Raw genomic sequence first — 144,179 nt, forward strand, 5'->3', positions numbered from 1 at the left:
TAAGGGGCATGGAATAGATGACACCCAAAAACATGCATTTTGGCAATCCATAAAACTTCCCAAAATATCACAAGACCACTTAAAAATGTCACTAGATAAATCCCCAGGCGGGCTTCCAGGGGTATTTTATAAACTCTTGTCTTTCATACCTTGGACCAATTCAGAATTGGAGGCCTCTTCGCACACACCATCAAATACATATATAAAAAACCCCAAGTTTTGATTTAATAAATAGGGCTACCTCTCAGCCGTTCCCTTTGGAGAGAGGAATGAGACAGGGTTGCCCGCTGTCCCTGCCCCTGTTTGTCCTTTCCATTGAGCCCCTAGCCATTAAAATTTGCGAGGAAACAAAGGGCCTGAACATGGGGGGGTCAAGTGTCATTTGTTGCTGTTTGCGGATGAAATTATATTTGTTCAAAATCCACACAAAAACATTCCCAAAATCATGCAAATTATCAACCAATTCGATCAGATATCAGGTAAAAAAATTAATGCGGATAAATCGGAACTCATTTGGCTACATGTCCACTCATCGCAAACCAAACTGCCCTATAATTTTAAGACTATATCACATCCTTTACTTATTTAGGGATTAGATTATCAAGAAACCTGAAGGATTGGTATTCTCTTAACTATCAACCCTTAATTAAAGAATTACTAGATCTTATGCTAAGATGGACAAAATTACCTATTACAATGTAGGGGAGAGTGGGTCTTGTTAAAATGATAATGTTCCCTAAACTTTTATACATATTCCAAATGATACCAGAGATCATACGGAAAGCAGATCTAAAACTCCTGAACAAGGCAATGTTTTCATTTATCTGGGTTAATAAAAAACATAAACTTCACTCTAACAGAATGATGGCATCAGTAGACTCAGGAGGTCTGGCTGTAACAAACCTTGAATTGTATAGCTGGGCAGCTTAAATTAAATATGCTCAAGACTGGCTGACAGGCCGACAACATTTTACCCTGCCTGAACTGGAAGAAAAGGTGGTGGCACCCTGGTCCCGTAGAGCACTCCCACATATGACAAGCACACAAACCAACAAATACCTCCGTAATTACCCATTGATGAATCAGCCAGTACAGGCCTGGAGAAAAACATGTAAAAAACTTAAATGTAATCACCAAATCACTCAATACCTTCAGGGGAATCCGGATTTCCGGTGGGAATACTCTAAGGTATTTCGCATATGGAAGACACAGGGATTCCAAACAATCTCACAAGCTATAAGTGGGCTAGACTCCAGGGTTAAAGAATTCATAAATCTTCAATTGCAATTTCACCTACCATACACACACCACTTTGCCTACCTACAGATGAGGCATTACCTCAACACTATAATCCAACAGAAAGAAATCTCTGACCAAAAGCATAGTATCAACAAAAATCATTATTTAGAACGGAGCATGGGGAAACCTCCATAACACAGGCATACAAGATATTCACAGACCCGCTTAATGAAAATGCCTTAAACCACATCAGCAACACATGGACAGACACTTTTAACATAGAGATCACTCCGTTGTTAGTCCAAAAGAGCATACAACAAATGAGAAAAGCCACCTGGTCTGCTAACACGAGGGAATCTCACACCAGACTGGTAGAACAGGCGTACATCCCATCAAAAATCAATAAGAAATAGAAACTAGACACAACGGGTTCATGCCCTAAATGCAGAGAGCCAGAGGCTGACATATCACATATGCTGTGGAAGTGTCCTAGGAGGGTTAAGTTTTGGAGTATGACAACTTGCTGGCTAAACACTACATTTCAACTGGATGTATCAATATCCACTCAGACGATACTTTTTTCTCTCTCACAATAATCCATTATCAAAACCAGTGAAATTATTAGTAAATAATGCAATCCTACAAGCTAAGAGGTTAATATTCAGGAATTGGCTAACCAACTCAACCCCCACACTAACACAACTCAAACACAACATACAGAAACAGGTGTCATATGAACAGACAGACACATTACGAGACATGCAAAAACAAACTTCACAATTCATGAGGAAATGGGAATCTTACATTCAAAAACTTGAAGAACGCAAGCAAAGTCCCTTGCTATACCCTCTCAGAAACACAGAGTACTTACTTGAGGAAAGGTTAAGAGGTATATGGCAGCTTATATACACAGATAGAGGACAACAGCACACTGAAAACACTCTAAACTATTAATTCCAACACAAAGGAATTGGAGAAGACCTGAGGAGAGAGACAACCTGTAGGATATTCAACCGGGCTTGGAAATAATCGTTACAAAATGTTTCTAATTATTTGAATGAGCTGTAAGATATATATAGGACCTTGTATGGGAGGGATAACCTCCAAAGGAGCTGTAGGAAAAAGGGAGGTAGAAGGAGAAAGAAAATAGGAAAAGGAGGGGATGTCATATATCAGAAACTAAGGGAATTCTAGTGCATGCATTTTGTTTTTTCTCGATTGGTTTCGCAGGAACAGAACTTTGATCAAGCAAGAGTCAAACAAAGGACAGTATCAAAAATTGGACTCAGAAACAGTGAATCTTTTTCTTTATTGTACTTTGTGATGTTGTTTTCAACAGTTACAGTTACCTATGTCATCAATAAATAAATAAATTTAAAAAATAAAATAAAAGCCCCATAAGAAAAAATGGTTTACATTTGCACACAGTATAAAAAAACAGAAAGAAACATACCTTTTTTAATGTAACTGTATTTCCCTGGGAAGTGTCAGGATCAATATCAGGGTATTGCGTTATATGGGGAAGTTTAAATGTAAATCAATACATATAAAAAATAATGAAGCCCAAATTTTACAAAGATATATAAAAGTGCTCTGAACACAACAGCACAACCGACATATAGTCTAGGGACTCATAGTGGGAAAATAGGCAACCTGGATAATCCAAAAATGCTTCAGGAAATGACTTGCTGTAATGATCAGATTTATAATAATTATAAAAGTATGTTTGTAGCTTGATCCTATGTTCAGAACATATAGCTTAGATGTCTGAAGCAAAAGGATTAAGCAGAATTTGTTATTAGTAATTGAATGAAGAGGATTTAAGCTGACATGCGCTTAAAAACTTATTTACTATATTTGAGAATCAAAACACAAAAGTAAATATGCTGGAATACTTGGTATAATGTATAAACACTCTGAGGGTTAAATGGAGTAATGCAGAAAGGTAGTTCGTAGTTTTGGTTAAACAAAGGAGGCACAAATACCAAACATCACAGTTCTGGAATAGAGTGAAAAAATACCTGACCGGAGTTTGCAGAGCAGACAGGATTTCTGCAGGGAAGCGTGTGTTCCGCGTCTCAGCAGCGCTGACTTGTGAACAGAGTCGGCTTTTGGCAGAGTGACAGGAACTCCGTAGATGGCGTGTGCTGTGGCCACACAGCAGGACAGACACAACAAGGTGCCGGATGGTTTGGGAGCCTGCTGGGCTCAGAGGTACCACAGACAAGTGTGTGACTCAGCTGGCAGACTGAGAGTGATGACGTCAGCAGAGTCAGCTATGGGAAACGGCAAGGTAGTTACCTGTTTCAGATTTACTGAGTAGATTCCGGATTGAATAGGATATGAATGCACAAAAAATAATCAGATATGGTGACTGCACAAAGCAAGGATTTAGGCTTGATGAGGAAAAGTAGCTGAATGCAGGAAGTTCATCTGATTCACACAACAATAATCAAGCATTGAACAGGTGTCTGTGATAGACTTATATAGAGCAATTGTTAAGGTGGACAGCAATGAGTAAAGGTGGAATCATGACAGATCCCCCTCTTCAAAGTGTCCCTCACGGGGGCACCGAACCAGGTTTGGTAGGATGAAGACGATGAAATTCATTCAGGAGATCAGGAGCGTGTAGGTCACGCAGAGGTATCCAGGAGTCATCTTCGGGACCATATCCAAACCATCGAACTAAATATTCCACCCGTCTCCAACGGTTGCGGGAATCTAAGATCTTTTCCACTTCAAACTCAGATTGGTCAACGCACAAAGAGGTATTGGAATCAACCTCCTCGGTTAAAGAATCCGAAGGACCCAAATAAGGTTTTAAGAGAGATACATGAAATGATGGATGAATCCGTAGATGTCCCGGCAATTGAAGAACTACTGCGTTAGCATTTAGAATTTTCTTTATACGGAAAGGCCCAAGAAACTGGTTTGCCAATTTCTTACAGGGCACTTTTAGTTTTAAGTTTTTGGTTGACAACCATACTCTATCACCAGGTTTGTATGGAGGAGGAAGCATATGCTTCTGGTCAAAGCAACGTTTTTGCGTCTCTTTCGCAATTTCCAAATGTTTTTTCAAAAGAGGTATAGATTTCTTCAATTCAGTGAAATACTCCGTAGCATAAGGAGAGGTAGATGTGATGTTAACTGTGGGTATCGTTCTCGGATGGTATCCATAAGAAGCAAAGAAAGGTGACATTTTAGTGGAGGTGTTAACAGAATTATTATAGGCGAATTCCGCCATTGGAAGCAAGTCTATCCAATCATCTTGAACTTGTGAGATATAGCATCTGAGATACTGTTCCAAGGTTTGGTTTAAACGTTCTGTTAAACCATTAGATAGTGGGTGAAAAGCCGTTGTGAATCTGGGTGAGATTTTCATCAAACGGCACAATTCCCTCCAGAATCTGGAGGTGAACTGTGTACCCCTATCAGTAACTATAGAAAGAGGTAGACCATGTAATTTCACAATTTCAGAAATGAAGTAGTTTGCTGTGGTTGTAGCAGTAGGTATCTTCTTAAGGGGAATGAAATGTCCCATACGAGTAAGATGATCCACAACAACTAGGATACAGGTATGATTTTTGAGGGGGGTAGTTCTACAATGAAATCCATCGATATCATGTGCCAAGGTGCGTCTGGTATGGGTAACGGATTCAATAAACCGAATGATTTATGTGCTACTCTTTTGTTTCGGGAGCAAACGTGACAATCTGTGATATGGTTATATACATCTTGCTTCATCTTGGGCCACCAATATTCTCTGTTCAACAATTTTAGGGTTTTAGATATTCCCGGATGTCCTGATAAAGGATTGTCATGGAAATGTTGAAGTAATTGTTTTCTCAGTGTTGGTGGTACATAAAGACATTTGCCACAATGCCACAAATCAGTCTTCAAATCTTTTTTACATAATGTAGGAATTGTTGAATCAGTAAGTTGAGCTGTTAATAGATCAGAATGAAACGAAGTAATAGAGGCTAAGAATTTATGCGGAGGTATGATATTTTGCACCTCTTCTTTTTCGGGAATATTTTGGAAAATTCTGGATAGAGAATCAGCTTGAGTATTTCTTGATCCTGGTCTGTAGTGTATCAGATAATTGAAACGATCGAGAAAACGAGACCAACGGACTTGTCGTGAGGATAACGTTTTGTTTCTTTTAAGGTACTGTAAGTTTTTGTGGTCAGTTAAAACTAGGAAGGGTTTGGATGTGCCTTCTAGGATATGTCTCCAGTGTTCCATGGCAACCTTTATTGCCAGGAGTTCAAGATCACCTACTGAATAATTCCTTTCTGCAGGTGTTAAAAGTCTTGAATAAAAGGCAACAGGGTGTCTTTCCTGTGATTCCGTGCGTTGTTGGGATAAAATGGCCCCAACCCCAATGTTTGAGGCATCCACTTCTAAGGTATAATTTGCTTCAGGATCGGGTAGCTGTAAAATTGGCGCTGTAGTGAAACGTCTTTTCAGATGCTCAAAAGCATAATTTGCTTCTTTCGTCCAATGAAATTTATTTTTTCCTGTTAATTTAGTCAAGGGTTGAGCAAGGGATGAATATCCCTGAATGAATCTTCTGTAAAAGTTGGAAAATCCAAGGAACTTCTGCAGAGACTTTAAACTGGTAGGGACGGGCCATTCGAGAACAACCTTCACTTTGTCAGGGTCCATTTCTATTCCATTTGGGGAGATGATATAACCCAGAAATTTGATTGTCTTTACATGGAATTGACACTTCTCTAATTTTGCATAAAGATGATGTTCTCTTAATCTCATTAATACCCAACGTACGTGTTTAATGTGTTCAGTCATGGATTTCGAATAAATCAAGATGTCATCTAAATATATCACTACGCAAGAGTCTAATAGATCTTTGAATATCTCATTAATGAAAAATTGAAATGTCGCTGGTGCATTTGTTAACCCGAATGGCATGACATTATACTGAAATAAGCCATATCTTGTTTTGCTGTCTTCCACTCATCCCCTTTTCTCATCCGAATGAGATTATATGCGCCTTTCAAATCAAGTTTAGTAAAGATTTGAGCGTCAGTTAATCTTTCAAGAAGTTCGGGGATGAGTGGAAGCGGGTATCTGTTTTTTACTGTAATTTCGTTTAAACATCTATAATCGATGATTGGGCGTAATGTACCATCCTTGTTGGTCACAAAAAACATTCCAGCAGCTGCTGGAGAAGTGGAAGTTGATATAAATCCTTTTCTTAAATTATCGTCAAGATATTCTCTAAGGAATTGCAATTCTTTATTAGACATAGGATATATTTTACCGAAAGGTATAGTAGTGTTAGGTTTAGTGTCTATAGGACAATCGAATGGCCTATGTGGCGGTAAATTTTCTGCCTCTTTTAGGTTAAACACATCTGAGAATTCAATGTAATCTGAGGGTATCTGAGGTTGTATGTGATTCAACAAAAGTGTAGGATAACAAGTAGAGTTACAGTATTTAGAGGTGTACTGTAATGTATTAGTAGCCCAATCTATGTTGGGGTTATGTTGACGTAACCAAGGGTAACCTAAAATAACAGGGTGTATGGATTTGGGTAGTATATTGAATGTGATATATTCAGTATGCCCATTACCAGTAGTAGTGAGTAGTGGAATAGTGTGATGTGTTATTGGACCTTTTAAATGAGTGGTACCATCAATAACTTTTATATACACAGGAAATTGCTTTGACACACAGGGTATTTTATTTTTGGTAACATAACTTTGATCCATGAAAATACCGAAAGCCCCTGAATCAATCATGGCTTCATTCCGGAGAAGTTGTTGGTCCCACTGCAAAGACAATGAAATGGTTAAGTGTGATATCAATTTAGAGTTTATTTGGGGGTTAACTATCATTATCTTACCCCTCTTCTGTCGCAGTAGAATCGGGCAAGTGGATACAGTATGGTCCTTGTTACCACAGTACATGCATAGATTCAAATTCTTTCTTCGTTGTTTTTCTTCATAAGTCAATGGTCCCTTTATTGTTCCAATTTCCATGGGTATAGAACCAGATGCAGGTTTCTCCACTAGAGGTAGGTGGTACTTCTTTGGGTAGTTTTCTGATGGCACCCTTTCAGCTCGGCATTCCCTGAATCTCCTATCCATAGATATGGAAATCTTTATAAGTGACTCAAGGGTGTCTGCAAACTCAATTCTGGAGAGCTCATCCTTTAGATGTTCGGACAGTCCCAGGCGAAACTGGTTACGTAAGGAGACTGAATTCCATTGAGACTCTGTGGCCCATAGCTGAAACTCCGCGACGTAGTCTTCAACTGGTCATTTTCCTTGTTTAAGTGTTCTCAGGTTGTTTTCTGCTGTAAGTTGGGTGTTGCGGTCTTCATACAGTAAGGCCATTGCATTAAAGAAATCCTCCAAAGACCCTAATATGGGATCATTAACTTCAAAAAATTTATCAGCCCATAACCTGGGTTCACCACTTAAATAGGATATCACAGTACATACCTTTACTCTGTCAGAAAAATATGTTTTAGGTTTCATAGAAAACATAAGTAAACAGGCGTTGCAAAATTCGCGAAAACGAGTGCGAACACCCGAAAAGACACTTGGAGGGTTAATTTTTGGTTCAGGGTGTTCAGTAGCCTTTTGTGTAACAAAGTCATTTAAGATACGCTTCAATGTATTATTTTCATTTTTTAACTCAGTTAAACCCTGAGCCAAAATTTCTACCTTCTGGTTTAAACTAGAGATTTCATTTGCCATGGCTGCAGGATCCATAATTCAGTGCGAATCCTAGCACTTTTTTTTTTTTTTTTTTTTAGGCTTGATTATTCTGTAATGATCAGATTTATAATAATTATAAAAGTATGTTTGTAGCTTGATCCTATGTTCAGAACATATAGCTTAGATGTCTGAAGCAAAAGGATTAAGCAGAATTTGTTATTAGTAATTGAATGAAGAGGATTTAAGCTGACATGTGCTTAAAAACTTATTTACTATATTTGAGAATCAAAACACAAAAGTAAATATGCTGGAATACTTGGTATAATGTATAAACCCTCTGAGGGTTAAATGGAGTAATGCAGAAAGGTAGTTCGTAGTTTTGGTTAAACAAAGGAGGCACAAATACCAAACATCACAGTTCTGGAATAGAGTGAAAAAATACCTGACCGGAGTTTGCAGAGCAGACAGGATTTCTGCAGGGAAGCGTGTGTTCCGCGTCTCAGCGGCGCTGACTTGTGAACAGAGTCGGCTTTTGGCAGAGTGACAGGAACTCCGTAGATGGCGTGTGCTGTGGCCACACAGCAGGACAGACACAACAAGGTGCCGGATGGTTTGGGAGCCTGCTGGGCTCAGAGGTACCACAGACAAGTGTGTGACTCAGCTGGCAGACTGAGAGTGATGACGTCAGCAGAGTCAGCTATGGGAAACGGCAAGGTAGTTACCTGTTTCAGATTTACTGAGTAGATTCCGGATTGTATAGGATATGAATGCACAAAAAATAGTCAGATATGGTGACTGCACAAAGCAAGGATTTATGCTTGATGAGGAAAAGTAGCTGAATGCAGGAAGTTCATCTGATTCACACAACAATAATCAAGCATTAAACAGGTGTCTGTGATAGACTTATATAGAGCAATTGTTAAAGTGGACAGCAATGAGTAAAGGTGGAATCATGACACTTACACACCAAGGAAGGCAACTCACACTGCCAGGCCCACACCGAGATCAATTTGAAGTGCGCGCGTGCTTCAGAGGATCCTCAAATGAAACCTCTGTGACATCATTCCAATGACGTCACGGAACATGGCAGCTCCCATCAAAAGCCTCTCTAAGGAAAACCTATACAGCTGCTCCCACCAGCAAGGATCGGTCCCAAGGCAAGTTCTAGCAGCCACCCACTGCCCAGGATCTAAGAGGGTCTCCTAGACCTGTCCACCTTGAAGGCTGGACAGAACTAAGAGGATAAGGGGAATGGGTCCAGATTACCTTTATCTTGGTTCCTTCTATTTCCGAAACGGAACCTGCATAAACGTAACTCATACTTTTCATTAGTATTTGGCCATGAAATACAATTTCTAAGTCAAGGTTCACTTTTTACTCAAACACCAAATATAATTATAAGTGTGTTTGTTTTTATCCACTGCAGTTTGATTTCCATTTTATTTAGCTTGAGCTTAGCATTTAGCAATAATATTAGTGCTTTTTAACCATATATATTTTGCAATTTTGTATATCATAGTTATTGCACACCTAGAATATTGTTTCACTGCAAAACCTGTTGCAGTGGATATATATTCTCACAGTCATCTAACCAAAACATTCGGTCTCTGATGTATTGTTACCATTTGTCTTCTACTAACACATCATCTATTATGATAATTCATGCACTATATATTTTAGACTTGAATATTTTTTTGTTTAATCAATATCCACATTTACATAGAGTATACTATTTAAATAAATATGTACAATTATCATCATTGAATTTATATTTCATCTTTTAGTATATCATTTTAGGTTCCAGAATAGATATATTTTATTTATTTAACCCATATGATCCTTAGATTACACTTTAAACAAAGTTAATAAAATAACCCTTAAGAGGAGGAATATATTGACCTTCAGATTAACATCATTCTGATTTTATAAAACTCCTATGAAGATTTAACTATTTTATTATCAACCAGCTTCTAGCGCTCCCCTAGACTGTTTTTTCATTGCCTTATTTTTTGACATATAGTTGGAGGAACTATTGTCTCATTAGGCTGTAGCAGAGTTGAAGCCATACGTAGAGGTACACTCACTTATACCTGCTTTTTCTAGGACCAAGATATATCTATTCTTTGCTGCCTTTGTGATACTGACTGCCGACGCCAGTTCTATGTTAGTTTATGGGAGTAAAAAATATGCACGCCATCAAAAATCAACGCGCTTAACTTGTCTGCTGCGCTGGGTATGTGATAGCTCGATTTGAGAAAAACTTGGAGATGCTGTTTTTTGTGCATGTCACCAAGTATGTGATCAAGGTGCAATCCTGCCCCCTGCCCGCGCAGAGCCAATCACGCGCGGGCTAGAGCTCTCGATCTCTCTGGTCGGACTATATCGCGGAGATTGAATTTTGCCACTTTAGAGGAGGCGAAAGATTAGGGAAGCAGCGGTCTGATGACCGCTACTTGTTAAAAATGGCGTACAGGTTCTCTCGTGAGAACCTGCAGCCATAGTGGGTCGAAAAGGCTTGCGAAACCTTTGATAAATTGACTCCTCAGAGAATGAAACTAAATTAATAAGGGAACTAAATTGTAATGCTGTTTAAATTGCATGTTTTATCTGAATCATAGAAGAAAAAATCAAATCGATTCCATGTCCTTTTAATCAGCTGAAGGCTGTTTGGATATACATGTCCCACATAATTTGGTCCCTTTATTTATTTGCCTTATATCTGTAGTTTAATACTTATTAAAATAAATAAATGTTGGATATAATGGTGTATTCAAAACAAGGATGATCCTACATGATGCTAATGTATTTTGTTTAAGTTATATAATTTAAAAGTGTAAATTTTGTATCCTAGAGTTCTATGTTATTTTATCTACTCTGAAGGTGCCACTTAGTGACTGTTATAAAAAGAGAAGATAAAACAACATAGGGTTCAACATCTCTTCAACACTATTTTTTCTGACTTCAGAGCCAAATATAAAGCTTAAAATCCAGCAGCAAAATGGCTAAATATTAAAGGGTTAACTGCACCCTGCTTTGTGGTCGAACCCGAAACAGTTAGAAAAGAAGATATCTGGAATAAAGCATGGTGCTTGAGAACAGTTTAGGCTGATCTTCCTTCATCTATGCTGAGTTAGCCTTTTCCCTGCAGTTTGTAGCCAACATGCACATTTAAGAGATACTGTTTGTAGTGTGTAAAAAAAATGTTCACAATCTGAGATAACTTACTATTTGAAACCAGTTATTATCCTCATAAAAATAAAACACACAAAAAGGCACTGAAAGGGGCCCTCAAGTGCAAAAAAGTCATTTAGAGCCAGTCACACATGTTTGACTGATTTGTAGTGGACAAATCTGTGAAAACTACAATACCCAGCAGACTTTTCAACAGTGTACAGGATGATGACATCACTACATTGGGGAACTAGTAGGGCATGAACACTAAACTCCCTAGGTAGTGCTTTTATAATATATTTAAGAAAATGCTAAAATATTTTCTTTTATTTATTTCTGGTCACATACAATATCCCCCATTACAAATGTAATCATTTCTTGCATTCAGTACTGGCTGCAGCATCCTTAGTCTGTAGTAGCTTGTAGACCACAGGGCCAGGGCAAACAAGCAGGATAGAACTACATCTATCAAAATGCATTTTTACATATTGTTGTTTATTCAGATTTCAAATCAGAAGTCATCTAAGCCTCCTTCTGAATAAAATGTGTGGAAATTTTCTAAAATCACTTTCAAGCTATTAAAGGTTCATTCTAACCAAACTTGAAAAGCACATCAATTCAATCCACAATTCCAAACTTATTCTGAAATCCAAACTCTTTAATTAATTAAACAATAATAATTTTATTTATATATATATATATATATATATATATATATATATATATATATATATATATATACAGGGAGTGCAGAATTATTAGACAAATTAGTATTTTGACCACATCATCCTCTTTATGCATGTTGTCTTACTCCAAGCTGTATAGGCTCGAAAGCCTACTACCAATTAAGCATATTAGGTGATGTGCATCTCTGTAATGAGAAGGGGTGTGGTCTAATGACATCAACACCCTATATCAGGTGTGAATAATTATTAGGCAACTTCCTTTCCTTTGGCAAAATGGGTCAAAAGAAGGACTTGACAGGCTCAGAAAAGTCAAAAATAGTGAGATATCTTGCAGAGGGATGCAGCACTCTTAAAATTGCAAAGCTTCTGAAGCCTGATCATCGAACAATCAAGCGTTTCATTCAAAATAGTCAACAGGGTCGCAAGAAGCGTGTGGAAAAACCAAGGCGCAAAATAACTGCCCATGAACTGAGAAAAGTCAAGCGTGCAGCTGCCAAGATGCCACTTGCCACCAGTTTGGCCATATTTCAGAGCTGCAACATCACTGGAGTGTCCAAAAGCACAAGGTGTGCAATACTCAGAGACATGGCCAAGGTAAGAAAGGCTGAAAGACGACCACCACTGAACAAGACACACAAGCTGAAACGTCAAGACTGGGCCAAGAAATATCTCAAGACTGATTTTTCTAAGGTTTTATGGACTGATGAAATGAGAGTGAGTCTTGATGGGCCAGATGGATGGGCCCGTGGCTGGATTGGTAAAGGGCAGAGAGCTCCAGTCCGACTCAGACGCCAGCAAGGTGGAGGTGGAGTACTGGTTTGGGCTGGTATCATCAAAGATGAGCTTGTGGGGCCTTTTCGGGTTGAGGATGGAGTCAAGCTCAACTCCCAGTCCTACTGCCAGTTTCTGGAAGACACCTTCTTCAAGCAGTGGTACAGGAAGAAGTCTGCATCCTTCAAGAAAAACATGATTTTCATGCAGGACAATGCTCCATCACACGCGTCCAAGTACTCCACAGCGTGGCTGGCAAGAAAGGGTATAAAAGAAGAAAATCTAATGACATGGTCTCCTTGTTCACCTGATCTGAACCCCATTGAGAACCTGTTGTCCATCATCAAATGTGAGATTTACAAGGAGGGAAAACAGTACACCTCTCTGAACAGTGTCAGGGAGGCTGTGGTTGCTGCTGCACGCAATGTTGATGGTGAACAGATCAAAACACTGACAGAATCTATGGATGGCAGGCTTTTGAGTGTCCTTGCAAAGAAAGGTGGCTATATTGGTCACTGATTTGTTTTTGTTTTGTTTTTGAATGTCAGAAATGTATATTTGTGAATGTTGAGATGTTATATTGGTTTCATTGGTAAAAATAAATAATTGAAATGGGTATATATTTGTTTTTTGTTAAGTTGCCTAATAATTATGCACAGTAATTGTCACCTGCACACACAGATATCCCCCTAAAATAGCTATAACTAAAATCAAACTAAAAACTACTTCCAAAACTATTCAGCTTTGATATTAATGAGTTTTTTGGGTTCATTGAGAACATGGCTGTTGTTCAATAATAAAATTAATCCTCAAAAATACAACTTGCCTAATAATTCTGCACTCCCTGTATATATATATATATATATACATATATTAAATTAGAAAGTTGTTTAAAATTGTATTCTCTATCTGAATCATGAAATAAAAAATTTGGGTTTCATCACAATATTGCGCGTGACGTTACCACGCAAAACGGGAAGCCCCGGCGATGCCTGTCACTCTACAGGCACGATCACCGGGGTAGGAGCAGGTGGGAGCACCAAGATCTCCCTCAAGGTGGGAGAGTGCTAGTGACGGCTCTGAGCCGTCATTAGCACCAGAGTGGGAAACTCTGTGACGGCTCAGAGCCGTAATTAGCACTCAAAGGGTTAAAATGTGGGTGCATGGAGCATATATAGATGCTTCATGTGCACAGTAAAAGTTCTTACTAAAAACAGTGTAGCAATTTGTTTGTTTACAGTTTATGAATTCCCCTCCAATTAACATGACATTAAAAAAAATAGCAACTATAAAACCGACTTGTAATACTGTTGTCTTTTTTTCTAAAACAAAACATTTTTTGTTTGTATTTATGCCATTACATTAATACATAAAAAATAGTAATATCTCTAAAAAACAATCAAACTAAAATTTTCAGTCCCTCGGCTGATTGGTCCTGGGCTTCTCACCACTTACGACTTCCAGACTCTCAAATTCCAGTGAGCCCTGGACCTTTCATGAGGCAAATACATACCTAATAGTTTTTCTCACACTCCCAATAATTGTTGTGATAAAAATAGCCATTTATATAAAGTGGCTACAAATAAATTTAAATTAAAAAAATATACTATAGGGTCAAATTATTAAACCCTGATGCAGGGCGGACATGATTCGCTATAGTGAATCATGTCCGCCCTGCATCTCTAAATGCCGACAGCAAACGTTCTTTGGGACTGGTTTAGTAGAATCCTATTTTGACTGCAATGAGCGCTATGTCACTAGAAGGGAATCCTTGTAGAAAATTGATTTCCTGATCGAATGTCTAAAATATTAGCGCTTACATTATGAAAATGATTTTGGAGACGGTGCTGCACAATTGGATTCTCCTGCTGGAAATTGATATGGCGGCACTCTTAGTTAAATGTAAATCTAAGTAAAAATATCAATCTTTAATTACATCCATCCTCAAGGCAATGCACAGATGTAAATGCTTGCCTTGAGTAAAACATTATTTTCCATTGCCTTAAGTAAAAACAAAACCTTTATTCAAACACATTAAGCTCTCCATACTGACACTTAATTTTGAATTGACCATGCAAAGTGTGTTTCCATAAATGGATTTGGAAACCCACAAGGAAAGCATGTGGCCTGTTTCTTATAGAATTGTTTTCATGTTTACATAATCCATGTATAAGAAACCAGACGATCTTCTTATATTGTATTTATATTTTGGGTTTATAAACTAAAGCTCTGCTTCTAACAGATTAGATTGGCAAATCAAGAGAAGAAAAAAAAATCCAAACACCTGAATTAAAGGGACACTGTACTGTCTACCCTTCAATGTGTTCCCAATGATTCATTTTACTTGCTACGGTGTATTACATTGTTTACAAATACCTCCTTTACCTTTATTTGTTATTTAAAATAACAGTTTTTCCTTTTGAAACCATCACCTCTACTGGGAATTTCAATACTGCAGTGTTGGCTAGAGAAGAGCTATATAAAGAAGAAGCAGCTGCAGAAATCAACTTCCCAGTGTTGGGTTGGTGAGAGAGGCTAGTCCATTTGAAAGGGTTTTACTGCAGGAGCTTTGAATACAAGGAAATGTCATAAGCCATGTGCCTAAGTACTTTGCATTTTTAATACAATATTTTCTCACAGCAAATTCTAATGATGGGAATAGACTTCATTGACTGGAATACTAACACAGAAAGCCAATATAAATGGAAGACATAAGGCATCTGACAGAGCAAAAACTAATAAAGACAACTGAAAATCAAATTAATATTTGATAAACTGCACACATTATTATTATAGCCATTACAGTCCAGTATCCATCACATACAGCAGATCTATATTTTAGTACTATGCAAGAACACTGGTTCATGCATTCTTAATATTTATAAACACATTTACTAATGCTTTCAAACAAGGCTGCAAACTTTAGGCACTCTAAATTACTTAAAGGGACATAATACTCATATGCTAAATCACTTGAAACTGATGCAGTATAACTGTAAAAAGCTGACAGGAAAATATCACCTGAGCATCTCTATGTAAAAAAGGAAGATATTTTACCTCACAATTTCCTCAGCTCAGCAGAGTAAGTTCTGTGTAAAAAGTTCTACTCAGCTGCTCCCAGCTGTAGGTAAACAAATTTAAAAAAATGAAGAAATGAACAGCAGCCAATCAGCATCAGCAGTGCTGAGGTCATGAACTCTTACTGTGATCTCATGAGATTTGACTTAACTCTCATGAGATTTCATAGTAAGCTTCCTTTACCTGATTGGTGAAATAATATGAGAGTGCACGATGCTAGTCCCTTCAGATGTCCCAGGACAAACACACTAAAATGCTGCTTAGAAATCCTTTACAATGGGAGGTGGCTACTGAGGAACTTTTGAGGTAAAATATCTTTCTTTTTTACATAGAGATGTTCAGGTGATATTTTCTAATCAGCTTTGCTGCATCACTTTCAAGTGTTTAAACATTTGGGTATTATGGCCCTTTAATAAAATGAGTTGCAATTCAAAAAGCCATTTCTATGCAGTAATAGTTTTGTTATAGCTGTACAATTCATGTACTTTAACATAAAATATACATGGAAAGGCAATACTATGTAGATACACCATGATCCTGTACAGAGGGTAAATTAGAAAAATTAAAGGAATCCTGAAGTATTTTGTATACATGTATTGCAGGTATCTGTGTTGACACACTGTATTTAAAAATAACTGTATTTCAAATAAATGTTTTAAAAACGTTTAAAATTGACATATTGCTAAGATTTGCATGTTTTACAGTCCAGGGACATACCCTTTGAAAATTTAATGTGCAGTGCTGCTCAAACTACAGCCTGTGGGTCACATCAAGTCCTCTAAAGGTATTTGTGTAATAAGTTCTCAAAAAAGCATTTCCACTTTTCTCTTTAGGTAATTTAGCATACAAATTTGTGCTAAATTGTATAAATTTAAGTAGCATATACATTTAAATTAAATACATAAACAGTGACTAATTTTCTGTGTCATTTCTAAATGGATAGAAAGATCGACACTGAAATGTGCATGAGTACACTAGTAAAAGTTATTAGTTTTTCAGCATCATACACACAAATGTTGTGAGTGTCCCATGTACCAGCATTAAACACCACATCTTCTCAGAGAGTAAGCAGTGGCTTGTATGACACAAATTAAAGGCACAGTTTACCCTAATTTTTCTCCTATTTTAATGCATTGTGGTTTCATAGATAAAAAAAACAGCACTTTCATATACAAACTAAACCTAAAGAAACTATTTCTAATTTTATACTCTGCAGCTGGTATAAAATGTAATTGGAAACACATTAAGGGAGAAACAATTTTACAGTACACTACCCCTTTAAGTGTTCACTGATGCAATGCACACCACTGCCAGCTCTCTGATCAGGCATGTGACCACATTTACGAAGCTATGGGTGGACATGTCCCCATATTGGGAACCTATCTGCCCAGCTTTGCAGCAAAAGGGCAGCGGACACTGTACATCCACTGCCCGTATGTGCTATTGCACAAACACTTTCTTGTGCAGCATCGCCCTTGCTCACTGTCAATCACCCTGAAATAATGCGTTTGAGGTGATTTCTATCCACAAAGTCAGAGGTGGCCAAAAGGATGAGAAGCAGCAGTCAGAAAACAGGTATGAGCGGACCTGCCCTACAAGGGCTCCGCATCAGCATTCACAGTTTAGTTAATGGAGCCCAGAGTGTTTTAATCCTGATACTTAAAGGGACATGAAACCCAAATTTTTTTCTTTCGTGATTTAGAAAGAGCATGTCATTTTAAACAACTTTCTAATTTACTTCTATTATCTCATTTGCTTCATTCTCTTGATATCACTTGCTGAAAAGCATATCTAGATATGCTCAGTAGCTGCTGATTGGTTGCTGCACATAGAGGCCTTGTGTGATTGGCTCACACATGTGCATTGCTATTTCTTCAACAAAGGATATCTAAAGAATTGAGCAAATTAGATAATAGAAGTAAATTGGAAAGTTGTTTAAAATTACATGCCCTATCTGAATCATGAAAGTTTAATTTTGACTAGACTGTCCCTTTAAGTCATATGTAACATATGCTCATATGCTGCTGAAATGATAACTTTTACAATAATATTTTTGTGCTAATGGAAGAACACTGCAGAAATGCTTCTATTAAAGATTGAAATGCATTCATGCACATTTCAATAGTGACCTTCCTATCCCTTTAACTAAAGATGCGTTTGTAAACTGCTCTTGAGTTTGTTCATTTCACATACATATATAAACTAGCTTCTGAACTCTTTAAATTATTGCAGGGGAAGACTGCAGGTTTTACTCCAGACTCGCTGGAAGCGGTGGAAAAACCACAATTTATTAGATGTATATAGCAGAGTATCCTTTTAATACACATAATTAAAATTGATGAGTACATTTTGAGTATTATATCATTTTAAAATAAATATATCACAGTTATAGCAATTATAAAGCCGATAAATGTTTGTCTTAAGGAAATAAAGTGATATAGTTTGCAAAAAGACAAAATATACATTTTTTTAGTCGGCAGAAATATAAGGAAAACAGGTGTCTATTCCAGCACACTCACCTATGTCTATGCACGCTGCAAGTGTCCACAACCACTCTAAACAATCCACAAACTGTAGTCTGCAGAAATACCCATATAAAGAAAAATGCCACCAAATGAGATGCAAACTAAATTACAGTTTTGTGTAATTTTCTATTGTGCTAAACAGCAGCATGGGAATTATTATTTCATATATGCTGCAAACACATTTTAGGCTTCCACATTTTTAATCAGTTTAATTTTCCTAAAAACACAAAAGTGTATGATTCTATTCTAATATTATGCAGTAAAAAAATATTAATTGAAAATTAGAATATTTATTTATGCAAAAATTAACTTGGAATACAATATAAAACCATAAAAATATTATTACAAAGAAATGAGTTAACCCATTTTGGCAATGCATGCATGCTCCTAAATCTGTCCAGATTCAGTTAGATTAGTAAAAAAATCAAATATAATACTTGCATCATCCAATGTAGAATTTCACAATGTGTCTTAAAAATCACTTGACATTGTTAGAACAATCACTTGGCAGCTGAATAGGCACAGGGCCACATATTTAAAAAAAAAAAAAAAAAATACAAATAAAAAAATGGGGTGATTTTATGACCCACTATGAATGAATTATTAGGGCAACAAAGGGGATATTGCACTTCCTTGATTATTTTCTGTATGCTTATGGCTTTATCAAGTTATCACAGTTCTCAAGGAAGAATGCGACTTCACTTTATTCAAAAATAGATGTCACTTGTCTCGTATTGCCCATAGGGGGATGATAGGGTCCCTTTCAGAACCCAGTGCACAGAATCATGCAGTAGCAATCATCTGCTACCTAAAGGGGCATGGAACCTTTATTTTAATACAGGTTAAGCCCATCTTTTCTATGAGTGGCATTTTTGTTGTATTTCATGTTTCCTTTAGGGTGCAGGGGATCTTTGAAACTGCTATTCCTATGCAGTAGTACATTAAGTAGGTGTTTGCAGTTTTTATGGATATTACCTTACAAATGATAGGGGTATTGGTGCACCTCATAGAAAGAAGAGACTGCCCTCTTTTCAAAATTGGGTCCCCTCTGTGTTGCATTTAGGGTCAATTTACCCCCTTACAAACATTGTTGCACTTAATGGAGAACGTGATTACCATTTTGCCAGTGATCACCTGCAAATTAAAGGGGTTGTGACCTTCTCATTCAAAAGAGGGAATACCCCTATTTCAAATCCACATTGTTATGCCCTCTAAATAAAACTCAGAGGAAGATAAAGAAAAATTCCTATGGACCACTTATCCAGTGATAAAGCTGATCAGTATTTCTAATAAGATACTCTTTAACATGTCCCTCTTGGTCATACAGGGACACCATGAAAGTCACCTCTTTCTTAAGCAAAGTTTCCTTTAGATAGCCTTCTTAGAAAAATTACCTGTATCCCATAGGGACATGTAATCACTTATTGGAAAGTATAGACATCCTCTATGTGGTGTAGGAGTTGAGTTATTGGTCCCCCCATTTGCACTGCAAACAAAAAGGAATGCAGTGTTCTCCCTAGGACTTATATAATGGCATACCTCCTGGCTAAAAATGTAAAGGGGCAGGGTACTGTAAAATTGCTTCATGTATTTCCAATGACATTTTAAACACGTTGCAAAGTATAAAATGTATGCAAAACTGATTATTTTTGTTTATTTTTGTATACTAAATAGTTGTTTTTGTTCTTTGAGATCACAACCCATTAAAATGGGTTAAGCTTGCAAGAAAACTCTGATTATCCTAGCTTTGTGATGGAATAATCTAGATTAGCTAAGACAAATATTTTGCTTATCTTTCCTTTACTGCTCAAAATGCAGCTTTTTAAGAAATACATAACAGTGGACGTTTAAAACAGAAGAGAAAAAAAATGACCATACATTACATGCCAATGACAGGGCTAGGTTAGAAACAAAGGTAAAAAGTGACCAATCAGTATCCACAGTGACCATAAACTGACTACTGAGCACCCTATCTTACTCTTTCTTGTTTGATGCTCATTAGAAAAAAATTGCCAATAAAACAGAGAAAGCCTAAAAGTCCAAACATTAATAAACAAAGGATCAGGAACCACAGGATGCAGAAGATCTTGGGAATTGCTTGACATTTCTTGATAGGGTGGGTGAAATGAATAGAAGCAGTGGGAAAATATTTGTCTCTGTGTCTTTAATATAATCTAGATTATTCTGTCACAAAGCTAGGATAGTCAGAATTCTATTAAAAGACTAGAGCTGAGATGACAAAAAGAAGCTGACACCTTCAGGAGATAAACATTTAGAATTATAATCTAACGTCCAAACATCAGAAACTCTACAGAAAGAAATGAGACAGAGAAGAGTAACTAACTTAGTGGAACGTTGTTTTAGAGACAAATAATTATTAGAGGGTCAGGATTTCGAAAGAGAAAAAATTAAATCGACATACCAAAAGAAATTATGTTTTGGAGTTGGGAGGGGGACTTTTTTATCTAATATCTTTGAGAAGATGACAAACCAAAGGGCGTTTACCTACAGGGGAGTTGTTGATAGGATTATGTCTATCTGAGATAGCTGATCTGGAGGGATTTATTGATCTGTAAGCTAGGCCAAGGTCAAATAAGTGACATATGAAGTTTAAAATATTAGTTATTGAAGTTGAAGCACCAGCTAGACCATCCAGTCCATGTGGAAACATAGGGTTTGTGGTTTTCCTGGGCCCATGATTCTCACATAAGGTTTGTAGCTCTGTCCGAAAGGCCATGATGATTTCTGACTTCCCAATCATCCTGAGAGATTGGTTAATTGTTAGATTGTGTGGGTTGCCATCGAGATCAATTAGAAGGTCTGGACAAGAGGGAAGAAGAAGGGGAAACTTGAACGAAATTTCTGGAAGTGAGGGATACCAATTTGAGTTGACTAAAGGGGGGTTATCAACATCAGGGAAAGTAGATTCCTGTAGACAATCAAAATTTTTCGCACTATCAATGAAAATAGAGGAAACGCTTAGGCGCCTAGACTCAGCCATTGTTGTAAGAATGCATCTATGGCTATCACATCAGTGTTTGGATGCCAACTGTAATATTGCCGTGATTGATATTCGAGACAGGATGCAACGATATCTAGCAAAAAATTACCTCAAAGAAATTCAATAGAGAGTGTGGTAAAAGTGTTAGAATATTGGTTAATATCCTTTAACAAGGTATCCAAAAAAATTAGGCCATTTTTTTTTGTAACTGAGATAGTTAACAGAAAAATCACAAATTTTTTATCAATTCTGCGTAATATGTTCTTAAAAATGTATGGGTCTAAGCTAGACTCCTTGAACAATGCTTGTTTAGATAATTCGAACAATATAATAATGGGGTCAATTGTATTTAAAAGTTTGTCTTGACAATTTCACCATGACTTTTCAAGAGCTTTTTATATTTTGTATTCAGGAGATCCAATAAACTTGATAACTTTTAGTTAAATTTCAGGAGTATTATTGCTATTCTTGGGTAAAAGGATTCTGGGATTTTTAGCCCTCATATTATTTCTTGAACATTTTTTGTATAGTTTTTTTAGCTGATAGTATCTTTTGAACAGATTGTTCAGTCAAAGGAGTTTGGTTATCTGAGTTGAGACATACAGAATAAAAAATAAATAAAATAAAATTTTATGAAAATTAATAATAAATTATATAAAAATAAAACTGAATAAAATAATTAAAATATAATACAATATTGAGATGAGAAAGTAAATATATGACAGATTTTTTTTTTTGAAGTGCCAATATATAACAATACCACTGGAGGGCAGCAGTGTATAAGAAATAATAAAATGTGAAAGAAAATAAATTAAATTTTAGAAAAGTTTCAATATTCAACATAACAACCGGAGTAATAAGAGGGAGGTAATCGCCAATGAGGAGCTTGTGGAAAGGCGGGAATGATGATGTCACAGACACTCCCCAAGATGGCGTCTGCAAAGATACTCCAGAGAGAGGTACAATGGCGAAAGAGATAAGCAAAAGAGCACAGCAGCAAGAAAAACGGGGACTAAGAGAAAGTGGGAAGCGTAATATATATATAAAGAAAACCAAAGTGAAGAAGTAAAAAAATAAGTAAAGAATGAAAATTAAAAACAAAATTTGGAAAAAATTTAAGGAAAAACAGCAAAAAGAATAAAAGTAAATAATTAACAAAATTAAAGGGGAAAAATACAAATTGAAGTTGGAAGTAAAATAAAATATGATACAATAAAGAGATAGAGAAATAATGAATGCAATGAAGACAAAAAACTATTTTTTATAAGGTACTGTTTTTAATACTTATCTTAGCTAAGCAGCAAAAGAAAGAGGAGGATAGGGAGCTCAGTAGTAAATTTATGGTCACTATGGATACTCTGTCACTTTTTACCTTTGTTTCTAACCTAGCCCTGTCATTGGCTAGTAATGCATGGTCAGTTTTTTTTCTCTTCTGTTTTAACCCCTTCCCACCGTTAGGACGTTTCATGCCTTTTTTTTTTTAGTGCCGTAAGGACAACATTGAATGTCCTAGCAATGTGGCTGTCCTGAAACAAAAGCTGCTTCCTATATGGGATCACAGGCTGGGGGTCGAGCCTAGCGTTATAGTCACTCCCCACTGACCCGATCCAAAGAATTGTTACTTATTTGTTTGCATCAAACTATTTTCCAATGTAGACAAATGAGCAGGAAGGGGTTATATGTCCACTCTTATTATGTATTTAATTGAAAACTGCATTTAAAGTAGTAAAGGAAAGATAAGCTAAAATATGAAGTCTCTAGTCTTATAATAATATTAGATATCCTTATTTTATCCCTTTCTGTACATACATGCTGTCATTGGCTAGTAATGTATGGTCAGTTTTTTTTCTCTTCTGTTTTAAATTTCTACTGCTATTATGTATTTCTTTGAAATCTGCATTTTGAGTAGTAAAGGAAAGATAAGTAAAACTATGAAGTCTCTGGTCTTGTTATAAAATTAGATAACTTATTTTATCACTTTCTGTACACACATGCTTCTGACACCCTACATCCCATCCCGTTCACTTAGGTCAGCCAACACATCCCTCCTCTCAGTGCCAAGAATAAGGACAAATTCAGGCTCCAGAGCATTCAGCCACGCTGCCCCTACTTTCTGGAACTCTTTACCGTGCGCAATCAGAGAGGCACCGTCCTTACAGACTTTTTAAAAAAGCTAAAGACCCACCTCTTCCATCAGGCATTCAGTCCGCTTATCTGACCTTCAGAAACTCCTAACTTTTATGTCTTATGTTGGTATATTTGTAAAGTGCTTTGAGTCTCACAGGGAGAAAAGCGCTATATAAATCGCAAATTATTATTATTATTATATTTATATTGTCTCTATCTGTATACCTAAGCCCAATACTTAGTGTCCGATGATCAAAATTTTATAAGCAAAATATGTGAAAAACCAGGTTTAGCTTTAAAGGGACAGTCTTTGTCCAATTATCAAAGAAAATGGGCAGTTCCTCTGAGTGGTGAGATATCCGCATAGTTAACATTACACCTAATACAAATTAATATATGCTGTTTTCAGTGACACGTACCTTACATTTTCTGTTATTTTCATATGCATAGGTTTTTCTTTCAGAGTAAGTAGCATTTTGATAAAAACTCAACAACTTTTAAGTTGCAAAAAAAAAAAAAAACAGTGAGATCTGTAGGGTGGAGATGTTTAGATAATTATGGTACTCCCATGTTCAGCCCATTTTATGAGAAAACAACAATTCTGCTTTGCATTCTGTTCTTAAGAATGTCTGTTTTTTGCACATCCTGTATACTTAAATTATGATTTATGCTGTGAATATTTAATACCATTTAATCCTGTGTAAATTACATACAAATTTTACATTTTTCATAAAATACGATTTTTGGTGAACAATTTTGTTACGATTTTAGATGCACCTTAACAATACAATTTTTTCCTGAATATTTTTATGTGAATGGTTCAATTATTCATTTTGTATTATTTTGAAAATTACGATTTTGATTGTGCACATTTGTAATGTATGTATTTCCTTCCCATATGAAAATTCAGTATACGCCTCTTGGCGATATGCTCTGTTTTAGATCAACCCTCCAGGGAAATAAAAGTATTGGCAGCATTCTTAAATAATCTTGCTAGCATAGAGAATTATAGATCATCGGGTCCTTAGAGGAAACAATTGAAAATTTATATTTTATACCTTATCTCTCCTAACCCCTACTGAGACTGTAATTTCTCTGCTGGCTATGTTTACACAGTTTTTCTATAGTAAATACTTAAGTACAAAAACGTTCAGTATAGGTAGGTATACCACAGGAAAAATCAGCTATTTGTAAACAAGTTAGGACTAGATTACAATATCGCTTTCTGAGTAATGTGCACTGGTGTTACAAGTTGGGTGCAATGCTAATGCAACCTCGCGTTCACATTGCACGGAAGCTTTGTGCTCACGAGAGCGTGCTTCCATAGGCTCCAATAGGAGTCTCAGAAGGGGGTAACTTGCGCAGCGATGGGCAGCAGATTTTAACTATGTGTATATGAATATATACATATATATTTGTGTTAATATGTGTATATAAGCATATACATATATATATATATATATGTATATGCTTATATACACATATTATATATATATATATATATATATATATATATATATATATATATATAACACATAGAACACACAGTTCCCCATAGACCGAAATGTGAAGGCACTTTTCACTTTTTCTAACACCCCAAACTCGCTCCATTTAACCCATAAAATCTGCTTAGTGCAGTTAAAAAAAATGCTAATATTTTTTAGTTACAAAAAGCCACTACACACATTTTTTGGGGGGATATTGGGACACATTTTAAAAATGAACCAGAGGTCTCGCGGTAGCAATATCCAGTCACTTGTAATGGCTGGTTATTTATGGCGAGCCTGTAAACGGGCAAATTTGCCCGTTTACGGGCGCGCGATAAATGAGAGTTCCACTTGTAATCTTGTCCTTAATCGGTCCTTAGATAGCTTCAATAACATTTATAAATAACAAAATATGTTAACTAATGCATTGCAAGGTATTACACTGTCATGAATTTTTCATGACAGAACAGACTCCATGTTGTTTTCTTGTTTTAAGCTTAACCAGGGCTCAGCTATTATTACATTGAATTTTGTTTTCCTCAGTCTTGCTGACTGAGAAGTTTCATATCAACATGTTTTCCATTATTCAAGGTAGTTTACTTGCTTAGACCCCAGCTAGTCGCTTATTTCTGTAAATAAGTGCAGTTTATAACCTTGATTGTAGTTTAGGAATGTTGGGGTAAACATAAATATAATAAGTATTTTTCTAATATTTTTACCCTATATGCGAGAGCCATCTACTGTTAGAACAATAATATTTCATGTAATTAATTTTATGTTAATTAATGATTAAAATATTATAATTAATGACTCCTCCTAGATGAGAGAATGCTAATATATAGGATCTAGCCCAATGGGAGGGGGTCGTTTTCCTGGGTTTTTGGAACTGATCACATAATTTATGGAGTTGGTAATTTGCTAATCAACTACAGAGGTCCGAGATTATTAGATTATAACTGCTGAGGCTAGATTAGCCCATTCGGACAGACCTACGACCTGACAGTTTGATTCCTGTCTGAAAAGGGGGAATTTATTTACTTTGGTGATGTATGAAAGAAAGTCACTTTAGATGTTAATATCATTAAGATTTACATTTTATATTTATGTAAAATACCTTTTTCTATTTAATCAGGTAAATTAATTAATTGTTTTATAGCTTTGTGTTTTCTTTATAAAAATTCCTACCACCTGGTTTTATTTGTCAACAATAACACTGGGTGAATCAGGAATTAGGATAGTTTATCATCTGACGGTTTGTCATAATTAGGTTTGTCATAATTATTAATCTACTTGATTCTCCGCAATTACCTTAGAGGGTTTATAATGAAATATTTGGTTACTATCATCATCATTTGTGTTATTTTGAAAATATGACTTAATCATCTTTATAGTTTAATCTCTGTATTATTCTGTTTTCCTTGCTATTTGGAGTTATGTTATCGTGTTAGTGATTATTATAGAACTGTAGTTTATATCTCTGTAATATTTTGATTGCTTAAGTTTCTATTAAATGCTAATTATTAATAACAAAATACTTTAATAAAGCTAATTTTTGTTATTCATCTGGTGTCGGTATAATTAATAGACTGATAGCAACTTAAAGGATTCAGATTTGTTTATTACCTTTCATAACTTATAGAAAAATGTGTCATTTAAAATTGCACCATTTTACATAATATACTTATAGATAAAGGTAATATTCATAACAACACTATCCTCTCCTAGCTACTTCATAATGCCACCTAGCAAGCAACATGGAATGTCGCTGCACACTTCCTTATTACGTTTGACATCATCACACACTACACAATGATGTCACAGTTCATTGATTCAGTGATAATGAGGTCCTTATTATTATTATTATTCCACTATACAATGAGTGATATGATAAGGATGGTATTGTGGTTCTTCACAATATATGAGCATTGTGGAGAAAAACATTTCTTTAGCCTTAACAATTAATGTGGTTAAATATATATAAGAACATTTTGATTTGCAGAAACACACACCCTTAAAAACTGAAAATCAATAACAATCAATTCTAAAAATAAAAAAAAAATGTATGTACTATTTTGTCTAGCCTTATTAAACATTGCTTAACTGCTAATCTGTTTGTGCAGAATGCAGCTGAGCGAAGTTTTTTAGTCAGCAAAATACTGACTGAAAATAGCCTTAATAATTGTCAACCTATGTAAAAGTGTTCTTTTTTTTCAAGCTGTACTTAATTGTTTAATGTCTCTAAAATATTGATTTTCATATACATGTATCTTTCATTCTCTTACAACTTTAACAGTAATGCCCTTCCGGAGTTTTAGTGCATCTGTGGACAAGTACTTTGTCAATAATGTATTGCTTTCTTTGTTGCATTTTTTGTTTATTTTATTGTTACAAAATATCTGTGTAATAATCTAAATTGTAATTTCCTAACTTTTAAATACCAGACATTTATGACATGTGACGCCAGGGGCCCAATAATCTATGGGTAAACATGATTCCCAACTGGAAACCTGGCGTAAATCTTTGTGCTAGAGTAGGTCCTGTCAATCAACCCAAATGAAAGTGTATGATGGTTGTTTCCTATTTTTAGGGCCTTAAAAATTTTTTTTTACAAATTTAAAACATTTTCACGGAAGATCAATTTGGTATTTTATAAAAGAGTTTAAGAAATATTGTGACTCTATTTTAAAGAATACATGGGGGAAAAACTATTAATTTAAACACATGAAAAATTTGATCAGCATTCTACTTGATACAATAAAAAATACCCCCCCCCAGAGATTTTTCTAATATAGGTGAAAAGGGATGTTGACAATATCCATTTATTTTTGCAGTCTTATGTTAGAAAAACAAAAGCTTCTCTTAAAGATATAATAACAGGACTGGGTTTTGGTTACAGTGCCCGTAACATTACGTTATATTATTATCAAATCTAATATGTAGTTTAGTATATTAAGTGATGATAAAATATTACTTGAATATTATTTATTAGAGGGAGTAAAGTTAATTTCTGGTTCGAGTATGATTTTTTTACAGGTCAGTGTACCAAGTTTGCACTTAGTTATGCTATTTATTATTCTACTTATGAAGATCTCTTTGTATTCAAAAGATTCAAATTAAACTTTCATGATTCAATTTTAAACAATTTTCTAATTTTCTCCTATTATCAGTTTGTCTTTGTTCTCTTGGTATCTTTATTTGAATGTAAGCTTAGGAGCCAGCCCATCTTTGGTTCAGCACCTGGGTAGCGCTTGCTGATTGGTGTCTAAATGTAGCCACCAATCAGCAAGCTATACACAGGTGCTGAACCAAAAATGGGCCGTCTCCTAAGCTTATATTATTCTTTTTTCAAAGAAAGATACCAAGAGAACAAATAAAAATGTATAATAGGAGTAAATGAGAAAGTTGCTTAAAATTGACTGCTCTATCTGAATCATGATAGTTTAATTTTAACTATACTATCCATTTAACTGATTGTATATAGCCAATTAACTGAATATACAACATATTTAAATTAAAATAAATATGGAATGGAATGCTAACAAAGAAAGCATAACCTTTCAATATTTGTATAAATGGAGGCACATATGTCTATAGGTAGAGAAAGTGGTCATTTGAAAAAGTGGGTGAAAAAATTTACAAATGATAGGTGTTAATTACTACAAGCTTCTCTTAAAATATCTCTTTAAAATAAAGATTTAAAGGAAGAAAAGTTTGATAAGGTAAGAAATGAAGAGATATGGTGGGTAGAGGGAAACAAAGTATTGGAATATAAATTATTGAAAGCGAAGATGGAAAAAGCTTTTGCACCATTGTTTTAAAATACAGTTAATTTAAAGAAAATGATTGAAAAACACTTCTTTCTAGACTAATTTTTTAGTGAAAAAAAAAGAATTGCATGTAGGAAAGTACCTAACCTTAAAGATCACCTCACCAGGAGCTACATTAGTGATTTAAATATGATTAATAACTGGTTGAACTGGTTAAAAAATAAAAAGTCGCAATTAGCTGAAAATGAACAAAAGATGGACTAACTTATTTTCGTATTAATGTGTTAATTACAATTAATAATAAATATGTTATCTACTATAATTAGAATGTTTAAATATTGGTAAAATTAAAAAAACATGTTCCATGTCTACATTTTTTAATAAAAAAACAGAAAATAAATTTAAAATAGATAAGATTCTTTGGAATCCGAAAGCTATTCCACATGAGAAAGGAGGGATTATACTGAATGAGTTATGTACTCCAAAATAAATAGATTTTCCATCTTAAATCTTAAGGGTTTAAATAAAGATTTAAAAATCTGGCATTTTATAATGTAATGTGTAAAGTCTGAGTTCCTTAAAAAAAATTTTATTTTTTTATTCGTACTGGATTGTCACAAAATATATAATTAGATTGATAGTTCATATATGTGTTTATCAATATTTTATAGTGAAATAAACACTAAGGACAAGATTACAAGCCACGTGGTATGAGTTTTCCATGTGCAATTTGGTCTTTTCATTTTTCATTGTGCAGATATTACAAGTCTTGAAAAACATTTACGCAACAATCTGTTCCGGGCTCAAAGAGCTATAGTTAATGGTTTTCTGTAACATAAAAGTTTCACAAAACACTTAAAAAATACATTAGAAAGTACAGTTACACTCATATTAACATTGTCTATTAAAATATTTAAAAAATATATTGCACACAAAAGTTATAAGGGTACAAAGATAGGAGATCTTGGGTGTTAGTAAAAATAAAGCCAACAAAGGAATATCTTTATTGACATACATACACATACATAGAGAAACATGGATTTATATGTATAGAGATATGTTTAACTATGGAAATAATGAAAATATTTCACATTACAATCTTATGCACATTAAACAATATCTCAGGGGATTTTCTAAGAGATATTCACATATAGATCTTGAGATATCTAGACATATATATATATATAAATATATATATATATATATTCATTTACATACATCGCTATAAATAGATATATCTGTCCAAAAATCATCACCAATATTGAGAAATATTTATTTAAAAAACAAATATAACATATTGCATTAAGAAAACATTCTTGTAATATGGAATATTAGCATTTTCATGTAGACTTTTTGAGGAGAATATGTCATGGGTTTTGCAAAACAGATCAGGGTTTTTATTTCTAATTGTCTTCTCCATCTACTTTTATGGGGAATACGGGGAACGTGCACACGATTTGGCTTTTTGGATTATGCGGGTTAACGCGCACACAAAATAAGTTATTTTGCAACTTGTAATACCTGCGCAACCCCAAATGCGAAAAAAAACATAACACACAAACACCGAGATTACGAGTTTGGCGGTAGCCTTAAAAAGCAGCGTTGAGAGGTCCCAACGCTGCTTTTTTCTTAACGCTGGTATTACGAGTCTGGCAGGAGAGGGTCTACTGCTCATTTTTCTTCTGCGACTCGAGGCTACCACAAATCTCCTTACGTCAATTGCGTATCCTATCTTTTTAATGGGATTTTCCTAAAGCTGGTATTACGAGTCTTGGATAAAGTGAGCGGTAGACCCTCTCCTGTTCAGACTCCTACCGCATTTAAAAGTCAGCAGTTACGAGTTTTATGGGCTAACGCTGGAACATAAAACTCTTAACCAAAGTGCTACAAAGTACACTAACACTACCTATAAACCCCTAAACTGAGCCCCCCCCCCACATTGCAAACACTAAAATAAAAGTTTTTAACCCCTGATCTGCCGACCGGACATCGCCGCCACCTACATTATACCTATGAACCCCTAATCTGCTGCCCCTAACATCGCTGACACCTACATTATATTTATTAACCAGTAATCTGCCGCCCCCAACGTCGTTGCCACCTACCTACAATTATTAACCCCTAATCTGCCGACCGGACATCGCCGCCACTTTAATAAATGTATTAACCCCTAAACCGCCACACTCCCACCTCGCAAAAAGTCTACCCCTAACCCACCCCCTAACCCTAATCAGCCAATAGGATTTTTCCTACCTTAATTCCGATTGGCTGATAGTATCCTATCAGCCAATCGGAATTCAAGGGATGCCATCTTGGATGACGTCATTTAAAGGAACCTTCATTCTTTGTTAGGACTTTGTTTGAAGAGGATGCTCCGCGTCGGCTGGATTGGAAATGGACCCGCTCCGGAAGGATGAAGATAGAAGATGCTGCCTGGATGAAGCCTTCGGCCGTCTGGAGGACCTCTTCTGCCCCGTTCGGATGAAGACTTCTGCCGTATGGAGGACCACTTGTGCCCGGCTGGGTGAAGACGGCTCAAGGTAGGGTGAACTTCAGGGGGTTAGTGTTAGGTTTTGTTAAGGGGGGATTGGGTGGGTTTTAGAGTAGGGGTGTGTGGGTGGTGGGTTGTAATGTTGGGGGGTATTGTATTTTTTTTTTAGAGGTAAAAGAGCTGATTACTTTGGGACAATGCCCCGCAAAAGGCCCTTTTAAGGGCTATTTGTAATTTAGTATAGGGTAGGGAAATTTTATTATTTTGGGGGGCTTTTTTATTTTATTCGGGGGGATTCAATTAGGTTTAATTAGTTTAAAATCCTTGTAATTATTCTTTTATTTTCTGTAATTTAGTGTTTTTTTTTTTCGTAATTTAGTTTATTTAATTTAATTGTAATTAATTGTAGGTGGTTTAGGTAATTAGTTTAGTGTAAGGTGTAATTGTAACTTAGGTTAGGATTTATTTTACAGGTAATTTTGTACTTATTTTAGCTAGGTAGTTATTAATTAGTTAATAACTATTTAATAACTATTGTACCTAGTTAAAATAAATACAAAGTTGCCTGTAAAATAAAAATAAACCCTAAGCTAGCTACAATGTAACTATTAGTTATATTGTAGCTAGCTTAGGGTTTATTTTATAGGTAAGTATTTAGTTTTAAATAGGAATAATTTATTTAATTATGTTAAATTAATTAAGTTTAATTTAAATTATATTTAAGTTAGAGGGGTATTAGGGTTAGAATTAGGTTTAGGGGTTAATAACTTTATTATAGTGGCGGCAGATTAGGGGCTAATTAATTTAATATAGTTGCAGCGACATTGGGGGGGACAGATTAGGGGTTAATAACTATAATGTAGGTGTCGGCGATGTTGGGGGCAGCAGATTAGGGGTTTATAAGTATAATGTAGGTGGCGGCGGTGTCCGGAGCGGCAGATTAGGGGTTAATAGTATAATGCAGGTGGCGACGATGTCAGGGGCGGCAGATTAGGGGTTAATAAGTATAAGATTAGGGGTGTTTAGACTTGGGGTTCATGTTAGGGTGTTAGGTGTAGACATGACTTTTATTTTCCCATAGGAAACAATGGGGCTGCGTTAGGAGCTGAACGCTGCTTTTTTGCAGGTGTTAGGTTTTTTTTCACCCGGCTCAGCCCCATTGTTTCCTATGGGGAAATCGCCCACGAGCATGTTTAGCCAGCTTACCACTACCATAAGCAACGCTGGTATTACAGTGAGATGTGGAGCTAAATTTTGCTCAACGTTCACTTTTCTGAGGCTAACGCCAGCTTGCAGAAAACTCGTAATACCAGCGTTGGCTTAAGGGAGCTGTAAGAAAAAAAGGAGCGTTAGACCCGCAAGCCTTACCGACAAAAACTCATAATCTAGGCGACAGTGTTTTCGCAATTAGGCAAAAAAGATTTTTCTGTGCAACTTGAAATCTTGCCCTAATAGTAAATTAAGCACTAATAAGCACAATAGCCATATTTATCAGTAGATAGGTGGACAAGTTCCTAGCTAGCATTTAATATTCCACAAGAAACTTGTTGTGCAACACAGGCATCTTCTCTCAGACAACCAACTGCAAGAGAGCAAGGCCTGTCAATCACACTAAAGTATTATGTTTGGGGTGATTTAACCCCACCACAACCTCTACCTCTTAACTTGCGTTTAGCACTGCTTGGTAAATAGTAAATAAATGTTCATTACACTGTTATTATTGAAGCTTGAGAGCAACTAAAATATATAATTAGATTTCAAGATCATAGTGTTTATATGTATTGTAATGTGGCTTCTATTTAAAAAAAGTGTATAAGAGCACACACACATATATACATATGTATACATATGTACTGTATATATATTTATATATAAAATCTCCAAAGATAAACACTCTCACCAATCTTGTTACTTTCCACAACCAGGGTGCAAAAAATGGAATAACATAGAACATGAAAAAAATTGCACTCCCTGGATTTAACAAAACACAAATTTACTTGCGTGACGTTTCGGGGTATTAACCCCTTCCTCAGACAAAGTTTCAGTGAAAAGTGTACAAACTAATACATGTCACACAACCCCACCCCTCAAATGTGCAATGAATCAAAACAATGCAATGTGCATAATTGGATAACATTTTCCATGAGTGACATCATCATTATACAACACACATGGTCACATATAATGTTACAATACAATCCAAAACATGTAAACAAACCCAAAAAAACCATCTTAAATAAACTCTTAATCTTATGTTGTATATACAAAACGCATATGTCATAACAAAATCACCTGTGTATCTGACTGTGTAAAGTGTGTGTAATAATGTGCGTATAGTGTGTTAACTTATAAAAACAGATACCTGTGCCATACATATGCCCAATGTTAAAAAGGACAGAAACATCTCAAAACAGTCCCATCAAATAATTTTCATTTTACTGTGATGGCGACTTGCACGGCTATGTTTTCGCGGTTTAGCTTGAAGGCATAGGGTGAGCTGTGCACAGATCATTCACAGCTATATGCGTGCCCATTAGAGACCATTCGATTGGTTGCCATGCAATACGTGTCATTGTGATTGCGGTTTGCACCGCTATGATTTTGTGGTCTAGATTAGAGGCGTAAGATGAGCAGTGCACAGATCGCTCACAGTCGTAGACGTGCCCATCATAAACCATCCGATTGGTTGTTATGCAAAACATGTAATCTAATATGTTAACAAAACAGCGAGATGTTATAATACAGTAGTTACATTTATGATCACACCATCCCTCGTCATATTCAGTTACATTTACAACTAATCTGTAAGGAGAATAATTAAAGCAGGCATTGTACTAGTGTCTTCTCATTGAAAATGGTATATTATACATAGGAACAAAATTGCTCAACTCCAGCTACAGCATGCCAATATTGTAATCAATCTAAATGAGGATTTGTGCTTCCAAATCATATAGATTTTTTTTATTTTTATCAATATTTTAGTATTAGCTGCTGATGTGCAAATCTCTCTAAACATGACTAAAGTGCTAAGAGTAGCACCATCAATTATACTGTAAAGAAAACCCATGAAAGGAGAAAAGTTATAGTGTCACCTTCACTAATAACTACTAACCTACCTACCTACCTACCTACCTACCTACCTACCTACTTACCTTCTGTAACAAAGGGTAAATATCAAAACAAATGTATACATATATATAATGAATAACCATAAAAAATATATATCTACAGTCTAGAAAGCTAGATATATAGATATATACATAAGTGCAACCACATGTAAAAGTGTATGTACAGAGGGGAATTATTCAGGTACACCTAAGGTAGGACCCTTAATACTGGAACCATATAGTGGTGGATGACCTATCAAACAAATGACCTGAAAAGAAGAAATGTTATATTAAAGCAGCAAACTATAAAAAACAGTGCCAATCAATATTAACATTTAACCCCTCATTAAAATATCATTAATAAAGCTTTAACATATTTCACATATGTGAAACTAGACAATTTTAGAAATATAGAAAAAATATGGGTTCTATTTTTTTTTTTTTTTGAGTTTGTAATATGTTATTCATCTATGTGTGTTTAAATTTTGACCAAAAAGTCTCTTTAACTTAGCAGCAATAGCAATTTGGGTTTCATATCCCTTTAACCCATTTGTCTGAGAAAGTAGTCATGCTACCAGGAAAAGTGTATGGCTAAACACATGCTCAAATGGCAATTGTCACAAATTCAAAACAAGAAATTTAAAGTCTAGTCAAAAGTAAACTTTCATGATTCAGATAGGGCATGCAATTTTAAACATTTTTCCAATTTACTTTTATCATCAAATTTGCTTTGTTCTCCTGGTATTCTTTGTTAACCCTTTGAGTGCTAAGCACTTTCTCACCTGGGTGCTAAGATTTTTTAAGTTTTTTTTTATTATTTTAATTTTTTAACAAAAATGTTTTAACTTTCTTTTCTTTTCAGACCCCCAAGACTTACACTGTTGGAAAGGTTAGGCGATTACCTTTCCAATGGTGGGTCTTGGGGGTCTGTAGCTGCTTAGATGCCTACAGAGCCGTCATTAGCACCAGAGTGGGAAACTCTGTGTGACGGCTCAGAGCCGTCATTAGCACTCAAAGGGTTAAAAGCTAAATCTAGGTAGGCTCATATGCTAATTTCTAAGTTCTTTAAAGCTGCCTTTTTATCCCAGGGTTTTTTTGACAGTTTTTCACAGCTAGGCAGCACTAGTTCATGTTTGCCATATATATAACATTGTGCTCACTCCCAGCACTGATTAGCTAAAAATTCAAGCCTGTCAAAAGAACTGAAATAAGAGGACAGTCTGCAGAGGTTTAGATACAAGGTAATCACAGAGATAAAATGTGTATTAATATAACCGTGTTGGTTATGCAAAACTGGATAATGGGTAATAAAAGGATTATCTATCTTTTCAAACAATAAAAATTCTGGAGTAGACTGTAGCTTTAACTGTTTTAGTCCTTTTGGTTTATAAATACAGTTTATTTAGGACAGGAACAGACTTTTTTTAAAAAAAAATATATATATAATACATTTTGAAATACCCTTTTAACATCTGTTCAAAACCATATTTATATTTACCATTCCATGTCTTCAGTTTTTGCAAGCGTTTTTACTGAACAAATTTCTCTTTTTCAGACTAAATTACCTTTCAGAATTTAACATCATCTTTAGATATTGAGAATAAAGTTATTGAAAAGAAGTGATGTGAATATGCATTACTAATGATCCCCCATTATCACTTTAGTCCTATTAAACTTGTGTCCATTTATTACAACTTTGTTGCATACTAGTTCCCTTGAATGGGGGTCCCTTGGAGAGGCGTTCTGTTAGATTTCGAAATTGGATTTTGGATGGGATTTTAGGTTAGAAGGTAATTGGGCTGCAAAATTCTTTGGGTTGCTGGTTATTAGTTTAGGAGGACTCATGGTTGGGGGTGATAGGTTTACTTGCAGGGTAATTGTTTATGTTTCACTGATGAGTTTTAGCCATGAAGAAATGTACCACACCCTCTGCCATCTCATAACAGGTAATATTTGTAATCATCATGTAAATACTCTTCACATGAGGGTGCTGCAAAATTTATCAAGCATTGTAAATACATTTGTCCCTTTGCTTTTCTTAAAGTTACTAAGCTCAACATATATAATGTGTTTGGCATTTGTTTTCAATGCAATTTTTTTTTTTTTTGCGTGGCGCACATGTATTGCTCCAACTGTCCATTATTTAATAATAGGGAGTATGCTTTCCCACACCTTAGAAATGTTACTATGTTTTCGAGAATTGTCATGTTTATATGTTTTGGATGGATTGAGAGAGAGTTTGTTAGACTCCCCATGTTAAGTATCTGACTTGGTCAAAACCATCGTTAATTGTCAAAAATAGATTGCTTTGCTAATGGATTTTGATTTTAAAATGGATTAGCAAACAGTGCTAACCAGATGAGCAATGTGATTGAGATATACTACTATGCTATTTATTTGTCTAAATGTAAAAAAAAACAAAAAAAAAAACACTTTATTGCATCAAACATACTTTGTTTTTTTTCAGCAGTCCAAGCATTTTTTAAATCCAAAATATATATATATATTTCTTTCATGTAATTGGCAAGAGTCCATGAGCTAGTGACGTAGGGGATATACATTCCTACCAGGAGGGGCAAAGTTTCCCAAACCTCAAAATGCCTATAAATACACCCCCCACCACACCCACAATTCAGTTTTACAAACTTTGCCTCCTATGGAGATGGTGAAGTAAGTTTGATTTTTATGATTTTAATGATTTCTTCTGTGATAAGCGCCTCTAAGCTTTCTGAAGCCCAATTCCTCTCAGAGTACAGTTTTTGTCAGAGGTATATGAAGAGAGTATCGCTTATTTGATTTTATGGTTTTCCTCGCGGGAAATCTTTTCAAGGGTTCTCTGTTATCGGTTGTAGGGATTCATCTCCTACCTCCCTTTTCAGATCGACGATATACGCTCATATACCATTACCTCTGCTGATAGCTTTCAGTACTGGTTTGGCTAACTGCTATATGTGGATGGGTGTCTTTCGGTAAGTATGTATCATTATTTAAGACACTCTCAGCTATGGTTTGGCACTTTATGTATTAATTTAAAGTTTTAAATATATGTATTTTACTTATATTTGCCATGAATCAGGTCTATGTGTATTTCCATTTGCAGTCCAGCAGTTTCGTAATGGGAATCATGTTTTAGGAAGTTTTGTCTTACCTGGGGTATAGTTTTTTTTTCAATTTGACTTTTTTCTTTGGAAAACTTGCAGGCAAATTAGGTTAACAAGGGCGCAAAATGCTGTTATTTATTGCGTCATTCTTGGCGCGAGAATTTTTTTGTGCGCGAATGTGCGTCTGTCATGACGCAAGTTCGTCATTTCCTGCGTCTTAGTTGACGCGAGGTTGTTTGGCGCAAAATTGTGTTTGTTATGACGTGAGTTGCATAATTTTTGGATGTTTGTTGGCGCCAAAACATTTCTCAACTTCCTTTTTTAGTTTTATTTTACCTCACTTCCTATACGCTCCTTGCCTTCTTTATGCTCAGTGGGCTATGCTATTTGCTTTTTTTGCCAATTTTAGAATTTGCATTTTTTTCCCATTCCTGAAACTGCTATATGTGGAAATAAGATATTTCTGTATAATGTTATTTTTTATTTTTTTACATTTTACAAGATGTCACAATCTGATCCTGTCTCAGAAGCTGCTGTAGGAACCATGCTGTCTGAACACAGTTCTACCAAAGCTAAGTGTATCTGTTGTAAGCTAGTGGAGATAATATCTCCAGCTGTAGTATGTAACAGTTGTCATGATAAGCTTTTGCATGCAGAAAAAGTTTCTATTAGTGCTAGTACAGTATCTGTTGTTCCTTCAACATCTAAAGTACATGATATCCCTGTTGATATGAAAAGTTATATTGCTGATACGATACAGAAGGATATGGCTGCTATACCGCCTTCAAATAAACGTAAAAGGTCTTTTAAAACTTCTCATAATACTGATGAAATTTGTAATGAACGGCAACATACTTATATATTGTATAAACATGTTAGAAGAGAGAGGACTGCACAAATCAGTGCAGTCCAAAAGTCTAGGAAAAACAGCACCTATAAGACAATATTATCATATATAAAGGAAGGAGAAGACATGTACAGTCTGTGCAAAAATCATCAAGTACATTTATTAATAAAAACATATAAACATAAAAACACATATATGTCAGGGATCCCCATAAATAATAATATGCAAATATGTAGCCAGGGAAATAACTCAAGTGGTGCACCACTAAAAATTGTATAACTGTCCCGAAGATTGCTTGGAAAGGATATGCAAAGCAAAAAAGCCACAACCCATGGTACCAAAAATTAGATCTTTTATTAGAGACACCGCAGACACAATATCTAAATTAACAAAATTGAAATAGAATGAAGACTATTTTTTAGTTACTGTAGATGTCATGGCCCTGTATACCAACATTCCGCATGGTCTGGGTATCAAAGCAATGGAATATTGGCTTCAAAAATTAACATCTCTATTGGAAAATAAACAAAAATTCCTATTAGAATCGATCAGCTTTATCTTGGAAAGGAATTATTTCCATTTCGAGGAGGAATTTGCCCCTAGCTACGCTAACCTGTTTATGGGCTCTTGGGAAGAGAATAGTATTTGGAAAAATAATAAATTTTTAGACTAGATTGTGGTATGGGCAAAATATATCGATGACATTATTATGATATGGAAGGGAGGGGAGAATCAATTGCATGACTTCTTAAAATATCTAAATAATAATGATGTCAACCTGAGTTTCACAGATAAATCGAACAAAACTGAGATAGAATTTCTAGATTGTTTATTATTCCATGAAAATGGAGAGATTAAAACAAAATAATTACAAAAGAAAGGGACAGAAATGGCTATATACATGCCACTAGTGGCAATCATCGAACATGGATAAATAATATACCAATTGGCCAAATTGAAAGAATTAAAATAAATTGTACTTGTCCAGATGATTTTGAATGTGAATCTGTAAAACTAAAGAAAAAATTATTTGAAAAAGGATATAAAAGTAAATGCATAGAAGTACCATATTACAAAAGAAAAAAGAAAAAGGACGAAAAAATTGACAAACAGGAAAATGAAATAGAGGTTAAAAAGAAAAGGAAAATATTTAATGAAAACAATAATAACCTAACAAGACAGAGATCAAAGGGGGCTACAGATATTGAAATGGAAATAGCAGATGTGAAATTCATATCTACTTACAATGAAGGCTACAATGGAATAAAACAAATTCTCTTGAAACATTGGCATATCCTGAAGAAGGATGAACTACTGATTGGCTGTATAGGAACAAGACCAAATTTAATTTTCAGAAAAAATAGAAACCTTAAATCAATAGTAGCACCTATCCAGCTAAAAAGGGGGACCCCTAGGGATGCATGGTTAAAAAGTGGGGCAGTTTGATTTTACAAATGCAACAGACTAAACTGCATCTCATGTGAACATATGTATGATGGTAATAAACCTATGAAAACTATCACCTCAACAAGTAATAGTAAAACGTGCAATCTAAAAACCTTGACTAATTGCAAAACTGAGTATGTGGTGTACTTACTACAATGCAATTGCAATTTCCAATATATAGGAAAGACCACTAGGCCCTACAAAAAATGACTGCATGAACATATAAGTAATATTAAACTAGGTCTAAAATCTCACAGTTTGTCTGAACACTACAGAACAGTACATAAGCAAAATCCAAAATGCCTTAGAGGTACAATTATTGAACAAGTTCAAATAGAAAAGAGAGGAGGAAATAGGGAAATACTGTTGAGACAGAAAGAAACCTTTTGGATACATGCTTTCAATAGCTGTATACCATTTGGTCCTAATAAATACATTGTTATTGTGGCCTTTTTATGAGCTATGTAGACATAATATCACTTGGGGGATTCCCTAAGATAGCATTTGACTTGATTCTATAAGGATATGAAGAGTATCCCACCCACAATGAACTGGGACATATAAAATATGAATAGCATAGCGACATGTAGATAACCCACTACACTAAAAGCAATTTAGGGGTGTATCCAACATACGAGTATTAGTGTGTATATATTATTTCCATTGAGCTGTTGTTTTTTTTGTTTTTTTTTGTATTTTAAACACATTTTTTATGGACTTTTTTAATTGGGTTCAAGATATATTATGATGATTTAGGTGTGTTTGTAGGGACTTAAAATATATTAAGCTTTCTGTAATAAGTAAATACATAAATAGATATAAACTATCGTCTTCGTTTTTTCATTTATAAACCCAGATTATGTATTTTAATTACGAATCATGTAACCAAATATTTTATATGTTTTTTATGTATTTTAATGTATCTGTATTCATAATTTATAGTATTGGCACTTTACTTTTAAATATACAAATCGTCACGGTATATCCACTATATGTTAAAGGGACATTAAACACTAAATACATGCTAGATAGAATGATGCATTCAAAGAAAACATAAGTCCATGACTAACATGTAGATGTATTTTTTAAAGTTTCATTAGTTGTTTAAAAAGTGACAAAATAAGTGTAAAGTTTTAGTGTCTATAAAACACTGGGAGCTGCCATGTTGTAACTTGTGTTACCTTCTCTGCTGTGGCCAATTAGGGTCAGTTATAAATAGGTCACTAGAGTGTGCAGCCAATGGTTGTGCTGGATTTAACAGTGTTCTGCACTTCCATTTCTAACAAGAACTGAAAAGCTCACAATTTCAGAATTGAATTACAGGCAAAGAGGACAAAATAAATAATGAAAGTATATTGCAGAGTTGTTTTATTATATACAATTTATCATTTTATATTACCATCTCAAAGTGTTTAATGTCCCTTTAAGATGCAGCTGTAACAGATAGAGCTGATCTGACACGTGACTCTGGCAGCAACCAGCTGATTTTCAAACAGAGATATCTGAGTAAATATGCCTGTATATGACGGATGTGAACAATCCTGAACTATGGTAACTGAAACGCTTCCTTGCTGCTTTGGGTCATGTTGTTTTCCCCTTCTGCCGACATATTGGCGTTAGCGTCCCAGCACTTCAAAAGAGGTGGATTAGTAATGGGATTTACCTCTGACGAAGAAGGATCTGAATTTTTAACCCTTCGAAACACGTAATGCTTCAGGCTACAGGACAAGAGTCCTGCCCCAGAATTGTATACTAACTGGTACGGATAGAAAGCGGGGTCTATAATATACACAGCCCTATGGAACAGAACTTTGCAAAAGGAATTGAGGACATACTGTTTTAGATTACGGCTTGTGGGGTTGAAACGTGTGAGTGAGCTTTTATTTGTTTATGTTATTTAATAAAAACTGTATTTAAAACTCTATTTAATAAAAACTGTAGCACCATGAGAATTCCTTCTGCTTGTCTCCTTATCCTGTTTATGTGAGGGATATATATTGAAACCACTAAAGAATACACAGATAACATGATCTTCGGAAAAATGAAGTTTCTATACAACCATTCACAGGGATCCAGGACCGCTGATCTGTGCTTGCAGAAACCATACTCTGGGAGAAACCAGACCGATATGTGCTTTTCTTACCTCATACTGATTGAGGCAGTTTGAAGTAAGTGGACCTCCTTTTGGGACACAAGGGCTTTAGCTTTGACAACACTGCAAATATAGATTGTCATTTATCATTTCGTTTTATTATCTTGTTTTATTATTTCATTTTTCAGATTATCCTTTTGTTTTATATGTGAATATCGCATAGTTTTTAGGAGCTATCCTAGCTTCCCTTAAAAAAAATAAAAAATATATATATATATATATATATACTGTGTGTGTATATATATATATATATATATATATATATATATATATATAAATATATATATAAAGTAACAAAAGATCCAGAGAGCTCCAAACAAAAAGGTAGGGTTTATTCAACAGAAAACACACACACTGTAAGTGGGGTAAAAGTTAAGTTATGAGCTAAGAGTAGAAAAAAAAGTAGAGGGATCCCACACAGGATAATAAAAACAAAATATTTATTGGCACATATGTTAAAAAGCCAAACGATGAAGGCAACAGCAAAAAGGCACAAAACGGTGAAAGAGCATGACACCAGTGGCTTACATGTTTCGGCGCTCAGCCGTAATCATAGTCTAAGGTGTCACAGATGTGAATTGATTAAAAGCTCAATGTTACATACTGAAAGGTTAAGACCTAAAAACAAATACACACCCATCACAGAATACAGAATTGGATTAACCCATTAAGACAGACTAGCAGTGTATACCCTAAGATCATTAGCCAGAGGTAACAAACAGAACATCCTATAATATATATATAAGAACTTGAGGCCTATTTAGCAGTCAATGCACTTATATAGTAATAATTGTAACCGTATAGTAGTATACATAATTGAAATAGAGATGTATATATAGTTAACAATTACAGTTCAATACAATTATATGCACATCACACAAAATATAGAAAGAAATCCTAATAAAGGACTAAATATGAAATATTCAATTGTGATATACAAGTACATGCTAAAATGCAGAGTATCAAACTGAATTTATATATATATGTGAATGATCAGGTAAAAATGTAAAAATTAAGCTAAGAAGATTTTACTCCCAAAAATTAATAAGTTCATACTTGGAGTTTAAACCTAAAGGGAGTCTAGTTTTTAATGTAAAAATCCAGTAAACGTCATGTTTAGCCAGAATGTTTTCTAGATTCCCTCCCCTTTTGGGGGTCTTTGCTTACTCTATAGCTACCCATCTGAAAGAATGTAAACTACAATTGCGTTTGGTGGCAAAATGTTGAACCAGGGGTTTTGTTGATGTACCCCTGGTAATCGTTGTGAAATGCTCCCTAATACGGGAATTAATGTCCCTAGAGGTCAAGCCTATGTACTGAATATTACATTTTGTACATAAGATCAGGTAGATCACATCAGTGCTCTTACAATTAAGGCAGGACTTAATAGGGTATGTATAGCCAGTAATAGATGAAGTAAACTCTGTGGAGACAAGTGCATAGTCGCATGGTTTACATTTACGATGACCACATTTAAACATGCCCAAATGTTGAAGCCAAGAGCTAGTGGGGCCCTGTATCTGTTTGAGTTGTGTGGGGGCCAAAATAGAAGCAAGTGTGGGACATTTTTTGTATGAGCATCTAATGACTTGTTTGACAGTTTCCACAAGTTTGTCATCAGCAGCTAAAAGCGGAAAGTGCTTCTTGATGATACTGCAGATTTGTGGATATTGGACACTAAAAGTTGTCACAAAATGAACTCCTTTAAATCTGTCTATTTTACTCTGTGACTTGTCCTGTAAAAGTGAATCCCTCTTTAAGATGTCAACTTTATTTCTGGCTTCGGTGATATGAGTTTGTGCATATTTTCTTTCTATATACGAGAGACTCCAAACATATACTTAAACTTCTTGCAGATTTTAAGTGGGAATCCAATTACATCTGGATTTCGGTGGATGTTGTTACCCTGTATTCCACTATTTCTCACCCCAAATGCATTGAGGCGGTGGAATACTTCCTTAGAACTACTACTGATTACACAAATCATTTCCATACATATGTTCTACGTGTTTTGGAATTTCTCCATACACATAATTTCTTTTCATTTGAAGGGCGTTACTTTCTCCAAAAGTGCGGTACTGCTATGGGGGCTAAATATGCCCCCTCTTATGCCAATTTGTATCTTGGCAAATGGGAAGGAACTTGATAGCATTTTTGGAGAGGGTAATCCCTTTAGATCCTCTATATGTTTTTACCAAAGATATATAGATGATCTTCTTTTGATTTGGTCTGGTCCCCATTCAGACATTGCACATTTTATAGATAGGATAAATTGTAATAACCTTAACCTTGGTTTTACATACAATTCAGACCCTATCTGTATTAACTATTTGGATTTATGTCTTACAGGAGATGTTGAGGGACCCATCCATACTAAGGTTTATCGTAAGCCTATTTCAATTCTGGCAACACCCTCCTGCATGCCTCCAGTTGTCACCCCAAAAATACCTCATATGCAGTGGCAAAAGGACAATTTATCAGGATTAAAAGAAACTGCAGTATATCAGCTGACTACATGCAGGAGGCTAAGTTGCTAGAGAATAGACTTATAGAAAGAAAATATGCACAAACTCATATCACCGAAGCCAGAAATAAAGTTGACATCTTAGAGAGGGATTCACTTTTACATTACAAGTCACCGAGTAAAATAGACAGATTTAAAGGAGTTCATTTTGTGACAACTTTTAGTGTCCAATATCCACAAATCTGCAGTATCATCAAGAAACACTTTCCGCTTTTAGCTGCTGATGACAAACTTGTGGAAACTGTCAAACAAGGCATTAGATGCTCATACAAAAATGTCCCACACTTTCTTCTATTTTGGCCCCTTCACAACTCAAACAGATGCAGGGCCCCACTAGCTTTTGGCTTCAACAATTGGGCATGTTTAAATGTGGTCATCGTAAATCTAAACCATGCGACTATGCACTTGTCTCCACAGAGTTTACTTCATCTGTTACTGGCTATACGTACCCTATTAAGTCCTGCCTTAATTGTAAGAGCCCTGATGTGATCTACCTGATCTTATGTACAAAATGTAATATTCAGTACATAGGCTTGACCTCTAGGGACATTATTTCCCATATTATGGAGCATTTCTCAACGGTTACCAGGGGTACATCAACAACACCCCTGGTTCAACATTTTGCCACCAAACATGATTGTAGTTTAAATTCTTTCAGATGTGTAGCTATAGAGAAAGCAAAGACCCCCAAAAGTGAAGGGAATCTAGAAAACATTCTGGCTACACGTGAAGTTTACTGGATTTTTACATTAAAAACTAGACTCCCTTTAGGTTTAAACTCCAAGTATGACCTTATTAATTTTTGGGAGTAAAATCTTCTTAGCTTAATTTTTACATTTTTACCTGTTCATTCACATTTATAAATTCAGTTTGATACTCTGCATTTTAGCATGTACTTGTATACCACAATTGAATATATCATATTTAGTCCTTTATTAGGATTTCTTTCTATATTTTGTGTGATGTGCATATAACTGTATTGAACTGTAATTGTTAACTATATATACATGTCTATTTCAATTATGTATACTAGTATACGGTTACAATTATTACTACATAAGTGCATTGACTGCTAAATATGCCTCAGGTTCTTATATATATTATAGGCTGTTCTGTTTGTTACCTCTGTCTAATGATCTTAGGGTATATACTGCTAGTCTGTCTTAATGGGTTAATCCAATTCTGTATTCTGTGATGGGCATGTATTTGTTTTTAGGTCTTAACCTATCAGTATGTAACATTGAGCTTTTAATCAATTCACATCTGTGACACCTTAGGCTATGATTACGGCTGAGCGCCGAAACATGTAAGCCACTGGTGTCACGCTCTTTCACCGTTTTGTGCCTTTTTGCTGTTGCCTTCATCGTTTGGCTTTTTAACATATGTGCCAAGAAATATTTTGTTTTTATTATCCTGTGTGGGATCCCTCTACTTTTTTTCTACCCTTATTGCACCAGTTGTGGATCTTACAAGTCCCTCTATCAGTGAGATGCAATCCCCGGGTGAAGTTTACCCTACCCCCCTGCCTATTACGCCTACGTCAGACTGACGTCATTGGTTGGAGTCGAGTTCGGAGCTGTGTTTGGGAGCCGTGTACTGCATCTCAGTACCTGGAAGGAGGTCGCGCCGGGAGGTAGCAGTTTGCTCGCCAAGTGGGTCATCGGTCTGTGGTCATACAGACTCCCGGTTGGTGCGCATAAATCCTCCGTGGACGGATGAGCAGGTTCCGATTCTGTCAGCTGCATTTGTGAAGGGGTGAGTGGGTATTTGGACATAAGTCCCGGGAACAACCTTGGAAGCTGTTACGCTGCTTATATTTATTTGCATTTTATAGGAGTGACTACTAACTTTTCTCTTTTGCCAAGTTATGAGCTAAAACATTTAAAGAACTCTATGACTCACAGCTCTCTGCCCATCTCATATATTTATATACACTAAACCCCACAGTGACTTCACAAAAATCATGGATTAGTTTATTTATATATTTAACCTGGGCCCTACATTGATTTAATCAGATTCAGGGACTATCTTATATATTTATTTTCTTACTACCGTATATATTGAATTACATGACAACATCTTATACTGCTGTTTTTAAATATCCTCCCAGCAGTAACAATATTATCATCTTAATATAATTTTTATCTGCATTGTTATTTTATATATATATATATATATATATATATATATATATATATATATATATATATATATATATATATATATATATAATTTATATTATTATTATTATACTTTATTTATGAAGCACCAACATATTATGCAGCGCTGTCCATGAGTACACTTCATTTAAATAAAACAATGATATAAGACTTGTGAGAGACAGGACAAAATTTACAAACACTTACAGGAGGAATTGAGAGCCCTATTCCCCTGTGAAATTACAATCTAGAAGGGAAGGAGGTTGAGAAACAGGAGGTGAACAGAACAGTACATAAGCAAAATCCAAAATGCCTTAGAGGTACAATTCTTGAACATGTACAAATAGGATATATATATATATATATATATATATATATATATACCCACTGTTTCTTTGCAGCTTGAGAATAGCAGAATTCATAAAGTTTGGATCCTTCAATCATTAGAATCATGAGTTGTAAATCACTCCATTAAAATCAATAGAGCCGTATCAGTTTCGTAACCGTTCACTTCTTTACGCATAGAATGAGTTCTGTTATGAAAATAACAGCATCAGAAAAAAACAAGTAAAAAAAAAAACTCCCTCCTTAAAACAGTCCAGTCTAACATATACAAAGAAAGGAAACTTGAAACATTTTAAAAAAGGAAAAAAAAAGAGACAGCCTTCTCAAATTTGAAAAAGCAAAGCATTACTATGAGACAAGATACTTCACTGGGGCGATTGAGCTATTATCAATTTTGAATGCTGGACCGAGGTGTTGGGGAAAAATTCTGACTGCACCTTTAGAATGACTTTGTAAGCTTGGTTTTTATGCAAGCAGGGCACACTGCCCCAAAATTCTTTTAACCTTACGGTCCACAGAATCTTTGCTGTTTGTTGTGGATGGGAGAAAAGTTGACAGAAGGAAGCCAACAATTTATTGATCTGGAAAGCGGGTGAACAACGAGCTTAGGTGCTGCAAGACCTCAGTCTACCTCTAACCGCACATTTGGGTGCTGCTCCTCTTGTGAGTTCATTGCAAGCTGGGGTTCTCTGGTGTGAGAATGATATTTAGTTGCTACTGATGCACACAAGGAGGCACCTCTCTTTTGTTTTCCAGATTTTTATAATATTGCCACTTTAAAAAGGGCCACATATGAAAGATACATATGTCAGGGCTGTTTAAAGAAATGTTTTGAATAAGTTCCATTATAAGAACTTTAAAGCGGCAATATGGTCACCCGACACAAACATCTTCGACCACAAGGAATGTAATTTTAGAGCATGTCCACCATGTATTTATGTGTTTATATTTGTCTGTAAATACATATATACACATATAAATACTTAAATAAATCTGTACACACACAGACAAAGGCCTTTAACCTAGATATACATATATGTATGTATGTATGTATGTATGTATGTATATATATATATATATATATATATATATATATACTGTATATACAGTATCTCACAAAATTGAGTACACCCCTCACATTTTTTGTAAATATTTTATTATATCATTTCATGTGACAACACTGAAGAAATGACACTTTGCTACAATGTAAAGTATTTAGTGTACAGCCTGTATAACAGAGTAAATTTGCTGTCCTCTCAATATAACTCAACACACAGCCATTAATGTCTAAACCATTGGCAACAAAAGTGAGTACACCCCTAAGTGTCAAATTTGGGCCCAATTAGCCATTTTCCCTCCCCGGTGACATGTGATTCATTAGTTTTACAAGGTCTCAGGTGTTAATGGGGAACGTGTGTTAAATTTAATGTTATCGCTCTCACACTCTCTCATACTTGTCACAGGAAGTTCAATATGGCACATCATGGCAAAGAGCTCTCTGAGGATCTGAAAAAGAATTGTTGCTCTACATAAAGATGGCCTAGGCCATAAGAAGATTGCCAAGACCCTGAAACTGAGCTGCAGCACGGTGGGCAAGACCATACAGCGGTTTCACTGGACAGGTTCCACTCAGAACAGGCCTCGCCATGGTCGACCAAACAAGTTGAGTGCGTGTGCTCAGCGTCATATCCAGAGGTTTTCTTTGAGAAATAGACATTTGAGTGCTGCCAGCATTGCTGCAGAGGTTGTAGGTGGGGGGGGGGGTGTCAGTCTGTCAGTGCTCAGACCATATGCTGAACAAATTAGTCTGCATGGCTGTCGTCCCAGAAGGAAAGCTCTTCTAAAGATGATGCACAAGAAACACGCAAACAGTTTGCTGAAGGCAAGCAGACTAAGGACATGAATTACTGGAACCGTGTCCTGTGGTCCGATGAGACCAAGATAAACTTATCTGGTTCAGATGGTGTCAAGCGTGTGTGGTGGCAACCAGGTGAGGAGTACAAAGATAAGTGTATCTTGCCTACAGTCAAGCATGGTGGTGGGAGTGTCATGGTATGGGCCTGCATGGGTGCTGTCGGCACTGAGGAGCTACAGTTCATTGAGAGAACCATGAATGCCAATATGTACTGTGACATACTGAAGCAGAGCATGATCCCCTCCCTTTGGAGATTGGGCCGAGGGGCAATATTCCAACATAATGACCCCAAAACACATTCAAGATGACCACTGCCTTGCTAAAGAAGCTGAGGGTAAAGGTGATGGACTGGCCAAGCATGTCTCCAGACCTAAATCCTTTTGATCATCTGTGGGGCATCCTCAAACAGAAGGTGGGGGAGCGCAAAGTCTCTAACATCCACCAGCTCTGTGATGTCTTCATGGAGGAGTGGAAGAGGACTCCAGTGGCAACCTGTGAAGCTCTGGTGAACTCCATGACCAAGAGGGTTAAGGCAGTGCTGGAAAATAATGGTGGCCACAAATAATATTGAAACTTTGGGCCCAATTTGGACATTTCCACTTAGGAATGTACTCACTTTTGTTGCCAACGGTTTAAACATTAAAGACTGTGTGTTGAGTTATTTTGGACATAAAGTTTACACTGTTATACAGGCTGTACACTCACTACTTTACATTGTAGCAAAGTGTCTTCAGTGTTGTCACATGAAAAGATATAATAAAATATTTACAAAAATGTGAGGGGTGTACTCACTTTTGTGAGATACTGTGTGTATATATATATATATAGTTAACTAGAGCTCTGATGACACGTGTTAAGTGCACTCAAGCAATGGCATTTACTTTCAACTTGTAATACAAGCAATAAACCCTACATGCACAAACACCCACGATAAACCCCTTTTCACTTTTGTGTAACAGTGTTTTTTGGGTTTTTTTAGAACTTTATTTGTAGTAATAAGATCCATTACATTCATGACAGGTCATACAAAGATAAATTAGATACATATACTATGTTAATAAGTACAATGACCAGGTAAAGCAGTTTCCGTGCATAGTTGTTTCATAGAGTCAAAAGTCTTTTTTTTTGTGTGGTAAGTATAGTCCGGAAAACTAAAGATAGGTCTTCAAGCCCGTCAATGAATGGTCTGAATCCAAAATCCAAAATTTTGAAATACAAACACCAACAACAAAACAAAAAAAATATAAACACATAAATATTATAAACATAAATATAAACTTACCCAGAGTGCCTCTAGATCACCCTCCACAGACAAGAACCCAAAAAGCAGTGAGGGGGGGGGGTGAGTGAAGAGGTAATATCTCACCAGCCACTGACTCAGACCTGGTCGGGATATAATTAATCATTATGGTCAGAGAAACACCAATTACCCCTAAGGTTCTCATTTAAAATAAAGATACTATTTCTAAAAGGGTAGATAATTCCATCTCTGACAGTGGCTGGAAGGTATAATAAATAGGCCTCCCATTTATGCATAAACCGTTTAATCCTTCTCTCTGGGTCCCCCTTTGCATCGCCTGTTCGATCAACATCTGAGAATGAACCTTTCTAATAAATTGTTGAAAGGGGGGAGTTTTATTGTTTGCCCAACCAGATAGGATCAGCTGCCTTGCCAGTACAATCTCTGTATAAATAAAGGTATCAGAGCTAAGCTTCCTCTCCGTCGGTATTAAAAAGCCGTGAAAGGCATATCTGTATTTTAATCAATTTTGTCAGCCAGTAAGAGATTTTATTCCAAAAACTTGACAGTTTGGGACAATCCCAAAACAAATGAATCCAATCCAGTGAGGCATAACTACATTTCGTACAGATATTTTTAGCCCCGAGCACCTATTTGGAGCGGAGACTGGGAGTTATGTAGGCTTGCTGTAGGATTTTTAAGTGTGATTCTCTCAAGTTTGTTGAGATAGTTATTGTCTGTTTCTTATTAAAGCTAGCATCAATAAGTTCCTTGTCTACCGTCAAATTTGTGTAACCAGACCATTTAGATAATATCTGTTGCATAGAAGAGCCTTCGTAATGTTGAAGAATAAGATTATATGTATTGGTAATTTTATAAGATCCTGACTTTGCTAATGCGCACAGCTTATCAATATTAGTTGGCTCTGTGGTGAGCAGGCCATCAGATTTCAACTTATGTATGTAGTGCCTGCATTGGAAATATGCAAATCTATGGTTATTAGGAAGACCCATCTTGCAGCTCCTGAAGGATACAACATCCAGCGTTAAAGGGTTAACTAGTTGTCTATGTGTAGTAAGATGTTTCTGCTGCCATAATCTAAAGGTTTCTGTGGTATAGTCAGGTAAGAACTGTAGATTACCTTGGATTGACAAATACTTGCTCACAGACTGTTGCACATCCCACAATTTGCAAATTTTGGCCCAAGCCTTCAAGGGATCCCGATATAGTAAATGATTCTGCAAATGAGTTGGTAGTGAAGTCAAATCTGCGTGGGGAGAAATGCTAGATTTATTGGATTAGTTAGGCATGCCTCGAGAACAGGGACTGTGAAGTGATTATTCCCTACTAGCCAGTCTAATGGTAGTTTTACTAAGGTCACCCAATTGTACCATAAAATATTTGGAAGGTGAAGCCCGCCCTTAAAAATAAAAAGATGTTTTCCCTATTCTATGTTTTTCCCTTTCCATATAAATTATTTAAAAAAAACAGCTTGCAAGGACTTAGTGTCCTGCTGTGAAAGGAGAAGGGGCAGCATCTGTAATTGATAAAGAAGTTTAGGCAGTGCAACCATCTTAAAAAGATGGACCCTACCTGAGAGGGAGATTGGTAACTTCGCAGAACCCATGAGCAGCAGTTTATTATTCTTGATAATATCCTTAAAGTTTAGGTGATTTAATTTATTGGAATTGACATGTATGTGTATACCTAAGTATTTAAATGAGACATCCATGATTTTAAGTCCCATATTTGGCAGTGTGGTGTTTTGAAGGTTCTGTAACCAGGTAACCTCAGACTTGTCAATATTGACCTTGTAACCTGAGAAAGTGCTAAAATCATCAATAACTCTCAGGAGCTTGTTTAAGTTATTATTTGGGTTACCTATAAATAATAGCAGATCATCTGCGTATAACGACAGATGTTCTGTATGGTCAAACAGCTGTAGTCCCTCACAACTCTGTCTGATGTAGCATGCTAAAGGCTCTATGGCTAGATCGAACAATAGGCGGAAAGAGGAAACCCCTGTCTAGTGCTCCTCTGTAATTCAAAGGAAGGGGAAAGCCCACCATTAACTATCATTGATGCCCTAGGAGCCCTATACAGTCTTTGAAGAAATTCTGTAAAATAACCTGTAATGCCAAACTGTCCTAAGGAAGTATGTAGGTGGTTCCACTCGATCCTATCAAATGCCTTTTCCTAATCGAGAGCTAAAAGGCAAGCATCTTGCAAGCTAGAAGGTTTAGGGGAGTGAGTGTTACAATGAGATGTAATTGCTAAAGTTTTCCTAATATTAGTTACTGATGATCGGCCTTTGACAAATCCTGTTTGGTCGGTGTGTACAATGGAAGGCAAAACCTGTGCTAACCTATCTGCTAATATTTTAGTTAATAATTTATAAACTCCATTTAGTAATGAGATTGGGTGATAAGAAGATGTATTAGTGGGATCCCTATCTGGTTTGAGTAGTAAGGAAATATTTGCTTCTGAGAATCTGCAATTAACCTGCGTGGTTCCTTCTAGGTAGGCAGTGTATAGGGAGGAAAGGGTAGGCGCTATATCCTCACCTAAGAGTTTGAACTACTATGAGGGCAATCCGTCTGGACTCGCTACCTTCCCCAGCTTGGCACTATGTATAGCCCTAGCGACCTCCTGCGTGCTTATGCTAGCATTAAGAAGTGATTTTTGCTCATCCGACAAAGTGGCGAGCTATATGGAGTTCCAGAAATGTTGTTTTGCTTCCATGTTAACCCTCTGACTGGCATAGAGAGAAGTGTAGTAATTCACAAAATCTGCCATAATTTTTTTAGTATCTGAGGTTAAGTGAGATTGAGAATTATTGGCCAATATATAAGACTTCGGGCTGTAGGCTTTAACTATATTTGCCAGGAGTTTACCTGACTTATTACCATATCTAAAATATCGTCCCTGTCTATGAATGTTAAATGTATTGTCTTGTTGTGTCAAGAAAGTATCTCTGGCTTGTTTTAGGTCATAATATTTATGCCTAGCTAGGGGCGTGGGGTCAGAAAGATATTTGTTATATGCCTCTGTGAGGTTTGAAAGGAATTAATTACCTATCTGTTTGAGGTTTTTATTATAATGTGCTGTGAAAGACGTTATACATCCCCTCATCACCACCTTCGAGGCATGCCAAAACAGGTCAGGGTTATTAAGATGCTGGGCATTATCAGATGTATAATGCATCCAATAGATTTTAAGTTGTTGATGGAAGTCAACATCACCATAAAGGCAGGAAGGAAATCTCTCCACCCTTTCTGGAGCCTTAAAGGTTATGGATGTATTATAAAGGCAATTGTGGGATGATCTGAGATCGTTACTTGACCTATAGATGTATGATGAATTTGAGATGTGAGTATGGAGGATGTTAGGAAGTAATCAATCCTTGACAGTGTATTATGCGATTTGGACAGACAGGTGTAGTCTCTAGTGTCTGGGTTTTGTGCTCTCCATCTATTAGGTCTAGAATGTCCTTAAAAGACTTAATCAACGTGACTTATCTTTTATATCTAGCTATGTGTTTTTTGGAGGTGTTGGATATGGTAAGATCTCGGAACCTGTCTAGGGGCAATGTCTGAGATAAATTGAAGTCCCCATCTACAATTATGGAAGCATCATATGTTGCTAATTTTGCTAGTAGGGACGTCCAAAAATTAGAGCAATACTCATTAGGGCCGTAAACATTGCAGACTGTGTAAGTGAAGGAGTCGGCATGCAAGAGAGCCAAAATATATGTACCCCTCCTGTCTACTACAACAAATGAAAAAGATATGGAGAGACCCTTACGTATCAAAATGGCCACCCCCTCTTTTTACCCTCCGTAGGAGAATTTAATATCTGTCCCATCCAACAAGTTTTTAACTTTTCACTGATAGAAATTAGAGGAAAAAATAGTATGTTGAAATTGGTACAGAATTATCCACCACAGTACAACATCAGTGACACAGGATAACAGTTTTTAAATAAATCCAGCATTATTAAACATGACAATGAAAGACTCATATGTAGATGGGTTTAAATGGATATTTTGATGAAAGGGGTGGAATTGTGAGTTATTCACAGAGGGGGAAGGAAAAAACTACATGAGACCAACTATCTGTGAGTGGGAATCAAGAATCATCAAAGCATTATGCAGTTCATGTAAGCGCAAAAAGAGGTCAGGGGCATCATGTTTCAATGAAAGACATGAATAAAACAGTTAAAAGGGAAAACCAGTACCTTTCCACAAAAAGGTAATAACGTGAGAATCTTGGATGGTGCAAAGTATGATTCCTGTATGGACTATGTGGCACATCTGGGTTATGAGTATTGAACTTGTAATTAAGGCCTAACCAAACCCTGAGATAATAAAACAGTAAGGTGCATATAGAACAGTGTGAATCCTCTAAAGTAAGGGGTATCAGAATAAAAGAAATTAACAGCTGTAGTAAAGGCCTAGCATACATCATGTAGCATAAAAATAATACTAATAGGACTATGCATCTTATACAACGCAAAAACATCACTGGGACAAAAGGTAGGAGAAATGAGTATTCATAACTTCCCGGTGTCCTAAAACAATGTATTATATCAACTTATCAACTTCCTGTTTAGTACAGATCAAGCCTGAGTTAAGTACATGTGTCTTATGAAATATCTGAGACATCTCTAAGTCCCACTTGGTAAACATATGGCTAGGGTCTGAAAATTCCCTGAGACAGAAAAACATTTTAGTGCATAATAAACAGTATGAGCCCAATGAGGCAATGGGTAACAAGAAAATTAAGGCTAACACATGTAACTAAAGGCTAATATACATTGTAAACCAATATATAGGCTAGGAGAGACCGGTACATATACTTAGCAACCATTGTCCTCCTTTCAGAGGTCAAATAGACTTGAACTGCTGCCGGTGAATGAAGTATCTTGGGACCAGAAGCTGTTTGAAGTTTCAATTTGGCTGGGTACAAGAGGGCAACCCAACAGCCTTGCTCATGGAGTTGCGAGCATAGAGGAGCAAATTCTTTGCATCTTCTGGTTACCTCCATAGAGAAATCCTGGAACAACAGGAGGCAGTGATCTTAATACTTTAGCTCTTTTTTAGTTCTGTAAGCTCTTAGTATAGCCAATTTGTTCTGGTAATCCAGGCATCTGAAGATGACCTGGCAAGGTCTCTCTTTGGAGTTTTCAAGATACCTATCTGGACCTATACGGTGTGACCTTTTAATGTCTAGTGGTAGATATTCTGAAGACATTCCAAGTAGTTTAGGTAGGATAGATGCCGTAAAGTCCAGTAGATCTTTCTCTTTGACTGTTTCTGGCACTCCCAAAATACGTAAGTTTTTTTTTTCTACTGCGATTCTCTAGATGCTCCACTTTATCTTGTAAGTATTGATTTTGTTTTAAGAGATTTTTAAGGGAGCCATCTAATTCTTGCGGCCTATCTACAACCTCTGAAATTCTATGTTCTGCAGCAGTGAGACATGTGGAAAATGCTCTTACTTCACTGGTTATCGTGTACACTCCAGCTTGTAAAGAGTCCATCTTTGGCAAGAAAAAAGCTTCTTGTAGTAGAGAACTGTGATCTTCTGAAGGGCTATTGCCAGTCTCAGACTGGGAGGAGCTTTTTATCCTGTGTTCTGGATCTGTGACTCATGGTGTCTTTTTTAGGCAGAGACAGCCTTGGGAAGTAATCGTTAACTTTCATAGAGCCAAAACAAAGATTAGTAGATAAATCCTCTCAGATGTAATGATGTCTTCCGACCACTAGGTTGAGCTATAATGTTATTTAGAATATCAATGCTTACAAATAATAAGAAGCAAACCCCACAAAGGCACAGGTAGAATTTATTCCAATTATACAGTCCATGGGGGATTATGGATGTTCCAGACAGGTATTAAGCAAGGCTATAAGCCCAAAGCCCCTCCAATAAACCAATGGGTACAACACAGCAAGTTCCTCTAGGTTCCAGACACAGTATGTAGTAATGCCTAAGGTGCCTCAAAGACAGGGTCCTGCCAATATAGTCTCACTATCTTTTCCCCTCCACCTTTTCAGATATGATGAGGAAAAAGGCAGCCTAGATTTGGGAGGAAAGCTATGTTTCTAAATTGGGGCTTCTCCGCACCGCCTTGTTTAACATGGAGGCAGCTAATGCCAGCTTATAACTTATGGTCATTGTATATATAACAGTCCAATAGCAGTATTTATAAGACCCATTAAGCTCTAGCTGCACTGTGTGACAAGTTAGGAATTGTCTCCACTTTAAGCTGCTGAATAAAAGTGACCCCTGTTATCTTGCTTGTAGTTACTTGATATGTTTGTTTCTGACTGTGCAGGTTCCCGTGCCTGACTTATTTTATGGCTCATCTGCGCAAGTGTGGGGTATACAGGGCTGGTAGCAGGGACCGTGTTCCAAGATGGCATCCGTTTATAAAGTTAGCCTTCCTCCACTCAGAGATCAGGGATGACGTCGTGAATCCTGCCTAAGGTATACAGGCAACTCCACTTTTCCCCTTATACAATCATGAAGCTGTAGGTTCAATTGGGATCTGGGCCAGGGAGAGGCCTCCAGAGCCCCTTCCTAATATTGCGCCATTTGCGCCTCTTCTCCGCTCCCTCCGTGGACTAGAACCAGAAACAGAGTCCTATGTGCAGGATTTTCTCTATTTTTGGTCAGAGTGCGCCGATGGAGAATCTGACCATCCATCTGGCAAGAACAGAGCATGGGGGCAATCTGGAAAGCAGTTTGTGAAACTTTTTCGGGAGTTGGAGATACAGAACTCCGTTTTACTGCTGCTTACCAGATGACCCGCCCACCGGAAGTCCAGTCTTGCATGTAACTGTTAGCGAGCAACTTGTAATCTGGCACCAAATATTTAAAGTATCATTTTGAAATCTCATGTTAATGAGATTGTGTAACTAAATAATGCATTGAACAGTTTTGTATATGTATAACTTGTCTTAGAATATGAAAGCTATTCAATCTAAAACAGTGAATTTTTACTTTTCCTGCAAAATAATTATAAAATACTGTGAACTGCAATTCAGAAATTCTAGTTCTGTTGCAGTTGCACATCTGTGCCACAAGGCGCCACTGTTTACAAAGAAGGGTAAGAAGCTCAAAATGAGAGATCAAGTCTTGCAAATATATAAATAAATACATAAAAAACCATTTGAGCTGATCTTCAAAAGAGCATACTTTTATTTATTAAATTAAATATATCACTTTATACATATATTGGTTTTCTTTTGTATTATCAGGCTGGTGGTGTACTGGAATTTACATGTAGTTCTAAGATGAAGAGACTTGGCTTTTCATGCAGTCTCTGGTGATCTTCAGTATTCTATTTTATAGGGAACTAGGAAAAGTCCACCTTTGACACTGTGTAGAGCTTCAAACAAATGATTTTTCTTTAACATTTGATGTATTGATTTAACTATTTTCCATGTTTAGAATGAAATTTGTTATATAAATAACAATGCTGAAAAAATTCACTATCATATTAACACAATTTGTATTGCAAATCAGTTCAAAACTACAAGATTATCAGCATCAGCATTTTACATTGGAAGAAAATACAATTACATTACCTGAAATTATTTTAGAGATGCATTTACACCACAAGACTCACATTTATTTTAATTGGTTTTAACAGCTTTAGATGGAGGAAATCACTAAACTGAAACTGACGTGATCAAAATTTCTATTATTGATGTTAACGATTACTTTCCTATATCCACACAAGATGCATATATAATTAGTTTAAAGAAAAATGTACCAATTAACACTCCTTTTCTTCAATTAAAAACTAGTGATGAAGATGAATGCTCAAATGCAAAAACATTTTCATTCAACAATATTCAAGCTATGGAATGCTTGTGCAGGCACATGATGGGGAGGCCTAGCTTCACACACTTATTGGTTAATAAAAATGACATATGTATAGACGTACCTCACTTTATTGCACTTTGCTTTATTGCGCTTGGCAGATTTTGCTTTTTTTTTTACAAATTGAAGGTTTGTGGCAACCATTTGTCGAGGAAGTGTATCAGCACCATTTTTCCAACATATATACAGTGGATATAAAAAGTCTACACACCCCTGTTAAAATGTCAGGTTTCTGTGATGTAAAAAAATAAGACAAAGATAAATCATTTCAGAACTTTTTCCACCTTTAATTTGACCTATAAACTGTACAACTCAATTGAAAAACAAACTGAAATCTTTTAGGTAAAGGAAAATAAAAATAAAAAAATAAAAATAATGGTTGCATAAGTGTGAACACTCTTAAACTAATACTTTATTGAAGCACCTTTTGATTTTATTACAGCACTCAGTCTTTTTGGGTATGAGTTTTTCAGCATGGCACATCTTGACTTGGCAAGATTTGCCCACTCTTCTTTGCAAAAACACTCTAAATCTGTCAGAATGCGAGGGCATCTCCTGTGCACAGCCCTCTTCAGATCACCCCACAGATTTTGAATTGGATTCAGGTCTGGGCTCTGGCTGGGTCGTTGTCATGCTGAAAGATGAAGTTCCACTTCATGTTCAGCTTTCTAGCAGAAGCCTGAAGGTTTTGTGCCAATATTGTCTGGTATTTAGAACTGTTCATTATTCCCTCTACCTTGACTAAGGCCCCAGTTCCAGCTGAAGTAAAACAGCCCCAAAGCATGATGCTGACACCACCATGCTTCGCTGTGGGTATGGTGTTCTTTTGGTGATATGCAGTGTTGTTTTTGCGCCAAACATATCTTTTGGAATTATGGCCAAAAAGTTCAACTTTGGTTTCATCAGACCAGAACACCTTTTGCAACATGCTTTTGGGAAACTTCAGATGTGTTTTTGCAAAATTTAGCTGGGCTTGGATGTTTTTTTTTTTTAAGAAAAGGCTTCCTTCTTGCCACACTACCCCATAGCCCAGACATATGAAGAATTTGGGCGATTGTTGTCACATGTACCACACAGCCAGTACTTGCCAGATATTCCTGCAGCTCCTTTAATGTTGCTGTAGGCCTCTTGGCAGCCTCCCAGATCAGTTTTCTTCTCGTCTTTTCATCAATATTGGAGGGACATCCAGTTCTTGGTAATGTCACTGTTGCACCATATTTTCTTCACTTGATGATGACTGTCTTCACTGTGTTCCATGGTATATCTAATGCCTTGGAAATTCTTTTGTACCCTTCTCCTGACTGATACCTTTTAACAATGAGATCCCTCTAATGCTTTAGAAGCTCTCTGCGGACCATGGCTTTTGCTGTAGGATGCGACTAACAAAATGTCAGGAAAGACCTACTAGAATAGCCGAACTTTATTTGGGGTTAATCAGAGGCACTTTAAATGATGACAGGTGTGTACTGACTCCTATTTAACATGATTTTGAATGTGATTGCTTAATTCTGAACACAGCTACATCCCCAGTTATAAAAGGGAGTTCACACTTATGCAACCATATTATTTTAGTTTTTTTTTTTTATTTCCCTTTACCTAAAAGATTTCAGTTTGTTGTTCAATTGAGTTGTACAGTTTATAGGTCACATTAAAGGTGGAAAAAGTTCTGAAATGATTTATCTTTGTCTCATTTTTTTACATCACAGAAACCTGACATTTTAACAGGGGTGTGTAGACTTTTTATATCCAGTGTACATATAAACTCATAAATACACATTTATATATGTGCACACCACCAGCAAAAAGATTACGACATGCTGAAGGCTCAAATGATGGCAAGCATTTTTTTAACAATAACGTATTTTTTAATTAAGGTATGTACATTGTTTTTAGACATAATGCTATTGCACACTTAATCGACTACAATATAGTGTGGACATAACTTTTATATGCACTGGGAACCCAAAACATTTATGTGACTCACTTTATTGCAATATTTGCTTTATTGCAGTGGTCTGAAAACAAATCTGCAATATATCCGAGGTATGCCTGGAAGTGATAATGGGCCTGAGATAGTTGTTAACTCTATAGAAACAAAAATATCATTGTTACTTATAACATAGATAGTTTGACAGTTGGTACATTTAGTACATGAACAAACATCATAAGCTCTCATAGGTCACTGATTACAATTGTGTACAAGTCGTGGCAAAATCACACTTTTTGCAGTCAGTGTACCCACCATTTGGAATAACCCAACAGTGTAACCAACTTATTGGTCTCTTGTTTACTCCAAGAGCACTAGGTGCTGCATAATTCCCAATAGTTCTATTACGTCTCGGGATTAAATCACATCCATTAGCTCTTACATTCCTCAGCCCATTGTATCCACTGAAAAGATGCAGATATTTGGAGAGGCTTTCTCAAACCTGAACAAAGTGTCTACTGTAGTTTTGAATTTAGGATTCAGAATGCAATCCTTCCTCTTTAGTCTCTTGCAAGACGGACAACAAATCATCTCTATTTAGAGCATCAGCTTCTAAAAATCGATATTTATAATTTCATCAGTGTAACCCATAGCTTGCAGTTGTTGCTTTAATATCACACTTTCTGTCATAAAGTCTTCATGTTAAGAAAAATTCAATTTTAAATGGATACATTGTCCTTTTTCTATCCCTTTATTCACATGTCTAGGATGGGTATAGCAGCCATGCAAATATGCATTAGAATTGAGGTTTCCTGTAACTTTATTCTCAACCTTCCCAGTGCTAATATCCTGTTTCAACACAAGATCTAAAAAAACAATGCTGAAAACATTACTCATAGAGGTAAATTGTAAGCCAATTAGATTTTTATCAAATCCTCATCAAAACTAACACGTTCCTCCTTAGTGCCTTTAAATATAAACAAAAGGTCATCTATATAATGTTACTGGTTTCCCACAAATGTTACAAATGATGATTACTTTCTGAGAAAACATGGAACTGCTCCCACCTCTGACATATTGGTTTTAGTGAAAAGAAATTGGAATATAGACTGCCTTTACTAAAACCAAATTTTATATTATTTATAGGTGGCACATGGATTTTATGGGGCCGATTTATCAAGCTCCATATGGTGCTTGATGCCCCTGTTTCTGCGCGAGCTCCTCGGAAACAGAAGTTATGAAGTTATTAAGAACTTGTCCGCCTGCTCTGAGGCCATGGACAGAAATCAACCTGATCAAATATGATCAGTTTGATTGACACCCCCTTCTAGAGGTCAATTGGCCGCGAATCTGCAGGGGGCGGCATTGTACCAGCAGTTCACAAGAACTGCTGGTGCAATGATAAATGCCGATAGCGTATACTGTCAGCATTTATCAATGTGCAGGGGACATGATACACTACATAGTATCATGTCCGCTCGCACTATGATAAATCTACCGCTATGACTGTAAATTACAGGGAATTCCCAGAACTGGGAATACTTTAGTTTTTTCTTTCTAAAATTTTGATTTTTCTTTTTGAAATCTCATTGATTATCTAGTTATCCAAACTAGTGACAGTATGAACTTGAACCAAAGATGTCTTCAAAAGGTTGCTGAGTAAATTGATGCATTATACTTAGTGAATATGTCAATGAAGAATATCATTTTTGACAGAATTAACTAAGTTTTAATTTGAACTTTGATATAGTTTACAATTTACAAACATTTATCATCATTCTTTAAATGGATCACCATATTTTCCCTTCCCCTTGGTTGAAATCATTATTATGTCTATAGCATTGTTTTATATTCAGTAGGTTGCTGTGAAATTCTTAATATATTTTAAAATAGTCCTATGAACTATACATAGCGTATATATTTATATTCTGATACTTAAGTTACTAGGTCAACATTTCTGTATCTGATGTTGGGATAAAACTTTAATTTATGGTAAACAATGGCATGAAAGCTATCCACTCTTGACATTCTTAATAAACCCCTATTTTCATCCCATCTTTTTAATTACTTAAAAAATGCAATTCACCACATTCATAAACCTTAATGAACCATTGTGAACTTTTTACCATTTATTTTGGTATTCTAATATGTTTTATGGAAAACTTTATAACAGAAAACCAATATTATTATTATTTTGAAAGGTAATTGCGGGCTGATTCTATAAACCAATTCACAAATGCTGCTTCTGCAAGCATTTGTAAGCAGACGATTCAAATAAATGACCCTACCTTTAGCTGTAGAGTCCTCCCCTTTGTTCATATTAAATGTTGCATGATAGCTTAGGTCTAGCATTTCTGAGTTCAAATACAGCATTGTAACTAGGTCAGTTCAAAATCAACACATTGTATTTAATTATTTATTTTAAATAACAATAGAAAGACACAATGTGTAAAACAAACAAACCTAGAACGCTGGAAAGATGGGGCCTTAAATCCAGAGGCAGGTGTACAAGTGGTGAGGTGTTGTTGTCTCTCCTTCTGGTATTGCAGAATGAAATTATACAATAAAATAACATATTTATCATCCTTTTTTGTCCATTTTTTTTTATTGTGGGAACAGATACATCACAGATATAATCATTAATGCACAGGCATACAATGAGTATAGTATAATACATGTCCACAATGACATAAAGAGACATTAGGAAGCAGTCAAGTATATAATACCTTTACAGCTGACCATATTGCAAGCAGTGTTATATGGTGTATCATGCATACACCATATACACTAATCAGTGGCCAAGACATATTTCCTGATTCTAAAGTATGCCCAGAAGCTAAACTGACAAGGGAAACAAGGATGGCACCAAAGATGGCCACACTCTACTACAATAATATTATCATTATGCTGAGCACTGCAAACTCATGGCCATCTTGGAAAGCCGCCTAACGCAAGTCCTGTGTATCATACTTTTAAATATTCTCTATAAATGTAAAATTATTATTTTTTGTTTATTATGTACCTCTGAGTGCACAGTGCTCAGTTCCCTCTACTTTTCCTTGTCATGTCATTTAGAATATGTATTTAATACCACTTTCAGATGTTTATTTAAAATAATATTTAGCATACCCAGATCTTGATGAGTACCTGCTGCATTTCATATTAAATTGCTTGGAAATATTATATTCTAATAGACAGATTGTGTGATGAAATGAATACTGTTACAATATGTGAATTCAAATAATTTTTGTGTCTGAATAACATTGATTTCAAGCTGATCATTAAGTATTTAATATTTAAAATCTTTTTAAAGACAACATTTAATAGTATAATATTCTTGTTAAAGTAAAAGGTACAAGAAAAACATAAATCAAATTAAAAGTTGAAATTTAATTTCCAGTTGCATTAATTTTAACGGAAGTATAAAAACATAGTATTGAAATTAACTGAATATTGATAAAAAAAGAGCATTATAACATGTCTGGGGTGCAGTTCAACATTTTTGCCTCAGAGCGCCGCTGTTTACTAAGAAGCTGAAAATGGAATCCACTGACACTGCTAGCAATAACAGTGTAGATCTGCAAGAAGAAACACAACCATTTTGTTATCTTCCAATGATGATTTCTGGTGAGGTAGTATTGAATTCTATAATATAAATATTCTGGATTGTCATTCTGAAGAATATATAAAGAACCAGCACTGAGAATTTACTGGAAATTCACAGAAACAAAAAAGATGAAGACCCAAGTTTACAATGGAATAAGATGGCAAGTAATATTTTCATTGATATATTTTAGACTCTGCTATTCATTCTCTAGTGACCTCCATTATTCTATTTTTGAAGAAATTAGAAAAGGATCTATTATAGGAAATTTAGCAAATGATCTTGGATTGAACATTAAGGATCTGTCATCTAGAAAATGTCACATTGTTTCCCATGTTGCAGAGAAATATTTTACAGTCAGCCTAGAAAATGGAAATTTATATGTCAGAGACAGGATAGACAGAGAGACCCTGTGTGGAGTAGTAGACCCATGTTTTCTAGCATTTGATGCATTGGTTGAAAATCCTTTGAATGTTTTTCATGTTAAGATTGAAATTCAAGATATAAATGACAATGCTCCAAAGTTTTTTCATGAAATAATTAAGTTAGAAATTCTTGAATCAACATTACCAGGAGCCCGATTTCTATTGCAAAATGCGGGTGACCTGGATTTAGGAATGAACTCAATAAAAAATTATAAGCTTAGTGTCAACCAACATTTTACTTTAGGAGAAAAGACTAATGCTGAAGGTGTTATTTTTCCAGAAATGGTTTTAGAAAAGTCTTTAGACCGAGAAACACAAAACTTTTATGAGCTTATTTTAATAGCCTCTGATGGAGGAAAACCCCCTAAAACAGGCACTGCACTAGTTAAAATTAGCATTCTTGATGTTAATGATAATTTTCCTGTCTTCTCCCAAGATGTGTATAAAATTTCTGTAATTGAAAATGTACCAGTCAACACTTCAGTTCTTCAACTGCTAGCTAATGATAAAGATGAAGGCTCAAATTCACAAATCACATACTCCTTTAGCAATATTCAAGAAGATGCATTAAAACTTTTTAGCATTAATGCAAATACTGGAGAGATTAAAACTAACAAAAACCTAGACTATGAATTGGCTAACATTTATGAAATGTTTGTACAAGCTCAAGATGGAGGAGGTCTTGCTACACATACAAATGTTATAATAAGTTTAATTGATGCAAATGACAATGCACCTGAGATAACTATTAATTCAATCACTAGCCCTGTCTCTGAGGATGCCTTACCTGGAACGGTGGTGGCACTGATTAATGTCCACGATAAAGACTCTGGAGAAAATGGAGAAGTCATATGTCAGATTACAGATACAACATTTAAATTGTCATCATCAACTGGCAGCTATTATAAAATACTTACTACAAAGCCCATTGACAGAGAAAAAAAACCACAACATAATATCACTGTTATAGCAACTGACAAAGGATCTCCCCCATTGTCCACTACAAAAGCAATTACATTAGATATATCTGATGTAAATGATAACCCACCTATTTTTGAGAAACCTTCATACCTTATTTATGTTTCAGAAAATAACTCCCCTGGAACATCAATATACAGCATACATGCTTCAGATCTTGATTTTGAAGATAATTCTAAACTTACATATTCAATTTTTAATACCATAATGGAGGATTCTCCTCTTAGCCTGTATATATCAATAAATCCTGTAACCGGAGTTCTTTATGCACAACAGGCATTTGACTATGAACATCAGAAAGAATTTAATTTCTGGGCAATGGCTAGAGACAATGGAAGTCCTTCTTTGAACAGCAATGTAACTGTTAAGATTTGTGTTATAGATCTGAATGACAATACACCAAACATTCTTTACCCTTCTCAAGAAATTGATGGTTCAACCTTGTTTGAGATGGTTTCTCTAGCCTCTGAACCAGGATATATAGTTACTAAAGTGGTGGCAGTGGATGCTGACTCTGGCCACAATGCTTGGCTTTCTTATCATCTAATACAAACTTCAGAACCATCATATTTCAACATTGGTCAGGCTACTGGTGAGATCAGGACACTGCATGGCTTTCAAGAGAAAGATGCTTTACGCCAAAAGGTTGTTGTTATGGTTAAGGACAATGGAAATCCTTCTCTCTCAACCACAGTTACATTAAATATAATTGTTGCAGAAAGTTTTCAGCAAATTCTTCCAGAACTTGATAGTCAACCTAAAGATTTTAACTCTCAGTCTAATTTACAATTCTATTTAGTAATTGCCTTAGCACTGATCTCTTTTTTATTTATGTTTACTGTAATTTTTGCAGTTATATCAAAATACAGGAAACTTCAACCATCTCCAGCTTTTAATGCCTTAAATACAAACATATATTCTCAAGTTGATCCCAGAGTTTTGTCAAGGTATAGTAATGGTTCATTGCCAATGCCTTTCTCTTATGATGTCTGTGTGGCACTGGATTCTAATAAAAGTGACTTTTCTTTTCTAAAACCTAACCAAAATGCAACAATACCCAATCTCATTGACTCTGAAAATACAGGAACAGAAAATGAAGACACACAAGAAACTGAAACTACTACTAATATTGTTGAGGTGAGTTATTGTTTATATTTACTAAATGCTCATATTGTGATATTTCCTAAAAATGATGAAATATGTCAAATGTTTCTTATTAGTATTACTTGTAGTTCTGTGAGCATGGAATTTAAGGCAAAGGCATTAACTGGTAATTTGAGTTGTTTCTATACATGATTATACAGGATATACATTCTGGTAAGGTTTGATTTGTTTGTTTCATTTTTTATTTTATTAGGTATACCCATTACAATGTTTCTTTTGGTATGGATAAACTTTGACAAAATTGTGCTCCATAACTTGGTAATTAAGCTAAGCAAAGGTGTTTTCTTCTACAAATTGCATTTTTCCTAACAATTGGATCAGATGCAAAGCTGCACCATTTTATTTGAAATATTTGTGTGCTGCTTGTGATCATGTGGTTATTTCAACAAGTAATGCAAGCTTTGGCAACAAAATAATTAACATACCAATGTGATGGAGTAATCAACTTGATTAATTAACATTTGTCCAAAGAGTTACTTATACTGTGTCACGCAAGTGGGCACAGTCACACTTGTATACACTCACACAGATTCATACACATGGTTTTTAAATCAAGACTTAAAGAGACACTAACCCCATTTTTTTTCTTTCAGCATGCAATTTTAAGCAACTTTCTAATTTACTCCTATTATCAATTTTTCTTTGTTCTCTTGCTATCTTTATTTACAAAGCAGGAATGTGATGCATTGGAGCCGGACCATTTTTGGTTGAGAAACCTGAGTTATGCTTGCTTATTGGTGGGTAAATGTAAGCCTCCAATAAGCAAGCACTATTCATGGTGCTGAACCTAAAATGGGCTGGCTGCTATGATTTACATTCCTGCTGTTAAAATAAAAATAGCAAGAGAACGAAGAAAAATTGATAATAAGAGTAAATTAGAACATTGCTTAAAATGTAATGCTCTATCTGAATCATGAAAAAAAATGGGGTTCAGGGTCCCTTTAAAGTATTTATAGGCAGGATTGCATATTCTAATTCTCCAGGTAACTAAAAAAGAGACCATCAAAGTTAAAATCTGATTACAAATAAATACAAATCAAGCATTTTGACAATTATATTAATGCAATAGTTAATAAAACACTGTACCCTAAAATATATTAACTCTACCAAAACAAAGTATTTGCTCATTTATGGTATATTACCAAATGTTTCACTTTGAATGCCATTCATTAATACAACTATAACTGTGTTTTCAGTGCACATGCACAGTCCACAGCAATTGCTTATCATAATTCAATTACTTATAACAATTCAGTTTTCACATAAACTGTTGTTTGAATATTCAACAGCGGTTAAATCAGGGTCGGCTCCAAGGGGGAGCATTGACAGGCAATGCCCGCCCAAATGGAATGATGTGCCCCCTCAAAAAACATAATTTTGTTATTGTATAAACAAGTGTGTCATAATTTTGGAAAGGTGGTAACCCTAGTTATGATACCAGTCACACCAAGTGGGTATTCACATAGCATATTGTGTGTGTATCACTTTCTCAGTGGAATGATGCTGATCTTTTACAAGCAACACATAGAAACTGGTCCCTGCACAATGTGTGCAAACCAGACTCTTACAGGGAGACTGTATAGAATAAATCTCTTATACGCAATGCACCTTCACCTAGGGTAGCTATAACACCAGCCCCGAACTATAAATGTTCTCAAAAAACTTTGTAAACCAGTCACTCAATGGGAACAGTTCACAAATGATACCAGCAACCACTTAGCAAATTGTGTACATATCAATCATGGTGTGGGTGTTCCCATTATAGTGTGTATATAGCAGTCACACGGAGTAGGTGTTCCCAGCATAGCATGTCTATCTATACCAGTCACACAAAGTGGGTGGTTCCTTATACAATGCCAACCTCTTGTCCAGCCCATATGTGTGTCGTGCTCAAGTTACAGTCCAATGCCTGCACTGGGCCAGCAAAACAAGCAGTAGGGGAAGGAGCCATTCTCATCCGACAGCAGCAGCACACTAACTAAGGGAATGCTTCTACTTTACATAAACATGGTGGCCCTCAGAGGCGCACACCGGTTGCTGTATCACAGTAAGTCCCAAGCTTTTCTATTTACCATATTATACAGAGTTAACTGAGCTTTGACCCTGCTCTGTGCCCGCATTATATACCCACCGGGGAGGCAGGCAGCATTCGCTCTGAGCCTGTGACTGGCATAGCGGCTCACTCACGACCTTGACGGGCAAAGCATTTGGTTTCCTGATGCTAATATATCTTCTTGTCATGCATATTTTATGTCGTTTACTAACATTACCAGCTGATTACATTGACCAGTAGTTTACTCTCTATATGCATTTGCTTGATATATCCACTATAGTCTCAGTGCAGTATGGATTAAAAGTGCTTCTGGCAGATGCTTCTGTTGCGAGTGTATTTGAGTAGAAACGCAGATGTCACTCTGAGTGGTAATTGCACTGTCAGTGTAGCATTATTTTATTTCTCTTGTAAGGAATGTTCCCTCACTCTGCTCTTATTTTGACTCTCATACATGCTTTGTAAAAAATGCGTGCCCCGTCGTGAAAAAAAAAATGCCCCCCCATTTAATTTGTTCTGGAGCCGAGTCTGGGTTTAATACATAGTGATTTGAAAGCAATAGTACATTAATAACATGCTTTGAAGACTTTAGATCATTTTCATTTTGCATTTTTACGTTCCTTTAAATTTCCAGAAACCTTTCCCTTTAATTAAATGACCTTAAATTCCTTTGTTAGAAATTTACATTCTTTTACCATACGTACGTAATTAATTTATTTAATTTTTTTGTATCTGTCTGATCAGAATGATGGTAAAACCAAATAAAATATTAAATTTTCCTAGATATCTAGTCTTAATTTAAAAGATAAACATACTGATTAACTTTAAATAATACTCAATATATGTTATGTCACATACACCTGAAATATCTGGCAGTTTAGCCTGTGCGGCATATTATTGATATTATTATTATTTTTTTCAAAATACACTTCAGTCCATGAATTTCAGTTGTCCTGCAGTTCCACTTTTACGCCTCAAAGCGCCGCTGTTTACTAAGAAGGTGAATAAGCTGAAAAAGTGATCCACTCTTGCTAAATTGCAAAGGAAAATATTGCCATTTTGAGCTCACCTTCAAAACAGCATCTCTCTACTTGGTATGCAGAAGGATAAATTATAAATATTTTTTTGTTATTGGGTTATCAAACTGGTGCTACTTTGTAAATTTACATATACAAATCTAAGATGAAGACACAACCAGCAAAGATCTACAAAGGAATGAGATGGCAAGTATTATTTTTCTTTCATATCTCTTGGCTTTGTCATGCAGTCTCAGGTGAGCTTCAGTATTCTATTTTAGAGGAAATGAGAAAAGGTTCACTTGTAGGAAATATAGCAAATGATCTGGGTTTGAATATTAAAGAACTGTCAAGTAGAAATTTCCAAATTGTGTCTCATATTTCAGAGAAATATTTTACAATCAGTTTAGAAAATGGAAATTTGTATGTTAGAGACAGGATAGACAGGGAGACACTGTGTGGAGCATCAAACAAATGCTTTTTAACATTTGATGCATTGCTGGAAAATCCTTTAAATGTTTTCCATGTGAAAATTGAAATTCAGGATATAAATGACAATGCCCCCAAATTTTTTCATGAAACAATAAAATTGGAAATGATCGAAACTACTTCACTTGGAGCACAATTTGTATTGCAAAATGCAAGAGATACAGATTTAGGAATTAATTCAATTCAAGGCTACAAACTTAGTGCAAATGAATACTTTTTATTGATAGAAAAGGCAAATTCTGATGATATTACATTGCCAGAAATTGTTTTAGAGAAGCCCTTAGACCGTGAAATTCAAAGCTCTCTTGAGCTTACACTTACAGCTTTTGATGGAGGAAGTCCCCCCAAAACTGGCACTGCAGTGATTAAAATACATGTTATTGATGTCAATGACAACTTTCCTATATTTACACAAAATGTATATAAAGTCAATTTAAAGGAAAACGCTCCAATCAACACTACAGTTCTTCAATTACAAGCTAGTGATAAAGATGAAGGCTCAAATTCACAGATCCTCTTCTCATTCAGCAATATTCAAGAAGATGCTCTGAAGGTATTTAGTATTGATCCAAATAATGGTGAAATTAAAAATATCAACTATGTGGATTTTGAAACAGCTAAAGCTTATGAGATACTTGTGCAGGCACAGGATGGAGGAGGCCTAGCTTCACATGCCAAAGTGTTGATAAAGATAATAGATGTAAATGATAATGTACCTGAGATAACTGTTAACTCTATAACATCAATAATTTCAGAGAATGCCTTACCTGGTACAGTAGTTGCTCTTATTAATGTCCATGATAAAGATTCTGAAGAAAATAGTGAAGTAATCTGCAAAATTACAGAAACATCAGCTTTTAAATTATTATCGTCATCTGGAAACTATTATAAAATAGTGACAGTTTATGCTATGGATAGAGAAAATATATCATTTTATGATATTGCTGTTTTGGCAACTGACAAAGGATCGCCTCCATTATCATCTAGAAAAATCATTAGATTAGAGATATCAGATATAAATGATAATGCACCTGTTTTTGAAAAAACAACCTATGTTGCCTACATACAAGAAAATAACCTCAAGGGAGCATCAATATACAGAATGCATGCTTCAGATCTTGATACAAAAGAAAATGCTAAAATAGTCTATTCAATTAGTAGTTGGAAGATGGAGGAAATACGTGTATCGTCTTATCTGTCCATCAACCCAGAGACCGGTGTTGTATATGCACAACAATCATTTGATTATGAGCAACAAAAGGAATTTTACATTGAAGTAATGGCTAAAGATAGTGGGACCCCATCTCTAAGCAGCAATGCAACCCTGAGAATTTGTATTATAGATCAGAATGATAATGCACCAATCATTCTTTATCCTTCACCAGAAAGTGATGGTTCAACTTTGTTTGAAATGGTTCCACTGTCTTTTGAACAAGGTTATCTAGTCACTAAAGTGGTAGCTGTGGATGCTGACTTTGGACACAATGCATGGCTCTCCTATCATTTTTTACAAGTATCAGACCCATCCTATTTTAGCATTGCACAAAACAATGGTGAGATCAGGACATCTCGTTCATTTCAAGAAAAAGATGCTTTACGTCAAAAAGTTGTTGTTATGGTGAAGGACAATGGAAACCCACCTCTCTCAGCCACAGTCTCATTAAATTTTGTTGTTGCACACAGTTTTCAGCAAGTTCTTCCTGAACTTCATAACCAGCCTACAGATATTGGTTCTCAGTCTAATTTACAGCTATATTTGGTTATTGCCTTAGCCCTAATTTCTTTTTTATTTATGTTGACGGTGATCTTGGCAGTTGTATCAAAATACAGAAAACTTAAACCAGCTACAGCAGTCAACTCTCTGAATGCAAATATATATTCTCAAATTGATCCAAGATTATTTTCAAGATATAGTAATGGTACTTTGCCTCTGCCATTTTCGTATGATGTTTGTGTGGCATTAGACAATAAAGAAAGTGACTTTTCATTTCTAAAACAAAACCAGAATGTTCCAGTAGCTAATCTTATTGATTCTGACAGTTCAAGCATTGAAAAAGACAATGCTAAGGAGGCATTAACTACGAGCACTCATCTTGAGGTGAGTAAATTTTTTATAATTCAAATTGTTATACATGTTTTCAATTCTAAAATGTTTGTAAATGTTTGTAAACACACTTTTTACAATTTGTTTCCTTTGGTGCATAATTTTTATGCTGAATTTAAGAATTGTCAGAAATTTTTCGATTAACAGTTAACAGAAATGATTGTGCTGACTTTTGAGTGGACTAATGCAATGTTAACAATCACCAGTTTATTTCAATTCTAGGAATCTAGTCTACCAATAAACGTCTTGAGAGTTTACGTATAAATCTTCTAAACTGGATTATTATCAATTGGATTTAATAACCAAATAAAGTTTCTACAAAGCATTATATCTTCATATAATAGACCAACGTTTTAATCTAAAATCTAAGAATGGTTAAAAGTAGATCTATCACCGTGTTTCTCCTAAATATATTTACAAGATTAATGTCTTGATTGTGATTTTGACATTGAAAGCTGTGAAATTCCTAGTAGAGATATAATATACTGTGTATATATATATATGTAGATATATATATATATATATATATATATATATATATATATATATATATATAAAACCTACATTTATTTACAGTGGTTGGAAATAAGCAGATAATATGACAAGAAATATTTAAAAATTTTGTTTTGATATTTCACAATATTCATGTGCATATTGGCTCCCCTATTATCTTAATATTTTTTACAGCGTTAACTCAAAATATGGTTCTTTTTGAAGGGTAAACATTAGATGGCTACACGTTGTCATAGAAACATATTGGGACCAATAAGTTGACCATATAAATTATTAGTTATTATTGTTGCCTGCCCTGGATTATCTAATAAAAGTAAAGTCTAAGGGACCGATCTATCATTTGTCTGGCGGACATGATCCGCTGTAGTGATAATGTCCACCAGACATCGATAAATGATGATAGCATATCTCGTCGGCATTTATCATTTCACAAGCAGTTCTGGTGAACCGCTTGTGCAATGCCGCCCCCTGCAGATTCTCTGCCAATCGGTCGCTGGCAGGGGGTGTCAATCAACCCAGTCATATGGGATCGGGCAGATTGATGTCCGCCACCTCAGAGGCGGTGGGCGAGTTAAGGAGCAGCAGTTTTAAGAATGCTAATTCTTAACTCCCGGGGTATTTGGCCCCATTTGGGCCATGATAAATCATCCCCAATAAGGGATTTCTTATGAAAATGATGCAATCAGGTAAATCTTAACTTGCTGACAGTATGACATTATTATTCAATATGTTTCCCATAATCATCTGAATTTTATAAAATAAAGTAAAACATTTGGAAAATCAGATCTTAACCCCTTGAGTGCTAATGACGACTCAGAGTTTCCCACTCTGGTGCTAATGATGGCTCAGAGCCGTCACTAGCACTCTCCCACCTTGAGGGAGATCTGGGGGCTCCCATCCGCTCCTACCCCGGCGATCGGGCCTGCATAGTGACAGGCATCGCCAGGGCTTCACGTTATGCGTGGTGACGTCACGCGCAATAACGAGATGATGTCACTGCGCAACTTTATTTATACTTAATAATGTTAAGTATAGGAGCAGGGGGCATGCTGCTTAGAACCCTGTATTTCAGGCATCTAATCGCCTAACCTTTCCAACAGTGTAAGTATTGGGGATCTGAAAAGAAAAAAAAAAGTTAAAAAAATGTTCAAAAAATAAAAAAATAAAAAAAACTTAAAAAAGCTTAGCACCCAGGTGGGAAAGTGCTTAGCACTCAAAGGATTAAACATTCTAATATTTGACACTACCTATATGATAAATTAACTACCTATTTTTTTAAAACTTGCTGCGATGCAGTTTTTAATTTATCTTTAAACCAAATACTCCTAGAATGTCAGTAGGCAGATGTTTTAACATGTTTAACCATTAGAGGATAGCACATTCATAACAATTTTTATGCATATGGAGGAATTACCATATTTTTTGTCCTTGCCTTTGCCAAACTTTACATGGGCTGGTGGGAACAGTTTCATGTTTTCTCTGATCACCACTTATCAACTTTTGAGGGATGCAAAATGTATATTGATGACCTTTGTTTATTTTTTATGTGAGAACTTTGCTACAGAATTAAACAATATCCAGTTGGGGTTACAATTTTAAATTCTGAAAAATCTACTTTTACCTAGGAGCTATATAATGTCCATCTCAGATGAGACCGAGCCCAGAGATGTAGTAGGCACTTCTGGAAAGTGATGATGTATGGCTTCTTCTTTGCATAGTAAAGCCTTAACTTGCATCTGTGGATGCAGCAGGGAATGGTGTTGACTGACAAAGGTTTATCAAAGTATTCCCGAGACCATTTCAGCATATCCATTACAGACTCATGACGGTTTTTGATACAGTGACATCTGAAGGATCGGAGATCACACGCATTCAGATGTGGTTTTCAGCCTTGCCCTTTACACACCGAGATTTGACCAGATTCATTAAATCTCTTAATTATATTGGACACTGTAGAAAGTGAAATGCCCAAAATTCTACCGATTCGTCTTTTGGGAATGTTGTTCTCAAAGTGTTGGATTATCTGCTGACTCATCTGTTGGCAGATTGGCGAGCCTCGACCCATCATTGCTCTTGAAGGAATAGGCCTTTTTTTGAGGATCCTTATATACTATGAGTACACAATTTCCTGTTTCACATCACCTTGTTTTTTCAACTTGTCACATCGCTATTAGTCCTAAATTGCCCCTGTCCCAACTTTTTTTGGAACGTGTTGCAGTCGTCAGATTTGAAATGAGTATATATTAACAAAAATACATTCAATTCACAAAGTAAAACATCAAATAAGGTATTAATAATGTGTTTTTAATAGTGTACAGGGTGAATTGCATTTTCAAATGACTCTTTTTGTTTGTTTGCATTTTCCATACTGTCCCAACTTTTTTGGAATTGGGGTTGTACTTTTTGGCAATGTTAGAAACAATGGGGTTGATTTATTAAGCAGCAGATGCTGCATCGATGCACCATCATTTCTGGTCTTACGACCACTGCTCCTTAAATTCTCCGCCATCTTTTAGGTGGCAGACTGAAATCATCCTGATCCGACCAGGATGATTGATGGCCCCTGCTAGCGGCCGATTGGCCGCCAGTAAGCAGAGGGCGGCATTGCACAAGCAATTCACTAGAAATGCTTGTGCACTGTTAAATGCAGACAGCGTATGCTGTTGGCATTTAGCGAGGTAGAGAGGTCATGATTCGCTATAGCGAATCATGTCCGCTCGACCATTAATAAATCTACCCCAATATGTTGGTTGTACTTCTAGGTAGTATTGATTAGGGAAAAGCTTAATGACATTTAACATGATAACTCCTATTTGGATGTAGCCAGAAACTTTATATATGTACGTATTTAAATATGTTTTAATTAGGTCTGTCAATGAACATGTAACTGGCCCTTTAAGAGGTGGATACCAGATGGCTCTCTTACTTAAAGGTCCAGTTAAGGACTGGGAAACCTTAGGGTTTTAATTTACAGGGACATGTAATTTACTTTTAGCAGTGATATGTTAGGGATTATACAATTCAATTTTAACAATATAAATACAATATTATATTTTTCTATTTACAGTTTTAGAGAAATTAAACTCTCATCATATATGCTGAGTGTGCTCTTATATGTTTTGCTGTTTTTGGATTCTTCAACTATTGATTGGGATTTTTAAGGGTTGTTATTATAATAGCTTGCAAAATAGTGATTGTTAGTAATCTTATATGCTATATTAATGTATTGTTTCATTTGTATACATTCTTGTAATAATTTAAATGTTGATATGGACTAATTATCCCGTTGGAGACTTCAATTAGTGTGCACCAATGGAATTTTTCAAGAGGCATATTATCTGTGATTAAGGCAGGAATGCCTAAACGTGTAAGATGGGCAGCACTAACCTCTGCTTTTAATAGTGTGATTTGTTACCTTTTTATGTCTTTAAAATGGATCAATAAAGTGTTTTTAGACTTTTAAGGCCACCAGTTTGTTACGTTTTGCAGGAACTACCCTAACATAACATTAAACTGTCATTGAACATTTTCTCACCCTTTGTTAAGTGTTTGTGTTCTTGTACATTTTTTGTACATTTATTCCATTTATTATTATTCTGTAAAATTTGTATCAAATTTGTATCAAAATCTGTATCAAGACAGGGACATTGGGTATGAAAAGGTGTTGGACTTGAAAGGGCTCAAAGGTGTATATGTATGTGCGTTTGTTTGTATGTATATTAAGTATGTGTGTGTTCATGATTATGTATGTGTGCAGTTTTTTTAAACATATCTCAATAGAAAATCAAAGTTTAAAATATAGTGAAGAACTATTTCTTCGTCGCTTTAACGTTCAAGTGAAGTCTGACATGGGTTTTTCAGTATGCCTGTATAGAAGTCTATTATGTAAGGGATTTAGCATACCCATGATATCTGACATCCATATGTTAGCATGCCCTAGAATTACTTTCAACTTGTAATTTGATTGAAAAATAAAAGCGCTATTGATTTAACTTAAGCACTGTTAACATACAATAGCGCTAATATTTTTGCACTCCACTTGTACAAATGTACAAATTGATTGATAAAATGTATAGATGTTGTGGTGAACTTAACATTTTTGCATAAATTAGCAAACTTGCAAACATCCAAGTAATTGAATGACAAGGAGATCTGTGTAAATGAAAATCACTAATTACAGAACAGAATGGAACAACTACATTGGAGGTAAAGGAAAAATATAAATTAAATTATAAAAAAATTACTATGCTGAATGTTTTGTAAAACTGAACAGATCATTTATAAGAAGAAGAAAACAATTGGTGCAATTAATAATGAATAGTTACTGAGTGTGAAAAAAAACTGATGTATATACCTGAAGTAAAGATGACTTAATTCAGTAAAAATAAAATATAGTTTACAGTGGTATATCTGGTTGTGTGCATGAATGTGTAAATTTGTTTTTTGGTCTATACCATGCTGCTTTTAATAGTTTCTTTCAACCAAATGTCTATTTCTCACTATGTTAGTATCAAGTCAGTTATATTGGTTTTCAGTTTGTTTCTGATTTTAACAGGGTTATGTAGTTTAAATAAGGTCACCGTATCTTTCTATGGAGTTAGCAACCTTAGAAGTGGTTAATGTGAGTAGTAGTTTGGGTAGTTTTGGTAGTATACCTGAATTGATCAATCTGAAAAAGGAGGCTATATTCTTGACAGTCAGGCTGGAAATCATTTGAAATTGAGCTAACTTTAAATTGATACAAATGATTATCGCAAGTCATTCTGGATCTAAGAATAATAATTTCTTTTCTACAGAAAATAATTTTTCAGCTATATAAGTAAGTTGTTTAAAGAACAAGTGAAAAAGAATCCAATATTGCCTAAATGATGTAATGCTTGTGGGATACTCCTCTATCAGACCAAACTCGGACAGTAGTCTTGTTATCCCGGCGTCGAGCCAGAATGATAGGGAATATCCCAGAGCAGAGAAGGTTTGCAAGATGAGATAAGTGGCACTTACCACAGGCAGGACAGTCCTTGGCGGCAAGAGACAGTAAACCAGCGAAAGATAGTTCAGGGGTAAACCACTAGGATAGTCAGGCAGGCAGGGATCGGCAACAGTAAGGCAGTCCAGAGGTAAACCACTAGGATGGTCAGGCAGGCAGGGTTTGGCAACAGTAAATCAATCCAGCAGTTAAGGGTTAAACAGGCAGAGTGGTCAGACAAGCAAGGTTCAGCAACAATATAACAGTCCAGCAGTTAAGGGTTAAACAGGCAGAGTGGTCAGACAAGCAAGGGTCAGCAGCAGTATATCAATCCAGCAGTTTAAGGGTTAAACAGGCTGAGTGGTTAGACAGGCAAGGTTCAGCAACAATATAACAGTCCAGCATACAAATAAGCACAACCCAGGAGAACAGTAAGTAACACCTATACTTGAGCAGTGATAAGTATGACTGAGTTACTTACATAAGCGCAGGATTCGCGCCACAGGAGATCCTAATTGGCTTCTGAGGGAAAAAGCGTGCGTCGATGACATCACCGCCACACACAGAGAGGAGCCGACTCCCCCCTAGGCAACGAGCATACAGGTCGCGCTTAGAGCGGCACGGCGCAACAAATGATGCATAACCTCTTTCAAGGACATGAAATACTAACAACTTGTTTAGGTGACAGAATATTATTTTAAATAGTTAAGAGGTAAGTTTCTATCTTTCACAAAGAGATATTAAGGGCCAGATTACAAGTGGTGTGCGTATTAAAAGTTGAAAGTAAAATGTATGCGTGCAAGCAAAGGCTGACGCAAAGTAATTTGAGTAATTAATAAGATATTGTTACTGCGTTAACTTCTGTCCCTAGACTTGAATAGAGCATGCAAACTGGAAAAAAAAACCTAACACTTATCGCTCATGTGCTAACCGTGTTAGATCAACTGAGCTAACCCGAAGGTAGTCATAAATATTTTACATTCCAATGTTCTTCACATAGAATAAAGCGTTCTTTTTATTTTTTAAATATAAATATATATATATATATATATATAAAATTATTTAAAAACATATATCTATACTGTACATGCGTATATATAGATATATGAATAGGTATATACAGATATATATATATATATAGAGAGAGAGAGAGAGAGAGAGAGAGAGAGAGAGAGCGCTGCAGAATCTGTTGGTGCTCTACAAATACCTGATAATAATAATAAAGAGAGAGGGAGAGGAATAAATATTTAAAAATACTAAGAACATTTTTTCCTATGTGAAGGACATTGAAATGTAAAATATTTACAGTACTAACACAGTAAAACTCAATATTAAATATTAAAATACCTTAATTATTAAAAATGTGTTTTTATGTTTTCAGGTATTTGAGTAGAAAGGGCTCCAAAGTATATATACATATATACACATATTAACAAATATACACATGTATACACATATATACATATGTATATATACATACATACACATACTTAGACATGTATCTGTATGTACAGATACAATATAGCCCTTTCAAATACCTTACCATATACCTTTTAATCCTTATACCTTTTTTATAATATTTATATGAATAAGTTTTATTAGATAGTGTTTATATGAATGGTACAGTGTATTTTAATATATTTATGTTCTGTTTGGTGCAACTTTTTTTGTTTTTAGTCCTAATCCTTTATGTGAGGACATCCGTTATACTAACCCAACAAGCGCCAATTTAGTTTGCACTAGTGCGGTCTCGTTTACTTTCAACTTGTAATATTCATTTAAGTTAATGTTAACATTAGTGTGTCACTTGTAATAAAGCCCTAAATAAACATAAGTAGTTACTGAATGTTAATATTGTAATATTTAAGAAATATTATGATAAATGTAATGTGTTTTTTACTAGTATGGTTAGTGATTTTCTTCAGTGGGCATGACATATTAAGGAATAATACTAGCTAATGATCTGAATTTCTTTTAGGCGTAATAAAAATGATATTGCTACATTATTTAATTGGATCAAGTGTAATATTTTGAGCAACTTGACATACTTGGAAATTGTGTGTTACATTTTACCCAAATCACAATAATGCCATGTTTACAGAAGGAAAAAAGCAGCTTTTAAAGGAAAGAATAACATCCCTACCGTGAAACATGGAGGAAACTAAGGCATGACATGGGGTGGCTTTTCTGCCTCTGGCACTGGGTACCTAGAATATGTGCAAAGGACAATGAAATCAGAAGACTATCAAGACATTCGGGAGCAAAACATACTGCCCAGTGTGATAAAACTGTGTCTCAATAGTAGGTTATGGTCCTCCTCCAGCATTTATTGTCTCTAAAGGCTGTGCTATGAAATATTAGGTTAAAGGGACACTGAACCCAATTTTTTCTTTTGTGATTAAGATAGAGCATGCAATTTTAAGCAACTTTCTAATTTACTACTATTATCAATTTTTCTTCGTTCTCTTGCTATCTTTATTTGAAAAAGAAGGCATCTAAGCTTTTTTTTGGTTTATACTCTGCACAGCCCTTTTTTATTGGTGGATGAATTTATCCACCAATCAGCAAGAACAACCCAGGTTGTTCACCAAAAATGGGCCGGCATCTAAACTTACATTCTTGCATTTCAAATACAGATACCAAGAGAATGAAGAATATTTGATAATAGGAGTAAATTAGAAAGTTGCTTAAAATTGCATGCTCTATCTGAATCACAAAAGAAAAAAATTTGGTTCAGTGTCCCTTTAAGAGTACCAATATTTTTGTCTGTGCCATTCTCACTTGTTTTATTGTTTAAATTAATATGTGAAGTCATAAATCAAAAGTGAAATTTCTGTTCTATTACATTTGAAATTAAGAATAGTGGATACCGAATACTTTGGCAACATCTGTAACTTAGGCTGGAATATTAACTGTCCTTAGTTTAGAATATTGTGCAGAATATTTTTTTTTTTACTATACATCAAAATAATAAACATAGAAGGCCAAACAGTAGTAAAATACTTGTCTCTACAAAGTGTTTAAATATAGTATATATTACTGGCCTAAAAAAGACAATACTAAAACAAACCACACATAAATGTGTAATTATTCTAAAATCAACATGAAATTGAAAAATATATAAAGACAAAGTAAAATAAAGGGGGATCCCTTGAACAACTAGTAAAAGAACCAACTCATAAAGGAACAATAATAGATTTATTACTTACAATTTTACAAACAGTAATTTAGTATTTGAAGTGTCTGTGGGTGACATAGTGATCATCAGTCTGTATTGTTTAATAAAAACTTAAAAAGTTTTAAGGGCCTATTTATCAAAGCAAGAAAATACGCTGGAATTCCGCGTCGTAATTGTTGCAAGGTTGATCCGCCATAGTTATCAAAGTGTCAAGATTGGCAAATGTTGAAATTTGTGACGTAAAATACGATCCCGCAATCTCAATCCGACACAGATCGATGCGAGTTGAAAACAGTGGAATTCGAGCGGAATCGTGTTAATTTGCACTCCTAATCTACACTATTTGAAGTTCTCACAAAGTTATCAAAAAATCTAGTTATGCTCGCGTCTTTTCAGACTGCCATAGAATGCCATAGAACTCAATGGTAGTCGGAAAGCACAGAAAGCTTATGTTTGATGCTGCAAGAGAATGCAGTATATTACATAATAAAGGTGAATTAGAAACTGTATTAACATTGTATACCCTTTCTAAATCAAACAATATTATTGCTCCACATTTGGTGCACTATTAGATATAGGGAAAAAAATTAAAAATACATTACTACTTATGGATTATGCTACAACTTTATCTCTCATTACAAAGCAAGGGAACAATATTATTTCTACATATTTGGTGCAACATTTTGCCCCAAACTTGTTGCACTAATAGATATAGAGAAAAAAATGAAATAAATACACATAATATAGCTAACTTCCTTTTTATCTGTTGGAAAAATCTATGTGCATCATGTTTAAGCCATGTAATACAGGTCCCACTCTCCGCTTCACGCAATATTTGACTCAACACTTTTTGCACCAATTATGATGCAAACTCCTAAATAACCCATACACTAGTGAATTTTTCCACCACTTTTGATTGGAATATGCATAATCACATGATTTATGACATAAGCCAATCTAATTCAAATACACATTATAAACTTTCACTAATGAATCAAATTGCTTGATAAATTAGTATTAAAGTTAAACATTGATGCTGACATTAGGACACACAGTGTATTATTTTAGACAAGGATTTTAGAATTCAAATTGATGTTTGATTTAATAGAATCTTAAGCTGATAGCTCAAAGGGATAGCCCACCTAACTTTAAACTATCATGATTCAGATACAGCAGAAATTAAATCACCTCTTTACTGGCATGCTATTTTCAGTGTATTTCTCCTTTCTTTTGAATTTATTTTTCAGTAAGAAATGTCATCTTATATTCCAGACAATTTTATAACACCTGTGAAGGGGTGGTTTTTAAAAATAGATTGCAATCAGGAGGGGTTAGACAGGTGCAAAGAGAAACTGGGCTCAACTCTTAAAGGGACAGGAAACCCAAAAATATGCTTTCATGATTTGGATAGAACATACAATTTTAAACAACTTTCTAATTTACTTCTATTATCAAATTTGCTTCATTCTCTTGTTATCCTTTGCTGATGGAACAGCATTGCACTACTGGCAGCTAGTTAAACACATGTAGCCAATCACAAGAGACAAATGTGTGCAGGCACCAATTAGCAGCTAGCTCCCACTAGTGTAGGATATTTGCGTATTCTTTTCCAACAAGGGATACTAAGAGAACAAAGCACATTTGAAAATAGAAGTGAATTTTAAAGTGTTTTAAAATTACATGCTCTATCTGAATGATGCAACTTAAATTATTACTTTCATATCCCTTTAAAATACCCATTGGTTGCAAATAAATACATATGATACTCTTATTACATGTTATATTCACAATTATTCCTGCTCAGAATAATAATACATTTACAGTATATACATATAGTGGTATAAATAAACACAGAGATATGACAGACAACATTGTTTAGAACAAAAAAGGAACTTAGGGACATGTAAATTTGTTTGCAAAAGATTTCTGACATAATACACACACATATATATTTATATATATATATATATATATATATGCAGTATATATATATATATATATATATATATATATATGTACAAAATATAGCATTAATGGTAATTTAAAAAATAAATAAAAAATATGACTCCTAGAAATACACATAAATTTCTTTGAAAGTATCATACAACAAATAAATATAAAAATAAGTTTCTATAAGATATTTTTTGTTGAGGTATAAATCAATCTATTTATTGGACATTAACAGATGAAAAATAAAAGATAAGCTTTAGAGAAATGTGCTTGTTCATGGACAGTAATGAAATGGTATAAATAAAGTTGGGGAAAACCCAAATAACCGAGACATTGATGACTGTTAATTAACACCAGTCTGATGCTCTTCACACCGTACTTGACGCGCATGTTTTTGATGGCTTTTTTGATAAATAAGGAGATTGTATTCAGGTCCGCAGCAGCGATATCTGGCGAGCGTATTGACGCCGGTGAATGCAACATAGTTGACGCTTTGATAAATAGGCCCCTTAGATTTTAGAATGACTGATTTTTCTTAAATGGGCAAATACCTAAATGAATCTCTATAAGGGATGGCACAGATTACAGGAGTACAATAACAGTGTTTATATTTTTAAATTTCTACTCTAGATGCAACTAAACACTGTATTAAGCTTGTTTGTAAAAGAAAAAGAAAACCAATATGGTTTTCAAAAGAAGTAGCACATGCAGTTAAGACAAAAAAGACAGTTTATGAAAAATTAAAACTCACTGGTTCAGAAGAGGATAAGGAAAAATGGAGAACCCAACAAAAGATGACAAAGCAGTTAATCAGAAAGGCTAAAGCTAACACAGAAGAGAAAATAGTACAATTTGTAAAAAATGGTGACGAAACCTTCTTTAGATATATCAGTGAAAAGAGAAAAACTAGCGGAGCGATAGTAAGAGTTAAGAATGATGATAGAGTAGTGGAAGGAAATAAACAAATAGCAAACTGTCTAAATGATTACTTTTGTTTAATTTTTACAACAGATTGTAAAGATAGTGAGATTCTATTAAGGGATGTTACTTTAAATGATAATCTGAGTAGTACTTTTCTTTTTGCAGAGGAAGAGGTTTAAAGGGCTTTATCAAAAAGTAAATAAGTCTTTGGGTCCAGATAATATTCATACAAGGGTTCTAAGAGATCTGTGATAGCTACTCCATTAGCTGATTTATTTAATCAGTCACTGTTAACAGGAGTTGTTCCAAAAGACTGGAAAATTTCCAACATAGTCCCTCTTCATAAAAAGGATAGTAGAGAAGAATCTGCTAACTATAGGCAAGCCAGTTTGACCCCAATATCAGGGAAATTAATCAAAACTCTTTTAAAGGAAAGACTTGTGTCTTACCTTCAAACAACCTAGAAGACAAAGAACAGCATGGTTTCACTGCTGGAAGATACTGTCAGACTAATCTAATTGATTGCTTTGACCATGTAACTAAATTAATAGACCAGGGAGGAGCCATAGATGTTTCATATCTAGACTTTAACAAAGCATTTGCTAATGTCCAGCACAACAAACTTATTCACAAAATGTATTGCCTTGGAGTAGATGCTAAGGTTATGAAGTGGGTATAATGCTGTCATAAGGATAGAAGGCAAAGGTTTTCAATTAATGGAGTACTTTCAAATGAGGGGTCGGTTACTAGTGGTGTTCTCCAAGGGTCAGTTCTAGGGCCTGTTTTTTATAACATGTTCATCAGTGATATTGGAACAGGGCTTCAGGGGAAGGTTTGCTTTTTTGCTGATACAAAAAATTGTAACAGAGTTGATGTTCCAGGAGGGATTGATCAAATGAATAGTGATATTAAAAAAATGCAGGGCTGAGCAAATAAATGGGATCCGAAATGTAAAATTATCAAGAGCAAAATCATGCATATAGTATCCAAAAACCCAAAGACCAATTAAAGTCTCAATGATACATTACTGACTGTAACTAAAGAGGGAATTGTTATTTCAGATGAAAGACTGTAAAGGAATTTTAAAAAATGCCTGAGACATGCATAAGGCTATCCTAAGAAAAAAAGTAACATGTAATATGGGTAGACTTGATGGACCTTTATTGGTTCTTATCTGCTGTCAAATTCTATGGTTCTATGTTAAATGAGATCAATGAGTAAATGTTCTGTAAAATCCCTATTCAATTACTGAAAATTGCTTTATTTCATGGACTTTTTAGTTGATTCATTCATTGATTTCCCTTTGGGAAAAAAAAAGTCAACAACCTATATAGAAATTAAACATAACAAAATGCAACATCATATAGATATTAATATATAATTTAAGAATTTAAGATACAGTATTTTTTCAAATAATTAAATTGATTTAATTGTCATTATGCGTCATGTGTTAATTTTTTTTATTTTTTTAAAACGTTGTCCTTTTCAGTTTCCTGGGGAATTATAATATGTAAATATGTATAATATATAAATATGTAAAATGTAACAGCCACGTTTTATGGTGTGCATAAGTGGATACATGTGTGGTGTGTTTAAGATATAAATTAATAAAGTCCAGTCATTATAGTGTAAATCTCTTTTTATGGACATGCTATCATGAAACAAAAGTTAATTTACATTCATATTGCTATATGTTATCAAATAAATTATATCTATACATAAATATACAAACATTTAAAGGGATATAAAACACCATGGGCCAGATTACGATTATGAGCACCCACCAACTTTAACCCCTAAAAACTTTTGGGGGATATTTTGAAAATCTGATCTCTGGTTAATTTTTCGGAACGCTAAATGCTACCACGAGCTTGCTATAGCAATAACCAGCCACTTGTAATAGCTGGTTATTTATCGCACGCCTGTAAACATGCCAATTTTCCTGTTTACAGGCGCACAATAAAATTAGTGCTCAGCTTGTAATCTAGCCCCATGCAATTACACAATTTTTCCAAAGTCCTGCAATAAAGTAAAATACAAGATAAGTGTGAATGTTTCTAATTGCATTTAACACCTTGTTTGCAGTAAATGTTTTTCAATAGTCAAACTCCATCCTCAAATTGTCCTTTTATATGAGCCAATTCTTACTTATTACTGGAGCAGATAAGGCTAGCCACTAGTCATTTTGTTAACACATTTGCTGAGGCATATTAGGGACAAGTATGTAGCATGGATAGGCCTGTTAAAATTAGAAAATGCCTATTTTTCAGAGTCAAATTCCAGGAAAAGTAGACAAAATAATTCATAAATGTATATTGCAAACTTGTTTTGCTAAGCATAATTAAAATGCCATGTTGCAATTTTAAAATAATGTATGTCTCTTTTAAATGTGCCTTCAGTACACATTTAAAATCTATATTCATTTTCCTTGTCCGAAATCAGCTTTCTTAGGTGTTTTAAAATTCAGCAAATATTTATAGTCACTTACTTTCTACCAGATGTTTTGGGTATTATAATATATTTCCAAGTCTCTCTATTAAACTGATAGACTAGTTTATCAAAACATATAGTACATCGGGGGCGGAGCTAACTGCCGAAGTGGATGGTCGCATTTTCACAGAGCTCCTGGCTACAGATATGCTATAGGGAATTTATTTTACTCTTTTCATAACTCAAATCCATTTAGAGACGAGTCCTAGTACCAGCTCTGATCCGGGAGCATACAAATAACTCTATTTCATTCGACCTGATACTTTGGCAAGATCAATCATATAGGGACTGTGATACCCGAGCAATCCAAGATGGCGACGACTTTGTTGGAGAAGGAAATTCTGAGACTCCTGGGTCTGCATTTTTCACGATTGGAACGGACACTTGTGACAGTGTTTGAGAAGGCACCATCAGCTAGTGGGAGTCCAGGGAGCATGGTGGGGTTGCGTGGCCCTTCTGAGAGCAGCCTGTGTAGTGATTCTGGGCTTTCCCTTTCTGGGATTAAATGTGGCGGAGCTGCCCGGTCGCAAGATAGAGGAGATTTGTTCAAGTGGAGCACCATATTACCGAGCAGACCAGATATTCCTTTGAATTTTGCTGTGACCCGGTATGAGCTGCATTCTACCCACCCATTGAAATCTGGCTGGCTGAGAGAGAGGCCGTACCTTGGACCCTATCAACAATGCAGAAATTCCTTGCTCTCCCCTACCACCCAGGAGCTATGCAGTAATGCAATTTTTATAAGCGGTGACGGTCCTCTTACCTCTCAACACCAAGGCTCTGAGAAGTTGATGCCTGAGGAGAGGGATCAGCCTGAACTCCTTCAGAGTGACGCTTTTGGAGCAAGGGTGAGAAGGAGACTTAGCTGTTTTTCTGGTCCAGAAGGCTCTTCTTCAATGCCGAACATCAAAATAGGAATCAGCTGATACTTTGGAGACGCAAGTGTGTGGTTCAGTGCTCACCACAATATTCCTTGCACATTATTATGCCTATCTTAACTCGCTGCAAATTTATTTTCAAAGATAATCCTGTACATGTCAACTACCATTGCCATTGTTTGGACAGTACCAGTGTGGGATAAAGGCATGCACTAGACATTTGAAGTGACAACTAATGTACATTTAGGACACTCGCTACATTCTGCTCTAGTATTCCTGCATATGATGGCCTCTAAGCCGGAATTTATGGGACTATGGGCATTTGTATGAGTACTATAACTCATTGGTCCTATTGTGATAAGATGAAAGAGCCGTTATTAGTTATTATGCTCCGGAACCAACACCACTATCTGGACTAGATATAAACTATTTTATGTTTGTTGAAAATGCTAAGGTCTCCAGCTGGATCCACAGGGTACCCATATAGGCTTGCTACCCAAGCATGTATACATACATCTATCTATTTACTGTGCTGTGTTAGTATGGCTGACTTGGCGGTATATGTTTTCTACTATTAACGCTATTTATAGCTATACACAGATGTTTCCATTGATGTAGCCTTAGTCTAACAGTTGTTTATTATCTTCTACTCTAATGTTGTATTTATAACAAGTACTGCAATAGCCGTTTATAGTTAAGTATTATATAAAAGTTGTGTTATGATGTCAGTTATATTATACTGTCCCTTCCATACGCATGTATATACCGCCTAGATTATATTTCTTATGCCACTATCACAATCCTTTTTAATAGAGGTTAAGGATACTCTTTTTCCCACACTGGACTCTCTGATGAGTATAATGTGCTTCTTTGTTTTTTTATATGGTTGCCTAAGTTGGTTGTTCTGGAGAAACATACAATAGCAAGCTGAATTACATACAATGGCCTCTTATAGTTCTATCTGACCCCCCGGTGTAATTTAGAGACTAATAGTTATTTCTATGTTTTTTAGTATTTAAATAACTTATATCTCACAATCTATATTTGCAGGATTGGCCTTCCCTTTAATTGTTTACATGTATTAATTAAATGTGCCTCTCCTATAGTGTTATTCTGGATATGTGCATGATTGTAATATGCCAAACCTCTCACCAGTGACGCTTAGTTTAGCTTATAGGTTTAGACACAAGCTCTCATATTTGGGCCTACTAATTCTAGATTCTAATTATATATATGATTGTTGTACCTTCCTTCTTCTTTGTCAGGTCTGTCTGTGTCCTATTGGATACTTATATATTTTAGTGTGAACGTGCACTACAGATGAGATTGTGAGTAGGTCTAGTCAAAATGAAACTTTCGTGATTCAGATAAGACATGTAATTTTATACAACTTTCAAATTCACTTTTATCATCAAATTTGCTTTCTTCTCTTGGTATTCTTAGTTGAAAGCTTCACCTAGGTAGGCTCATATGCTAATTTTCATACATTTGACAGTTTTTCACAACTTGAGGCCATTAGTAATTGTGTGCCATATAGATAACAATGTGCTTATGCCCGTGGACTTACTTATGAGAGGGCACTTATTGGCTAAAATGCAAGTCTGCCAAAAGAACTGAAATAAGGGGCAGTCTCCAGAGGCTTTGTTACAATGTCATTACAGAGACAAAAAGTATATTAATATAACCGTATTGGATATGCAAAACTGGGGAATCGGTAATAAAGGGATTATCTATCTTTTTAAACAATAACAATTCTGAAGTAGACTGTCCCTTTAAACATGTATCTGACAGATTAGAATGACTGTAAAATTGAATAGAATGTTAAATGTTTCTTTGATTTCATTTTAACCTCTATATTCCAAAATAATGTAAAGACTGAGCATACTTCTAATAATGCAAAGCATTTGTTATGACACACACTTTAAATTACTTTATTTTTAAATGTAATTACTAATTACTTTGCTTTATTTCATTCTAAAATACTCAGCAATCTATGATTTTTAATTTTGATGCAGTTCCACTTTTATGCCTCACAGCGCCGCTGTTTACCAAGAAGGTGAATAAGCTAAAAAAATAATACACTGCTGAGTTGCAAAAGAAAAAATAGCCATTTTGAGCTTATCTTCAAAACAGGATCTTTCTACCTATACAGTTGGATTTATTACTAAAAAAACATATTACTGGATTATCAAACTGGTGTTACTCTGGGATATTACATATACAAATCTAAGATGAAGATACAACCAACAAAGACTTACAAAGGAATCAGATGGCAAGCATTATTTTTCTTTCATATCTCTTGGCTTTGTCATGCAGTCTCAGGTGAGCTTCAGTATTCTATTTTAGAGGAAATGAGAAAAGGTTCACTTGTAGGAAATATAGCAAATGATCTGGGTTTGAATATTAAAGAACTGTCAAGTAGAAATTTCCAAATTGTGTCTCATATTTCAGAGAAATATTTTACTACCAGTTTAGAAAATGGAAATTTGTATATTAGAGACAGGATAGACAGGGAGACACTGTGTGGAGCATCAGACAAATGTTTTTTAACCTTTGACGCATTGCTGGAAAATCCTTTAAATGTTTTCCATGTGAAAATTGAAATTCAGGATATAAATGACAATGCCCCCAAATTTTTTCATGAAACAATAAAATTGGAAATTAGTGAATTTACTTCACTTGGAGCACGATTTGTATTGCAAAATGCGAGGGATTCTGATTTAGGAATTAATTCAGTTCAAAGCTACAGCCTTAATATTAATGAATATTTCTCATTGGGAGAAAAGAAAAATCCTGATGGTATTATATTACCAGAAATGGTTTTAGAAAAGTCTTTAGACCGTGAAACACAAAGTTCTTATGAACTTACATTATCTGCTTTTGATGGTGGAAGGCCTCCAAAAACTGGCACTGCATTGATTAAAATTTGTGTTATTGATGTCAATGATAACTTTCCTATATTCTCGCAAGATGTATATAAAGTTAATTTAAAGGAAAATGAACCAGTCAACACTACAGTTCTTCAATTAAAAGCTAGTGATAAAGATGAAGGCTCAAATGCTCTAATCTTCTATTCATTCAGCAATATTCAAGAAGATGCACTGAAGGTGTTTACCATTGACTCAAATAATGGTGAAATTAAAATAAATAATAATGTGGATTTTGAAAAAACGAACACATACGAGATGCTTGTGCAGGCCCAGGATGGAGGTGGCCTTGCTTCACATGCTAATGTAGTGATACAAATAACAGATGTAAATGATAATGTACCTGAGATAACTGTTAACTCTATAGCAACAACAATCCCAGAAGACACCTTACCTGGTACAGTAGTGGCTCTTATTAATGTCTATGATAAAGATAATGGAGAAAATGGTGACGTAATATGCCAAATTATAGAAACATCAGCTTTTAAACTTTTATCATCATCTGGAAACTATTATAAAATAGTGACAGCCTATGCTATGGATAGAGAAAATATATCATATTATGATATTACTGTCATGGCTACTGACAAAGGATCTCCCCCATTATCATCTACAAAGATAATTAGAATAGATATATCTGATGTCAATGATAATCCACCTATTTTTGAGAAAACAACATATGTTGCCTATGTGCAGGAAAATAATCTCAAGGGAGCCTCAATATATAAAATGCATGCTTCAGATCTTGATGCAGAAGAAAATGCTAAAGTCGTTTATTCAATCAGCAGTTTGAAAATGAAGGAATTACCTGTATCATTGTATTTGTCCATCAACCCAGTGACTGGAGTTATATATGCACAGCAATCATTTGACTATGAACAACATAAGGAATTTTACATCGAAGTAATGGCTAAAGACAATGGATCCCCCTCTTTAAGCAGCAATGCAACCCTGAAAATTTGTGTTGCAGATCAGAATGATAATGCACCATTAATTCTCTATCCTTCACCAGAAACTGAGGGTTCAACTTTGTTTGAAATGGTTCCACTGGCTTTTGAACAAGGTTATCTAGTAACTAAAGTGGTAGCTGTAGATTCTGACTCTGGACACAATGCATGGCTCTCATATCATTTTTTACAAGTATCAGACTCATCCTATTTTAGCATTGCACAAAACAATGGTGAGATCAGGACATCCCGTTCATTTCAAGAAAAAGATGCATTGCGTCAGAAAGTTGTTGTTATGGTGAAGGACAATGGAAACCCATCTCTATCAGCCACAGTTACATTACATTTTGTTGTTGCACACAATTTTCAGCAGGCTCTTCCTGAGCTCAATAACCAACCTAGAGATGTTGGCTCTCAAACTAATTTACAGTTGTATTTGGTAATTGCTTTAGCACTAATTTCTTTCTTATTTATGTTGACTGTGATTTTGGCAGTTGTTTCAAAATACAGAAAACTTAAACCAGCAACAGCAGTCAATTCTATGAATACAAATATTTATTCTCAAGTTGATCCAAGATTATTTTCCAGATACAGTAATGGTACGTTGCCCCTGCCATTTTCGTATGATGTTTGTGTTTCATTAGACTCTAATCAAAGTGACTTCTCATTTCTGAAACCAAACCAAAATGTGCCAGTAGCTAATCTTATTGACTCTGAAACTTCAGGCACTGGAGTAGAAAATGCTAAAGAGATAGTACCTACAAGCAACCATCTGGAGGTGAGTAATTTTTTTTTAATTTTTTTTTTAATAATTACTTTCATACTTGCTTTTACTTAAATTATGGCATAATTAATCTTTTACATCTTTTGGTGGCATTTTCATATATCCACTATGTTTATCTTTTGACTGTAGCAGAAAAGAAAAACAAATGTGCACCAAGGTTTTGGATTTGTGTATAGTAATTACATTTTGGTTCTGTTATTAAAAAAAACAAAAACAACAAAACAACTTATCTACTGTTTGTGACTTTTTGTGTATATATTTTGTATTTGTGTTTATATCAATCCAATATATTTATAAACCTCATACCATGTTTCTATAGTTATATTATTATAGTATTAATGCCTTACTAACCAGAAGGTGTAGAATTCCAGAACAATATGGCATTTCAAAACACTGCATTCCTGGCGAGAGTTTCATATATTGCAGGCATAGCAGATCAATTCTAAAGTATTACGTTAAAAGCACATATTTAATTACATACATTAGGATTCATATACGAAGCAGCGTTAGCTACTCCAGAGACCTTGTTGGGTTTGTTTGCACATGCAAGCCTGCTTCCCGCAATGTAAGAATCAGCGGTCATTAGAGCGCTGCTTCTTACACTCTTTGACACCTCTGAGGTGGCGAAGAGAAATCACCTAGAGCTCACTCGCTCTCAGTGATTGACAGTCCCTTCTCTTGCATGATTGGTCATGCAAGTGAAGAGGCGGGCATTACACACTGAGCGGAGTGTGTAATGATGCATATGGGCAAGCAGATGAACAGATCCACTGCCCATATGCAGCGAAGACATGGGGACAGCTTCTAAAGTTGAGAAGCTATCTGCACACCATTTAACAAATGGGGCTCATGATCTGAAAATTAAAATGTTGTCCCTTCTTCAGTATGTATAAAAACAGATCTAAATCTGAATTTTAAATGAGCAATAGATTTATTTTCTGACACAGTTGAAAATGTGGTATATTTTGACCTGCATTCAGAGATATTTCTATTTTTTTAAAATAAAATATATATGCACTACCCTATAATGTAAGAGCAGCAGTTGCCAAAGTTTTCACCATAAAAAATAGACCATATTTAATCAATATAGGATATCAACCACAAATTTTCATAACAGTTTTCAATATTGGGGGCAATTTATTTATACCATAACTTTAAATGATTTCTGAACATAACATCTGTTTTCAATTTATTAGCATTCAGTTAAGTTTTATATTTATTTTAAAATTGGTATATTTACAATACATTGACAATACACTGAAATACCCAATACAGGGCCAGATAACAAGTGGAGTGGCATTTAACGCTCCCGCTCGAGCGTTAACTCCGCTGGAAGTAAGAATTTTGCACGTCGGAAAGCACTCGTATTACAAGTTGAAAGTAAATGTTTTTGCTTGCGCACTAGCCCAATGCGCATAGCAAAAATTCCCCCATAGAAGTCAATGAAGCAAAAAAGTGGAAGAAACTCTAACACCCTACTCGCTCACAAACCTGATCGCATATTCTCAAGTGCGTTAACCCGACATGAAAATATGAATATTTCACATTTAAATGTTCTACACATAGGAGAATATGTTTTATTTATTCTTAAATAAATATTTCGATATATATATATGATGGGGTTTTTTTTTTGCACAAATATATATATAGATATATATGTATATATACTATATACAGTATATAGGTATAGATATATACAGACATATATAGGAATATCTATTTATAAATAAATAGAACATATTCTGCTATGTGCAGAACATTGCAATGTGAAATATTTACAGTAAATACACACCATGACAGTTTATTAAAAATGAATATTGCATAAATACGTTTTTACATATTTTCATCCACATACCTGCAAAGTGCTCCAATGCACATATATATACCTATATGTGTGTACATATATAATTATGTGTTTCTATGTGTATATACTGTATGTCTGTAAGTACATATATAAATACATAAATACATATGTACACACATACACACACACATATATATATATATATATATATATATATATACACAGAGAGAAATGCACTCACAGGAACGAACAACCAGCTCAATACCATTGTTAGCCTGTTCTATGGCGATTTACCACCTGGGTATATATATACTGTATATATTTATATACATATTTAGAGATGTATATCTATGTTAAAGCCTTTATTTTTTACTTGAGACCTCATATCTTCTAGCCCTTATAACTTTTTTTGTGCAATATATTTTTTAAGACTTTTTATTAGATGGTGTTATTTTGAGTGTAACTGTTCTTTGTAATGTATTTTTTATATGTTTTGTGACACTTTTTTGTTTTGCGAAACAGTTGACCAGAGCTCTGAGGTCAGGCTATACTGATGAGTGTTAACTTCAATTGCGCTCAAGCAATAACATTTACTTTCAACTTGTAATACAAGTGAAAAACCTGAGGTGTGCTAACACCTGTGATAAACCCCATTTCGCTCATGTGTAACTGTTAGCACTCCACTCGTAATCTAGCACACAATTGTTAACTAAACAATCAAAACTTTAATTTGCCAATATCAATTAAATCAAAACCTCTTTTTAGTCATACTTAATAATTGTTTTAAATCTTTACTTTTACTAGTAGGTTAGTGGTTATTGATGGAAAACTTCTTAAACCCTGTGTGTACATTTTTTGTTATTGTATGTAAAATATTGTAATTCAGTCTTCTTTATATATTAAAGTAAAGCTAGATATAAATAAACATACTTATATATTATTATTAGTAGTATTATTATTATTAAAGGTAGCAAAACATAAAATTTACATTTCATAAACAGTTTGCTATTAAATGATTCAAAAAACTGTTTTATTATAAAACTTCCCAAATTTCCTTGCATTTTTTTTCCAGAATAAACTACACATGTGACTTTTTGCTGTAATTCATAAGATGATTATGGCATGTTTTGGTGAACTGCAGAAAGCCTTATATAAAGAAAAGTTGTCTAGATCGCTATTAATTATTATGGGAGAAAAGGGATCAACCAAAATTCTGATGAAAGTTAGAATTCTATAAAAAATATAAAGATAATGATTATAATGTAGTTACTGTATTTAACATAAAAGTGAATAGCTGCTGACTGAAAAAAATAACTTGCAACTATCTGTAACTTACGTAAAAGATGACATAGTATAAATAATATTGGTAGGCCTGTTTGTGTCCCTGAATTTGTAAGGTTTTATCAATGATAGTTTATTATTGTTAATCTGTTCTTCAGTATTGGTGTTAGCAGATATGGGACCTGATGATATAACGCTCTCTAGTCTGACAAGGTTATCTAATAAACGTTGTTACTGCTGTGAATTCATTTTATAAAGGCAATTTTAGCTTCAGAGCTGTTTACCTTGCTATGCAGGGCCCTGGATGTGAAGTAGAGACACGTGCTATATATAATTCAATATAATGCTCCATTAAAGCCCCAACAATTTTGCATGATTTTTCTCTGTGTGGTTTATGATCATTAAGCCCTTAGGCTACTATGCAGCTTTTTAATATTAATAATAAAAAAGTTCTGTGGAATCAAGTAATATTGTTTCAAATAATTTGATGTAACATAAAATACTAACTTGAAAACAGAACAAGAGAACAAAAGAACAAAATGGCCTTTTAATTGAAAGTCAAATATGCCAAATATGAAATGTATATCCTGGGGCTAAGAAGTGATAAGTTCAATATACATTTTAATTCTTATATTTAGTTTCTAAATATAAGCAAAAAGAGGATAACAATATAGAAGAGACGGGGGCGGAGCTTGACTGAGCAGGGAAATGGCCGCAAGTTTGTATAGCTCCTTAGCTTCAATCCTCCCTATGGGATACTGATATAGCAAACCTGGCCAAAACTGCTTTAAAGGACCATCACAGCAGTATACCAGACAAAGGGGACTTTAAAAAAAAAAAAAAAAATAGCAGCCCTGACTACAGTACTTAAAAGGAGAGACCAGCTCCGGTGCAGCACAGGCCTTATGGAGACCAGCTAGAGTTGGAGCGGCAGCCGCATCATCAGACAGCAACACCACACAACTACCGCTCAGAACATCCGATAGCTGCTTTTGCCCATCGCAAAGTGAGTAAGTGCACACGGGTCATTGAGGGTTTTCCCCATAACAGAGACCTCGGGCTAACACACGTGGGCTGCCGATCTGACATATAACTCTTTATAGTTATAGCCGCGTGTGAGGGTAGCAAGGGGAGATTGGAGGCACCCCGAGGGAGAAAAAAAAAACGCTCTTATAAAAGGGCTTCACTTTTAACAATTAGTTGTTGCAGACTCCCCTTAACTGCACCACCACCTTAACAGATCAACAAGGTCCATTATACAGAGTCCGGCATCCGGTGACTACCACGTACACACTGAGCCTCCTTGTCCTCATTTTGGCATACCTCATGACCATCCAGCTTGAACGAGGCCCAATTTGATCCTAATCAACACCAGACTACTGTGGCCGATCAGATACTTATACCCTGCAATAGGGATTTATTAGGAAGATACTTGCTCATTTATCAGCCCACTACAGGCATAGACACATAATCCCTGTTGGCCCTTTGATATACCCCCAGTCAAACACTTTGTAATGCCCTGCAAAAAAGGGGTAAAGATGGATAAGCCTCTCAAGACTGCCACTTTAAACCAATATCTAAAAGCAGCGGACCCACAGCCAGAACCCCAGCTACCATCAAATAAGGGTCAACCGGCTATGCAAACACATGAGGTTAATATAGATGAAGATTCTCCTCTCACAAAAAAGACCTTAAGTCCCTGTCATCTAAAGAGGACATCAAAGAAGTTTTAAAAGAGGTCAGGGGTCTATTTGGTGAACTGCGCAAGGAAATTAGCCCCACCACTCTTCAAAAAAGACGAGACCTCCGTTTCATTACAGACTCTCTCCGCTCAGCCGGGATTCAATATTGCTGGGGCTTCCCAGTAAGCATCATTACCTCAAAAAATGGAGAAACTGTAACGTACCGCACACCTGAGGATCTTCACAAAATCAATGAAAAATGGGGATTAAAAATTACCCCCCCAGAACTGGACACTGAGCCCACAGACCCTCCTCAACAAGACCCGAGAGAGACCACCCAGCACTGTTCCCATCCATCTGAATGAGGTACTGTATTTACATACAATGACTGAGAGACTGTGGCCCTTTCACACCAGGGCCGGGCCCTGATGTGGCCCTCTTCTATAGACTTTATTGTTTGCACTAAAACTGTCTTTGACTGCTATGTTGATGTTGCTTTGTTTTTAACGTTATTTTGTTACCTGTTTAACTTCATGAGTTTATAGCAATGAGAATACTACTTACCTACTGGGTATTTCTAACATCTAATGCTTTAATACAAGGGATCTATGCCCTACAACTAGAAACAATAGCTTAACTAGATTTCTCCCTTACACACACTGTTTTCATTTATTCCTCAAGGCACTTTGGTCACCCTACTGGGACCTGAGATCCTCTTAATGTTTACAGCAACAAGCTACCACCTCCGCCAAGTGCAGATTACAACACTACTTATTAAACGCCTGCCTAATGCTTGGCTCTCTCCGAATAACAGTTGATGTGTTTGGAATACTGTACAGCAATGCAAATATCTTTATCCATACTCATGAATGTTGTCTAATAGCATTTTGTTTCATTTCATCCACCCGCATGAGGTATGGTACATATAATTGAAGAATGAGACGATATAGCCCCCACACGTTGGGGCCATGCTAAGAGGTGGGCTTTTTCTAAAGACTTTACTGAATGCACTATAATCATATTTGAATGCTATGTTGCTGTTGGTTTGTTTTTAATACTTTAACGCTACTAGTTGAATCTTCTAACTGCACAACAATGAAGGTGTAACATACATGGTAGACATTCTCCATACTTAATGTTCTAATGTAATGGATTTAAGCTCCACAACTTGGGACAGGTTTCAGTACAGTTGTTTTCCTCACACATAATGTCTCTGTCTACACTTCCAAGATCCCTTTCAATGACCACTGTAACAAGCATTTACTAGTTAGCAAATACCTACTTAACATTTAGTTTCCCTTAAATCATGATTAATATGCTAGGAATGCTACATAGTGCCTTAGGGAACTTTGACCATTCACACGATTGATGTTTACTATCATTCTGTACCATTACCAATGTAGTTGAATGTGACTATTAACATGGTGTAAGTACTTTATATGAATATCAAGGTTTTGACTGCATTTTCTTTGAATGTTTAATACAGATTTAACCTCATGACAAGTTATATCAATGCACAATGTTGCCCTGGTAACAAACTAGGTTTCTATATCTTTCTAACTGGCCAGGATATAGATTGGGAGGGACTTTTTCTCTCTCCCTAACACACATACTCTACTAACCCAATAGAGAGGAGGAGCTCTTTCCTCTTCCTATATACTCTTTTTTTCTCTAGTTTTTTCTTCCCAGCTATTGTATTTATCTACTTGTTCCCCTATCATCTTCTTTTCTGTACAATATATGGAAAGTGTTGAATACACTTTTCTTTACCTTACCTGCACTCTTGAATTCTTCTTTCTCTCTTAACTTTTACCCCTCACCTTCCCCTTTTTTTTTTCCCCCTACATCCCCTCCTTCATTACCATGCCTTCTAAGCCAATTAAATTTGTAACTGTAAATACCAAGGGGTTAAACAGCCCAGTTAAGAGTAACATAATATTGAAAGATTTTAAAAGAATGGGTGGTGACATCATCTTGATTCAAGAATCCCATTTTAAGAGGGGTCGGGAACCAACATGGAATTATAGAGACTACCCCTTAGCATACTTCGTATCAGGCCCAAGTAAGAAAAACGGGGTGGGGGTGCTTTCCAAACACACAACTTCTTTCCAACTGATACAGGCAGACAGGGACCCAGAGGGAAGATTTATTATTTTACAGGGCTTACTGTTTGGCAGACCCATCACCATAGCCAACGCCTACTTTCCAAATAAATCGCAGGGTATCTTTATGAGAAAGTTCTCCAATCACATAATAGACAATAGGAAGGGCCCAATCATCATGGGAGGGTATTTCAACACTCCACTAGACCCAACTTTAGACACCTCGGTAGGGACTTCAAACATGTCAAAAAGAGATCTTAGGATCATTAATACTACCTTAAGAGATATGGCCACACACGACGTGTGGCGCCTGATACACCCGGCCAGGAGGGACTACACCTTCTTCTCCCATCCCCACAACATTTATTCACGAATAGATTATTTTTTTGCTGACCCCACACTCCTATCCTCTATTAAATCAGCCACAATGTTGCCCATTACGTGGTCTGATCACGCCCCAGTGGCCTGTTTGGTGGAATGGTCAGAGACCTCCCCGGTTCCATTTCAATGGCGACTGGATGAGCACCTTTTAGATGACCCTCTAGTAAAATCAGACCTAGAGACTTCCATTACTGAGTATTTTTGCATCAATGACGCCAAAGACACCTCAGATTTAACGGTATGGGAAGCGCATAAATGCGTTATTAGAGGGCTATTACTCAAACATCAGGCCAGACTTAATAAACTGCACAGGGAGAAATACAGCCTCCTTCTCACGACCCTTTCGAAAGCAGAACACCTACACAAACAGAAACCGACTGACCCTGCTCTTATGGATTCTATGACATTAGCGCATACCAACTTGAGAGACTTTTTACAGATAGATTACCAGAAACAGGCTCTTGCGTTAAAACAATACTATTACACACATGGTAACAAACCTGGTCGGCTTCTCGCGAGGGCCCTATGTTGCAAACGTTTAAAATCCTACATCCACTCAATGCAAGACAAACTAGGTAATGTTAAATCGGACAGTACAGCTATAGCAGAGATCTTCCGAACCTACTACGAATCCCTATACAATCTTCATCCCTCAACCAAACACAGCGGACCGGGAAACATGGGTGACGACTCACTGAAGTCACATAACTACTTAACCAAACTAAATTTACCACACCTGGACGTATTTGACTCTACAGCACTAGAAAATCCCATTACACCCGAGAAACTCCTACAAGCCATTAAAAACACTCCATCCGGGAAAAGCCTGGGCCCAGATGTCTTCGGGGTTAAATACTATAAGACATTTGCCACACTTCTGTCCCCCAATCTTATACAACTATTTAACAATATAGAAGACCTTGGAGGATTCTCCAGACAAATGTTGGAAGCCTATATCACAGTTTTGCCCAAACCAGGGAAACCCCCTACAAAACCAGAAAATTTCAGGCCCATATCCTTGTTAAATGTTGATGTTAAGCTGTACGCCAAGATTTTGGCGGATAGACTAAACAGAGTCCTTACCAAATTAGTGTCCCCCGACCAAGTAGGCTTTGTCCCAGGAAGGGAGGCTAAGGATAATACCCTTAGAATCCTACAACTAATATCCCATGCATGTAATAACAATATCCCCATGATCCTAGTTTCTACAGACGCCGAAAAGGCTTTCGATAGGGTGAGTTGGGGGTTCCTGGGCTCGGTTCTGAAGCAGATGAACATCAGTGAAGGCTTTATCTCCAGAGTGTTTGCTCTATATTCTAATCCTACTGCTAAAGTGAGGGTTAATGACATTTTATCTGACTCATTTGTTATCACGAATGGAACGAGACAGGGGTGCCCCCTGTCTCCTATCCTTTTTGCCCTATCAATTGAGGCCCTGGCCCAAAAGATTAGACTCAACCCCCAAATTTCAGGCATAAAAATTAAAAGACACCGAATATAAATTAGCTTTATATGCTGATGACATTATTTTCTCCCTGACCAACCCTTTTCAATCACTAACAACCCTCCTAGATGAATTTGGAGACTATGGGGCCCTCTCCAATTTTCATCTCAATGTTTCCAAGTCGGAAATCTTAAACATCAACTTGCCAAGAGAGACCATGACCTCCCTGAGGGCTTCCACCTCTTTGACTGTCCAACCCTTTAAAATGAAATACCTCGGTATATACCTCACAGCAGATCCACAGGATCTATTTCAAACTAATTATAAGCCCCTTAAAGTTAGCATCTCAAACGACTTATCTAGTTGGAGTAATAAACAGATCTCCTGGATTGGCAGAAGGCAGGTTGTTAAGATGAATGTCCTCCCGAGGATCCTTTATTTATTCCAGACTCTCCCCATACCCCTTCCAAGACAATACACTCCTGGTCTTCAAGGCATCATCGGACAATACATATGGCAAAACATAAAACCCCGTATCCCGAGAACCACCATGCATCTCCCCAGACTCAGAGGAGTTCTGGGAGTACCTAATATTGAGCTCTATAGACGGGCCACAATTCTACAACATTTGATCAAATGGTGTCACAACTCATTAGGTAAGAAATGGGTTCAATTAGATAGAGAGATACTACATATAGACAACATGGGCACAATGGCATGGACTCCATCAAAGGCAAGACCTATAAAGGTGTCCTCTTACCCTTTATGGACAGAATTCTTTGCAGTATGGGATGGGATCCTGAGGACCTCTTCTCATGTGTCTTCTCAATTCGCGCCCATGACCCCTTATTGATCCAACTTGGGGATGCTCACCGGTACTTTTTCTTACACACATAATCCTTCTCCACACATTAAACCATTGATGGTGGGTAACATGCTAGCGGGGACAAAGCTCCTACCAAAAGAAGAAATAGAAGAGAGGTGTGGAATACGCTTCTCATCCTGGCTTGACTACACACGTCTGGTCCATTGCATACAAACACACAAAAATAGAAGTGATTTTTCTAGACCACTTACGGCTTTTTAAAGCCTATGCACACAACAAACACAACCCAGACACACCATCTCAAAGATATATTCTATCCTTTCTACCAATGCTGGTACGATATACTCGTCATTTACACATAGATGGACGACAGACTTTGATAGACAGATCGACCCTCAGGAATGGGATAGGGCCTTTAAACAATTGAAGGAGGCCTCCGTCTCCTCAAGCATCATAGAAATGAATTATAAGCTAATAGCCAGATGGTACATGACTCCGGCCAGAATTAGCCGAATCTATGGGAGAGGTGGTGGGAGGTGTTGGAGAGGATGTGGTGAAGAGGCAGATATATTACACGTCTGGTGGTCATGTGAGTCGCTGGGCTCTCTATGGTCGGATGTGTTAGCAGAAATAAATGAAAAACTCGAACTACAGGTTCCGGGTGACCCAGGTATTCTGGTCTTCCTGGGCCTACCCAAAGTAAAAAGTAAACCCAAAAGGTCCCTTTTATATCTCATGTTAAATAGTGTCAAATCCCTTATCCCGAGAAAATGGAAATCCAGGGCTGTCCCCTCAATACCGGAATGGAGGGCTCAGGTCTCCTCTCTATTAGGACTCGAGAGATACCATTACTTGAAAAGTGGGAATTTAGATGTTTATGATGCCATGTTGGAATTGTGGAACCCTCCTACTGATGGTCAGAACCGCCCTTAGAGGGGGAGGCTTATTCTTAATTACTACCAGCCCCTTCCTACCCTTGTCCCCCTCCTCCCACATTCTTCTTCCTTTCACCTTTTCCCCCCCTCTCCCTCTTTTTTTTTTCTCTTCTCTTCCCTCCCCTTTCTCCCTATCAACCTTCTCTATTCTTTACTCCTCATTATAGACTCTTCTACTAAATTCTTTACGGAGTCTGCTTTATCTTCATACCTTTCACATACTATATTTTACATATTACTTTGGATATTCGCCGACAGTACTTTGTTAATGTCTTAAGTCCCCCGTTGGGACTTCTTCTGTTGAAATAAACCTTAATATAAAAATTAGCAATACTTTAGCTACACGGACCTGAAAATGGAATGTTCTTCACCCTTATGTTGGGAGTAATATCTCCCTGTATTGCATTGTAACTGCAGGCCTTGTTAAAACTGTTTTCGCCAAGTAAATGTGTATGCTAGTACTTTTTGTGTCAATGAGAAAACCTACTGTATAACTTTGATGCTCAATAAAAATCTTTAAACACTAACAATATAGAAGAGACAACTGGTTATTTCACAGGTAAGATTTTATTTATTTTAAGCTAGTTATTTGGTAACTTTAATTTATAGTTAGGGGGTGTTAGGTTTAGGGGTTAATAGTTTAATTTAGTTTGTTGGATGTTGGTGTTTGGCAGTTTAGGAGTTAATAGGTTAGGCTAGTATTTGCAAAACAGGCGGGTGGCGGATTAGGGGTTAATAGCTTTATTTAGGTGTTAGCAATGTGGGGGGTCTGGGGATTAGGGATTTATGGGTGGGTGGCGGATTATGGGGTTAATACATTTAGCATAGTATTTGCGATGCGGGGGGTGGTGGTTTAGGGGTTAATAGGTAGTTTATGGGTGTTAGTGTACTTTGTAACATTTTTGATATGAGTTTTGTGAAACATTTTTGTTTCACAAAGTCCATAACTACTGGTCTTTGATAACGGAAAGGAGTGGATAAGCTATAACACTAGCGTAATAGCCTGACCGCACAACCTAAAAATTCCACACTCAAAAGCCATTTTTTGTCATACCTGAATCATGCTTAAAAACTATTTCCTTATAATAATAATTGATATCGTTCTTAGAAGGTATTAAAAATTAACCATTTCTCTTTTTTAATTTTAAAATCTACCCATTGATTTAATTATATATTTGGAGCTAACAATACAAATAGAAATCTCCAGCATAATGAAATGTGGACCATTGATCCAATAGTCAGATGTAACATCCTGATCTAGATAACAACATTGGCACTAATGACATGTTGATAGTATAGGTGCAACAAATTTATTGTAAGATGAATTATGGAGGCTTTAAAATGTAAGTTAAAGCTTTTACATAAGCTTGGACTTTCATGTAGTGTATGTTTTACTGCATATATTATATTTCAGTACAGTTGCAACTTTATGTTTACTTTCACTTTAATCTAGTTAAACTTTCAATAAATATACCTGCAACAGTTTTAATTTAGTAACATTGCCAATTACAGTAAAATGCTAGAGTTTTTCCAGAAATGTTTCCTTAGGGCATAATGCTATGAATCAAAGAATTTGGTTGCTTACAAATAACCTTAAGATAAATTACGAGTTTGGAGTTGATGATTGAAAAAGCAGCGTTATGGCACTTAACGCTGCTTTTTCCCTAACGCTGCTTTTACAAGACTTGTAGGTATAGGTGTACTGCACACCTTTTAGCCTGTCACGCAACGTCAGTACAGCCCTTTTAAAAAAGTCCTTTTTCAATAGGACTCCCATAGCGCCGGTAATACAAGTTTGCCTGGGAGGCCAAAAAGTGAGCTGTACACCCTATACTGACAAGATCCGTACGGCCATCTAAAGTCAGTAGTTATAAGTTTTACGTTACAAAGCTGTAGCATAAGACTCATAACTAAAGTGTTAAAAAGTACACAAACACCCATAAACTACCTATTAACCCCTAAACCGAGGCCCTCCCACATCGCAAACACTATAATAAATTTATTAACCCCTAATCTGCCGCTCCGGACATCGCCGCCACTATTAAAATGTATTAAAAATGTCTCCACCATAATAAAGTTATTAACTGTATGTAGGTGTCGGCGATGTTGGGGGCGGCAGATTAGGGGTTAATAACATTTTGTAGGTGGCGGCGATGTCGGGGGCGGCAGATTAGGGGTTAATAACATTATTTAGGTGGTGGCGATGTCGGGGGTAGCAGATTAGGGGTGTTTAGACTCGGGGTTTATGTTAGGGTGTTAGGGTTCAACGTAACTTTTTATTTCCCCATAGGCATCAATGGGGCTGTGTTACAGAGCTTTTATTCTGTGATCACAGTTGTTAGGCTTTTTTTTTTGCCGGCTCTCCCCATTGATGTCTATGGGGAAATCGGGCATGAGCACATCAAAGCAGCGCTTGATTTCAATGCAGTATGGAGCTCAATGCCACCATATCGCCCACACAAGCCTGCTTTTTGTAAACTTGTAATAGCAGCGCTATAGGGAGGTGAAATAACGCCGCTTTTGTGGTGGTCGTTAAAATCCCTATAGCGCTTAAAACTCGTAATCTAGCTGATTGTTACTTGAAATATTATAATAGATTATATTACATGCCATTTTGTATAAAATAACAGTAGACGTAAAATATATAGTACCGCCTGACATTGCAAAAATCTGTTGGCATATTACAAAGCAAACAAATATTATTATTATTAATATTTTAATAATAATATTATTGTATTAATAGTTATGATCTAGATTCCAATCATTCTAAAATTCACATTTAATATTGAAAAACAGCTGTTACTTTTTTGATCAAAATGATCAGTCTTACAGAGCCTATCACAACCAATTCCCACAACTCCCACAATATTCTTTACACATTTCATCACAAAAGAACTATTAACACTCAATAATATCATTGCTCTCCTTGCTGTACAGCTGCTCTCACCAACTGATCAGGCCACTCATCCTCATTCTGCTGGTCCAGCATTCTCTCCTCTCCTGTCAATCTCCTCTCTCTTTGCATCTTTACAACTTTTGTAGAGGTTTTCTTTGCTTATAATTGTTTATAGTTATTCCCATGTGTGTTATCTGTCAAACTGTGGTTGTTAAGTATGCATCAAGTGCCATTGGTTGTTTAATTCAATGTGTCCATTGTGATGTTGATATTTAGTCAATAATTTGAGTTTGGCTTGATTGTGATCACCAAATTCGATGCAGTTCATGCATCTTACAGGTGACTTTTCAGATATCTGATGTGATATTTTTCCAATATGAGAATGGTGTTATTGTTTGTATTATGATCATTCTGATGTTGAAAACTGTGAATCAGGAGTTGAAAAACTGCCAAAAAACATATTCAGCGTGATTTGAATGGACTCTTGCATGTTCTTTAGCAAGGAATATGTTTCTGGGAATCTCATATGATATAGATTTGAAAATTTACATATATCAACTGTTTCTCTATATAGAACTGAAAAATAAAACTATTAATATTTCTTATAAAATAATGGTATGCTTTTGTTTTAATTCTACTTTAATTACATATTATGTAAATAGCAATATTTTTAAAACTGAACCAAATATATTTAGGTATATAGAACTAGATTGTATTCATGTTGAGTGTTTGCTAATAACTATATATAGACAAAAATAATAATAATAATAATAAAGGCAACTTGTAATACTTTTTATACCTATTATATAAAACTGAATAGAATTGAAATAAAAATCTCAGTTCTGTTGTGCAGTTCCTCATTTTTGCCTCTGAGCGCCGCTGTTTACCAATAAGGTGAAGAAGCTGAAAATGGAGTTTCACTGGAGCATTTAACAATGACAAATGCAAACCTGCAAGAAGAAACCTTGCCATTTTATTTTATGTTTCAATGAGGATTTAGAATCATATTCTCCTGGATTTATTAGGTTACATTGCTGCACTGGGATTTTAATTGGTATTTACTATGATGAAGATCAACATGTACAAGGATATCAGATGGCAAGTAATGTTTTTATTTTTATTTTCAAGAATCTGTTACTCAGTTTCTAGTAACCTTCAGTACACAATCCCAGAGGAAATGAGAAAGGGTTCATTTGTAGGAAATCTAGCAAAAGATTTAGGATTGAATATTAAGGAACTACCTATTAGAAAATTTCACATTGTTTCTCACATTTCAGAGAAATATTTTGCTGTAAATTTAGAAAATGGAAACCTGTATATTAGAGAGAGAATAGACAGAGAGGCTTTTTGTGGAGAAACAGAGCTTTGCTTGCTAAAATTTGATGCACTGGTTGAAAATCCTTTAAATGTTTTCCATGTTAAGATTGAAATACAGGACATAAATGACAATGCTCCAATTTTTTTTGATGAAATAATTAAGCTAGAAATTCTTGAGTCAACATTACCAGGAGCACGATTTGTACTGCAAAATGCAAGAGATCCTGATTTAGGAACAAATTCTATTCAAAGTTATAAGCTCAGCGCCAGTCAGTATTTTACATTGGGACAGAGGATCAATGCTGAAGGTGTTATTTCTCCAGAAATAATTTTAGAAAATCATTTAGATCGTGAAATGCAAAGTTCTTATGAAGTTACATTAACAGCCTATGATGGAGGAAACCCTTTACAAAGTGGGACAGCATTAGTTAAAATACTTGTCACAGATGTAAATGATAACTTCCCTTTATTTGCACAAGAGGTATATAAAGTGAGTTTAAATGAAAATACCCCAGTAAACACAACAGTTCTTCAGTTAAAAGCAAACGATAAAGATGAAGGTTCAAATGCACAGATCACCTATTCCTTCAGTAATATTCCAGAATATGCTTTGAAACTCTTTAGCATTGATACTAAAAATGGGGATATTAAAACAAAAGACATTTTGGACTATGAATTGGCTAATAAATATGAAATGTTTGTGAAAGCTCAGGATGGAGGAGGCCTTGCTTCTCATGCAAATGTAATAATAAAAATAACAGATGAAAATGACAATGCACCTGAGATAACTGTTAATTCCATCAGTAGCCCAATCACTGAGGATTCCTTACCTAGCACATTGGTGGCACTTATAAATGTCCATGATAAGGATTCAGGAGAAAATGGAGAAATAATATGTCAAATTATAGACGTATTGCCATTTAAACTACTATCATCTTCTGAAAGTTACTACAAAATAGTTACAACAGCTTTTATGGATAGAGAAAAAATACCCCAGTATAATATAACGATTGAAGCTACTGATAAGGGATCTCCTCCTTTTTCCACTAGGAAAAACATTACATTAAATGTATCAGATATAAATGACAATCCCCCTGTCTTTGAGAAAAATGCCTATGTTGCTTATGTAACAGAAAATAATTCTCCCGGAGCTTCAATTTTTAGTATTTTTGCAACAGATTTGGATACTGAAGAAAATGGTAAACTTACATACTCGATTTTTAAATTAAGCTCAGAGGAATTACCTCTAGTGTCAATTAATCCGGTAACTGGAGTACTTTATGCTCAGCGTTCATTTGACTATGAGCAGCAGGATGTGTTTAATTTGCAAGTTATGGCAAAAGACAACGGATCACCATCTTTAAGCAGCAATGTATCTTTAAAGATCTGTGTTGTAGATCAGAATGACAATACACCCCAAATTTTGTATCCTTCACCTGAAATTGAAGGTTCAAGTTTATTTGAGATGGTCCCTCCGACTTCTGAACAAGGTTATCTAGTGACCAAAGTGATAGCAGTGGATGCTGACTCTGGGCACAATGCATGGCTGTCTTATCATTTTATACAAACCACAGAACAATCCTATTTTAACATTGATCAGAACAATGGTGAAATCAGAACATCCCGTGGCTTTCAAGAGAAAGATGGTTTGCGGCAAAAAATTGTTGTTATGGTAAAAGACAATGGAACCCCTTCTCTCTCAGCCACTACTACATTACACCTTGTTGCAGCTGAAAGTTTTCAGCAAATTCTTCCAGAAATTGTAAGTCATCCCAAAGATTTTGACTCACAAACTAATTTACAGTTTTATTTAGTACTTTCCCTAGCCATTGTTTCTTTTTTATTTTTACTTACTGTAATTTTGGCAGTCATATCAAAATACCGAAAACTAGAATCATCACCAGCCTTGAACTCTTTAAATACAAATATATATTCTCAGTTTGATCCCAGATTATTTTCCAGGTTTAACAATGGTACTTTACCATTCTCATATGATGTTTGTGTTGCCTTGGATTCTAATGAAACAGACATTCATTTTCTAAAACCTAATCCAAATGTGCCAGTAGCAAGTTTGATAGACTCGGATAATACAGGGAATGAAAATGAGAGTGTAACGGAACCAGTACCTAATAGCCTTCTTGAGGTGAGTTTATTTATTTGCTATTATACATCATTTAAATATAAGTATCCAAATGAAAATGGATCATTTATTTTGTAGGATGTACATTACTTCTTTTGAAAGCATCTTTGGCTTGTATGGGTTTTTTAAGTTTGGAATTCTGAAGGGAACTTTATATGTCCATTAAAGAAATTGATACTGCTATATGTACTAATCTTTCAGTAAAAAGATTTTGGTCAATCACCATCTATCAGCTGATCTTTATCGGCAGGTTTTTCAGCTCTCGATAACCACTTTTCAAGTCCAATCCGATCACAATCATAGGTTTTCAAGTTGTTTGTTTTTTTATCTACCTAAAAATGCATTTTGGCTAGCCGATAAAATACCCTACACATAACATGAAAGAGTCCTGTTTTTGGTGGTCACATCACAATCTATTTTCCACTGGTTTTCAGGAAAAACTTGATAAAGGCCAAAACTATCTTTGTTTTTGTTTTTTTGTTTTTACTTTTTTGGGAGTGGTCCGAAATGTTCTGGAATGAAACAGTTATATTTCACATGGGCAAAACACACTGAGAATATATTAAGGTACCATTTTGAAAGAAATTATGGTCTAGATTGATAAAAAAAAACTTTCTGCATTTCTCTTGTGAATCTATGCAATAGTGGGCATTCTGAAATGAATGTATTTATTAGTCATCTACGCTGTATCTTGCACAGCAAATAGGAACTGCTATCAACACAAAAAACAAACCTCAATATCTAGAAATGGCATTTAGCAATCACGTTTTAAAAATATTGCTATTTAAATAATACTTGCATTTCTGCAATATTTTATTTTTGAAAAAGTGATTTGTTGCTTGAGGAAGATAACATTATTTTATGTTACGTCTTGTGTAAATTGCATTTGGATGTTTTATATGGTTTTTCTTTCTTAAATTGTGTTTGTAAATGATGCCATTTTCCTTATAATGTATTTTGTGTTATGACATGCTGAAAGTAATATAAATATTCTAAGGTAGTGAAATTGATGACAGCCATTTAAAAATGTATTACAAAAATCCTTAAGTTAAAAGAAACATTTTTAAACAGAAGGATGTGTTGTTGTTTTTTTATTGAATATCATACATTTTTTGTAATGCTAGTATCCTGCAAAGAAAAACTTAGTTCTGTACATAAATGGAGATATGTTTGTGGCTTCATTGTTTCCATGGCGCAAGACTCATAGAATCACAGTTTCAAGATTTACAATGTTTGAATAGGTATAATCTCATTATTAAAGATAGGACATATTGTTAGTCTATGAGATATTAATTTCCCAAACTGTTCCTCTTGATTGAAAACCAAAATATTGTGAACCAAAAATGCTCAAAACTCAATTATTAAAAGATTTAAATCCATCACTTTTACAGTATTATTACAAATTAGCCAAATAACATACATGCCCACTATACACATAATACCACTTTTAAAATGGCTTTATTATTAATTACCACATATCATTATGGTTTAGAAACACAAAAAGTTAACTTTAACATATCATTATTATTTTTCTTACACACTGTACAAAGGGATCAATCCAAACAACAATTATAAAATATTTAGATCTGCCAAATGAAGATTGTATTTGACAGTTTTGTTATGATTCCCAGTTCTGATCCCGATAACAAGAACTTAACAACCAAAAGCACATTTTCAGGATATTTTTTTATCAAAAACTTGTTCATGACTGAGGCCTTTTTTGGCCAAACCCTTTTGAGGTTGTGATAACCTGAAATATATGCTGACAATATTGGATGACAATATTGAAGATGTTGTGATCATGCCTTATTTTGGTTTGGATGATGACATCCAAAAATTACAGTACTACCTTATTATTATATAGCAGAAGTATGAAATTACTAGGCATTTTATAGTTTCTTTGGCACTGACAATTGTATTATTTAAGCTATTCTTTGTAGCCATTATGGAATGTGTTTTTATTAAATTACCCATCTAGATTGTAAGTTCCCATGGGAATAGGGCCCTCAATTTCCCCTGTATTTTTCTCTAAAATGTTGTCTCTTATTGTATTGTTTCTCCGTTGTACTTTTAATCCTTGTACCCATGGGCAGCACTGTGGAATCTGTTGGCACTTTATAAATAAAGAATAATAATAATAATAATAAAGTAACATTAGTCAATTTACCATGTTAAAAGAAACAGCAAATTTACATATGTTTAAAAGAAAAATATGTAAATTCCTCTTTTTCATGTTACAGTTTGCTACTAATCTCAAATGATGTAGTTGTTACAATAAATGCTACAAATGTCATGATACAGGTCATTTTTAATGTAGTCTTAAATATAAGGAATTATTTTGGAAGTATAGTCAAATCTAAAAAAAAATTGTTAAACAACCATTTACTTAATATTTACTCTTTATTTTTAATACATCCTCATTTGCTAGTCTCATGAACATTTTTGCATAACAAGCTTTTATCTGAGGGTATGCTGATAAATCTTCTCCACTTTGTAAATCTAACCAATAGGGATAAGCAAATATTTAAGCACATACATTTTTCTACATGCTGAATGTTTGCTGAACAAATGTTATCTTTTCCTGTGCTGAATATAATTTTGGAGTATTTGAATATCAAAGTTGCCTATCTTAGGACAAGGCTAAAATAACTTTAATGGTGTAGCAGAAGCAAAGTAGGAAAGAAAGGATGACCTGCAGCTTGGGTTTGATGTATCTATGTATACCCAATTCACCTAACTGGATTACATGTGTAATAATATTACATTGTTGAATACAATATAATTTTATTTAGCATTGTGTATAATTTTATTGCCCAGTGAGACTATATTAAAGGGACATTAAACACTAAAGGCTTGATTACGAGTGGAAGGGGTTTATAGCTAGGGATTGAGCTCATTGGGATTACCGCTCATATTACGAGCTGAAAGTAAACACAATTGCATGAGCACAATCATGATTTACACTAGAATGACTACCGTAACTTCAAGAGCTCTAATTAACTGTTTTTTCCAAACATAAGTGTATCACAAAACACATCAAAAATACATTACAAAGTATAATAACACTCATAATAACACCATCTAATAAAATTATTTTTAAAAAAATGCACAAAAAGGTTCAAAGATATGAGTTCTCAGTTGTTTGTAAAAAAAAGGCAGGCAAAGGGCTTTAACATTGAGATACATATATATACATGTGTAAAGATGTGTATGTATATATATATATAAAAATATATGTGTGTGTGTACATATATATTCATGTATTTATATTGGTATATATGTATTTACAGACACATATGTACACATTTATAGACATATATATATATATATATATATATATATATATATATATATATATATATATATATATATATATAAACTGTCCACCCAGACTAATATAAAAGTTTTAGACATTTTTCATTAATGGGAGAATTCCTAAAAAAAAACTATTTAAAGGGGAAAACTCTTATTACAGGGGTTCAAGAACAGTGGGATTTTGTGAAGGGTGCCATTTTAGATGCAACCGCACACTGTATTAGACATGTCTGTAAAAGTAAAAGAAAGTGCACATGCTGTAAAGACAAAAAAGATAGCTTATAAAAATGACAGACACATTACAGATGATATGAAAATATGGAGACTCCAACAAAAAAAGACTAAGCAGTTAATTAGGAAGGTTAAAGCTCATGCAGAAGAGAAGATAGCACAGTCAATATAACATGTGGACAAAACATTATTTAGATATATCCGTAAAAGAAGAAAAAATAAGGTAGGAATAGTAAAATTGAAAAAAGTTGATCGTAGAATAATAGAAGCTGATAAGCAAATTGCAGACTGTCTCAATGATTACTTATGTTCTCTTTTCGCAAAAGATTGTAAAAATAGAATGTCTACTTTAAGGAATGCTACGAGAAATATAAACAAGGTTTTGTTAGGATTATCAAAAATAAATGTTAAAAAGGCAGTGGGACCTGATAATATTCATCCAAGGGTTATAAAAGAACTTCGATCAGTGCTAACTGTCCCATTAATTGATCTGTTTAATCAGTCACTAATAACAGGAGCTGTTCCAGATGACTGGAGAATAGCAAATGTAATACCGCTTCATAAAAAGGGCAGTAGGGAAGAATTTGGTAAGTACAGGCCAGTTAGTTTAACATCAGTTAGTAGTAGGGAAATTCATGGAAAGCCTCTTAAAAGAAAGAATTATGACTTACATAAAGGCAAATAATTTAGAGGACCAAAATCAGCATGGTTTTACTTCAGGGAGATGATGTTAGACTAATCTTTGAATATGTAACAAAAGTATTTAAGGGTGGAGCAGTTGATGTAGCATATCTAGATTTCAGCAAAGCATCTGACCCCGTCCCACACAGCAAACAAATATACAAACTGTATCTCCTTTGTCTAGACTCAAAAATTGTAAACTGGGTGGAATGCTGGCTTAAGGACAGAAAACAAAGTGTCTTAGTAAATGGAGTACATTTAGTAGAGGGGGTTGTTACTAGTGGTGTTCCTCAGGGGTCAGATCTGGAGCCTGTTTTGTTTAACATATTTACCTGTGATATCAGCAAAGGGCTACAGGGGAAAGTATGTCTGTTTGCAGATGATACAAAAATTTGTAACAGATAGGATGTTCCAGGGGGGTAGACAAATGAGAAGTGATATACAACAGTTTTTTGCGATGGGACAAATGACTGGGATCTAAAGTTTAACAAAGCAAAGTGTAAAATAATGCATTTAGGTAAGAAAAATCCAAATGTTAATTACAGACTCAATGACACTTTACTGACTGTTACAAATGAGGAACAATACTTGAGAATTATTATTTCAGATGATTTAAAACTTAGTAAACAATGTAGTACTGCAGCAGAATGCTTGGATGTATTGGTAAAGCTATTTGCAGCAGAAATAGTAAGGTTATTGTGCCACTTTATAGATCATTAGTTAGGCCTTATCTTGAGCATTGTGGGCAGTTTTGGAGGCATTGGGTAGATTTACCAATGTCTATCCAACATGATACACTGTATCATTACACAAGAACTGCTTCTGCAATGCCGCCCCGTGCAGATTTGCGGCCAATTGGCTGCTAGCAGGGGGTGTCAATCAGCCTAATCGTATAGGATCAATTGAAGACCACAGCCTCAGAGGCAGTGGACAAGTTATGGAGCAGCAGCCTTTAGACTGCAGCTTCATAATTGCTGTTTCTGTCGAGCTTGAAGGCTCGAACAGAAACAAGGGGAACAAGGGCCATTCGGCCCTTGTTAAATTTACCCCCATATCTTCAGAAGAATATTAACAAACTTGAATCTGTGCAGAGGAGGGCTAAAAAAATAAAACTTACCAGCATAGGCTCAATTACCTAACTATGTATAGCTTAGAGGAGAGAAGATAAAGTGGTAATATGATAGTAACTTTCAAGTACGTCAGGAGTAATTTGAGGAAGCACTTCTTTACAGAAAGAGTGATTGATTTATGGAATAAACTTCTTCAAGAGGTAGTAATGACAAACACTGTGGGGGACTTTAAAAATGCCTCGGACAAGCAAAAGGCTATCTGATGAACTAGATAAGTTTATACTTTTAGGTAATATCGGGCAGACTTGCTGTGCCTATGGCTCTTATCTGCCGCCAATATCTATGTGTCTATGTTTCTATATATATATAAGTGTATTGGAGCCCTTTGCCATTAAGTAGATGAAAACATGTAAAAGCATATTTATGCAATATTCATATTTAATAAAGGTTTTAACTATGCATTTACTGTAAATATTTTACATTCCAATGTTCTGCACGGAGGGTAATATGTTCTGTGTATTTCTAAATAGATATTTCTATATATATATCTGTATATAACCATGTTGTAGGTATAGATATACAATGTATTAAAAAATCATCCTATATATGTAGAAATATGTATTTATGAATAAACAGAACATATTCTGTTATATGAAGAACATTGTAATGTGAAATATTAATATTTTCATGTTGGATTAGCGCAAATAAAAAAAAAAAAAATTTGTGCGAGAGTAGGGTTTTAAGTTGTTTCCCCTTTTTTCTCTATTGACATCTATGGGGGAATACGTGAACATGCACATGATATTCTAACATCTGATTTTTGTGCTTGTTGGCTTACTGCTAGAGCAAAAACAGTGTACGTTCATCTCGTAATATGAGCGCAAAAATCTTACTCTGAGCGTCCACTTGTAATCTGGCCCTAAATAAATCATAAGTAGAATGATGTTTTCAGAGCAAACATTAGCTTAAGAATAATCTGTAAAAGTATTTTTTAAAATGACATTTAGTTTTTTAAATATTGAAAAAAAAGGGTAACATTCTAATGTCCCTAAAGCAGTAGATGCGCTATATGGTAACTTAGGTTTCTTTTTCTGCTAAGGCCAACTAAGGACAGTTAAAAATGGCTTACTAGCGTGTGCAACCAATAATATTAATATCTCAAAGTGGATACATTGATTCCAAATGTAGATGACAACTTTTGGCTGCAAAGCTGATATGGGATATAATGTCCAAAAAATGAATGGAAACTTAGAAGATTTAAAGAGATTAAGAACTTGTTTTGATAATGTTCTCTTTTCTGTAATTATAACATAAGGATGTTCTTTGTTTTCAGTTTCAGTTTAATAGATTATTTTTAACATTTGGTGGTTCAATTATTATAACATAGTTATTCTTACAGTACTATATTTTTTTTAATTCTCTCTTATATAGCAAAAAACATATTCCTGTGTGCCTCACATTGTATTGCCTAGAAGGATTCATGTAACATTATTTTTGTGTAAATGGTATCTTAAAATGTATGGGACATTTTGCAAATGATGTTGTTTTATTTTTTTAATTTTATTTGGCTGTAACATTATTTTTGTGTAAATGGTATCTTAAAATGTATGGGACATTTTGCAAATGATGTTGTTTTATTTTTTTAATTTTATTTGGCTGAGGCTTAATACAAATAGGTTCTTAACATATATAAGCAACATTTATATATTCCATTATAAATATGTTTTATTTTACTTTTGATGCTTATCAAATTACTTATTTAGTAAATCAACATTTAATGCTGGATAATGTAAAAATAGAAAGGTTTTCTGTGCAGTTCTTCATTTTTGCCTCTGAGCGCCGCTGTTTACCAATAAGGTGAAGAAACTGAAAATTGAGTTTCACTGGAACATCTAGCAATGACAAACTGCAAACCTGCAACAAGAAATCCTGCCATTTTATTTTATCTTTCAAAGGGATATATAATTACATTTTCCTGGATTTAACAGATTACAAAGTACTGCACTGGAATATTACTGGGCATTAGCAAATGCAAAGGGATACAATGAAGATTAAACTACACAAGGATATCAGATGGCAAGTAATATTATTTTTATTTTCAGGAATGTGTTATTCAGACTCTAGCAACCTTCAATATACAATAGCTGAAGAAATTAGAAAAGGTTCATTTGTAGGAAATCTAGCACAAGATTTAGGATTGAATATTAAGGAACTGTCAGTTAGAAAATTCCACATTGTTTCTGATGATTCAGAGAAATATTTTACTGTTAAGTTAGAAAATGGAAACCTGTATGTTGCAGAGAGAATAGACAGAGAGACTCTCTGTGGAGAAGCAGAGCTTTGCTTTTTAACCTTTGATGCATTGGTTAAAAACCCTTTAAATGTTTTTCATGTAAAGATTCAAATACAAGATATTAATGACAATGCTCCAATTTTTTTCCGTGAAATAATTAGACTAGAAATTCTTGAATCAACATTACCAGGAGCACGTTTTGTGTTGCAAAATGCAAGAGATCCAGATTTAGGAAGTAACTCTGTTCAAAACTATAAGCTTAGTGCTAGTCAGTATTTTAAATTGGGGAAAAGAAAAAATGCTGAAGGAGTTATTTCTCCAGAAATAGTTTTAGACAATTCTTTAGACCGTGAATTGCAAAGTACTTTTGAGCTAATTTTAACAGCTTATGATGGAGGAAATCCTATACAAAGTGGAAGTACGTTACTTAAAATATTTGTCACTGATGTAAATGATAACTTCCCTTTATTTGCACAAGAGGTATATAAAGTGAGTTTAAATGAAAATGCCTCAGTTAACACTACCGTTCTTCAGCTGAAAGCCAGTGATAAAGATGAAGGATTAAATGCACAGATCACCTATTCCTTCAGCAATATTCCAGAATATGCTTTGAAGTTGTTTAGTATTAATCCAGATAGTGGGGAAATTAAAACAAAAGAAATGATGGACTATGAATTGGCTAATAGATATGAAATGTTTGTACAAGCTCAGGATGGAGGAGGCCTTGCCTCTCATGCAAATGTAATAATAAAAATAATAGATGTAAATGACAATGCACCTGAGATAACTATTAACTCCATTAGCAGTCCAATCACTGAGGATGCCTCACCTGGCACATTAGTGGCACTGATTAACGTCCGTGATAAAGACTTTGGAGAAAATGGAGAAGTTAGCTGTCAAATTAAGGATGCATTGCCATTTAAATTATTATTATCATCTGGAAGTTACTATAAAATATTTACTACAGCTTTTATGGATAGAGAAAAAATACCCCAGTATAATATTACTGTTGAAGCTACTGATAAGGGATCTCCCCCATTATCCACTAGGAAAACCATTATATTGGATATATCTGACATAAATGATAACCCACCTATTTTTGAGAAAAAATCCTATATTGCTTATGTAACCGAAAATAATTCCCCTGGAGCTTCTATTTTCAATATCTATGCATCAGACTTGGATATTGGAGAAAATGCTAAACTTACATACTTCATTCTCAACTCAAGTGCAGAGGAATTGTCTCTAGTATCTTTTCTGTCAATAAATCCAGTAACTGGAGTTATTTATGGACAGCATTCATTTGACTATGAAAAACAGAAAGAATTCAATTTACAAGTTGTAGCTAAAGATCATGGATCACCATCTTTAAGCAGTAATGTAACCTTGAAGATTTGTATTGTAGATCAGAATGACAATGCACCCCACATTTTGTATCCTTCACCTGAAATTGATGGTTCAACTTTTTTTGAGATGGTTCCTCCGACTTCTGAACAAGGTTATCTGGTGACTAAAGTGGTAGCAGTGGATGCTGACTCTGGACACAATGCATGGCTGTCTTATCATTTTATACAAACCCCAGAACCATCCTATTTCAACATTGATCAGAACAATGGGGAAATCAGGACATCCCGTGGCTTTCAAGAGAAAGATAGTTTTCGCCAAAAAGTAGTTATTATGGTGAAGGACAATGGGACCCCTTCTTTCTCAGCGACAGTTACATTAAACCTTGTTGCGGCAGTAAGTTTTCAGCAAATTCTTCCAGAAATTGTTAGTCATCCAAACGAAAGTGACTCACAATATAATTTACAATTTTATTTAGTAATTGCCCTAGCTCTTATATCATTTTTATTTTTGCTCACTGTGATTATGGCAGTTATATCAAAGTACAGAAAACTAGAATCATCTCCAAATTTCAGCTCTCTGAATACAAATATATATTCCAATGTAGATCCCAGATTATTTTCTAGATATAGCAATGGTACATTGTCATTGCCATTCTCATATGACGTTTGTGTTGCCTTGGATTCCAGTGAAAATGACTTTAGTTTTTTAAAACCTAATCAAAATGTGCCTGTTGCCAGTTTGATAGACTCGGATAATACAGGGATTGAAAATAAAAGTGAAAAAGAAACTGTATCTGATAACAGCCTTCTTGAGGTGAGTTACAATTTTCTTTGTTTTATATATATATATATATATATATATATATATATATATATATACAATATATATATATATATATATATATATACAGTATATATATATATATATATATATATATTGTGTTGCAAAATATATATTCTATATTATTTTGGCTTGTTATCTTTTAGTCTTATTGGAGAATGCATGTAAATTGCTTTTATAGGAGTTGTTCTTTAGATTTTGTCAATTATCTACATATCAAAGTATTAAATTTTTTTCAAGTTATATAGCAGATAGTAGGCACAATTAGGCATTTTCTATTATTATAAAAAATGCACAAATAACCCAAAAAATCTAAGATGCTACACTGAGCCAGCAGCAAGAGAACACAAAAAGATATAATCACACCATTCAGTACTGAATAAGCCTCAGTCCATCAGTGTCCTTTCTGCAATGGTGAAAGTGGTGCTGCTATTTTCATAGACTGCCGTAATTCCCAGGTTTTCACTGTATTATGATTCAAAAGAGTTAAAAAAACAAGCACATCCATGATTCACTGTCACCAGTTTATTACAAATATATACACACAAGTTAAAGTTGCACTTACTAGATAAAAAGATATATCAGGGCATCATAATGATGTTTCTGAGCTTTGCTGCAAAATTCATGGAGATAGGCAGTGATGAGGTCAGCCTCCTTTGATTGCACAACAGCTCTGAATGTGATAGATGGAGCAAAGCTCAGAATATTGGCACAGTGGATGTTGACCAAGGGTGAATCCTTACACAGTGATTTATCGCGTTCCATACAAAATCAGGAGCGTGAAGAATTCACAAGAAAATTCTCTTGAATATGAAATATTTCCTGACCATAAATAAGGGGAAAAAATTAAAAAATAATTTGAGCAGCAAAAATATATAGATGTGTGCTTCTGGTTTATACTCTGGGTCTGTACCCATTTAGAGAATACAGTTTGATTATGGCTTCATAAATAGGGATACAAATTAAGATCTCTTACTGGTTATTTCCAACATAGTCTCAAATCAAACCAATTTATGTTCTAATTCATAATCATTTTGTTAAAATAACTCTTTAACATGTTCCCTGTCTTTTTACATGATCTCCATTTGCAAGTTTCTTTAAACCATTTGTTCATAATAACAGACTTTCAACTAAGTTTCTCCTTTGTGTAGATCCAACCAGTTGGTAAATTTGCTGAGCATTGGAAACACACATTTTGCAAACAAATGTTAACTTTCCCTTTAATTAATGTAATATTTTAATATTAAAATAATAATTTAATGCTGATTCCTTTACATTTCAAGACATGGGAATCAGCATTCACAACCATTATAAGAATGCCACATTTGAATATTAACATTTATTCTTCCATCCCTACCAAGCAGATACAAAGTCAAGATCTCAGCTGGATCTTAAACTTTACAATAATAAATTGTTGAGAGATGATACATTGGTTATATAAAGTCCCTTACTCTTTTGCACACAGTATGAAATTTTACTGTAGGAAGACACTCAACACTATTTAGTACTACACATTTTATTTGTGATGTTAGCTTTAATTAAAGTTTGTATTTTCATTATTAGAAGTTGTGTGCACTTGTATTGTTCTACAAGGTGATTACTCTTGTGTTGGAAACTAAAAACTTTAAATAGGTGCATTTTTTAACTTTGGAAACCTGAAAACGGCTTCATGATATTTTGTAAAAAGAAAAATTGGTCGTTTTAAGGGAATACAGTTTTTTTTTAAAGTTTTCCTCTAAAAAATGGATTTTGGTATAAGAAAATACATTAGATTATTTTATTGTTCTTTTATTAATACACTAAAATATGTGGAGCGGTATTTATCACTCCCACTTATGCGCTAACTCTTTTTGCATGCATAGGGTAGCACTCGTATTACAAGTTAGAAATAAAAAGTTTTACTCTCGCGCTAACCAGGTGCGCAAAGGGCCAAAGTTAGAATATTCACATTCCAATGTTCCTTACATAGTAAAATATATTCTGTTTATTCATAAATACAGAACATATATATTGGTATTGTTTATTCATAAATACAGAACATATATATTGGTACAATATATATATATATATATATATACCTATATATACACGTGATTATATATAGGTATAGATATATACATATATATATATATATATATAAAATACCTTGAAGAAAAGGCACTCTCCGTTGATAATCAGTAAAAAACCTTTACTTTTGACAAAAGTAAATGTTTTTTTACTGATTATCAATGGAGAGTGCCTTTTCTTCAAGGTATTTTATGCATAATTTAAAAGTGCACCCGGAGGCTGTCTAGGAGTATGTGAGTGCTGAATCCACTTTGGACTTGTGTGTGTATATATATATATATATATAAACAAATTAATTAGAAAAGAGCTCTAATATATCAAAAGAGCTAAAGCGGATACCTGGCCGCACCAACACACCCCTACAGTATACTAAGGAATGACATCCTAAACGGGTATGCTGAACATATGCTTTTAATAAAAACAAAGCCAAAAAAGATACATGCTGAGAATAATGGCAACAACAAGATTACAGCACACAAACATATACCAAGCGTAGTGCACTACTGTCAACTGTGAGCTAGCATTTGCAAAGTAATTGTTAACTCATGAGAAAGTCCGTCCTTGATGCCGGGCACTTAAGTGTTAAAAACACGCTCCGGTTTAAAGATTTAGACAAATTACCGTCCTTGATATCTCATATGTATATTCGTTCCGGTACCGGATTAAAGATGTAATGTGAGAGTCCAAAGGATGGTACTAGTACTATTGCAAACTTGATCCCATGTGCTAATGACAACTCCAACTTTAAACTTTCAGTGTGCAAGACTTATTACTGCATGGCTTACCTCCGCTATCTTCACACACTTTACGGTATTACCTGACAGGATCTCATCCGTGGTGTGGCTTACAGCGATGTATTCCGCCTATGCAGCTCTTAACTTGCTTGGTTGTGTTCACTTGATATCGTCAGATTCACAGCATATCCACCATGCTGGCGTCCTCCACACTGTGTCTTGTTCTACACATTACGCGTTTCGCCCCTCCCCCTTTCCGGGCTGAACTCAGGGCTTCATCAGATGTGTCTAATTAGACACCACAGCAGACTTTATAACACTTGTGCAGAAACAAAGTTACACCTCCTTCATATATGTTAAAGGGAAGTGTATAGTGCATGTACATTTCAATGGCTACAATTAGATTACATTACACATTTAATATACAACTAATCTATACAAATATGGCATATTGCAATTCACACATTTTTTGAAAACTGCTTATTATATACTGATAAAATACAGCATTAGATTTAAATGTACACTGAGAACCACTTATGTGAACATGTTTCCATACTCATTACTAAGCAACCGTGTATTATTTCATACACATTTTCTAACAGTGTTAATAAATAAGGAATATTTATAGAAAACAGGAAAATTTGATTTTTTCATTCAAACCAAAGGGAGAGAGGGTATTGAGTCTGTACATCCAGCGTGACTCATGCTGGAGCAATAATTGGTCAATATTACCTCCTCTCCTCCTTGGTTTGATGTGTTCAATACCCAATACTCTTAGGAGAGAGAAATCAGAGTCATGCATTTTTTGGAAGTGTCTGGCTACTGGACTGTCTGAGTCCTTATCCTTAATGCTATCTCTGTGTTCCCTCACCCTTTCTTTTAATTCACGTGTCGTTTTCCCAATGTAAAATTTGGGACACGAACAGTGTAACATATAAATGACATTTGAGGTATTACAGACTATTCTTTCATTGATGTGGTAAGACCTATCTGAATATTCAGTGCAAAAATTTGAGGCTTTAACGATGTACTTGCAGTACACACATCTGCCACAAGGTTCGCAACCTTTCCTAGTTTGTGCTTGTGTTAGCCAATTTTTTGGAGTGTCTCTTTGGAACTCACTACGAACCAATTTATCCTTAATACTGGGAGCTCTTTTGGCTGTAAGCAGCGGGTACTCAGAAATATATTTAGCAACTGAACTATCATTTAACAAAATGTGCCAGTGTTTGTTAAGGATATTCTGCAATTTGTTCCAATGGGAATTATATTTTGTTATTAAACGAATACTATTCTCTTCCTTAGGCTTTTCAGTTGTTCTATATAGTAATTCATTCCTGGGTTTCTGCCTGGCTCTAAGCCATCCTTTCTTAACTTGATTCTTAGAGTAACCTCTCTGAAGGAACCTCTGAGCCATCTCTCCGGCCTGCCTTTCAAAATCTTGTTCAGTGGAACAGCACCTCTTGAGCCTCAAGAACTGTCCCACTGGAATGCCATTTTTTAAGGCCTCCGGGTGGTGGCTGGAACCATATAACAGATTATTAGTTGCTGTTTCTTTTCGAAACACTTTGCTTTTTAATAATCCATCTTCAATGGTGAGTTTGAGATCCAAAAAAGTAGTTTCCTTATTGCTAATCTGGTGAGTTAAGAACAAATTTCTGTTGTTGTTGTTCAGAATCTCAACAAATTTATTGGCTGAAGTTTCATCCCCTTTCCACAGAACTAGGATGTCATCCACATAGCGCAGCCATAGGACGACGTGAGCCTCCACCCATATATCTAATTCCTGGAAGACATCAACTGCCTCCCAGACACCTAGATGGAGACAGGCATAGGTGGGGGCGCACGCCGAGCCCATGGCTGTGCCTCTTAACTGTCTAAAAAATTTGCCCTTTAACATATATGAAGGAGGTGTAACTTTGTTTCTGCACAAGTGTTATAAAGTCTGCTGTGGTGTCTAATTAGACACCTCTGATGAAGCCCTGAGTTCAGCCCGGAAAGGGGGAGGGGCGAAACGCGTAATGTGTAGAACAAGACACAGTGTGGAGGACGCCAGCATGGTGGATATGCTGTGAATCTGACGATATCAAGTGAACACAACCAAGCAAGGGAAGAGCTGCATAGGCGGAATACATCGCTGTAAGCCACACCACGGATGAGATCCTGTCAGGTAATACCGTAGAGTGTGTGAAGATAGCGGAGGTAAGCCATGCAGTAATAAGTCTTGCACACTGAAAGTTTAAAGTTGGAGTTGTCATTAGCACATGGGATCAAGTTTGCAATAGTACTAGTACCATCCTTTGGACTCTCACATTACATCTTTAATCCGGTACCGGAACGAATATACATATGAGATATCAAGGACGGTAATTTGTCTAAATCTTTAAACCGGAGCGTGTTTTTAACACTTAAGTGCCCGGCATCAAGGACGGACTTTCTCATGAGTTAACAATTACTTTGCAAATGCTAGCTCACAGTTGACAGTAGTGCACTACGCTTGGTATATGTTTGTGTGCTGTAATCTTGTTGTTGCCATTATTCTCAGCATGTATCTTTTTTGGCTTTGTTTTTATTAAAAGCATATGTTCAGCATACCCGTTTAGGATGTCATTCCTTAGTATACTGTAGGGGTGTGTTGGTGCGGCCAGGTATCCGCTTTAGCTCTTTTGATATATTAGAGCTCTTTTCTAATTAATTTGTTTATATTCATTTAGGATTGCCAGCACAACACGCTTTACCCTCTAATTCTATCTGTGTGCACCCTATCCCTTGTATCAAAAATATATATATATATATATATATAGTCAAAAGAAAGGTGGATTCATACAACTGCAGAACAATAATATAAGCAAACACTCCAAACAAACTCTGGCCCCTGTTCTCCCTCAGTATCCCAGCGTGCAGACAGCGATATACTGCTGGAATCACTCAGTATGTTCCTACAGAAAGAGCAAAACTTTGGGGAATTATCTTTCCCCTTCTGAATTGCCGACTTTGGCTCCTCCCACACAGGGTTCTTGGCTCAGACTTAGGGGGATGTACAGGTGTGGCAGGACCAGATGTAGACCATGTGAATTTGGGAATTTTTCCAACAAATTTCACTCCAATGTGACCAGAGAAGAATTCAACATTGGTTTGTGCCTCAACTGTACATCCTCCTATGTGATTTATGTTTTGACCTGCGTGGAATGTAATTTACAATATGTGGGTCTCACAACCACTGATGTCAACACCAGGATCAGAAACCATTTGTCCTCAATCAAGATTGGGGAGGCAACCACACCATTGGTTAAATATTTCAAAAATATGCATGCCAAAAAAATTGATACTCTTAAATGGCAAGCCATTGAATGGGTTAAACAGCCACACAGAGGTTGGGATAGAGACAAGGCCTTAGGCAAACGCGAGATGTTCTGGATATTCAGATTACAGACACGGGTCCCTTTAGGCCTCAATTCAGAGTACAACTTGATTAATTATTGGAAATAATTTATATCCTATCTAAGGATTAGCACAATATCGAGTTGTGCTCTGAACTGACATCACCTGTCTTTGAATGGGTTTATGCTATGACGGTCTTAGTAACAAATAATACACTAGACATCTGAATATACAAATGTATTCTGTGTGAGTTGTTACATGTGGTGACAATATATGATATACCAAATTTGATGTCACACTATCGTCCCTGAACAAAGATATATAAATTACAGTATACCTACACTGTTTATTAATCCCCACATATGTTTTACCATAACCGGCCATAAATATGACTGTTAGGGATTACTGGATAATTTTCTAGTTTACCTTACAGTTCGTTTACTTATGTGTTTAATTGTTGATATATTCATCCATTCATACGTTGGTATCCTATACATACTACTATGTAGCATAAAATAAAATATTATCCCCCTGATCTTTATATTCCATTTACCAACCTATGTAATCCCCAATAAGGTGTTACAATAATTGTTACATTTGTTGCGCCTATGGAGGCTTATAGTCCTCAATATTGAATTGAACGGTTTATATTTACTATGTAGCGATTTATGTTATTGAACACTTCTATTGTAACTGCTTCCGAATATCATATGCAATAGGATAAGATTACCAACTACTTGGCTTCTATCGGCATATAGAGTCCCACATTATATGATAACCTTAACAGGTTTATTTTATAAAATGTATCTTATTCCATATTAGCCATATTGCGTCCTTTAACAATTTTTCATCTTTTTTATCTTTTGTAACCCAAACATGTATAACGATGTTATTTATATTTAAGAAAACAATCTAATGATGTTTGATGAAATATATTTTCACTTTTTGGCAATAGGGTGAGTAAGAGGTTAATCTGAGCATAGAAAGTTCTTCAATGTGATTGGTAAATTGTGAACCTATCAGTGAACACTTACCCCTTTAAATATGTGACACGATAGCATAATGTCAGCTACGATTACGGCATAAGGCCGAAACATGTCAGCCTGTTGCTTTCGTGTGTTCTAACTTTTATGCTTATGGTACTCCCATGTTTTGATTTTACCACAAGTGAAAAACAATAAAGGAACTTTTGTTTTTACTTCGCTCTGGAACATTTTCATTTGTTCAGTTTATATATATATGTATATATATATATATATTTATAAATGTGAAATATTTACAATAAATACACAGTATTTAAAAATGAATATTGCATAAATATGCTTTAACATGTTTTCATCTACTTAACCGCAAAGGGCTCCAATGCACTTCTTTATATGTCTAAATATGTATACATATGTGTTAATGTGTTCATATGTCTGTAAATACGTATTTACACACATAACTATATATACATATAAATATATATATATACAGTATATATTTATACATACACATATTTACACATGTATATGTATGTATCTCAATGTTAAAGCCCTTTGCCTGTCTTTTTTTTCTAATACCTGAGACCTCATATCTTATAGCCGTTATAACTTTTTTGTCCAATATGTTTTTTAATAATTGTATTAGATGGTGTTATTATGAGTGTAACTGTACTTGTAAATGTATTTTTTATGTGTTTTGTGACACCTTATTGTTTTGCAAAACAGTTAACCAGAGCTCTGAGTTCCCACTATACCGACGGCTTTAAATTCAATTGCGCGCAATCAGTCGTATTTACTGTCAACTTGTAAAACTAGAGCTATATCCGATGTGCGCCAACAACTGTAATAAACCAGATATTGCTCACACATAACTGTTAGCACACCATTCGCAATCTGGCCCATAGTGAGTAATCATGGGTATATGCTTTGTTTGATATATGTTTAGTGATACGTATGTTATGTGATGATCTTTTAATTAATTAACTCTAATAAATTAAATTTAGCTTCCAAGATTACATAATATCTGTAAACTCACAGTTTTCTTCATACTATGCTGTGTATAAAGGCATGTTGATAAAAGGTTTATGCATGTCTGATTTTGAGTATAGCGTAGTCTCCTTAGTAACATGAGTACCTTCTCTATATTTTACTTTGCTTCAAGAAATATGTTAATTTTACATATGCAATCCACTTTAATTTTCTTTAAAACAGTGTTTTATGGTTAAGAAGCACTAACATTTTAAGCTAAAATTACTTAGTTTAGACCACTGTGTATCAGACCACATATATATTATTAGAGGCTCACAGTATAAAAAGGATAATTAAAATATCAGATTACAGCAAAATGTGTGGCATCAGTCTCTGTAAATAGGCTTGTTGCAAGGTCCCTACATTTTTTTTAGAAAGGCAAATTTTAGCTTGAGAGCTGTTCATATAGTTATGCAGGGTACTGGATGTGAAGGCAAGACACCGTCATCATATAATGCTCAAAATTTTTTCATGATTTCTCTCCATGTCTGAGAGTTTAAACTCAGGTCAAATTAAACTTTCATGATTTCGATACAGCATGTAATTTTAACCAACTTTCCAATTTACTTCCAGTTAAAAAAATATGCACATTCTTTTATATCTACACTTTTTGAGTCACCAGCTCCTACTGAGCATGTGCAAGAATTCAAAGAATATATGTAAATGAATTTGTGATTGGCTGATGGCTGTCACTTGGTACAGGGGTGTGGAAATATACATACCTTTGACATTTGTTAGAAAAAATCTACTACTCATTTGAAGTTCAGACTAAGTGCTATTGCATTGTCTTGTTATCAGGCAGTTGTTAATTATTCAAATCTACTGTATTTACTGGTCCTTTAAGTAAGACAAACAATTATGTAGGACCTCAATAGAAACCTTGAACTATTTGTTCACTTTATGTTATTTATATCAGTATAACGCAAACAATTCTATAATTTTCTATAAATTCCAGTAACAGTACAGAATTATGGCTGGTAAGAAGTAGTGGGAGATTGAAGTTAAGACATACTGCTTTATGACTCACAAAAACTTATAGATTAGTGACATGTTGTATATTAGGTGTTCCAAGCAATATCAATTTGCTAGACTAGGTAATACGGCTAAACAATTCTGTATTTAAAACATCCTAAATTAAAGGCTGGTTAGAAAAATCAACTTTACAGTAAACAAAATCAAATGGAAATAGAAAAGCTCCCAATACTAATGCAAATTACCATAATGTTAATGCTGTGCATATACTTTGGTCATTACCTGCAAGATAAATACAATTTTTATTTTATTGATCCTAAATATATATAACTGTTGTATGTGCAGTATTCATTAACAATTAACATGAAATGAATGTTTCAGCTAACCAATAAGATAATACAATGTACGCCATTTTTAAATATCGATTTTAGCATGTTTGCTTTTTCAAAATTTGTTTAGCTAAGTAATTTAAGTCAAAGATGTAAAAATGTCTGCTGCAGTTCTGCATTTATGCCTCAGAGCACTGCTGTTTACCAAAAAGGTGAAGAAGTGAAAATGGAATATGAGGATAATTCAGTTAGATATATAAATATATATTGCAGCTCTGCAAGAAAAACAGATGTATGTTTCTTTTCACCAAGGCTATTCTTTAAATTATCAGAGATGCGTTTGGATCTAATAGCATATATTTATTTTCGTATTTACATATTGAGAAGATTTTTCATTAAAGCAATCCAGGCACACATTTCAAGGATGAAGGTCCAGGAAAAAATATTTATAAAGGAGTCATATGGCAAATAATATTTTCCTACTCAATTTCTCAGTTTTGTCACTTAGCCTGTGGTGAACATCAGTATTCTATATTCGAAGAAAGGCTTATTTGTTGGTATTTAAGCTACAGGTCTAGGATTGGATATTAATGGAACTGCCTTTTAGAAAACTTAGTTTTTGTTTCTCATATTTTAGATAAATATTTTACTGTTGATTTAGAAAATGGAAATCTTTTTGTTAAAGAAAGAATAGATAGATACACTATGTGGTATGTCAAATCCATGTTTTATAACCTTTGATGCAATTGTTGAGAATCCTTTAAATGCTTTTCATGTTACTACTGAGATTAAAGATATCAATGCTTCTATTTTATTCATGAAACAATCAAGTTAGAAATTATGGATTCTACTGTGACAGGCATAATATTTGTTTTACAAAATGCAAGAGATCCAGATTTAGGTATCATTTCTGTTCAAACATATAAGATGAGCCCTAATAAATACTACACTAGGGGAAATTACTACTTCTGGTGACATTACATATCCAGAACTTGTTTTACTGAGGTCTTTAGATCATAAAAGCATCTGATGGTGAAAATCCCATACTGACTGGTACTGCTCTGATTTATATTAATGTCACTGATGTTAACGATAACTTCCCTGTATTCATCCAAGGGGTATATAAAGTTAATTTGAATGAAAATATTGAAATGAACAGTTCGGTACTTTTTGTGTATGCGAGTGATAAAGATAAAGGATTAAATGCACAAATCACATATTCTTTCAGAAATATTGCAGAAGAAGCAGTGCAGACCTTCAACATTGATGCTAGCAGTGGAGAAATTAAAACAAAAGGAAGTGTAGATTTTGAAGTAATCAAGCTTTATGAAATATCTGTACAAGCACAAGAGGGAGGAGGCCTAGTTTCTCATGCCAAAATATTATTACAAATTATAGATATTATTGACAATTTACCAGAGATACATATCACCTCAATGTCTTTGTCAATCTCTGAGGACCAACCTGGAACAGTGGTGGCACTAATTATTGTTTATGATAAAGATTCTGGAGAAAATGGAGATGTAAACGGTCAAATTACAGATGCAGCATTTAAATTGTTATCATCAACTCGAAGCTATTATAAAATTGTTGCTGCAAATGTCATAGAGAAGAAATATAAAATTATAATATAACTATTGTTGCTACTGACTATGGATCACTTCCGTTATCCACCAGTAAAATTATCCAACTAGATATATCAGATGTAAATGATAATCCACCTATTTTTGAGAACAATAGGTATGTTGTATATGTTCCAGGAAATAATTCTCCAGGAGATTCAATATATAACCTTTATGCTTCAGACCTTGACACAGAAGAAAACTCAAAACTTACATACTCTATTTCAAATGTAAATGTTAATGGATTTCATATAAACACTTATCTATCTATTAACCCAGTAAATGGCACCATTAATGTACAACATGTTTCATTATGAGAAGTAAAAAAAATAATAATGTTCAAGTAATGACAATAGACAATGGATCGCTGATAGTTTGTATAGTAGATCAAAATGATAATGCACCAAAGGTTTTATATCCTTCTTTAGAAAATAATAGAGATACTTTGTTTGAGATGGTTCTTTTTGCTTCAGAACAAAGTTATCTAGTGACAAAAGTGATAGCTGTAGATGCTGACTCTGGACACAATGAATAGGTGTTGTATCAGTTTATACAAATCATAGAGCCATCCCACTTTAATGTTGGCTTTCACACAGGAGAAATCATGCTTTACCATGCTTTTCAAGAGAAATAATCTTTAAGTCAATGAGCAGTTATTATGGTCAGGGGACAATGGTCAACCTGCTCTTTCAGCAACGGTCATTTTAAATTTGGTGGTTGCAGAAAGTCTTCAGCACATTGTTCCTGAACTTAGCAACCATACTACTAACTTACTGTTCTATTTGGTAATATTGGTAGCCCTTATTTCCTTTTTATTCATGTTTACTGTGATATTGGTAGTTTTTTCAAAATATAAAAATCTTAAACTTTCTTCAGCATTTAGCTCTCTCCATACAAATGTATATTCTCAAATTGATCCTAGGTTAATTTCACAGTTTAATAATGGAACTTTGTCAACACCATATTCATATGATGCTTGTTTGACCCTGGATTCAAGTGAGAGTGACATTGCTATACTAAAAACCAAAACAGAATGTTCCAGTAGCTAGTCTCATTAATGCATAGAATAATGGAATTATACAAATCCCACATATGCAAATTAATGTTTTTTGGAGGTGAGTAATTCTTCTTTATATCTGAACCATATATTTATATGTAAAGCTTGTATTTTTCATTGCAATCCCATACTTTAATCCAATAAAAATGGAATCCTTCGTTTTAAATAATTTACCATTTACTGATAGAAAATAAGTCTTGCATTTGATATCACAAACAAGTATGTTATCTTAAAATCGTTTTTACATTTTAAAACAGTAATTTATTATAAGATTTGTTCTTGTAAAAGTAAAATAAAAAAGTGATGGAGAATCATTAGTTATTACCCTTTCTAGCTTTATGACTGAGGTGTTAGACTGTGTTATAAAAGCTAACAGGCTAAACAGGATAAACACTATTCTTAAGCCCAGGCCTAATCATCATTTTTAAATCATAAAATCACAAGGGCTAATGTTTTTAGATATTGCATTTTATAGAGGACATTGATACTGTGTGTTATCACTTGAACTTATACTATTCAACTCAACTATTTTAATTCGCTAATATCACATTTTTGTTATATGTGTAATTCTGAAAGTGTCTTATCATAATTTGTATAATTTATACAAAGTATTCCTTAATATTATGTACAGTAATACTATAAACCTTAGGATACGTTATGTAAATATTTCTGTTTGTGCTCCATAGATATGCACTGTGTATGTATATATGTGTGTGTGTATGGTTTTGTATTACTTTATATGTAAAGCTTGTATTTTTCATTGCAATCCCATACTTTAATCCAATAAAAATGGAATCCTTCGTTTTAAATAATTTACAATTTACTGATAGAAAATAAGTCTTGCATTTGATATCACAAACAAGTATGTTATCTTAAAATCATTTTTACATTTTTTTATAATCAAATATTTTTATTGAGGTAATACAATAAAAAGAAAGAACATAAGCATAATGTACATTTTGCATCACTTTGTCACATTTTGCATACAAGGCATTGTTTATCCATTGGACAATGAAACCTTTACATATAAAAAAAAAATAAGGAAATCTTAATTCAGATATTATATATGCATCTCACCAAAAGAACATAAGGAATATAGAGGATATTGTATGCAAGTACAAAATCAAATACATATAATCAAGTATTACCTCTTTTTTTTTCCATTTTGTTTCCTATATAAATACATAAGAAAATGATAGAATTTAAACAACCCAAAAAACGTATACTTCTTATAGAGTGATACGTTAATTACAAGATAGGTGTATTTATTATCTGAAAAATTACAAATTATAGGGAGTCATAACAAGTTGCTCCTACTACATGCACGTAAGTGGAGGGCAAAGTGCCTCATTTTCTATGTAGACAGAAGGCTAAGAGCAACTTATAACAGAACGATATCAATAGCGGGTAAGTACCGCTTATTTGTCCACCTAAAATGAGGGTGAACAGTAGCTAAAGGTGAGGGCGGGAGGCGGAGCCATAAGTTATATTAGGTGAGCCCCTCTCCTAGGGAAGTGTCAACTATAGACGATGCGGGAAAAAGGAGAAGGGGTATGACCCGCAGGCAACCAGTACCGGCGGGAAAGGAAGGAGAGGGGCCCAATACAATAATATATTAAATTATACTATATGCATATTACCAAACTGTCTTAACCGAGAGGCTTCAACATAGAACAGTTTAAAGTACTAATTTCCACCTATGAAATAGGAGGTAACTCATGTACCTAATGGAGCTAATAAAAATGACAAGAAAAATTAGCATTGCGGAGAAGGTTAATACTGCTGAAGGAATCACCACAGTGGGTGAATATATAAAGTGTGTGTGGGGGGGGGGGGAGGTTATAGATATTATTAAAGACTCTAAAAGAATAACCACAGTGTCCACTTTAATTATGACTAACATATGTAAATAGTACTAAGCAGTAAGTGCTGCTTCAAAGTGTCATAATTATATAAATGCAGAAGCAAGTGTTCTTTACTACTATATATAAATGTAGAAACAATATTCTTTATTGCAACTAAGTGCCTATAAGCGAAATATACAACCTAGAATTAAAAACTTTAATAAAACTCAGTATTCGCCAATTAATGTGGGTCTAATCTAGCCACTGGGATTTGTGCTGCTGGATATCCTATTAGGTGTTATAGTATGGGGTGAGGTATAGGGTATTTCCCCTTTAACTAGAGTACATTTATATATTAAACATTCCTACAATTAAGAGATAAAGGTGTTGGGGTTACATCCAAGGCAATACCATCTAGCTATACTAGAAGATACACACTAACTGAGAACGAGATTCATTCCATTCTTGACCCAAGGGGAGTGTGATGGATGAGATCAATTCAGAAATGTTTAATTTTTTGGTATAATCCACAGGGCGCCAATTCGGCCGCCATCAGCGCCCCATATGTATAAAATAGTGTAGCACCAACTAATCAGATGCCATCTGTCACATCAACCAGATATCTGTCTACAATATAAACACCATATCCATCCTGTGTATTATATAAGTATGCTAAATCCCCTTACTTACTCTGAAATCCTGTTGCAACAACATTCTATCCTATAGTTATGAGCTAGACCCTTTAGTACATACCAAGATTCCCCATATCACCAACAGACAGTAATAAAGCATAATAAAGCTTGTATAAAATGATTAATTGCCAAGAACATGTTTGCAACTAACTAATAATTAACTACAACATCAGCAATATAACACATTGTTCATGGAATCTGAAAGCAACTCAATTATATGTAGGCTACCGCTGGTGCTTGGGTAGGTTCTGAGATCAGGTCGGCACCGATATAGGAGAGAGCCTAGAGATCTTCTCATTAGCCCACTCCACTCCTGAAGGGGGACCATGATAGAGTCTCTGCGGAGATCAAAGTGTGGGGTGAGTAGCTGCAACTGGAACCAGAGTCGTGTGTAAATGGAGTCACTTCCATCCTGGCAAGCTGCATATAAGTGGTAGTAGAGTTACAAGCACCCGATTCTTCTGAGTTAGAGATATGCCTTCCTGCCCTCAGTAGCGTGGTATGCCCCCGCTTAGCTCTTAGCTCGGACCGTGTGCTCAGCTCTGCGCTCCCCACAGCTCCCATAGCTGCATACGATTCTCTAGATGAGATGGCCCCTATAATAGCACTCTGCTGCGCCAGCTCGGTTATAACCTGGAAGAGCTGTAGGGAACTGTAATGCTCATCTGTGCCCCTCTGCACCGCCGTCACACCGTTGAGGCCATAGTCGTCTGTCAAGAATTTCTCTGCCGGGTCTCCAAGAACAGCTTTAAAACTCTGTGGCGGGTCTGATTCAGACCGGACCGTTTCTCTCCCGACCCCATTCAACGAGATAGTCTGTGGTTGATTCAGAGCAGCCCTTAGATCTGTGACAAGGGCCTGATGGTGTAAGTCTATGGAGCGTAGTAAACCTGTCAACGCAGCAAAGATTTGTCTCTCCATTCTAGCGTTGCAGAGGCAGCAAGAGTATGGGTGTGTTTTCTCTGTCTACCAATTTGATGCGTGGGCTGCAACAGGTATATTGTTATACCCCCAGCCGTGGTCTCAGTTAGCTCGTAGGCCCCAAAGGTACTCCCAAACTAATTATACTTCCTCATGAACCCAAAATGTGGATCCGAGTCCTAGAAAGTCAAATGAGCTGGATATTAAGTTATTTGTGCTCTTAGGATACCTCAAATTAGCATTTTAACAACCAGCTTTCAGGAGCAGTAAAAAGATGCGTCTTGTTGTTTAGGCAGTTGGCTCCGCCCCCCCCCCCCCCGTTTTTACATTTTAAAACAGTAATTTATTATAAGATTTGTTCTTGTAAAAGTAAAATAAAAAATTGATGGAGAATCATTAGTTATTACCCTTTCTAGCTTTATGACAGAGGTGTTAGACTGTGTTATAAAAGCTAACAGGCTAAACAGGATAAACACTATTCTTAAGCCCAGGCCTAATCATCATTTTTAAATCATAAAATCACAAGGGCTAATGTTTTTAGATATTGCATTTTATAGAGGACATTGATACTGTGTGTTATCACTTGAACTTATACTATTCAACTCAACTATTTTAATTTGCTAATATCACATTTTTGTTATATGTGTAATTCTGAAAGTTTCTTATCATAATTTGTTTAATTTATAGAAAGTATTCCTTAATATTATGTACAGTAATACTATAAACCTTAGGATACGTTATGTAAATATTTCTGTTTGTGCTCCATAGATACGCACTGTGTATGTATATATGTGTGTGTGTATGGTTTTGTATTACTTAATAGGTTCCACATAAATATAAATAAATAGATGTTGAATTCCTCATTTCAATGCTCTTTTATTTTGTTTTTGTAGTGCATAAAAGTGTTACTTTTAAATTATACATTTGATGTAAAAAAATTTTTTAATAGGCATCTTAATTCATGATTTAAAATGTGTATTATTAGGAACCCATTACATAAGATTCTGCAACTACTGTTTTGTTAAGGAGATTATAATATTGTGAATAAGATTCAATGTATGACTCAAATGTATATTCAAATTTAAATCTATGAATTGTGAGCAATTTTGACTGAACAATTCATTGACAATGAACAAATGTTTATTTTTACATATTTTTTTTAATTTAAGTTTCAAATACAACTATTAACGTAATGTTATTCTTATTACCATTGTAAAAAATGTATATGTGTGGTGGAACTACTCTATTCATACACAAATAGGGACTATAAGTATATTGCTGTGTTAAAGGGATAGTAAAGTCCAAATTCAGATAGAGCATGTGATTTTAAACAACTTTCTAATTTACTTTTATCATCAAATTTGCTTTCTTCCCTTGTTATTCTTAGTTGAAAGCTAAACCTAGGTAGGCTCATATGCTAATTTCTAAGACCTTGAAGGCCGCCTCTGCATTTGACAGTTTTTCACAGCTACAGGGCGTTAGTTCATGTGTTTCATATAGAAAACACTGTGCTCATGCACATCTACATCACAATGAAATGCTTAAAATGCATGAATGCTTTCCCTGTTACCAAGTTTTTGATAATCGTGCCTAGTTGGCATATTTATCAAGCTCCGTATGGCTTGCCGGGAAAAAATCCGCTGCTCCATAACCTGTCCGCCTGCTCTGAGGCGGCGGACAGAAATCAACCCGATCAAATACGATCGGGTTGATTGACACCCCTGCTAGCGGCCCATTGGCCGCGAATCTGCAGGGGGCGGTATTGCACCAGCAGTTCACAAGAACTGCTGGTGCAATGATAAATGCCGAGAGCGTATGCTCTCGGCATTTATCAATGTGCAGCGGACATGATCCGCAATATCGGATCATGCCCGCTCACACATTAATAAATAGGCCCTGTAGTGTCCATCCTTAGAAACATTTAAAAGGTCTGCACAAATAACAATTCTGGGGGCTAAACATAAAGATGACATTGTGAAAAATGCCACTATTGTCAACCTTTGAGGAGGAACATCTATTTTTATAATGCAATTGTGTTGCCTGTAGAAATAATAAACAATCCCCTCTAGTTTCAGGGTTTATGGGTATCTTGGAGGTTGAAGGATTTATCACTAATACATACACTAATACATGCAATCTAGTTGGTATAATTTGTGGAGCAGCTTCAAAAACATATAAGCAGTTTAGCTTTTTAATGTATATAACAGTATGCTCATATGTATTAGACCATTTTGTTATTGGTTGATTGGTTGCATTTAACTATGTGTTTAACCCCTGCAGAGGGATTTAACACATAATTAAAGTAATCTCCAGAGCAGCAGTACATTACTGCAATCTTTCTGAACACATAAGGTGAGCCAATATTAAGATGCATATGTATGTAAACCCCCTATTACCAGCTAACTTCCAGTATTGCATCACAGCTCTTGAGCCTACTTAAATATGTTTTTCAACAAAGGATAGCAAAAGTACAAAGTAAATTTGATAATAGAAATAAATTGCATGCACTATCTAAATCATAAACATTTAACTCTTACTTGCATGTCCCTTTAACTCCAATTAATTTAAGGCTATTTAATGCAGAACAGTAAAATATGCTACAGGTCAATGTAATCAATTATTAACAAGAATATAACATTTAAATACTGATATAACACCCTTTATCCATACTGCTTGGGACCAGCAAAGTTTTAGAATTTTGAATAGTTTGGATTTTGTATGATCTGTTTAATCGGACAGTTTGGACAGGGGATGGATCCAGGTGTAAACAACAATATATTATTTCATTTGGGCAATATTTACATGTCATAATAGAACTTATACATGCACCCTAAAGAAAGTTTTATATAATTTTTACAGTACTATAATCAGAAAGCTAATATTTGTTGTTTTAAATAAATATAGACAATTATTTGCATTTTAGAAAACAAAAAGCAAACCAAAGACACAGACATAGAAGATTATGACTTAAAGGCAGTGTAAATATTTTTTTTTATTATTTTTTTTTTATTATTTTATTTAAAAAGTTTGGACTTCAGAATAAGTTTTGATTTTGGAATTCTGGTTTTGGAGATTTGCACCCTGTACTAATATTTTCAACATATGCACTGATATAACTGACACATTTCTTTAATAGTTATAATAATGTTAATTCTGTGTATCTAACATTTAATACTTAATAATAGCAATGCACTTTTAAAAGTAACACAAAATAGTTTCAATATCTTCTAGAATGTATTTAAAAGCTTAAAATACATACATGGACATTAAACTAACTTCAAATATTTTTTATTAGACAGTGTTAATATGAGTGTAACTGTACTCTGTAATTTATTTTTGAAGTGTTTTGTGAAACTTTGTTCTTGTGCAAATCCCTTTAGTACTGCTCTTCGAGTGCGGAATCGATTGTTGCAGAAAAGGCGAATGCACGCACGCAATCACAATTTTTTAAGACTTGTAATATAAGGGCAATTAACATTGCACTCAAAAAGACCATATTGTGCACAGGAAAGACAGAACGTGTGTCTTGTAATCTTGCCCATATGGTTTAGTGCATTGACTACTAAAATAATAATGATAATGCTTTTGATTAAGTAATAAACTGCTTAACATAACTATTACCTCAAACTTGTTATACATTTCTTATGAAAATACAATGTTTTAATGTTTTTTTTGTGAAAAAAAGTTACATTTGTTTGATAAGAAAAAGCAACAGGAAATGTGAATTTGAGCATAATTTAGCCCTATAGATAAATTGTTCACTACCCAACAAGCTCTGTTGGTGAACATACATCCCCCCAGCAGTAAAACAAACAAAGTTTTATTACTACATTTTAAAATACCATCTTTCAAAAACAACAAAGAAAGAAAAAACTTTTAAAACTTTTAACTTAAATGCAGTGCAGGAAGTATTTAAAATATGCATGCTTTAGTTTTACTTTAAATAAAACTTACACTATTCTTGCAGCCTTTACCTTTACCAGTCTGATTGTGTGTTTGTGTGTGTGTGGGGGGGGGGGGGGTTAAATGAAATTTGCAGCCACAGTGTCCTATCAATTGTTCTCAATGCCATGCAATTCTGAGTTGAGTTTACTTGAACTACCTTGCTCAAATGCAGCCTTTATTTTCAATGAATACTGAGGTCATGCGAATTTGAGCTGGTATTACAAGTTGAAAGTTAACATATATACACTATGGGGCCGATTTATCAAGCTCCGTGTGGAGCTTGATGCCCTGTGTTACTGGCGAGCCTGAAGGGTCGCCAGAAACACAAGTTATGAAGCAGCGGTCTAAAGGCCGCTGCTCCATAACCTGTCTGCCTGCTCTGAGGAGGCGGACAGACATCGCCGGAAATCAACCCAAACGAATACAATCGGGTTGATTGACAGCCCCTGCTAGCGGCCGCGAGTCTTCAGGGTGCGGCATTGCAACAGCAGTTCACAAGAGCTGCTTGTGCAATGCTGAATGCTGAGAGCGTATTGCTGTCCGCATTCAGCGATGTCTGTCGGACATGATCCGCTGATCGGATCATGTCGGACAGACATATGATAAATTGGCCCATATATATATATATATATATAAGTGGATACATATGTATTTATGTGTTTATATGTGTAAATATGTATGTGCACACATAAATACATATATACACATACAAACATCTAAATATACACTTTGGTGCCTTTCCCAGTCAAATACCTTGAAACATGCAATATCATTTTTATTCATTTTTAATGTGTTTTAATGAATACTTTAAATTCCATTGTTCTTCACATAGAAAATAATGTCCTTTTTATTTTAAAATAGATATTTCTATCTATCGTTCTATCTATCTATCTATCTATCTATCTATCTATCTATCATCTATCTGTGTAAATATTAATTTAGATATATAGGTATAGAAATATATTGAAATATCTATTTTTAAATAAAAAAACCATTTTCTTCTTTGTAAAGAACATTTATAACTACCTTCAGGTTTAGTGTAGTTGGTCCAATGCGGTGTCCATTTAGCGAGTGAGTGAGCAATAATTGTTGGGTCTTTCCCTACAAGTCTATGGGGAGAAGAAATTAGCATGGTTGCAATATCCGAATCCTGAAGTTAGAGCGCATTGGACTTCTGCTTGTATGCAACCTTTTTAATGTCAACTTGTAACAAGCATGCTAAACCGGTTGCATTAAAATTTTACTCTGACCGCAAATAGCGCACAAGCGTAAAATTTTGGGCACCACTTGTAATCTGGCTAATAATGCTTACCTTACCATTACTTATTATGTGCTATCTACAGCAGTTACATCATTAGTATTTAAAATCACCTGTAGATGACACCAATCATCTGTATTCTTATGTTTTAACTATATAATTTACCTAAATATTTATAAAAAGTAGTTACATGAGAACCTTAAAATCAAAGCTACAACACACACATTTTGCCTTATCAGTAAATAGTGCAGAATATGTTAACAAAGAATATTTGTTTCTATGCTGTAGCTCATTTTAAATGTTTTAACTTAATAAATAAGAAAATCATTCAATGTGGAAAATAAATCTGGATTTGCTGCAGTTCCACATTAGTACCTCAGAGCGCCGCTGTTTACCAAGAAGGTGAAGGATCTGACTGCTACATAGATCCTCTGACTCCTCCATTAAATATACTCATTGCAGATTTGCAACAGAAAGAAACATCACTGCTATTCTATGTTTCTATAATAAACAAGGTCTTTCTATTCATATCCTCAATTGGATTTGGATTTACTAAACTGGACTACAACTCTAATCATCTAGAAGGAAACTGCACTGAGATTTTACATATACAAATTTTAAGGATGAAAACACAGGAAATGAATATATGCAAGACAATAAGATGGCAAGTAATATGTTTTTTTTTAATGTTCTGGCTTTTTCCTTTAGTTTCTGGGGCGCTTCAATATTCTGTTTTTGAAGAAATGAGAAAAGGTTCGGTTGTAGGAAATTTAGCTACTGATTTAGGATTGAATATTAAGGAGCTGCCTTTTAGAAAATTTCGTATTGCTTCTCATGTTTCAGAGAAATATTTTTTTGTCAATTTTGAAAATGGGAATTTGTATATTAAAAACAGAATAGATAGAGAAGCACTGTGTGGAGAAACAAATCCTTGTTCACTTACATTTGATGCAGTGGTTGAAAATCCCTTAAATGTTTTCCATGTTCAGATAACAGTTAAAGATATAAATGACAATGCTCCTTATTTTTTTCATGAAATAATAAAATTAGAAATTCCTGAACTAACTTCGCCAGGAGCACGGTTTGTTTTACAAAATGCAAGAGATCCAGATTTAGGTATCAATTCTCTTCAATCCTATAAGCTAAGTGCAAATAAGCATTTTGTATTAACAGAAAAGATGAATGCTGATGGTATTAAATTTCCAGAAATTGTCTTAGACAAATCTTTAGATCGTGAAACACAAAGCTCTTTTGAATTAGTATTAACTGCTTCTGATGGAGGAAATCCTATAAAAACTGGAACTGCGTTGATTAATGTTTATGTTGTTGACAGCAATGATAACTTTCCTATTTTTACACAAGAAGTATACAAAGTTACTTTAAATGAAAATATACCACTCAATTCTTCAGTTCTTTTCTTAAAGGCAAGCGATAAAGATGAAGGTACAAATGCACAAATCACATATTCTTTCAGTAGTATTCCAGAAGAGGCTTTGCAGATCTTCAGCATTGATGCTAGCACAGGAGAAATTAAAACTAAAGGAAATATAGATTTTGAAGTTACCAAGAAATATGAAATGACTGTGCAGGCACAGGATGGAGGAGGCCTTGCTTCTCATGCCAATGTAATGATACAAATAATAGATGTTAATGACAATGCTCCAGAGATAACCATTACCTCCATTTCTTCTCCATTCTCTGAGGACTCTTTACCAGGAACAGTAGTAGCATTAATCAACATCCATGATAAAGATTCTGGAGAAAATGGAGAAGTAACCTGTCTAATCAAAGACGCATTAACATTCAAATTGTTATCATCATCTGGTAACTATTATAAAATTGTTACTGTAAACCCCATGGACAGAGAAGAAATATCACATTATAATATAATTGTGGTAGCTACTGATCAGGGATCTCCAACATTATCAACAGTAAAAAATATTCAGTTAGAAATATCTGATGTAAATGATAATCCACCTGTCTTTGAGAAAAGCATATATTTTGTTTATGTTCCTGAAAATAATTCACCTGGAGCATCGATCTACAACATATATGCATCAGATATTGATGCTGGAGAAAATGCAAAACTTACCTATTCTATTATCAATAAAGATGAAGATGAAATTCCTGTTATCTCATATTTATCCATTAACCCAGTGACTGGAGCAGTTTATGCACAGCGGTCATTTGACTATGAGAAGAAGAAGGAATTTTACATTCATGTATTGGCTAAAGACAATGGGTTTCCACCTCTAAAAAACAATGCCACCCTAAAGATTTGTGTGGTGGATCAAAATGACAATTCACCAAGAATTCTGTACCCTTCACCAGAAAGTGAGAGTGCTAATTTATTTGAGATGGTTCCTCCTTCTTCAGAACCTGGTTATCTAATAACTAAAGTGGTAGCAGTGGATGATGACTCTGGACATAATGGCTGGCTTTCTTATCACTTTCTACACACCACAGAGTCTCTGTATTTTAACATAGGTCTCCACACAGGGGAGATTAGGACAGCCCGCATTTTCCAAGAAAAAGATTCCATAAAACAACGAGTAGTCATTATGGTCAAGGACAATGGATATCCTTCTCTCTCAGCCACGGTAACATTAAATTTGGTTATAGCAGATCATTTTCAAGAAATTCTACCAGATCCTAGCAATCAATCCACTGATTTCAGTTCTCAATCTAACTTACAGTTTTATTTAGTAATAGCTGTAGCTGTGATTTCATTTTTATTCATGTTGACTGTGGTATTGGTATTAATTTCAAAGTATAAGAATCCTAAACCTTCCACAGCATTCAACTCTCTAAGTACAAATTTATATTCCCATATCGACCCAAGGTTTATGTCACAGTTGAATAATGGGACTCTGCCAATACCATATTCATATGATGTTTGTGTAGCCTTGGATTCCAGTGAAAATAATTTTGCTGTAAAACCAACTCAAAGTGTTCCTGTAGCAAGTCTGATTGATGCTGATGATGCTGAAATTACTACTGACAAAGCCAAAGATACAACTAATAACATCGTAACAGAGGTGAGATTCAGGATGTATTATCTTATAAAATTGCAATTTTCAAAATGTTTTGTGTTATAAAAGTAAATTACATTTCATAGAGAAACATGTTCTTTTTGGAATATTATAGTATTTTCTTTCATGTTAGGTATTATATGAGAAACAAATTAACTAAAATATTTTCTGTTGAGTCCAATAGCTGTTTTATACCTAAAAAGAAAAAGAAAAGTAAGGGGTTTAACACTCATTCTGTCATATGCATAAAATAACAATAAAAAAAATCCTAGCACCTGAGTAAAACATTATCAATAGTGTGCAAGCTAAAGGGGTGAAAAACCAACACCTCTAACATAAATCAAATCCAATCCAAAAAATAGCAGCACCACAAATCATCATCATGTGGAATGGAAGTATATAATGAAACCACATCAAGACTGAATATAATTCCCTTACTTTCTTCAACTGAAACATTTTGTAATTTAACCAAAAAGTCTCCATTATTTTTCAAATAAGAACTTGAAACCTCAAGTTTTCAAAACGTTATCCAAATAATAGAAATTTGGACAGAATAGACCACTAAATGGCCACTAAAGGGTGTCGAGGGGGAGCCTATAAGCATTTATGTATCTTGGGAATGGTATTTAATACAGTGGTTTTTAAATGTCCCTTGCACACAAAATTCTATCTCCTTAATCTCAAACATAGGGTTATTTGTTAACATTTTGATCTGTATGTAATATTGTTGATAGTAATTTTTCCCTTTTGTCTGTAGGGGGGATTGTTGTATAGAACATTGTGATGAGGTCATGAGTGGTGAGGTGTTTGTTATGTATTTAAATTTGATACCAAATACATTGTAACTAGACATGATTAAGGACTGAGTTCCGAAACATTGAAATTTTTTTAAAAGGCTGGCTTAATAAAAGATTCTGTAACTGGATAATTGGTGGTGCTGCTATCTTTTGGATTTGTATCATGTGTATAAAAGAATGAGAGCTAAAACTTATTTTTTGGTGTAAAATAGTTTTCAGTTTTCTTTTTTGGTGTAAAATAGCTGTATTAATTAGCGGTAGCACTGGAAAAGGCTGGAAGTTTTAAAGGCAGATCCATTCTCTACATGTCATATACTCTTCCACAGTACCGGTATGTGTGTATGTATATATATATATATATGTATATATATATATATATATATATATATAGATATATATATATATATATATATATATATATATATATATGTTTCTTTTGCTCATTAAAGAGTTCTATAGTTAGAATGAAACATACAATATATAAGGATTCAATTTACAAGAGGCACTCTGATAGCGTGGGACACAGTATGCATTAGCGCTAAACTGTGCAATCATTTGCACTGAACTTGATATAACAAGTCCATGGTAAATCCCATGGGTATATGGGTTATAGCAGCTGGCATCGCTCTAGCACAACCTATGCTTTAAATTTATATTGTGACTTAGCTAAGTAGCTTGCATATTATAAGTTGTAAGTTATATTTATAGTTTTGTATACATGTGCATGTATGTGTTTATATATGTAAATATGTCTATGCACACATACATACATAAACACACACATATGTATGTGTTTTGAATAGAAATACTTAAATTCCTATTTTCTTAACATTGCATTTTTTTATTTGTATAAATCTATATATCTATATATCCATAGTATATACAGTATACAGTATATACATATTCATATTCATCTATATTCATATAGCTATATAGGTATATATTCATATTTATCTATATCCATATAGATACAGAATATAGGTATAAATATATATTTTACAAAATTATATATATATATATATATATACCATAGTCACGTTGATTGGAGTAGCCATGTTAGTCCAGAGATTTAGATATCAAAATAACAAGAGTATTGCATTGAGCAATGATACTTTTTTTATTGGACTAACTATACATTTATAAGATGACAAGCTTTCGGAAGAGTTCCTTCCTTTATCAAGTCTGAAGCAATACTAACCAATTCAATGGAATTTACAGATTGTATCTTAAAACACAGAATAGCTAAGAAGACAGTGCAGGGAGAGGAGGAGGTGTCGTAAATATATTTTTACGACACCTCCTCCTCTCCCTGCACTGTCTTCTTAGCTATTCTGTGTTTTAAGATACAATCTGTAAATTCCATTGAATTGGTTAGTATTGCTTCAGACTTGATAAAGGAAGGAACTCTTCCGAAAGCTTGTCATCTTATAAATGTATAGTTAGTCCAATAAAAAAAGTATCATTGCTCAATGCAATACTCTTGTTATTTTGATATATATATATATATATATATATATATATATATATAATTATTGTAAAAACAGCAAATCGCTTTCCTGTCTGAGCACACGTCTTCTCTGTGTCAGGTGGAGTGCTGCTGTTTCAAAATGTAACAAGATGGAATCAATGGCTGAGAGACTCAGCTCACCACAAGCCCTTGATGATGCACTGAACACTATCACAGTGTTTCAGCAGAGGTCAGGGGTAAGAGAGCAATGAGACTAAACTTAGTAGCTCTCTAGTACTTTAATCAGCTCCTACAAAACAAACAACTAAGTACTAGGAAGTAACCGTAAATTAATACATTTTAATATCAAAGAAGGACATACTTTTGTATAAGTTTTGTCAAGTTCTCTTGATAGC

General features: G+C 35.0%; 6 protein-coding genes across 6 annotated transcripts; all 6 read left to right on the forward strand.

Annotated features, from left to right (window-relative positions):
- Nucleotides 1-8,486: 8,486 nt before the first annotated feature.
- On the forward strand, nt 8,487-68,926 carry LOC128664797 (protocadherin gamma-B2-like). Its single transcript, XM_053719600.1, has 3 exons — nt 8,487-8,563; nt 63,482-65,828; nt 68,840-68,926. The coding sequence occupies exons 1-3, from the start codon at nt 8,487-8,489 to the stop codon at nt 68,924-68,926; spliced, it is 2,511 nt and encodes an 836-aa protein (XP_053575575.1).
- A 161-nt stretch (nt 68,927-69,087) lies between these two features.
- On the forward strand, nt 69,088-71,778 carry LOC128664798 (protocadherin gamma-B5-like). The gene is made up of 2 exons (XM_053719601.1): nt 69,088-71,508; nt 71,737-71,778. The coding sequence occupies exons 1-2, from the start codon at nt 69,088-69,090 to the stop codon at nt 71,776-71,778; spliced, it is 2,463 nt and encodes an 820-aa protein (XP_053575576.1).
- A 16,863-nt stretch (nt 71,779-88,641) lies between these two features.
- Nucleotides 88,642-96,200, forward strand: LOC128664799 (protocadherin gamma-B2-like). Its single transcript, XM_053719602.1, has 2 exons — nt 88,642-91,062; nt 95,850-96,200. The coding sequence occupies exons 1-2, from the start codon at nt 88,642-88,644 to the stop codon at nt 96,198-96,200; spliced, it is 2,772 nt and encodes a 923-aa protein (XP_053575577.1).
- A 9,285-nt stretch (nt 96,201-105,485) lies between these two features.
- Nucleotides 105,486-107,954, forward strand: LOC128664800 (protocadherin gamma-B1-like). Its single transcript, XM_053719603.1, has one exon. The coding sequence runs from the start codon at nt 105,486-105,488 to the stop codon at nt 107,952-107,954; it is 2,469 nt and encodes an 822-aa protein (XP_053575578.1).
- Nucleotides 107,955-115,277: 7,323 nt separating this feature from the next.
- Nucleotides 115,278-129,819, forward strand: LOC128664801 (protocadherin gamma-B1-like). Its single transcript, XM_053719604.1, has 5 exons — nt 115,278-117,626; nt 127,339-127,395; nt 128,162-128,678; nt 129,437-129,555; nt 129,706-129,819. The coding sequence occupies exons 1-5, from the start codon at nt 115,278-115,280 to the stop codon at nt 129,817-129,819; spliced, it is 3,156 nt and encodes a 1,051-aa protein (XP_053575579.1).
- A 9,291-nt stretch (nt 129,820-139,110) lies between these two features.
- LOC128664802 (protocadherin gamma-B2-like) lies at nt 139,111-141,585 on the forward strand. The gene has a single exon (XM_053719605.1). The coding sequence runs from the start codon at nt 139,111-139,113 to the stop codon at nt 141,583-141,585; it is 2,475 nt and encodes an 824-aa protein (XP_053575580.1).
- Nucleotides 141,586-144,179: the final 2,594 nt, after the last annotated feature.

Source organism: Bombina bombina, chromosome 6, assembly GCF_027579735.1.
Source record: "Bombina bombina isolate aBomBom1 chromosome 6, aBomBom1.pri, whole genome shotgun sequence".
In the NCBI taxonomy this organism is placed as follows: Eukaryota; Metazoa; Chordata; class Amphibia; order Anura; family Bombinatoridae; genus Bombina; species Bombina bombina.

Coding starts and splice junctions, on each gene's coding strand:
- LOC128664797 (XM_053719600.1), top strand. CDS start 8,487: ATGGCGTGTGCTGTGGCCACACAGCAGGACAGACACAACAAGGTGCCG. Junction 8,564..63,481: donor GGAGCCTGCTGGGCTCAGAG/GTACCACAGACA, acceptor GATATATTTTAG/ACTCTGCTATTCATTCTCTA. Junction 65,829..68,839: donor CTACTACTAATATTGTTGAG/GTGAGTTATTGT, acceptor AATACACTTCAG/TCCATGAATTTCAGTTGTCC.
- LOC128664798 (XM_053719601.1), top strand. CDS start 69,088: ATGAAGACACAACCAGCAAAGATCTACAAAGGAATGAGATGGCAAGTA. Junction 71,509..71,736: donor CTACGAGCACTCATCTTGAG/GTGAGTAAATTT, acceptor TTTCAATTCTAG/GAATCTAGTCTACCAATAAA.
- LOC128664799 (XM_053719602.1), top strand. CDS start 88,642: ATGAAGATACAACCAACAAAGACTTACAAAGGAATCAGATGGCAAGCA. Junction 91,063..95,849: donor CTACAAGCAACCATCTGGAG/GTGAGTAATTTT, acceptor AAAGACCTTAAG/TCCCTGTCATCTAAAGAGGA.
- LOC128664800 (XM_053719603.1), top strand. CDS start 105,486: ATGAAGATCAACATGTACAAGGATATCAGATGGCAAGTAATGTTTTTA.
- LOC128664801 (XM_053719604.1), top strand. CDS start 115,278: ATGTGTTATTCAGACTCTAGCAACCTTCAATATACAATAGCTGAAGAA. Junction 127,396..128,161: donor TGGAATATGAGGATAATTCA/GTTAGATATATA, acceptor TGAGGTCTTTAG/ATCATAAAAGCATCTGATGG. Junction 128,679..129,436: donor AGAAAATGGAGATGTAAACG/GTCAAATTACAG, acceptor TATTATGGTCAG/GGGACAATGGTCAACCTGCT.
- LOC128664802 (XM_053719605.1), top strand. CDS start 139,111: ATGAAAACACAGGAAATGAATATATGCAAGACAATAAGATGGCAAGTA.